This window comes from Colias eurytheme, chromosome 23 (assembly GCF_061535395.1).
Source record: "Colias eurytheme isolate Ceu_HAF_F1 chromosome 23, ilColEury1 Martin Lab GWU primary, whole genome shotgun sequence".
Lineage (NCBI taxonomy): Eukaryota > Metazoa > Arthropoda > Insecta > Lepidoptera > Pieridae > Colias > Colias eurytheme.
The window spans coordinates 1587093-1708988 of record NC_143002.1 but is presented as its reverse complement, the minus strand read 5'-3'; the positions used below and the strand labels follow the sequence as shown (position 1 = coordinate 1708988).

The window sequence follows — 121896 nt, the reverse complement described above, 5'->3', positions numbered from 1 at the left end:
GGCTCTCAGTCAAGAACGGAACGTCTATTCGAGTGTGTCTAGTTTGAATGTGACGTCATAGATAACCCTATTTTATTAGGCGGGCTTAAAATTTGTATTATTTTAACACACGCCTAAAATGGATAGGATACAGTTTCTGTCCTTTCTGGATTTTACCTCCCTTCAAAATGCGTAGGTACTTTTCTGAGTAGTGAGCGTAGGTATATATTTATCTTTGATAATAATATATAATGGAAGCACAAACATTCTATATATTTATGCAGAACGTCTACAGTACAGTAGTCTACGAATAGTTAAGAAATAATTACAATTTACAAACAATGCTCATTCTATTGTAAACTTAATTGTTAAACCCTCGTTATTTTCACGCTAAAACATAGATGCGATCAGTATTCTTTATAGTTAAGACTGCATCTTCAAGAAGCGCAGAAACATATTATTTTTTCTTATTAATATATTTCGCTTATTATTTAATGTATCGTTGAAATATACCTACGTAGTTAGGTAAATTTTGTATGGAAACGCTTTGGTCTGTTGCTCATGTACAATCAAATAAATTGTGATGGAAATTGGTACCTACTTCAAATATTAAACATAAGTGGAAATACCTAAATGAAATAGTATTAGGTAATACATAATGTCCAATGTCCTAAATTATTCCTACATAATATATAGTAGGTAGTATTTTAAAAATGTTAGGTGTACAACGTTAAGCGCGTCACACACGGTGAAGATACTATAATATTTTATCTTAAGATACTGTTATATTTTATATTACAGTATCTTAACGCATCCGGTATCAGCGTTCGGACCATCATTTTTCTTTTTGTCATTGCGCACTAAGACCCAGGCAGAACCGCCATCCTGTTACAAATGACGCGAAATTTTGTGGGTCATTTGTAACAGGATGGCGGATTCTAGTATCTTCACCGTGTGTGACGCGCTTTACTGTAATATTTTGTACGATGTTATGTTGTGTTCTCGCGTCAATAAAGAATCAATAAGAGCCTGGAAACCTTTTAAGATGCATAACAAATACTGTACTGAATATAATTGCAGTTAATTTTGGACAATAAATCTTCTTGCTGATCTTTAATATAGTTCGTTGTACATACATATAATATAATATAAGGTCCTTAATCAAATCAATATTTTCTATATAACCTATGGCGCTACATTATAAATTAAAAGAAGACATTAAAATATAACATTTCTATTAGATTCGGCAAGTCCAGTGAGATTTACAGAATAAATTCAGTCTCTAATAAAGACTAGAAGGAAATAAATCAATCTTACCTCAACAAAGAAGGCTATTCTTCAAAAAGGTAATGCCTGTGTTTTGGTTCTACGCCAGATCAGTTTTAGTTTTATTTTTATACTATACTAGCTGTGTCCCGCGGTTTTACCCGCATTGCTCTTGTTTGTCTTACCGTGATGATAATATATAGCCTACAGCCTTCCTTGATAAACGGGCTATCTAAGACCGAAAGAATTTTTTCAAACCAAGTAGTTCCTGAGATTTAAACAAACAAAAAAGCTCTTCAGCTTTATAATATTAGTATAGATATATCTATGCTATTTGATATTTTTATAAGCTAGTTCTATAAAATAGCCGCAATATAAAATAAAACAATTTAAAGTTGCCATTTGGGAGACAACTGCATAATTAGGGCTGTTGCGAACTTTTTGATTATACGACCTCTGGAGTTAGGCTGCTTATAGACTTAGCTAAATTATAATAAAGAACTTTTCTTCCATATAAAAATTAACATGAAGAATACCGTAAAATGCTAATAAAAAACTTGATTACATAGATATATATTGTAAACCATATTTTTTAGGTAAGTATATTTTTTTAAATTTTAAATTTATAGTTACTTATTGCTGTTTTTTCTTTTACTTTCAGATTCATCAGCGCTGATTACAGACTCAAGCATCGGATACAACGCTCAAGCAATAGTCAAGTTCAAATAATACATAGTTTATTTTGGCAATTTCTACAAATATAAAAGCAATTGTTTTCTTCGATTTTTTCCACCACAAGCCACCTGTAATCATAAAGAAAATGTTAATAAATTAATATGGTGAAAAATGATTATATTTTTATTTTGTACTTGTCCTACATATCCCCTATCCTTATACCCCGAATTAAATATTAGCACAATCACAAACCATTACAAGTTTTTATTTTTCTTTATTTTCCCAGAAATACTCAAAACATTTCTATAGGATTTACATAAACGTGACGGTGCATTTACTTCAAAAGAGCGAATGTTCATTCTAACTCTCATGTCAAATTCTTTTAGTTTAAACGTAGAGCATAGGCGTAGAGGCGTAGAGAGTGTTGGCGTAGAGCATTCTTTTAGTGTAAACGTAGAGCATAGGCATAGAGGCGTAGAGCATTCTTTTAGTGTAAACGTAGAGCATAGGCATAGAGGCGTAGAGCATTCTTTTAGTGTAAACGTAGAGCATAGGCGTAGAGGCGTAGAGAGTGTTGGCGTAGAGCATTCTTTTAGTGTAAACGTAGAGCATAGGCGTAGAGGCGTAGAGAGTGTAGGCGTAGAGCATTATTTTAGTGTAAGCGTAGAGCATAGGCGTCTAGAGGCGTAGAGAGTGTAGGCGTAGAGCATTCTATCATATATATAGTTGTTCTCAGTGCGTTCGAAAAGATCCATATAAATCTAATACTAAACACTGAATCCGAGTTTTCGTTTAGGTACCTACACTAAAAGATCACGAAAGAATGCTCTTGCTCTAGCTCTAGTTCTATGTTCGTTTGATGTTAATGCACCGTTAGTGAAATACATTCATGCAACATTAATTTAGATAAAAATCACCCTTACATATAAAATTAAATGCATATAAAATCACCAAGTTTGTGGCAAGCTTAATCCTTTAACTCGCTCGGGAACCAAAATCTGTAAACTAAAGTATGCACCGCAAATCCTAAATAATGTACAGGAATAATGCACTACTGTAAGATTACTTGGTTTTACTTTGCATTTTATAGTACTTCTGCGTATCTATATCAAAATAATGACACTTTATGGCTGGTATTTGAGTTTTTTTAGGGAGAGTTTATCTCTTTTATAGCTTCAATAAAATAATTTTCAGTAATAGGTAGGTACCTAGTAAATCTGTTTAACAGGTTTAACTTAATTCATAGGGTTTCTTGGTTCCACAACTACGTAAAAGATTAAGCAGGTATCTATGTACCTACTTTTATTCCGTTATTTGGTTTTAAATATTCAGACATTTAATTTGAAATTCTAAGTGTCCCAACAAGCATCAAATAATAAAAAGGACTAATCTGACGTAGGTAATAGCAATATAATATAACCCATCTGTGAGAAATGAGAAACGAACAAAATAAAACTAATCATAGAACGTAATTAGAAATTAATTTTAAACATGTTCAATTATAAAAATATTAGAAAAATGTTGCAAGTTGTTACGTAAAATGTTTTCTACTCGGATTGTCATAAGAATCTAATTAACGAGCTTAGCAAATGTGGCAAAACTTTTTCTGAAAATATCATCAATATTATTTTATAATTAATGTTACTTGAAAGAGAAGACGATAGTTACAGTACATAATATTTCCTTATTAATTTAGTTAAAATTGAAATGAGAGGATTTGATGAACAAAATGTTTCACCGTAAATTTTGATCATAAATTACCTTATTTTATGTATGTAGGATTAATGTAATTCATTGAATTATTTTGTATATATTAAAGTAATAGGCTTTTATTTTTAAAAACATGTAAATTTTAATATCCACCTTAGATAAGATTCGTTTTAAAAATACCTATATATTTCACCAACAGTCGAAAACTGCACAGTAGGCACAGTACTCAAACAAAATTTGACTAATCATCAATAATTTCACAAGACACCACAATATTTACTACTAGATTTCCGCCCGCGGCTTCGCCCGCGTTTTCAAAGGAAAACCCGCATAGTTCCCGTTCCCATGGGATTTCCGGGATAAAACCTACCCTATGTGTTAATCCAAGTTACTTTCTATATGTGTGCTAAATTTCATTGCAATCGGTTCAGTAGTTTTTACGTGAAAGAGTAACAAACATCCATACATCCGTACAAACTTTCGCCTTTATAATATTAATAGGATTGAATGTCCGATAAATTCAAAACCAACTTAATTCACACACATACAAGATACAAGTGAACTTCAATTGGCATTATTTATATTTTGTCACGTACAATTTGGACGAAATCCTGAATCATATCATGTCTATTCACTACTATAAAAATAAAAATAAATAAAAATCGTTTATTGAACAAGGTTCCTTACATCATAATATAGACCCCAGACTCCCAATATAGCTTTCACTGTGTTTCAGGAGTCTGTGCCTTCCCGATACATTACATCAGAATAGTTCAATAGTAATTAGTTACAAAAGAAAATTTTTACTTAATTTTGACAAATGAAAAATAATAATAAATTATAATAATATTTAAAACAATTTTGTTCCATAATATTTATCTACTGTTTAGCAATTAGAATAATTAAAACAATTAAAATAATTAATACATTATGTATATCTATGATATTATTATTATAGGCTTTGCGTCACGTTGGATTTATAAAAAGCTAACTAAACTTACGTTTAGACTATATTCTTACACTAGTCCGAACATAATATCGACATAAATAATACAACAACAACAACACCCTACTATTTTGAATAAAGATTCAGTTGATATAGTTAATAGTCGCCAGTAGGAAAGGAAAGTTGGTCAGCTCATACGAATATAAGTACTTAATTTATTACGTACAAGACAGCTACAGATATACACATATATAATAGTATCACATCACAGGTAATATAATAGTGTACTAGTAGTAGTACAAAAAACTGGTGCATTCGTTTTTAGTTGTTTATTTCCCCTCTCCGCGCTCCCATTTTGCCAAAACTGCATAACGTCGCATAACGTATTGATGTAATAATACGATCATCATCTGCATGATTATAATAATATAAAGGCTATGGCACCTGACATTTTGGCAAGTTGCCAAACCGTAAAGCCAGTATATGCACGTATGTCGACCACTGCGCTTGAATTTTTATTCTTAATATCTCTAGTAGACCGGGAGATACTGACACAAAATTTCGAGTCATTTGTAACAGGATGGCGGTTCTACAGGGTTCTTAGTACGCAATGACAAAAAGAAAAATGATGGTGTGAACGCTGGTACCGGCGGCTTAGTCGCGTGGGCGTTAGTCGAACTCATCGGAAAATAGCGAAAGTCAAACGATTTGTAACAGTATGGCACTTATTTTTCCTGTAAGTTTGAGGATCAACGAATATAAATACAAAATTTCAAAGATCTAGGTGTTGGAAATCTTCACTTATATAAATTAATAATAAATTTATTTTTCAAGTATGACAGCACTTTTTCCCCCTACTAGAAGTATGGCAAATATAATAATGGTCACATTTTATCAAATACTCTCCAAAAAGCCAAATGCAATACTGGTACAAAAAGATAGGCGAAATAAAAAAATTTTGCAGATTTTCGGCAGTATGGCGACCATTTGGAATCGTCCGAAAAGTATGGCATGGCGATTTTCGTAAATGGCTGCACGACGATGGTTACCTGTGCAAAAGTTAGCTTGGTACAAATGGTTGAATAATTGTTTTTTTTAAATCAACACATTCGCGTCGGTATGGCGGGCTGTAAGTCATACCGGAAAAGTATGGCATGACACTACCGCCTACTTCTTTTTTATAGGCTATCGGTAAATTCTAAAATTTTTGTGTTACAAATCGTTTGACTTTCGCTATTTTTCCGACGAGTTCGACTAACGCCCACGCGACTAACCCACCGGTACCAGCGTTCACACCATCATTTTTCTTTTTGTCATTGCGTACTAAGACCCCTGTAGAACCGCCATCCTGTTACAAATGACTCGAAATTTTGTGTCAGTATCTCCCGGTCTATAGTTACCTTGAAATTCTCGTGAAATATGAGATGGACTGGTTTTCTATATGGTACCTTATTGTACAGATTTCAAAGAAAGTTACGCTCTTCAGGAATTGTAATAAGAATAATCGAAAATCGTAAAATTTTGCTTGATTTGTTGTGACTTCATTTCTAAGTAAAAACTGGCAGATATAAAAATATTACTTTGTGATTGTGATCGATGTTATACAAATCTTTCGAATAACAATGAAAGAACTCAATTTGTAGCGTGTTTCTTGGTTCCCTTTTTATTATTCTTCATTCAAATTTAACATTTTTAAGATACTTTTATTTTTTTTATTAGACCAAGTATTCGTCCCTGGCTTCTTGTTATAGAAAAGGGAAATTCTTTTTTGGTACGTTTCCATATTTTCTTCAATATGACATACAAATAGGAATTGTATCTAGATAAAATAGCGCTAACAACAAGATTTTTCTTCCCAAACAAGCATTATTTTTATATCAAAAGCAAGGTATCGTGTATCCGTATAAATTTATAAATATTTTAGTCACGAATCTCAACTTTGGCATCACACACTGGCCGTATGCCATGAACTTCTTGCGTTCCGGCTAATTAAATTATCATGAATCTTACCCTGGTTTCCAATTCAGAGGACCAGATGCGTTTGACATCTGTTTCAATGATCGATTTTTATTTGAGAGTTCCAAGTTTGTGGTCGTGTCAGGAATGTGACAAGGGATAATTTCCAATAGTTCTTGTTTTATGTGCTTTGGTTTGGTAGTTCTTGATCAAACCGTTTCTATGTATTAATTACTTACATATTAAGTAGAAACCTAAGGTAGAAACACATTTCACAAATAATAGTCCTTTGTTACATTTTACAAAAATAGCTACTAAATATAAATAGCGAAGACAACTTTTTGCCCAAATACGATGACTGGTTGGTTGTTTCTTCATGGCAGGATTTATTCCTTCCAAAAACAACACTTGGTTTAAAAAAACCAATACTAATTATAACACAGAAATTACACTGCTCTTTTATCATAATTATGCTTTCGAAATTTCAAACACTTTACTAGAATATCCTTATAATTTTGATAAACACAACTGTTCAAACATTATGACAGGTTAGGCTGAAACCCGAGAAAATTTCGGGAGTATAACAAATTGACGTCAACACAAGACGTTGTTTATTGAAATATTAGAGGCTTCATAGGACACCTTGATTAATTGCATGTTCCTTGTGAGTGTATTAAATATTATAGACTTGTTCTAGTGCTTGTAAACATTATTATATTGGGTAATTAAGAACCTATGACCTACCCTTCACACTTTCTTTGGAAGGGTTTTTGTTTCAAACAAGTTTTCAAGTAATTTCAGATTGAATTGTTAACAGTTATGAATTAAACATTACAGAATTGTTAACGGTGGGATTAGTTTTTAACTACCTACTTCATTGTCTTTCAATATTACCAAGAACCGTTGTTGGTAAAGGTAACCAAAAATAATTCAACAGTGTTTTATTAAAACACTAGATTTCCGCCCGCGGCTTCGCCCGCGTTTTCAAAGGAAATCCCGCATAGTTCCCGTTCCCGTGGGATTTCCGGGATAAAACCTATCCTATGTGTTAATCCAAGTTACCCTCTATATGTGTGCTAAATTTTATTGTAATTGGTTCAGTAGTTTTTACGTGAAAGAGTAACAAACATCCATACAAACTTTCGCCTTTATTTTTGTATTAAGATTAAGATATTCTATCGATTGAATATACTAATCACTTGAATTTTTTAAATTGTTTTGACCTAATAGGCCGGAAACAGATGATATAGGTATCAGACAGGGACATCAATGTATAATGATCAATGAAATTGACACTGGACACATGTCAAGTTTGCAGATAAATCTCTATTTGATTGTTTGCCGATTAAACCAATTATAATTTCTACTGATCTACTATGTTGTAATACATCAGTTATATACGATTTAGTAGCGTATGCATTGAATGCAAGTTTCAAACCATTTGTTAACTGGTGGTCACAATTCGTTTGCATAATTTAATTCGGAATTCGGCCACAGATAATATCGCGTTCAATTAATCTATTCGTGTTGTAGAAATGGCGGGAATTTTGACGTTTTAGAAACAAAAATACAGATAATATAAAAATTGAAAATAGTGCTGAAAAATACTAGCATGAAATAGAGAGAGTGTATTTTATGATGTTACTTTGTATAGTCAGTGATATATCGATGCTTCGGTCGCGTTTTATACTTACGAATAAAAATATGTTTTTCTAGGTCATCTATCTCTATTAAAGATACGCAATTACGAGAGTGGTAATTTGTATTGTAACTTGTAACTTCTTCAAGGAATATTTTAGAATAAAAATACATATAGTTTATTTGTTTTATCTAAAAGTGAGGGGGGATCAGCAATAATAATGATTATGTGATTTATAATAATTATCTATAGATAGGTACTCTCTTTATCTTAAAAAAAAACTCTACCATTGACCAAAATATTACAAGAAGGGAATATATTAAAATAAAACAAACTCTTCATAACTTCGTAACATCTTTAATAAATTATATCAAAATACACAAAGGTCTCATCTTTCTATCAATCACTATATAAAATACAGAAAGCTTGTAACAAATTCATGTCTTGATTCCATAAAATGCTGCAACTTAAATATTTTAGACGACGAAAACATTCCTGTATTTCAGTCACGCTATTCGTCCACAGAGGCTTATGTATGTGTGTGAACCCATGCATGTGTGTGTATCTGATAGGTTCATTCCGGCTGATTGCACTTAGAAAAATATCTCTTGAGAATTTGTATGGAATTCAAATTCATTTATGTTTAAAGGTAAAGTTTTTTAGGACGTAAAATAATTTGTTACAATGTTACAACTTCTATGACTTATTATCATCATCAGCTCATGTTCGGACTGCAGGGACTATGGCAGGGACATAGGCCTACAATGTGCCTACAATAGTGTCTTACTATTTATACTTCGTAATTTTTTTTGAAACTCATGAAACTCATAATTTTTAAAAATATATAGTTACCTAATTTTTCTCCTCATGACGAACTCTCAACATGTTTTAGGAACCTTTATTTTACACTGCAAACGTGACTACATCTATAAATAGAAACCTTTGTCCCTAATTTCCAAAGAGCCCATTTAATTTCGAGGAAATTAAATTAATACATTCATATTCTCGTGAATTTTTAATGTGAGTGCAAAAACCACGTTCGCGTTTCTCTTAACTTTCTCAAGTCTATGAATAAGATAGGAAGGAAAATATGAAAATATCGTGAAAGTGGAATGTACGTATTTTAAAAGAAAAGTGGCTGAAGACGGCAAAAAGTAAGGTTTTTTTTTATATATACGTGTATTTTTATTCACGTTGTGAGAGTACATTGTGTAGGTAGGTACTAAAATGTAGGTTATATAAATAAAATAAAGTTCGTATGTAGGTACCTACTACATTTTTCATTTGGGTTTGCGTAGATTGTTTCTTTCGATAGTTAGGTATCTTATAGACGAAAGCTATACCATAGCTAGATATAAAATATTCATAATGAAATAAATTATTTGCAAATAAAACATTTTATGATTCAGGAGGTACTCAAACATAATGTACGTAAGAACTAAACAATAATTGAATGCCTTTTAATCTAAATTACTAGTAAGTAGGTCATTTTAACAATTTCTCTGCATGAATATTGACTAGTAGGTATCTTCTCCATATCTGCATTCAATTAATATTAGTCTATAGAGACTTTAGAGTACCTAATTTATGAACAAAAGGGACTATAAACATACAGTAATCTTAGTACAATTCATTGTAAAGCCTACACTCATACAATCAAAATCAGTTCCGACAACTCTAATTTTTACCCTCACATCCCCATAAGAATTTCAATTTTCCTTATCCAAATTGCTTTCTTGTTTAAAGAGGAAAAGTAAGAAAACAAAAGAGTCTAATTTTAGGGACAAGGGAAGATACGGATCTGAAGAATGGAGATATTTTAAATTATGATAACAGAGACAAATTTCGTGCGTCTTTTATACGATACGACTGTTCATTACGATATTGCTCTCTATCATTACGACAAATTTACAGTAAAGACTTGTCTCGAAGGGTATAGAGAAAATGTGTTTCATGTCTGTTTAAGTGATCGTTTTTATATATTTACAGATAGTATAGGTACGTGCTGAAAATCGAATATCCTTTAGACTTTAGAGTTTGTTGTCCTTTACTTCTCCACACATTTATAGGATTATGGCACAGACTAATAATAATATACTACGTATACAAATTATGTTAATGAAATTAATCATTATGTATTGTGAACAGGTTAGTATTGATAAAACGTAGCATTCCTCTAGAGTTTGTGAGCTAACTTTTGCAAAAAATAGTAATATAATATTATGGTAATTGTAAGGAGGAACCAAAAACTTTTCAAATTGTTAGTGGTAATTTAGGTTTTGTTTTCGAAATTAGAACCAATCTAATCCACTTATTTTTTCAATGTATGTAGGTATAAAGCAAAAAAACATACCGGCCGAATTCATAACCTCCTTTTTTTCAAGAAAAATCGTATCGCATAGTACAAAAGGATTATTTCAAGTCCTTGTCTACACTTAAGGAAAACGTAACGAAGTTGCGACAATATTAAGTTTCATTCATTCGAATAATGACGCTTTTCATTTTTCTTACTGATTTTGGATATATTTAGATCGAAAATTAATTGCTTTAATATTATCGTTTGATATTCGGTTACAATTAGGATTCAATAATAATTGAATAAACTGTGTAAAAATAATAAAAATATAATATGCTATTGACATTTCTTGAATTGGATTTCTGGTCTTATTTGGAACTTAATAAAAATTCTGGTACCTACATAAATCGTGGGTATAAAGTTAAAAAATAAAATTATAACATTCCTAATTATTTACAAAATTAAATTACTTAAATTAGACCGTAAAAACTAGGTATATATCAATTAATTAAATCCGAGTTTAACTTTACGGAAATGAAAGGTTACAGCACAGAGTCTGTAAAACTTTTAAACGTCACAATTTAATCTAAAATAATTACCCGCTAAAAAGACCAAAAAATTGAAGTACGTACCTCGCGGCTACGGTTTATTTGAATGGCTCCATTGTTTCAACCTTTTTGTTCTGGCGTTAATTAACTTTTAATTTCCTTTATGAAAGTTTAATGAAGGCTAGAACAAGCACAAAATATAAATTCTGGATTGGAAACTTTTGAAGTTCACTGAGTAAATTTTTCTTGAACGTTGAAGGCTTGAAGGATTAAGGTGAAGATTTTGCGTAATCTGCAACTATGGATCTAACTATTTCGCAAGACAATAGACATCAATAATTCGAATTACTTAAATAATAAAATAAACTTAATTGTATTCTCTCAAAAAAAGGTAGCCACCTGCGGCAGAAAATTTATTAGCCAACCTCCGAACGCATTGCGGACCATTTAAGTCTAACTGCGTTAGACCTTTTAACTATAATGAACTAGCTACGCTCCGCGGCTTCACCAGCATTGCTCCGCTCTTGTTTGTCTTAGCGTGATGATATAATATTATAGCCTATAGCTTTCCTCGATAAATGGGCTATCTAACACGGAAAGAATTTTTCAAATCAGACTAGTAGTTCCTGAGATTAGCGCGTTCAACAAATAAACTCTTCACCTTTAAAATATTAAGTATATTAGTATAGATGTAGATACCTACAACTGGCTGCCCCGGTAGACGTTGATCTGCCCTATTGCCCCTTCGTGTTTTTCCTCAATAAGAACCTTCATTGTTAAAACGATATAAAAATTAGCCCGAGTTGATTTAGGTGTTCTCGAATGTTACGAATACATATTTGGCGATCCACTTTATCTTCTTCTTCTTCTCTTATATATAAAAATGAATCGCAAAATGTGTTGGTAAGCGCATAACTCGAGAACGGCTAAACCGATTTCGATAATTCTTTTTTTATTATATTCCTTGAAGTACGAGGATGGTTATTATGTAGAGAAAACGTAAACATGTACCACGGGCGAGGCCGGGGCGGACCGCTAGTTTATAATATCGTCATATCCTACGAATAAAGCCACTCGGGCCCTTGTGGCTTTTTATTTTTATTTTTTATTTGAAATCTACGGCTTATTTTACATCTACTAGTTTAATATACCTGTAAAATAAAAACTTGTATACGTAGAAAAAATTGTTTTAATAAAAAGCCACTATTTCAATTTCTCGAATCACCCGCCGAAAAGAGCCACTAAAGTCATAGTGACTTTCTTCTTCGCGGGAGTCGAAGGAAGCGGAGTGTGTGGCGGGGCGCTCGTGCCATTCGGCCATTTTTCCGCGGATACGCGCGCGTCGTGCATCAAATTCACAAGCCGGCCGGCGGGTAGTGCCAAAAATAATGAAACTCCGAGGACTTAAACTGGTTAATTTGGCTTTAAGTAAAGAGAAAGTCACGAAAAGTAAGTACACGTTAACTTTATCACTAGTTTTGAAGTCTAATAATCATTATGACTGTGTGTAACGCTAGTTAGGTGGAGTTGTTTCTAAAAACTCTAGCTTAGTAACTGCTTAGGTACTTATATTTCCGGTGTGTCTATTGTGATAAATATGATAAACAACTAATTTTCTTTTAAAAATTTCGAATCTTATAGGAATTTTAAAGTGATTTCATGCTTATTTTGTATTTTAATAATATTTTATATGATTCCGAACAATAAGGCCACTATTGCTAGCGTGGCTTTATTCCACGGAAATGGCTTAAAATACTTCTATGAAGATTTTATAATTCTAATGGCTTTTATGGCGTTGTTCTACGGACATTTCATGTTTTGTGTATTTTATGATAGTAAGAGTTTATTTTCTTGTAACATTTATACATTAAAAATTATAAATTTATTGATGAATTTCTGTTTTTAAAAAATATAGGCAAATTTCATAGATTTAAGCTTTAAGATTGATATTTACAATAAAGGCCCTTATGGCATTAGTGGCTTTTTTCGCTTGCACTTTTTTAGTACTAGCTTCATACTATCTTTTTTCCCGGGTCCTCGTTTATGCTGAAATTTAGGAAAATTATGTTGTTTATTTGTTATTTGGAAGTCTAAGCTATATTGATGCAAAAATTTCTTCACGATCGGTTTAGAAGTTTTTGCGTGAAAAAGGAACAAATCTCCAAACAAACATTCAGGTTATAATGAAATTATTTAGTAAGAAAGCTAGCTATTTATTACAGTTAGCATTGTTATCATTTAAATTAAGCGTTTAATTAATTTCCAGGTGCCAGTAAACGAGTACAGTCCCCGGTACCACCAGGAAACGAGGAGGAAGTATCATACTTATTAGAACATTTAGAATCTGGTGTACTCAACAATGATGTAAGTAAAATCTTATTTTTTTCGGTGTACGGTGTATTATGTTTCTGTTTAAAGGAAATGCAACTTAACAGTATTTAGCCGATATTTATTCTATAAACACAATTTTTATTTATTACACAAACAATAATACATAACGGTTGATTGTAGGACAATGAAGATGATCCTGATTCTATTTGCAAGAATACACCGGAGTCAATCAGTCAGAACATCACCGACAATCTAATATTACCTACAACATCGATTACTCAACAATATGAAGTGTTACAAAATGTGCTGATTGAAGACATTTACCACTTACCGTTTGCTGAAAATACTTGCTCATCTGTCATAGAAGATGATGAGACCACACATGATATTATGAGTAATAATGAGCCTGCCGGGGAAGAATACAATATGCTTCCAAATTTATCTATTAAATCAATTGATCTTGTACTAGACAGCCCCAACACAACTTTTAATATACCTTCCCCAACTGTGCATGTAAGTTCACCTGCAGAAGATTTAAAAAAAAAACGAAAATGCAAACAAAAAAAAGGATTAGGGAAGATTCGGACAACCAATATGACGGAGTGGATAGATGTTAAAAGGAAAGTATTAAAAAACTTAGGTAAGGAGTACGTTAACAGGAAAGGAGAGCATAAAGCTGAGAAAACAATAAAACCACCATGCAAAGACGAATGTCAAAAAAAGTGTAACACCAAGGTGAGTGATTCTGTACGAAAATACATTTTTAAATGTTATTGGGAGCTTGGAAGCCATGAGAGACAGTGGGACTTTATTTCCAAATACGTTTCCAGTCACGAACCAAAGAGAATAAATGCGAAAGGACCAAACCGATCTCGAATTATGAAATATACTCTGCCAATCAGCTCAAAAGACTCCGTCATTGTATGTCGTACCATGTTTCTAAACACGCTTTCCATCAGCGAAAAGACTGTGAGAACACTATTCGATAAACAAAAAGACAATATTGAAAATATGTACAAAATAACCGACTTGAGAGGAAAGCATAACAACCGGCCCAAGAAATTGTCTGATAACATTTTGCACAGTGTAGATGAACGAGAACAACACGAAAAGCATATAGAATATAAAAAAAACAACAAGATCATTAAAGGAAGCCGACAAATCCGAAGCTGAAGAATGCCAGGATGGTAGCATCGTGGCAGCTTGTTTTGACATGCAAAAAATTTTGAATTGTCCATCTGGTGACGTAAGCATATTTTAATATAAATTAATATAAAATGAAATATAAAATAAAAAAAGGATGACCATACTCCTGAACAATGGTTCAACATTGTTAGATGGTTAAAAACAACAGGAGAGCCCTACAGAGTCAAAGAAATGACTAGGTGACATACATGATTATCGGGCATTGTTAGATGGTAAAAACTGGACTAAAAATGACAACGGAGTAAAAGTAGCTTGGAGTAAAATCAAAGAAGTTCAGGTTAGCAAAAACAATGTCGATGTAATCAAGTATAAGTATCAACTTGATGAAGAGTTTAAAGAAATAACAACACTAAAAAAGAAAACAACAAGAGGCAGAGGAAAAGATTGTATAACAGATATTAAACAAGCTAATACTATAAACTTAAAAATAAGTAACGACAAATACAAAGACCAGATGAATTTCATCATTTTTTTAAAACATTACCTCGAGAATACCATGGAGAGAACAACAAAAGCGATGATGAGTCTGAAGAACATAATGAATAATAGTTATATTTTGTTTTTATTTTGTCGTCTTATAGGATAAGACTGAGATTAATTTTATTGTGATATAATTTTGTGATGACTTAAAGTAAAATGCGAACACGTACTATTTCGTAAAAGAACAATATTTTTTTTAATAAGAAGAATATATATATTTTTTATTAATTTAGTTCATAGTACACACCATTGATTAATCATTAAGTACCTATATTATTTTTACTTTAATTTAACATGACGTTGTAAGGTTGTAAAATTACTTTGTATATGGTCCAATAGAAACTAGTTTTATTTATAATTTGAATATTTGTTTTCTTTCTGAAGTGGCCAGCTACCAAATTTTGTGTTACTACTAGATAAGGTTAATAAGGCAAAGCCAATAAGTTAATAAAAATTAAGGCAAATAAATAAGCCAAAAGAGGCTAAGACTGATGTAAAACGTCTGTTTTTTTAATTTTATTTTTGTAAGTTTAAGCTGTTTTTTTTTTCATAATAAAGTTTATCTTTATAAAAATGATTTTTTATTAACGTGATGATCAATACTATTAAAAAATGAAATAAAAATGTACAACACACCTGTACACTGCAGTTTAGTAAAAGACCCAAGTGCTCTTACGACCTCAGATGTTCCGCTGAACAAGGACACAATGTCACTAATGACTATTGAATCTCATTTTAATCCCGCGAATAAAGATTTAAGAGACATATTTACTAGAAATATCCAAATTTGGCGGACTTAAATTATGTAATTAACAACTTAGATCAGTTTTACATAGCTCTAAATATTTACATAGCTAGAATGTCTTCTAGAATTAAAACAAAACGTAAAAAACCTTCTCCTGTAAAGTTGACATTTTGCAATTACGCCTTTATTCGTAGGATATGTCGATATAATGATTAATGATATACCTAACTAGATAAATTGCGTTACGTACATGAATGCAATATGGCAATATACATATAAATGTTACATAATATAAAAGTATTTTAATAATACACTGAAGCGTACCTAAGTAATAGTAGGGGATCCCATGATGCAAAATGTGGATGTACTCGAGCGTCACGGAAACCTATTAGAATTGGAAGATTAGACAATAGCAAGAAAAAAAGGTCTATAATGTTTCCATTTTGTTATAAAAAAAACGGTGCCATGGCAATATTCAAGCGCTTTAGATATTGATATTTTACATGCTCCAGGACATCATTGATATAAAATACATTTTAATCTGCCGATATAAGTAATTTCGTGGAACTATGAAGAATCAAGATAGGGTGAAAAAAGAAAATAATGTTACTCGAGCGCGTCAGATTAGGATATGGGGGGGTTAATGAGGGCTGACAGGCGTTACCAAGCACAAAATCATGAGAAATAGTAACATGGTGTACGTAATCTTTCCCAATGGAACTTTTACTATATTACGCCTATGACCTTAACTTAGTTACGACCCGTAATAACTCCCTGTAGGCTATCAATTTCTCGTCACTTCCGTTACATTTGTCACTTAATGGATTTCTTGAATAAAAATTTACGACTCGAGCATTAACTATTTTATTTACTTATCTTCTTTTCTGTAGAATCATACTTTAGTCAAGTAGTTATAATAATTTCTATAAATCTTATACCTACTTATATTATTATAAATATTTGAAGTATTTATTTCTACCCATCTTAAATTTTAACAAAAATTTTAAAAATTCCGAGGCATATTATACACATTTTTTTTATATAAGAGCCAGCATATTCTGGGTTACAAATGTTCGTTGCACAGCCGCCTCACTAGATAAACTGTTATATTCTATACCTACACCCGTACAGTAACTTATCTCACAAAGATAGTGTTAATTCATTTACATTAAACTAGCATTTTACATAATTAACATAAAACATTCTAAAAATAACATTACTATATTCAAGCGCCTGTATAACATAGCTTAGCAAGGACGTACACATGGATTTCATTATTTTTAACTTACTGGGTTATTTTTTGCATATTATAATAATTAACAGACAACAGACACAAAAGCATTAGTTGGGTATAATTAATTAAAAATGTACTTACAACAGTTTGTCTATAAAATATTTTTTTCTTCGTTATTTTGATAACCGGCTTCAGGATTATTTTCAATTATGCAAAATATTATGTTCTAACAAACGAAAAAGATTATTTAACCCTAATCATCAATCACTGAATATTTATTATTTATACAATCAAATTAAAAGAAAAAAAAAATACATACTCTTCACTATTTTTTTTTTTGCTTTCTTCCGTCTTTCTTCTTGCGTCTTTTTTCTTTAATCTGCCTGCGTCAATGACTCATTCGAAAAATTATTTCATTATTATTCAAAATTCAAAGTTCAATCAATCTATATTTATCTGTAGTTATCTTATTCATAAAATATATGCATTCGAATTCAGTTATCACGATATTATTATGATTATAAAATTTTCTGTGTCTTGCCCGAATCGGTAATGTTTCATAACCATAGACATGCGCGTTATCGGAATTACGCGCCATTGATACACCATCACTAGTGTCACTAGTCACTACGCCCGACCACAGACAACGTGTTTTGACAAAATTAAAAGTTTTGACCGTGATAAAAATGACGAGCCTTACAATTATTTAATAAAAAAATAGTTTTAAAAGTGTTATTCGTAAATATGACTGTGTGGCAAAAACTACAAAATGAGGAATGTTACGCTGTTGGTAAGTGATGTTTGTTATATATGTTTCATCGAATTTCGTTCATCGCCTGTTGATTTCTCTCCCACTGAGTGATAAATATAAACATTGTCTCATATCCTAGCGTTCCTAGTTCATCCTGAAACAAACTAATTGTAATGCATTTTATGTTATTCTCTAGACTCTAAACACTATTCATTTCCGCTTCATATACACGAAGTTAAACTAATACAATATAAAAACTTTTGATAACATCCTGATTATTCCGAACTTTTTTTTATTATCTATGTTATCATTGTTTAGTGCATAATATTTTCTACTTTTATTATTACATATAATTGTTATCAAACCTATAAGGCTCAGTATTATAGTTATATTTTTTAATACGTTTTCCCTAATGTTACTTATTATAGTTTAAATTTAGAAAATAAGTATAAATGAAGTATGAATTAATTATTTATGATGATAAAGATTCTAACAGCGGATACTTTAAATTTAAGCGATCACCTTTTCCCGGCTATTCTTTAAATTTTATACTTTAATTTTAATACCATAACTTATGCATAATGTTCAAAAGCAAATTTGCATGTTCAATAAAATTTCAAACCCTTCTAGCATTATTGAATAACTATTAACTGTTCAAACCATTTGTGTAAAAAAACTTGGTTGATGGCCGCCTGAAAATAAAAAGCCACCATTTTCTGTCATTCCACATTTAATGCAATTAATTGGAGGAAAAAAGATGCACGGAATACATTTTATAATTAATTATAATGACACTATCAATGAAATATATATTTCTCATCTTTCTATAGGGGGACAGGCACCTTGACATGGTTTATTTTTTCCTATTGATCGCTGAGGAAAGATTTTTATATTTGTTTTATTCACGATCAGGCGATCAAGAATATACAAATTTGTTTATGCATCTAAATAATTGTTTCTTTTATTAGTATACTAGATTTCCGCCCGCTGCTTCGCCCGCATGTTCAAAGGTAAACCCACATAGTTACTGTTCCCATAGGATTTCCGGGATAAAACCTATCCTATGTGTTAATCCAAGTTACAATTTCATTGTAATCGGTTCAGTAGAATTTGCGTGAAAGAATAACAAACACACACACACAAACATCCTTACAAACTTTCGCATTTATAATATTAGTAGGATAGAAATTGTCTTTGTTACTTAGTTAAAAGTAAATTTTCACAGTTTGATTCACAGAAAACTGTCCAATTAAAGTGGGTCAAAATCTAGTTCCAAAGGACTCGGTTACATACAAACATACAGGTGAAGCCAATAAAAGCGTATTAAAGAATACAATTTAAATTATCTGTGACATATAACACCAATGCTACTTTCACATGGCAATTGTTACGTAAACAAAAGACTGGTTATCGAATTTATTGGTTTACATTTGCATATTGCGCTCTTTACATAATAATATGAAACTTTCTTGTTGCATTATTGCTTGTGGTGTTCCATTTTATAATTAGTTATGGCCAAAATTGTTCAGTGTTTAGTGTTGAATTTGATATTTTTGGTTTTATGGCATTCAAATGCTTTATAAATTTGTAATGTTACTGTTTATTTTTATGTAGGTACCTATATTTTTTTAGCATGTTTTATATAGTTTGTTCTGTGGGGATTATACATTAATTTTTTTTAAGAAAAGCTTGTTTACTAACAATATCGGGAATCAATAAATGCACTAAAAAAAGGAGAAAGATGAATTATTCATACATTTGTTTCACTGATCAATTTTTTAAGGATAAGTAGTCTTCTGCATCCTGCTAGACTGAGACAATTTTTTCTTCGTCTTCACCGGGATTCAAACCCAGGACACCTTGCTGTAAACATAGTCATATTATCGCAAATGTTTATTTATCATTAAAATTGTAATTTATTATAAATAAACCTATTAAGAATTTAGATAAAATTTTATAAATGCATATTAAGGGTGCTATAACAGTTTTTTAACAAAAACCGCTATTTTACGGTACAATTTTAACTCAAAGCACTTACACGTGAGAACAAAGTAATATCTTAATTTAAAGATAATATATTCAGTTATACGATCATCTTATAAAAATTGTACGACGTCATACAAAATTGTCACTGAAATACGATTTTCCCAGCACAATGATCGCATAAAATGCAAAAAAATGGGGTCTAAACCGGTACACTTTTAAGAAAATTAAAAGCCTAATCTATCTTCTTACCTATAAATTATTGAGGGATATATAATCCTTTATAGATTGTGATAATTTTTTTGTATCTAAATCAAAATTTTATTTCAATTATAAGCTAAATTAAAAATACTTGTCGATTTCTTCATACATTTTGCTCTCGCGGGTCGTCAGACCGCGCTCAGAAGCGCTCTTGGAAGGACGGGTGTATCGCTCCTCGTCCCAAAAATAAAAACGAATTAGAAAAAGATTATTGTGCGTATACTGTCGTTTTCGTGATTTGAAATATTTGATACTTTATAAGAGTAAACTGTATAAGTTTCATATTCCAGTTATTTGTAATTTAAAATTATGTTTTAAAAATTATGTTGACTGAGATCCTCTTTTTTTATGGGTTGTTGAACAGATTGGTGGGGTAAAGCAATTTGACAAAACTTAAATCCAAAATGGCGCCGACGAAAATTTGCCATCTTTTCGTCATGGGAGTCATTTTCATGGTTTTTGGGGTAGCTATTAACCAATATGAGGTCAAAAATAAAATCCAAGATGGCGCCGACGAAAATTTTACATCTTTTCATCATGGGTGTCATTTTCATGGTTTTTGGGGTAGTTATTAACTAATATGAGGTCAAAACTAAAATCCAAGATGGCGCCGACGAAAATTTTACATCTTTTCGTCATGGGTGTCATTTTCATGGTTTTTGGGGTAGCTATTAGCCAATATGAGGTCAAAAATAAAATCCAAGATGGCGCCGACGAAAATTTTACATCTTTCCGTGATGGGTGTCATTTTCATGGTTTTTGGGGTGGATATTACGCAATATGAGGTCAGAACTAAAATCCAAGATGGCGCCGGTGAAAATTTGACATCTTTTCGTCATGGGTGTCATTTTCATGGTTTTTGGGGTAGCTATTAACTAATATGAGGTCAAAACTAAAATCCAAGATGGCGCCGGTGAAAATTTTACATCTTTTCGTCATGGGTGTCATTTTCATGGTTTTTGGGGTAGCTATTAACCAATATGAGGTCAAAAGTAAAATCCAAGATGGCGCCGACGAAAATCTGTTATTTTATTTTAGTTTACTTCTTTAGTATTAAGAAAATTACACCTATGACGAAAAGATGTCAAATTTTCGTCGGCGCCATCTTGGATTTTGGTTTTAACCTCATATTCGTTAATAGCTACCCCAAAAACCATGAAAATGACACCCATCACGAAAAAAGTCAAATTTTCGTCGGCGCCAATTTGGATTTTGGTTTTAACCTCATATTCGTTAATAGCTACCCCAAAAACCATGAAAATGAAACCCATCACGAAAAAAAGTCAAATTTTCGTCGGCGCCATCTTGGATTTTAGTTTTGACCTCATATTTGTTAAGAGCTACTCCAAAACCTTGAAAATGACACCCATGACGAAAAGATGTAAAATTTTCGTCGGCGCCATCTTGGATTTTAGTTTTGACCTCATATTGGTTAATAGCTACCCCAAAAACTACCCACACTTGCAAATGTGTTTGCTACGTAGGAAAAGTTCAGATTTAAGAGTATCCTAGGTAATGTGTTATGTGACGAATACCTATAATTTATTTCATTCCGACTATTTTTCGGAATAACATACATTTACTAAGAATTGTATACAATGCCGGATTTGATACAGTGCCGGTAACATCATAGTATGATAATAATTCTACATTTCTTAAAAAGCTTTGATATTGTATACAATTCATAGATTATTATTCAATGAAATAATGATGTAAAATAGTCACACTTTTTTAAGTTGTTTGAATATACTAACATACTTATTAGGATCGTACCTACTAATAAAAGTAACAAAATGAATTTTTAAAGTTCCTAGTAATCTTCTGGAATCAATTTCAATAAAAATACATAATATCAAAAATTAAAAATAATATCAAGTATGAAGATGGTCTATAAAATGGAATGCGCTATGTTTACGTGAGCGTGATATTGCCGCGAACAAAGTTACGTCGTTAGTTACCTAAATTTGAGTAACGCAGATTTGTGACAGCGTCCTTAATCAATAATTTATTATCCATAAACCTTGTGTGGTCCAGTCGTACAGTAGATATGCAATTATTGAATTATTATTATAAAAGTATAAAGATTGCTTATGTTCTGATAACAGAATAAAAATATACTTTTTTAATTAATAGTACTGAGGTAGTTTTATGTTTAGTACATACTAGCTGTGCCGCGCGGTTTCACCCGCATTGCTCCGCTTCTGTTGGTCTTAGCGTGATGATATATAGCCTATAGCCTTCCTTGATAAATAGGCTATCTAACACCGAAATAATTTTTCAAATCGGACCAGTAGTTCCTGAGATTAGCATGTTCAAACAAACAACCTAGTTTGGGAGTCAGAGACTTCAATATTTCAAAATGTAAAATCTTTTGTCAACTCCCCAGTCCCCAGCTTTATAATATTAGTACATATGTATAGATTTATAGTCTTCCATTGGTTTAGTGGTTATAATATTTGAATATGGGTATTCCAAGGGTCATGTAATATGGTAGGCCGGTAGGGTAAAAAAAATATGTGGTATTTTTCAAATTTTAATACAAGATTATTCAGGAAGGTTTTACAACACTGCAGTGCCATGGCAATCACAAAGTAATTTCTGCTGGGATAAATGAAACTTTCTGTGGATCTATAGTATAAATTTATAAAGAATAGAAAACATTCGATCACGAGGCGGGACTCGAACCCACATGCTTTCGCGCCATTCCGGGCCGGACCTGACTAAATCAGCCACTCATGACCCGCCAGAGCAATCGAATTTATTCTATTCTTTCAGTTTTATGTGTCTAAGGGACTAATAGATTTGAAAGCATTTGACTGCCATAAAACCAAAAATATCGAGATCTATAGTAATTATACTTGATAGAGAGTTAACAAAATAGGTTCATATTTGGCCTTCATTTAAAAATGCTCAGCCGGTGCTATAACATAGATAGTAGTAGAAAATAATAGCTATACAATTATCAAATTCAAATTTATTATTACGTTTATAGGATGTTTAGCCAACAATAATATTTCCTGTTTCATTTCCTTGTTGGTAGACAATGGTGTAATATATGAATAGTTGACATTGTTTTGTGTTATGCTAATTGCTCGCTATATTCGTTACGGCACTGAATTTTATTCAAGCCTTTTTCATCTGTGCAAGTGTCAATCTGAGCGCCGTTTTAGATTTGTAAACTACAACTGCTACATATATTAATTGTGGCATATCAACCTACATAATAAATATAACAACATCGTTGAACAACATGATGACCTATAATAAAACCCTTTTTCTGTAGATAAACGTCCGATTTGGAAGCTTTTTTAACACGCTTTTTTTCTTTTTTTTACGTTATACATAGAATAAAGATATTGAAGTAAGTAGATAATAAAATGAAAGTTCTGGCAACCCTAAGTGCAGGTCCACACTGCGAGCCTAGCGCGGTTGCGACGGCCGCGGCGGGCGCGAAATATCAAACGTATGAAACGCGGCTTTGCGTCCACATTGAAATAACTATGGCGGAAGCCTAGTGCGACGGTATTCGGTAATGAGCGAGCCAGCGCGCGTAGTTTTCAAACTCTCCTATCCGCGCGTTCTGGCCACACTACGGGCCTAGTCAGCAAGCGACCCAATGCGCGGACGGCGGGGGTATCAAACCAGTTCGGTCTTGTCGCTCGACTTCTTATATTATATCCTTTATTGTTTTTCGTAAAATAGCGGTAAATACTTAATTGTTGAAGTGAAACTTCTTTATTTATAAGTGCGATTCAATCTAAAACACTTATATACACCACAGTAATTTTGTAGGGTATAATCTCAATTCTTCATATAAGATTCACCCGTTATTCCTCTGTTTTATTTATTTCGTGTACAACTTCTATAATGATCTCATCTCAAAATCGGACTGTCCAGTAAAAATAGCAAATCGTCCAAAGTTTGCAACACCCGAAAAACGTCGAACCGCTACTTGAGCTCGCGCGTCGGTGTGGCCACCGCGAGCGCCCGCTCGTCGCGCCCGCCTAGGCCGCCGCCACCGCGCATTCAGTGTGGACGCACACTAACATTTATCGTATTTAATTTTATATTGAAGTTCAAATATTAACTCATATCTAAGTGATAGGTGCCTTTTGATAGGTGCCTTTTTTTGAAGTGAATATTTCCAAACATTATACACTTTGATCCAACTGTTCTCAAAACAAATTTTCCAATACATTAGCCACGGTAAAGAGGTTCGTTTCATATTAATAAAGTTCAAAAACTAAGAAGAGTATTGAACGTACCCTAATATCAATATATTTTCGCACCTTACACACCTAATTTTCGCCTCGTATTAATGGTAAAAATTTGTTGAGTAACAGTTGCTTCACAATGTTGCTGGTAACTTTGTTTAAATGTTGTCGTTTCTCGGACGAGAATTTGTCAATGTGCATTATAACTGCAACCCGCAACATATTGAAAGCAACTTTATGTTGATCCAAATTTGTTGCTAAACTAATAGTTATATATCATGAATACGGACCGTTATAGTTTTTTTTTTAAAGCACCCGCCATCACAGGGTGTTGTCTGCTTTCCTCTGGAGTATTGTCCAGAGACCTTTATTTTCAATCATATATAATAAAACACAACATTATTTAATTACAATAATTAAAACATACATTTAAAACTTACAATTAATACATTCAAGATATTATAATATGAAAATAAATACAAATCAACACGGCACAACAATAAAACTTAACCCTAATATCACATAGCTCGATCACAGTGTCTTTTGTTCACCACCCGCACAATGTATTTACAATATTCGAGGAACTCGTTCCTCCTCTTGTCCCCCAGGGCCGCAGGCAGATTCTCACCCGTCATCGCAATGCCCAATTTTTGCTAAATAACGTATCTATCTCTTGCAACAATCGGACACTCGAGTAGGACCGTTATAGTTAGGGGCACTCACCACTGCACCATTTTTATGGATTCAGATTTGTTTAAATTTTATTAATCAATAAAGGGTGTGGTTCAATTCATAAAACAATAACTGATAAAAATGTACTTACATTTATTCTTTCTTATCTATTTCGCATTTTATTTAATTATGTCCTTACTATCGATTACAATACAAGTAAACAATAAATTATAAATACTTTACGAGAAAGACACCCAGAAAAACACCCTCCGTGTCTGTATTTATCCGCCTATTCGTATTTCCCTGTTGTGCGTTACAAATTTGAAATAGTTTTCTACAATTCTTACCGTAGGTATCTACCTATATTTATTTTTATTATGTATGCAGTTTAATATTAAAACATGGAACAATATTTTTAGATCTTTATAAGCTTTAATATGAAATTCAAGAAGGCGTTTTTTTCTTGTCCCTTTTGGTTCCGTATGAATCTTAATCTGTTTTATTATGAAATATCTTCAGTGTTACTAATAAGCTTAAAAATGTGATACACCAGCGTCAGAAAAGTTTCATCAGAATTCTTTTACGAGATGCCTCGTTAAAAATAATAAACTTTGCATACTCGGTACAGTATGACAATATGAAATTGTTCAAGATTCGGTGTTTCGGAGTTAGGAAGCGGGGAAGTTTAATCAGAGAGATAAGCTGATAAAGGGACGTTTTGATAACGTCAGGTAAAGACGTTCTGACTAGACTGTATTGAAATTGGGCAGGGGAGTGAGATAACAGATAACCTATAGGTAAACTGTTTGATGTAGATGTGTAAAGTCAAAATGTATGTTGGGTGCATTAGATGTGTATTTAGTAGATATCAGAAAATTTTGATTGGTCAAGGAAAGCGAAGGTATGCTATAGCCGCAAGGTCGTGTATGGTATCTTTCCTGATTTCGTATCTAAATTCTTAATATATTCAAAGGAATAATATTGATAAAGTTTTATCATAGGTTCCAAGAAAATTACGAAATTTACAATAAAGGTTTTTATATAGCTGCTATTACTGTAAATCCAGTGATTAAGATAAAAATAGTACTAACGGAAAGTGTAGATAAAGTAATTAGTAAAGGTTATAAATATACGGGTCAGTAATACCGGAAAATATATAAACAACCATAAAATTCTCATACACTGTTCTCATGAATGTTATTTTAAAAGACGAATAAACTAAACAACAAATCCAGAAGTTGTGAACCGATTATAAAAATATATATATATATATATATATATATATATATATATATATATATATATATATATATATATATATATATATTAACACCTTTATATGACCGTATACGAGCAAATAAACAGATTTGATTTGATTTGATTGATTTGAATATTATTGATGTCAACCCGTAAAAAACCTACGTCCTACAGGATAGTTATTTAAAGTTTATTCTAATAATATAACCAAGGTAACAAAAATGATGTGAACGAAATCTCATTTCATTTTAAACATTTCCCGTCCAGACTCCAACTGTGCTAAGCGATTCAATTTCACATGGGGCCAGTCTAAAAGTCATTTGGCTGCTATTTTCTGTACCATTCCGAGGGTACTCTGATCGCTCGTTCAGTTGAAGAACTAATTTAAGTTTTGGATAGTTCTATTGTATTTTAAAATGTAAAATATCAGTTAGGACTCGAACGGTTACACAGCTTGCTGATAATGTCCCTGATAGTATTTGCACACTTTTTGACGTTTAATTCGCTTTGCCCGTGGTACATATTTACGTTTTCTTTCCATAAGAACCATCCTCGTACTTCAAGGAATACTATAAAAAAATAATTATCGAAATCGGTCAACCCGTTCACGCGTGATGCCGTGACCAAGGGAAATAGGGATTCATTTTTATATATAGAGATTTGTCATTTTAACTGATGGATACATAACATCATATTCCAAAGCTGTGAAACTGTCCGTAGAAAATTTGCTATACCTACGTAGTTTAGTCCATTATATTATGTTTTTCTATATGTAACGTCATCTACCTGAAAGTTCGGATACATTAAAACTATTTATATTATAACTAATCCTTTCATACTGACTACGGAAAATACGAATGTTCTCAAATATTGCTATATTTTCCTGGTATATAAGTTTTCATAACTATGGTATCCGCCTTTGTAGAGGGAGTTCATTCATAAGAGTTCTCTTAATGCTTATAAGTTCTACCAAATACTTCCTAATCAGTTTGGTGATTGGTCGTTTCTTTTGTTATATTTGCAGATATTATGTACATGGGAAATTCATCAAAAGAAAAGCCTAGTCACACTATAGCCTGAGGTGAAACCAATTTTTTTCTTTAGGTAGATCTAACAAGCCCTACTAAAGGTGGTCACTTGACAAAGGGAATGTTTAATTTTGTAGCTTTCCTTCAACTTGAAAGGTCTCTAGAGTTTGTTGTAAGACCTCATAATGAAACCGCATCAATTTGTTGAAACCTTCTGGATAAACAGAATTTTGTATTCAAAATTTAGGAATCAAATTATGTATTGTGAACAAAATATCACGATAAATTTATTATTCGTCTATTACTAATAATGCGAGCTAGTGCTATAGTTTTATTGTATAATCTAAACGGTATTCTTTATCTATGAAGAACAACTATACGTTATATCCTGCTTGATAATTTATTTTTTGATATAGGTGAACGTCTTTAAATTCAGAAATTAAGGCAATTTAAATAACAGACGATTTAAGTAAATAGATAATTTAGATTTAGTCCAAATCGAATGTTGATTGTTAGGATGTTGAAAACATCGTCAGAAAATACTTATGATTACAAATACTTAAATATTTTTATATTCATAATTTCCTTGACTAAAAAAAAAATACGAAAACATTCACATGTACTCCATATGTGTATTGTGTATACTAATCATGTTCGGAGCTATAAATTTGCCTGGGGATGGGTCGTGAGGCTGAATCTCTACTCCCAAATTAGGTTAGTTACATAGCCTAAGGTAGTAAGTAGTAACTAACCTTGTTGTAGATATCTAGGTATTTAAACGAATATCGAGATGTTTTACATCCAAAATGAAAATGCTCTTGTCATAATGATAGTTATCATACTCCTCCGAAACGGATGTACCCTTTCTCATGAAGTTTTATCCCCGAGAATTGGCGAACATCTTATTTTCATAACCCTAAGTGATAAGATTAAGGCAGAACAACGTTTGCCTGAACAGCTACTAGCTAGTCTATAAATAAATCTATTTACATGTGTTACATTGATTTATCCCCATATATATTAGCTATCAGAATGCAGAATTCCCAACTGAGTTATTAGAGAAAAAAATAGAACTGTGGAACATTGAAATTTATCCGATCAATACCACTTGGGACTTGGCTCAGACGGAAACATGTAGTGATTAGCCATATTGTTTTCGAAGCGTGTTAAGTGAGGTGTAAGATCGAATTGTTTGTGCTAATTGGTAATTAATTAACGCCAAGCTTTAGGTTTGCTTTATCGAAGTGTTATATTTTGGGAAATTGAGTTAGTTTCTGAATAACGATCGTTTTCAAGACTGGAATTTATGTCCAAAACTTTGTAAGTAAGGGCTATTTACAAATTTAAGAGTTTGTGTTACATTTTTTTTATTTCAATGGTTTTTTATCGATTTTAAACTTCTATCTTTTTGTTTAACCAAATTGGATTCATTCTAGTATAATAACAAGTATATTCGGAGCTAATAAATGGTATTTGTCATCGGAACCACATGTCAGACTTGCAATAAAATTAATAACATGATGAAGTGAGAAAATCCCTGACGAAAATTGAATCAGAACAAATCAATTGCGGACATCGTTGATTCACGTCCCGCCCAGCCCCTACCTGAGGAAGTCCAATTATGCGCTGTCAAAACGTACGTGACGCACCTACGTTATTACCCACGTTATTATTTGATCCAACGTTCGGTAGTGACTTTCTTTGGTAACAGAAGACGTTTATAGGTCAGGGCAGTCTCTTTACTGGGAAATTATTCTGAAGACGTTCGTGGAACTTCGCAAATTTCGTATTCGATTAAGGAATTTTTGGATGATATTAAATTTAAATGTGGTCTGTAATAATAACAATGTTTGGATCACCGCAATCCATGTCATCAGGGATTAGTCCCTTTATATATTATTCATGTTCATAAATATTAATGCGATGGTTTATCCTTCGCAGCTTTAGGGTGCACTCACACACATCAGTCACCGTCACGGCACGTCACCGGACAGGATTAAAAAAAAATATGTATCAATAGTTCTAGTATGACTCTGTTCCCACACGACAGTCGCCGGCACGAAATCTATCAGTGACGTCACCGGTCAGGCACGTCAAATAATCTTTCCATACATGTATCATACTTTTATCCCCACTCACCCGGTGCCGTCACGTCTCAGTTCAGTCAGCGTCGTGCTACCGTCAATAATTGCTACATGTTCTCTAGCGTGACACACGTCTAATCACTGACTAACCTGATGTATGTGTTCAATGATTCAGTCAAACCGGCGACGTGACTGACGGACAACATGACGGTGACTGGTGTTTGTGGATACGTACACAAACCGTCACCGATCAGTCATCGGTGACTTGACGGTGACTGATGTGTGTGAAGGGTGCACTCACACACATCAGTCACCGTCAAGTCACCGATGACTGATCGGTGACGGTTTGTGTACGTATCCACAAACACCAGTCACCGTCATGTTGTCCGTCAGTCACGTCGCCGGTTTGACTGAATCATTGAACACATACATCAGGTTAGTGAGTGATTAGACGTGTGTCACGCTAGAGAACATGTAGCAATTGACGGTAGCACGACGCTGACTGAACTGAGACGTGACGGCACCGGGTGAGTGGGGATAAAAGTATGATACATGTATGGAAAGATTATTTGACGTGCCTGACCGGGGACGTCACTGATAGATTTCGTGCCGGCGACTGTCGTGTGGGAACAGAGTCATACTAGAACTATTGATACATATTTTTTTTTAATCCTGTCCGGTGACGTGCCGTGACGGTGACTGATGTGTGTGAGTGCACCCTTATACGTTTTACTAATTTAGCCTCAAGCGAAATCGAGAAAATTAAATTAAGGACAGATTGTCAAAGAAAATTAATACAGAACTAACATTTTCACATCCATACTATAATCCATACTAATATTATAAATGCGAAAGTAACTCTGTCTGTCTGTCTGTTACTCAATCACGCCTAAACTACTGAACCGATTTGCATGAAATTTGGTATGGAGATATTTTGATACCTGAGAAAGGACATAGGCTACTTTTTATCCTGGGAAAATGACGCAATCCCGGAAATCCCACGGGAACGGGAACTATGCGGGTTTTTCCTTGACTGCGCGGGCGAAGCCGCGGGCAGAAACCTAGTTTATCTATATATACAGAAATGGCTACAAACGATCCCCATATCCATAAATCAATCTCACCCACTGACATGGAATCAATCTAAACACTCATAGATAAGGAATTACATTAATCTCGCAATCAGTGCATCCGAAGTAATTAAACTATCTAATATTACATACGGTAGTTTATCTCTTATTGGATTTCATTGAGCGTCAGATGGTACATGGAAATGGGTTAGTAATCTAAATGAGTTTATACAATTAAAGGCGAAGTGATAAAGTGGTAATTTATTCGGATATATAGCAAGATCGTTTTACAGGTTCAAGTCTGTTACCATGTAATTAATACTACTACTTAATTAAGTTTACTAATTTGTTTTCGCTATAAATGAGATGCTGCGAATAAAAAGAATACGTTTGCGTCCATTTTTTGGAAACCTTTTAGACGTCGATTGTTGTAATATTTTAAGATGATTTTATGATAAATGCGGTTGATTATACAACATAAGATAGCTTTTCATGAGATAAAAAAAATATCTCTGCAAACAAATCTATCCAAAAAAACAGAATATTTTAAACTTACTACTATATTTACATAGTAACATCCACCACAATACTTACCCATATCTAATCTTTCCAACGCATACAAATAAACAGATAAATATTGTACAGCAGCCGACATCTGTTGAAATGTAATCAGTCAGCGATAATGGCAGGATAATCTCGCAATGATTACAGCATCCAGCAATTAAACTATCCCATATTATCGCAATTCGCAACGCTAGTTTGTCTCGGTTATTACGGCTCATTGGGCTGACAGGTGCTGGATATAGGTACTTAGAGCTAGCCATCTAGGAGAGGGCATCTGGTGTGAATCGATTGGTTAGTCTTTGGAGACGAGACTTAGTGCTTGAGTTTGCGTGTTTTAGATGACTAGGTCATTTCGTGGATGAGGAATGGGATTGGGACATTACAGGATAAGAAATTGCAATTTTTATGTTATATCAATTCTCAAATCTAGATTGTGTTAATCAGCTAGCTGTTTTTTTCTAACATTGCAATATCCAAATGTAAAACTTTTCAGAAACGTTATTGAGGCAAATTGTTAAAACTTCTCTCTGAAAGGAAAACAACATACAATTTTGCTGTCATTACATCTGTTTACATTATAGACATAAACAACTTTCAGTAGTTAACTAAGTCTGTTTATATGTTATTGTCAAAATGCAAAAGTATTTGAGAAACTAAAAATATAATTTACTTAATGTATAGCGCATTCAAATAAAAAAAAAATCGATGAATCGTTAAAATTTATTCTAGTTTTCTATGAAAAATGTCTCGTCTATGATCTGCACAGGTCTACGTCAGTTGATCGTCATTCAATGCGCGCGCGCATACATGTAGTTTCGGTGCGCGTCGTCGCTTCGCGGGCGTGAATCACGCATTCCGCCCCTATTGTGCTTATTATTAATAATTGTGTAAGAGCCGCTGATCAAATAACTGGGTTATAATTTATGTTGAGTACCTTCAAAAACTTTGTTTTCATTTGGCAAAACAGTTTAGGTAGGTACGAAAAAAACCGTTGAACCATTGTAACTACTTTTATTTTAACTTATATTATTTTATTTTACTTTGATGCAGCGCTAATAACTAATTTATGTAGTCTGTTAAATTATTATCAACATATTTGGACAGAGGTAGTTTTGAAGTTTTAAATTTTTTAGTAACTAGATTTGATGTGACTTATTTGATTGTTTACAATTAACCAACCTTCAAAACTTACGTAGATTATAATAATTAACAAGCCATTACATTAGCCGGCTCTTAGTCTACAATTAAACAAGTCGATTCCCATGTAAGTTGGAACGATTATAGTTATTAATAAGTTAGCGTTGACGCTAAGTAATTGCTTGAACATCTGGTGTTCATTTTTAATTTCACTGGCTCTGTGACGGAAATGTGTTTTTTTTTTTACTTTACATATTTTTAATATGGCTGAGCCTCGTGTTTAATGTTCATTATGTAAATTGTTCGTTTAAAAAGTTTGAAGTTAGGATTAAATAGATTATTTTTTGTAAAATATAAACAATCCTACTTGATATTAAAATAATGCGAATGTTTGTTACTCTTTCACGCAAATACTACTGAACTGATTACAATGAAATTTGGTGTGTAGGTAGCTGAAGACCTAGAATAATACATAGGGTACTTTTTATCCCGGAAATCCCACAGGAACGGGATGTTTTTCTTTGGGCCGCGGGCGGATATCTATTCTAGTAATAAAATAAGATTACACTTAGGAAACGTGAAAAAAGGGTGGTCTTAACAGAGGTGTGCGAGAGAGATAGCATATATACAACGGAAAGAGAGGGAAAAATAGGCGGAAAAAGCTAGGTGCCTTCTCAATAAGTAAGCTTCAAATTACGGTCAAGTGTTTAATATGGAAATATTTCGAGTTATTTATAAACATTCATTACCATCATTTTCTGATTGTTATTGATTTTTTGCGATAAAATTACGATTGTTATTCTAATATCGCATATAGTAACTATGTTTTATTCCTGAATCCTGATATGAAACAACTTCCACGAAATAAATCGACCAGTAGAACTGATAGCTAAGGTGTCTGTTCGATTCCCCATTACGGAGTATAATTATGCTCAAATTTAGTCATACTATTGTAGAAATTAGCTCTAAACCACAAGAAATGAACCACTACATTTAATAAAAATGTATTATCATTTATCAATACTCTTTGTCATATTTATGTCTAGACTTCACAATTACGTCAATGCTAAGTTTATACTAAGTTCAACTTGCAACTAAGAAAATAGACAGTCTAACTTAGTGGAGTTACATTTCAAACTTTGTGCAGAAACTTATACTTATTTATTCAAATAGTTTTTTTTTATGTTCGTTTTATAGGAGAGCTACTTTGAAAGTTTATTTTTAATGGTAATTTTGAAAACTATTGTTTACAAAATTATTACACGACAAGTCGACTAGCTTTTCGCCCACGGCTTCGCCCGCGTTTTCAAAGGATAACCTGCATATCTCCCGTTCCCGTGGGATTTCCGGGATAAAACCTAGCCTATGTGTTAATCCAAGTTACCCTCTATATGTGTGCTAAATTTCATTGAAATTGGTCCAGTAGTTTATGCGTGAAAACCATACATACATACATAATTACAAACCTTTCCTCTTTATAATATAAGTAAAAAATACTAATAACTAGATGCAATTAATAGCGTCATGAGTCCACTGACTCATGACATATGCTGAGCCAGAACCATTTTACAGCCATAGCACATAATAACAAGTAACAACTATGTATTTATTGTTTTTTATTCTATTTTATTTTTTATTTCTCTTTTTTTTATTGCTTTATTTGTAACTAGCGACCCGCCCCGGCTTCGCACGGGTGCAATGCTGATACTAAATACACTACAGAAAAATTGTGAACGTTGTATAGGTATAAAAATATAGCGGCCCGCTCCGGCATCGCACGGGTATAAAATACATAGCCGGGCGGCCGCAAACGCTACGTCCCGCAATTTTTAAATCTGTAATATCTTCGAAAATATTCACTTAAATCATACGGTGTAAAGGGCCATATAGATCTATATTAAATGAACAATGTATCCATGGTATTTAATTGGTTAAGGATTAATGCTGTATTGGTTAAAATCGCTTCGAAAATTAGCCATTATTTGTCGTAAAAAGTAAATGACAAAAAAAAGTTATTGTGGGTTATCCATAAGAGATAGACATATACCATCGCGGACTTTTCTGTAGACCTTTTCAATGTGTATAATACTTAGTACATTATTTTGATAAAACTCGTAGGGTTCAGCCTGCGTTTGCAATGTAAGCGGAATAAATGTAATTTTTTACGACATCACATTAGAAACCTCAAAAATAACAGTACTTCTCCACTACTTAATGGATCTTATTATACATATAAACCTTCCTCTTGAATCACTCTATCTATTAAAAAAAACCGCATCAAAATCCGTTGCGTAGTTTCAAAGATTGAAGCGTACAAAGGGACATAGGGACATAGGGACATAGGGACAGGGAAAGCGACTTTGTTTTATACTATGTAGTGATGTTCTGTGTTTTGTTATTATTTTTGTCAGTTGTTGTGTGTGTTATTGATTGTAAAAAAATGTGTGTCTATGTCTATGTCTAATAAATGTAAATATTGTTTCATGGTGTTGTATCGTATCGAAGTTGTATATCATTTACTGTTATTTAGGTATAGTATTATAAAAAGTGCTTAAATATTGTAAGTACTTACATCCACATGTGCATACTGCGACATAATGAGGCAATTTTTTAGCTTTACCCTTTTAAGCTTTTTTCCACAATTCTTCCTTTAAATTTGCATTTTTATGTTGCTAGGCCCACGTGGTCAAAATTCTCATGGAAATAAAATGTGTAACCGCTGTAAAAGTACCCTATGTTACTAACTAGCTTCCTGGCTATCTCCAGACACAAATAATAAATAATAGTTTAAAAAACTAAAAAACACGCTTTTAGTTCGGTTTTCTATAAAAAGCGTGTTTTTTTATTTTTTTTTAACTATTATTTATTTTATCAAATTAGTGTATTGTCATCGGTCCTCAATAAATCTACAAAGTTTGAACGAAATCTGGCCGTTTAAAGTGGGTCAAAATCGCGCCCAAAGAAGTCGGTTACAAACATACAAACATACAGGTGAAGCTAATATAAAGCGTGTAAAAATCATATCATATAATGCTCCGTAGAGACGTGAAAGAAAGTCAAACAAAACTTATAATAATACGGACGTACATATAAACACAATTCATATGAACACAATTACAAATATCACCCATGAATAATCTCGCCAAGTGATCATCGCAAACGACAAAGCAGTAAACCTATTCAGCCCTACGTTGTGGCCGTAATAAGGTTAGCTTTTATTAATTTTCTCGGAGGTTCGACTACAATAAGTTCCTTGATTGTAATTTCGTGTACCGGTGGCCGGAGTTATAGCGAATTATATTATTTTTCTAGAAAGGATATTTTTTACAATGCCGATACAAGTATTAATAACGTCTTGTAGTAAAAATTTACTTACTTAGCTTAGGTATGAGAAAAAGAAATTGAGTGCTACATAAACTTGTGTGCTTACTTCAAAAACTGCAATCGCAGTCTCAACTAATAAATTATGTACAACTGCGTAAAACTGATTTTCAGTCTATCAGTTTGTATCGTAATTCCTATAATTGAAACAATGAAGTGATGTCCGCTCCGAGTTATCGTTTTATCACATTGTTTTATGAGTTTTTGAGCCTTTTCTACCCTGTGTAATTGAAATTTTATTATCAGTCTCAGGAAATGATCAAACTGATTCTCAGCCCCCCTAGTCAAGTGGCTTTCTGTTAGCGTAGCGTTCAATAGAATAGACTACGAATGTATGAGATTGACGTAGGCTGTAGATAAACGTATCTACAGGTTACGTCAATCTCATACATTCGTAGTCTATTCTATTGAACGCTACGCTAACAGAAAGCCACTTGACTAGGGGGGCTGTACTGTAAACGCCCTCTCACTCACGTATTAACCAAAGTATGAATGAATTCACACTTTATGTTCATAAGAAACAGGAAACAATGAGGCATACAGTTATAAAAAACTTTAAGGAGTCGTGTTAAATATCTTATACTTAGGTCAAATAAATTTACCGTTTCACGAATTAAAAAAAAATCGCAAAAGTTAAAAACAAGATCATTCTATATTAATTCCATTCAGATTATTGTTAGTTATATTAAATGACGGTAGGCATGGACGTATAAAAAAAGACGGACGGTATATCGCCTAAACATTGAGTGAAGCCTAGTAATGGCGGCGACACATCCATGTGTGTGTGCCATGTTGCCATGGCAACAGCTGTCCTGATGACAATGGCGGCTGTATTTTTTTTCTATAAATTTTGCCGTAATAATTTTGTCATTAAAACATTAATGAAATAACTTGCTTCCCTTTGGAATGTAATCCCTTGTGTTTTGTTATTTAAAATAGTACTGTTGCGACACCATTTAACCACGCAAGACAGCATTTTAAATATTTTTTGTGAAACAGTGACGCAGTTAATCGGTCGGTAGTTCACGACGTAATGGCGGCCGACTAGCTTACTATGGTGAGAGTGTGTGCGTGTTCATTGTCTTTACACGATCGCTAGCTTACTATTGTGGCTTCACGTTGTTTGTTCGTAATACGGCGTCCGTCTTTTTTTATACGTCCATGACGGTAGGTATAAGTTATCACAACGCACGTTAGTAAAGGTGTAATTGCAATTTTATCCCTTACTAGCGGTCCGCCCCGGCTTCGCCCGTGGTACATATTTACGTTTTCTCTACATAAAAACCATCCTCGGACTTCAAGGAATATAATAAAAAAAGAATTATCGAAATCGGTTCAGCCGTTCTCGAGTTATGCGCTTACCAACACATTTTGCGATTCATTTTTATATATAAAGAAGATAAGACTAGCGGTCCGCCCCGGCTTCGCCCGTGGTACATTTTTACGTTTTCTCTACATAAGAACCATCCTCGTACTTCAAGGAATATTATAAAAAAAGAATTATCGAAATCGATTCAGCCGTTCTCGAGTTATGCGCTTACCAACACATTTTACGATTCATTTTTATATATAAGAAGAAGAAGAAGATTGTCAACAATCATAATTATAAACAAATCTCGATAAATTACACCTCCAAATCTCCATAACAAATGACACTGAAATCACCTGAAACGCTAAAACCGTCAAATGAAACCGTGCAGCCTTAACGATAATATTAAGACACTAACTTGAACCCTTGTCAAAACTAACTAGCAGCCAATATTTAGTTCTACAAACATGTTCACAAATACAATATCGCTTGAAATGTGACCGCGCCTATCCCTTTGGGCTTGATTTTGGCTTCTCCATGTTATTGTTATACCAAATTAGGACATGGCTTTATTAAGCGAACAGTATATTATCCGAATGTTACAGGAAATTGATCCTTAATTCGTGTATGTTAAAGTTTTGTTTGCAGTTTTGAAAGAAGTAATGTTAGTAATTGATTACGTGTTGGATTAACGTTATTGAATAAGAACGATCGCTGGACTGTAAAATTAGATATTTTTTATCACTTAGACCTCTGTCTTGTATTACCGAGTTTATGAATTAATTACGAGCTTTCGTAAGATAATCATAATCCATTAGGAATATTGTTTATTTTATTAGGTATATTGTAAACAATGAAATGGACGATATAGAATGGTAATTATTCGCAGAGGAAATAAGTTACATAGCACAAAGAGGATGATAAACAAAATAATGTTTGAAGAACAAGGAACTGTTCAAAAGTTCATCGGCCTTATTATATTCAAATCTCAATATAACACTAAAGTTCAATTAGTGCCTCAAGATTTGTACAATAAAAAGCTTTTCAGCCCATGTTTGTTAAATAGCGTACATTGAAAGCGGTATTAAGTGTACTCGATATTAACAAAGAGCTCAAGATATAATCTTTAGTAAGAAACGGTTTTTGATTAAGATTTTCCCTTTTTTAATGGTTCGTTATTTTGTATTATGTGATATTTGATACACAAAGCGTTATGGTTATCGCATACGAAATACGGATTTATTGTTTAAATTTGAGACATAATATAAAAGGAAATGGATTTTTCTATGTGCACGGGAGAAAGCCATTTGGCCATGTTTAACATGGTTTTTGTTTTTTGTAGTTAGGGAAGCGCTTGACCACAATCTCGCCTGATGGAAAGCTAAGATGTGGTCTAAGATGGTACGCGCTTCCCTAGTAGGTACCGGCCGTTCACTCTAAGCTTCCTTGGGTTGGGTAAAAAGCATCTGCACATAACGATTTTCAGAGATTTATATCAATAAAAAATTATCCAATCTCGGAAAAAGTAATTTTTGTCAAAGTTGAATATAGGAAAATATAGGTTGAAAGTGTGTTAATGATGAGTACCACCTTTCGCAAATAGTGGCTAGATTACAGTAATAATAAATAATTTGGAAAATCCAAAAGTGCACGCCTTTTAATTTTTTTTTTAATAAATATTTATTAATTATAATTTTTGTTTATTTAATAACAATTAAACCACATCGAATCAGACCCTGAAAAATGAAAGGGTTCTATTCCTGAGCATACTCAAGCGTAAGAGAAAAAAAAAGACTCGATTAGTAAAGTATTTCGGTCGCTATCGTGTTAACAAGAAAAAGGATCCGCACATACAGACACACGGACGTCCAAGACAGAACTTTTTTAAACTGTTTTTTAACTAGTTTAAATAACAAAAATGACATCGAAAATATCATGAACGTTAAAAATAGTGTTTTTTCTTAATATGTGTGTGTATGTATTATCTTACAAGTGCAATGTATGATACATAAAGACATTTTAAGTTTGAAAAATCAGATGTTTTGCGCGAAGTGACAGTAGTACCCACCTCAACGCTTCGCTTATGAGGCGTGCAATAATATAATGTATAACGGTAATAACAGTCTATCCTCACAATGGTCAAGCACTACTTTTAGAGCTCATTAGAATACAATTCACAAATGGGCAAAATATTTTCAACGGATATAACTCTATGGAGTTATATTTGCATAGGATAATATATCCGTTTATCGGTTTATTTAATGTTTATTACGGAATAATGCGTTTGCGTAACTGCGGTTTTTGGTTTTAAGTGTAATGTGCTATTATTATGCTTTCGTATTTTCGTTAATGTATCCAAAATTATAAAATGTGTTGTTACCAATAACTTAATTGTTCTTCTATGTGTTTTTGCATGATTCAACATAAATTATTCAGGTTTTAAATGTACATATATTTACTTATAACGCCTACAAAAGCACAAATAAATTCTGCACTTAAAACGTTCCATACAACCTGAAATACATATTATCAAAAATTGGTCCTTCGAGCCGGATCTACCCAACAACTTCAATTTTACCATCTTTACACATCACTTAACATTACTTTCTCGATACACAGCTCTCTACAACTACAGTACGACGAAGACAAACCACCTATACCTGGAGGTCGGTGAGCTAGTGCACATCGAGAGGGAGTGCAAACACTGGTACCATGGGAAGAGTCTGCGGAGGGACGCGCGAGGGATCTTCCCGAAGAGTTATGTTGTGATACGCGAGTGCCATGTTGATAGGTGGGTTTAATGATGTCCATAGTTGTTGGTTAGGTAAATTTTAAATAAGAAAATGTATTTATATGTGTAAATATTTGAAAATTTACAACACAGGAACAGTTTTTATATCACTTATAATTTGTAATGTTTAATCGTTCAATTTTGAAGCCATATGAGCGGTCTCAGTCGTTTTATTTCAGTGGTAACATGACAGTAAGAGATTTTAAATTATTTAGGCTTTCAGATATCATTATATCCTGATTTCAGCCAACTTTCTCTTGCCACTGCCGTTTCTCTATCAGTAACTTTCGCATTAATCATATGAATAATTTAAATTTCTACCAATACATAAGTGAATCATTTTCAGCATTAATTAAGCAATAAAGAACTCGACTCTTATTGGGTTTCATTTTGTATAAAAAGTGGAATCGATTTATTCAATCAGGCCATTAGCAATTCGATTAGTTTGATAAAATCTAGGCTAGGTTTTATCTAGAGAGCGAATGCAGTATGACCTTTTCAATAATTCTATTGGGAGTATCGAAATAAGTATTTTCTCTGGATGCAATATATACTATTGCTGTCTTTTTAAAATTGAAAAATAATATAATCACACCAATGAATAAATAACACTGCAGTATAAAATTATTATCTGATGAAAAATTATAGTAAATCATATAAAATTCCTAACTGGTTATTCACAGTATGTACGTATTTTTTGCCTAAGGTATCTTTGATGTACATACCTTCTTTACTAGTTTATAATGCATTTATAATGGCCGAAGATTAAGCATATTATAAAAGGTTAGGTTCACATTATGACTTTAATAATTTATGAATAACTATGTTACTTAAACAGAATCTACATAAACGCATCCTTTGTCCTTTACTTTTCCATAATATAACCATTATCCATATATTTCTTTATCCTTACTTAAATTAAAGGGTACATAATCATCAACCATTATAATAGCCCGCATGATCATATCCCCAAAAAACATTAATAAAATCAGGACAAAGTTCACAATGAACTTGCGAGAGTTCACACATTCACTTATCATCAGGTCAGACTATTGATAAAGCATGAATCATGTAACGTAATTGAAGTAATGTTAATTTTTAATCTATGCCCGGTGGCAAGGTCGGAAGTAATGAATGAGGATTGTGGTATGAATTGGTTTAATCGTGTTCTATGTTGACTGTATTGTTAATTTTGGTTGAGGATATAGTTCTGTTTTTTTTTATCAGTAACATCTATAAAGAACTAGGTAACTTATAAGAAATTATTATTAGCGTAAAAGATAATAATCACTCACATTTCCTTTCCTACCAGGTTGCCTGGCAGAGATTGCTGTGTAGCAATAAGGCCGCCTATTGTGCAAAATTTTTGTACCTTATTTGTTTGTACTACATTTCCTACATTGTTTTGTGCAATAAAGTGATGATTTCGATCGAACTGGTCTTGTTTTCTGAATTAACTGTGTCTGGTAGTGGATTTATCCGAAGAAGATTTTTAGTATTAGTCGAAACATACTACATTATACAAATACTCTATTATTATTTTGTCAAAGGATCATTATTGGTCTTCTGTATTATATAATATATTATTGTTTTCTTAGATGTGGCGAAACGGTGGTTGCATCTGCGGGGGGCGGGGGCGTAGTACACGACATAGCGATCACGTTGAGAGAATGGCTCCAACATTGGAAGACTTTGTATACGGTAAGCATTTTATATGAACTAGATTGTTAGTAAAATAGTTTGCTTTAAATGTATTCAATGAGACCTAATATATAGTTAGGTTTATAAACAATAAGTTGAGATCAATAGAGATGCAATAAAACGTTCATTATTATTGACATAAAAACATCTAAAAAGGGCATTTTATTATGCTACTGGTAATTGGTATATCTTCCAGAGGCACTTTTACTGTTTCACAAAATAGAAAGAAAGAAAGATCATTTATTTGACTCCACAAAATTGCAATAACACGATTAGCACACAATACAATTAGAATAGGACAATACATTTCAAAACACAATAATAAATTTACAGCAAAATTCAAATTAAAACATGACATAAAGCTAAGAAATAGCGTATTGCTTTTGTTCTGAATGTAGGTAATATAATTATTACCGTCTTATATTATCAATAATTATTTATACATTTTACAATGTTTTTCAGAAAAACGATGAACGCTTCAAATTCATGGAAGTCAGTATGAGGGCTCTACTAGAGTTACGAGCTCAGGCCGCGTCGGGCGCTTTGCCGCAAGATCAGTTGCGACGAGTCGCTAGAACTGCTGTGTTTACTATAGATAAGGGGAATAGGTAAGTGGTAGAAAAAAACTAGATATGGAAAGTAGGTATAGAGTTAGTGGTTAAACTCGATAAGGGTAATAGGTAAGAAGTAGAAAAACTGTTACATGATGACAGTAAGTATATAAAAGAGGTAAGAGGGTAGCAAAAATATGGATACGGAAAATAGGTAAGAGTAGAAAAACTACTGATAAAGGGAATAGGTAAGAAGTAAACACTATAGCTGATGATAAAGAATTCATGGAAGTCAGTATGAGGGCTCTACTGGAGTTGCGAGCTCAGGCCGCGTCGGGCGCTTTGCCGCAAGATCAGTTGCGACGAGTTGCTAGAACTGCTGTGTTTACTATAGATAAGGGAAATAGGTAAGTGGTAGAAACTATAGACAGGGGAAATAGGTAAGAATTCATAGTAAAATTAGAATATAGAAGACTAGCTTTCCGCCCGCGGCTTCGCCCGCGTTTTCAAAGAAAAACCCGTTCCCGTAGGATTTCCGGGATAAAACCTATGTCCTTTCTCGGGTATCAAAATATCTCTATACCAAATTTCATGCAAATTGGTCCAGTAGTTAAGGCGTGATTGAGTAACAGACAGACAGACAGAGTTACTTTCGCATTTATAATATTAGTATGGATGGAACAAAACCACAGAAAACGGAAATAGATAAGAGGTACCTAGTGGTAAATGTAGATAAGGGTAATAGGTAAGAATGCGTTGAGCACAGTGTAATAAACGTATGAACAAGACACTTGGGGTTGATTGAGAAAGCATATTATTTCAATAGTCGAATAGATGTTTAAAAGTTTTAGACTACCTTTTATGGCCTATCAACTGATATGAGGAAAAAGTTTCCACAGTTCAAAAAAAAATGTTCAAAGCTTTTTTCTTGTAAAAACAAAACAATGGACTTGGCAATTTAAAACAGTAAAAGCTGTGCTGAAATGCAAAAATGTAATAAAACCTAGTTATAGTAATCAGTGCCATATTACGTCCAAGTGTAAAAAACTAGCAAAAATGTGATTCTAATGTTGTTCTAATGTACAAAGGTCTTCGTTCATCTATGGAAGTTTAAAACAATATTTCTCATTTTCAGAACATTAGGTATGGAGTTAGCTGTAAGGACTATGAGCGGGCAATTGGTGGATCCATTGACAACTTCAACGTTCAAGTTGAATGCTTTACATGACGACGCGAATTCGCGAATTGATAAGAATATGGTATGTTTGCGGTCCGCCCCGGCTTCGCCCGTGGTACATATTTACGTTTTCTCTACATAAAAACCATCCTCGTACTTCAAGGAATATAATAAAAAAGAATTATCGAAATCGGTTCAGCCGTTCTCGAGTTATGCGCTTACCAACACATTTTGCGATTCATTTTTATATAAGAAAATAGTCGTAGTAATAATGATAAAGTTAAGAATTTTGAGGGTAGATTTCAAGGAGAAAATTAATTGAATAAATTTATAATGTATGTGTTTGAAATAATGCTACGGCAAATTTAACATTGTTCGTCTATATTTCTTCAACAAACCAAGATATCGACACATACTTTTCTTTTAATATTGCCAGTAAAACTGAACTACCCGCACTTTATTGCATAGTTTATATTGTGTGAATGTTTATACAAACATAAAAATCGTTAAACAAAACAAAAATAACCACGATATTCAAATTTCGTTCAAAACTTTCATTTTGAACCCTATCCCCCTAGTAATAAAGTCCACATTGCAGGAGACAACACCATCAAGCCGGCCGACAAGCCAAACGCCAACAGCTCGAACATACACAGTAGTAGCAAATGTTAAGAACTTCGTCTGTCGTATGAGCGATGTCGCGGAATTATCACTAGCGTTACACGATTCCGCGGGAAATAAAATAACAGAGAGTGTCCTGTTAAAATGGCCGCCGCAGAATTTAGCGGTGGATCTGTTTACAGCGCCATCTCTTGTTTTTACGGTGAGCTATTTCAAAATTAATTATTGCATTATCATAAGATTTGCATGATTTGGCGGGAAATAAAATAAAGGAGTGTCCTGTTAAAATGGCCGCCGCAGAACTTAGCCGTGGATTTGTTTACAGCACCATCTCTTGTTTTTACGGTGAGTTATTACAAAATTTATTACTGAATTATCATAAGATTTGCATTATTTGGCGGGACATAAAATAAACAAGTGTCTTGTTAAAATGGCCGCCGCAGAACTTGGCTGTGGATCTGTTTACAGCGCCATCTCTTGTTTTACGGTGAGTTACGTTTAGTTTTATTCCTGAATTGTCACTAGCGTTGCATAACTTGGCAGGAAATAAAATAATTAATGTTCTGTTAAAATGGCCGCTATGTTCTGAGCCGTGGATCTCTTTACAGCGCCATCTCTTGTTTTTACGGTAAGACACGTTAAATGTTTTGACAGAAAGATGCGTATAGTAGAGCCATTTTAATAGGCAACATTTGACAGTTCAACAAAATTCAACAACGTAACCTAGTAACGACAACATAGAATAACATGATATTTCTTTCTGTTAGATCTGCACATTTGCTTAACTTTTTTCAATAACGATTACATATTTATAATAATAATGACCGATACAAGAAATTTTAAGATTTCATTTTACTGATGAACCATTCTAAACATAATAAACAATTTCTGAATTGAAGAACTGACGTCGCTACAATTTTGTGTCAATAAACCTTTTTTCTTTTTAAATACCAGAGATGTTACTCTAAAAATCGAGATCTGACATCTAGAATCGAATGCATTGATTACTTGTGAACAAAAATCATCATAAATTAATAAATTCGATTTACAAATGTTTCAAATCCGTATCGATTAATTCACTTTAATCGATGTTTTTAAGCAGGTTACCTCTCTTGGAAGATAAAATTGATAGACGTCAAATGTTGCCTATTAAATTGGCTCGACTATAGCAGTACATGATTTAGAATAATGAAGATGGAAAAAAAATTGGGCCGTGTGTTTAATTTGTTTACAGCGATATCTCCTTTTTGATAAGTTAGTTATATGTCAAATATTGTTTTGTTCATATTATTTCAGACTAAATCAAAAATGCTACATTATTCATCATGAAATAAGATTACTGTCGTAAAACTAAGCATATTACTTCTTATATTGTTTCTACTCTATTTTGACGGTTTTGTAAATTGCTTTCAGGATCTCGGCAGCGATATCAAGAAAGAGAAAATATTCCTCGTCTGTCAAGTTGTGAGGATAGGCTCTATGGAACCGCAGAATGTTGACCACAGGTAAATATTTTTAATGTTAAAGTCATCGCTATGTTAGCTAGAATTTGATTTTAAATGTTTTTAGTTAAATTAGTACCTAGGATTCATAATAAAATAAGATGCAGAAATCGATGAATAGCAGAAGAAGGCAGAACGTAATAAACTGAGGTTTTCTGATATATTTATATTTATCTTTTAGAAATTAAACTAACTAAATTGAAAGGACCGATAAACTGCAAGAATAATAACCTTTAAACCTGTCTATACATGAACTACAATACAGTTAAAGGTATATTAAGAAGAGCTGGAACGTCAACACATTTACACATTGCACATGTTAGGCCGGGAGATACTGACACAAAATTTCGGGTCATTTGTAACAGGATGGCGGTCTAGAGGGGTCTTAGTACGCAATGACAAAAAGAAAAATGATGGTCAGAACGCTGGTACCGGCGGACTAGTCGCGTGGGCGTTAGTCACACTCGTCGGATAAATAGCGAAAGTCCAACGATTTGTAACACAAAAATTTTAGAATTTACCGATAGCCCTTAAAAAAGATGTAGGCGGTAGTGTCATGCCATACAGTTACGATGTGACTTACAGTCCGCCATACCGACGTGAATGCGTTGATTTAAAAAAAACAATTCAACCATTTGTACCGGGCTCACTTTTGCACAGGTAACCATCGTCGTGCAGCCATTTACTAAAATCGCCATGCCATACTTTTCGGACGATTCCAAATGGTCGCCATACCGCGGAAAATCTGCAAATTTTTGAATTTTTTTTTCTCGCCAAACGATTTGTACCACCCTTCATTTTTTTTTCAACAACTCCTGAATGATTATAAATAGAAGTGTGATAATGCCATACCTGTGGGAGGTGGCGAATGTGAATGATAAATGATAATAACTTTATTGACATAAATAAATAGGTACAGCTTAAATATGAATCCATAGGCTCCTGAATTAGTTAAATACTGTGTCTCAGGAGCCAGAAAAACTTTAAATGTCGTTTCTTTTTCAGGTTAGTAAATTTTTCATTTTAGTAACATTGTTAATGTAAAAGTTATATGTATGTTAAATGTGCAAATATTAAAATAAAGTCTCATCTTTTTCAGAGGAGAAACACATATAGTTTAATTTAAAATCCCTTATATATACAGGGTTGTGTATAAGATTTTTTTCTTATTGTAAGATTTTATTCGTAGTTTGAACGATTTGTAGCAGTATGGCACTAATTTTTCCCTCTATTAAAAGTATGGCAAATATAATAATGGTCACGTTGCATCATATACTTTCCAAAAATGCCGTACTGGTACAAATCGCCAATTCTTTTCATTTTTTTTTACGTCTTGGCTTAAGTCTTACAATCATCCGCCCCATGTTTGCAATCTGCGATATTTTTTTCTAGGTAGAATTGTATACAAACAAACAGAATATAATGATCCCATACTGTAAAAAATTATTTTACGTATTGTACAGTCGTATTTTTGCAACGTGACGAATAAATTAATTTTCAAGTATGGCAGCACTTTTTCCCCCTACTAGAAGTATGGCAAATATAATAATGGTCACATTTTATCAAATACTCTCCAAAAATCCAAATGCAATACGGGTACAAATTGTTTGGCGAAAAAAAATTTTTTTTTGCAGATTTTCGGCGGTATGGTGGCCATTTGGAATCGTCCGAAAAGTATGGCATGGCGATTTTCGTAAATGTCTGCACGATGATGATTACCTGTGCAAAATTTAGCCTGGTACAAATGTTTGAATTGTTTTTTTTTAATCAACGCATCGCGTCGGTATGGGGGGCTGTAAGTTACACCGGAAAAGTATGGCATGACACTACTGCCTACATCTTTTTTATGGGCTATCGGTGAATTCTAAAATTTTTGTGTTACAAATCGTTTGACTTTCGCTATTTATCCGACGAGTTCGACTAACACCCACGCGACTAGTCCGCCGGTACCAGCGTTCTGAGTTGTGACCATCATTTTTCTTTTAGTCATTGCGTAATAAGACCTCTGTAGAACCGCCATTCTGTTACAAATGACCCGAAATTTTGTGTCAGTATCTCCCGGCCTATGTATGTGTCATATTTTGCAATTGTTTATAAATACAGGGTGATGTAATTGGTGTAGTACGAATATCTAAAAATCTATGAAGAATTTTGTGATACAGTAAATGGAAGAATTATAGACTATTTTACAGTATTTAATAAAATCATTTAATTTTTTGTTCATTTTAATTAGAAATGTCAATTTTACTCACCAAGGTGGAAATTTGGATGATAAGGATCTTGTTAGAAAAATATAAATTTTGACTAAAATCGGCATTTTTTTTTTCAAAAATCAAATTACTAATTAATAATCAGAGTTATCACATTATTAAAAAAAATAAGCCAAACTATACACAATTTTTACCTACTTGATCAAAGATCATGGACATAGTGTATTGTGCCTTCCACCATACCATCCAGAACTCAACCCAATAGAGTTACTATGGGGCATAATTAAAGGGAAAGTAGCATCACAAAATGTGAACTTTAACTTGAAAACTGTGGAAGAATTATTTAGAAAGGAAGCAAATGCTATTAGTCTGGATATGTTTAGTGACGTTTGGAGAAAGACGCGAGAACATGAGGAAAAATATATTCAATTAGAACCAAAAGTAGATAATTACACTGACTCATTTATAATAACATTAAGAAATTCCGACAACGAAACATCGAGTTCTTCGAGCGATGAAAGTTACAGTGAAGTAGAAGATTACGATTATGATTAAATAGATTCTTCTTCTTCTCTATAGATACTGCTTTCTGAATTGGTGGTAAATGTTAAAACTGTTAAACTGTTATGACGATTCAAAAGTGCTTCTAAAAGAAGTCTAATTGTATAAATGTTTGAGTTTGAGTTTAAAACCAATAGTGTGACAATAAACATGTAACACATATTTGTTAGCGCGTATTGGTAGGTATTACGTACTTACTACAAATATAATATTTCTTAGATATCTTTACTCGACCAAAGTCAGGAATTTAATTATTATTTGATAATTGAATGATTATTAATACTTTTATCCAATTGATTATTATTAGAATAAATAATTAACTTCATCAATTGATTTACTTTTAAATTATAATTTTACAGGTAAATTATGAGAGCTTTCATAAGTAATTATATCATATATATTTTGCATATATATATATCTACAACGCACCCATTTTACAATTCAAGTCTAAAATGAAACTAGAGTCGCATTTATTTTTGAACATACTGTAAGTGAAATTGCATAAGTGTGAGTACTGTGAACATGCCAGCTTTCCCTAATTGACCGATAAGTTAAAAAGATATTTAATATATTACTTGATTGTTAATATATTACTGACTGGCCGGTTGGCTTGGTTGGTAGTAAAGCCTGCCTTCCAAGCCAGTGGTCGTGGGTTCGATTCCCACCCGGGGCAAATATTTGTGTGATGAACATAGGTGTTTGCTCTGTGTCTGGGTGTTAATTATCTATATAAGTATTTATTTAAAATTATATACGTATGTTTATCAGCCATCTGGTTTCCATAACACAAGCGAAAGCTTTGTATGGGATCAGATCGTGCCGTGTGTGAAAATTGTCCTGAAATATTTATATTTATTTATTCACAGACGCAGCACAATAACAGGTGTAGTACAAACGACAAGTGCGGCGACATTACGGAGGCCCTTCGGGGTTGCGCTCGCTGACGTCACACTGCATCTGGCCAATCAGCACGCTGATAAGGAGATACAGCTGCCGTTTTATGCGTGAGTGAGATAGATATATATGATATATAATATATGACATAATATGTACTTGCAAAATAAAATAATAGATATTTATAACATAAATAAACTGATTGAAGAATTAATATTCCAAATAATTTATCGCTTTTTTTTTTTTTTTTTTTTTTTTTTTTTTTTTTTTTTTTTTTTTTATTAAATAAGGTTGCTAATTAAAATAGCACCTTATACAAATTACAATCTAGCCTACAAGACTAATAAGTAATTTTATGTTAACCTAAATTTCTAAATAACTTATTCTAAGAGAGTGTCCATTGTCACTTGCTTAGTGTCTGTTAAGGGGAAGTAAGTCACTTTGCTCGTGTGCTTTGGTATACAGATAATTGTCACTGTTCACTTTTCACTTATCACTACGCTAACTCAAAAGGTTTAGTCCTTTTTAGTCTTCGCACTAGGTCCGTGGTATCAAGGAGCTGGATAGCCTCAACATTCACGTGATGATGAAGTCGATGTTGATGAGCTTCTGCATGTTTTTGAACAATTTTGTCCACGGTGTCCACTTTTAGGTCACGGTGGAGGTCACCATTACGGATGTACCAGGGGGCATTTACAATGTCTCTCAGTACTTTATTTTGGAAACGTTGTATTATGTTAATGTTGCTTTTTTTGGTACAGCCCCACAGCTGAATACCATACGTCCATACTGGCATGAGGACTTGTTTGTATATGAGAAGCTTATTATGTATCGACAACTGGGAGTATCTTCCAAGAAGCCAATACAATTTCTTATAGCGCAAGCCTAATTCTTCTCGCTTCTTCTTGACGTGAGCCTTCCAGCGTAGCTTAGCGTCAAGCGTCATACCAAGGTATTTCGCCGTGTTAGCATAAGGTATTTGTTGGCCATTAAGGAGTATCGGGACAATCTGTGTTCTTTTGTTTGTAAAATTTATGTGAACGGATTTTGATTCGTTCAATCTTATCCGCCATTTCCGAGTCCATTCATAGACCTGGTTCACAGCTTCTTGGACTTTATCTCCTGCTTCCTGGTAAGTGATGCCTGTGGCCATGATAGCAGTGTCGTCAGCAAATGTTGCAGTAATGTTTTTTTCTAATACTGGGATGTCACACGTGTACAAAATGTATAGGATGGGACCTAAAACACTTCCTTGTGGCACACCAGCTCGTATTTCCTTGAGGTCCGAGAAGGCATCGTCTTGTCGAACTCTAAAGACTCGATTGGTTATATACGATTCTAAGATATCTGAAATTTGTTTTGGTAGCATTGTTCTTATTTTATGAATGAGACCTTTGTGCCAAACCTTATCAAAAGCCTGTGCGACATCTAAAAACACTGCTGAACAGACTTTCTTTTCTTCAAACGCTTTTTCGATGACATTTGTTAATCTGTGAACTTGATCTATTGTGGAGTGTTTCTTTCTAAATCCAAATTGGTGTTCTGGAATTATTTTCTTCTCATCAAGTATTGGCATGATCCGTTTAAGTAACAGTTTTTCAAAAAGTTTTGATACTATTGGTAGCAACGAGATCGGTCGATATGATGTTACATCGTTTGGCGGTTTTCCTGGCTTTAATATCATAATAACTTCAGCAACTTTCCACAAATTAGGCACATATTTCAACCTAAATGCAGCGTTAAAGAGTGTTGTTAATTTGATTATAGCTTTGCGAGGCAAATTATGCATTATTTCGCCTGTGATTAAGTCAAACCCCGGAGATTTTTTTGGGTTAATACTAAACTTAATTTCGTTGGAGATTTCTTTGGGTGTTACAGACTTTATTTGTAATTCTTCATTAAGGTTTTGATCTTCAGGTAGTTCATTTGCGTCATCATCATATGGCTTAAAGATATTTTCCAGATGTTGCGCAAATCTTTTAGCTTTTTGTTCATTGTGGATAGCCCATTTTCCATTTTCTTCCTTAATTGGTGGAATATGCAGAACGGGTCTATTCATATGTTTCGTAGCTTTCCAGAGTGAGTAGTCTGTGCAGCGATCGTTAGTTAGTTTTTTGAGATATGACGTCATATTAGCGTCATTTAGTTTTTGTATCTCTCTTTGTAGCTGTTTTGTGAGATTATTTAGTAGCTTTTTATCACCAGGAAAACGAGTTTGGTGCCACCGGTTTCTCTGTTTTCTCTTTTCACGTAAAAGTTCGATAATGTTCTTCGGGTAGACTGCTCCCCTGTGACAAGGGTGACTATCTGGTGTGTTTCTCCATGCTGCTTGTTGTATGTCTACCATAAATTTTTCGATTTCAATGTCAAGTTGTTCTGGATTTTTTAATGGTATATTAAGTTTTATATGTGTGTCCAAGTCGATTCTAAAACTGTTCCAGTCTGTTTTCTTATTTACTAATCTTAGGTTATTATTCTTATTTATAATATTTATACATAATTTAAGAATTATGGGCGAGTGGTCTGAACTCATATCGTTCATACTCTTTATATCTAAATAGTTAGATGATATATTTTTATATATAAAGAAATCCAATAGGTCGGGTATTTTGTTTGGATCTGTAGGCCAATAGGTTGGTATGCCCGTAGATGCAAAGTTACAGTTCATATATTTCATGGCACTTAGAAGTTCTTTGCCTTTAGGTGTAATCAACCTGGAGCCCCAATGGGTATGTTTGGCGTTAAAGTCACCACCAACAATAAATCTGTCGCCAAAACTCTTGAGAAGGCTAACGTATTTCTCTTTATTAAAAGATTCTCTCGGTGGGAAATACAAGGCTGATATAGATACAGGACCACGTTTGGTTTCAACGCATACTGTTACGGCCTGTACTTCTTGTTCTTCGATTTTACTTATTTCATAGTGCTTCAACTTTTCTTTTATTATCACTGCACTTCCACCTCTAGCTGTATTATTTGGGTGAAGTGCAAGATATACTTTGTAACCTTTAAATTTAATGTATGATTGTTTGGTGAAGTGTGTTTCCGATACTAAGCACACGTCAATATTTTCTATTTCAAGGACAATTTGTAATTCATTGTGGTGTTTAAGAAGCCCATTGGCATTCCATTCCATTATGCTAAGTATTTGAGTCATTTTTTGGCAGTAGATGTAGCATTTCTATTGCTACTTTCCAGTTTCCTTAGTCTCTCGTCAAATGTGGACATAAGGCTTAAAATTTGGTTGAGTTTTCCTTCAACGCTGTCTTTCATTTGGTTGCTTCCTTTCGTCTGGTTACCACTCGCGATTTGTGCAAAAGTGATGTGCTTACTTACTTGCCTGCTTTCTTTCACAGCTGGAACCACTTTTGTATCTGCTGTTTTCCGCTGATTTGGGATATTTAGTTTTTTTGTCGCTTTATTTTTAAGCGTCTGCATTTCTTTTGCTACCATGCATCCTCTATAGTTCGCAGGATGTGGAGCGCCACAATGCACACACTTTGGCTTTTCTTCTGCTGGCTTTTTACAATCTTTAGTTAGATGTTTACCAGTGCACTTTACACATCTTGGATCCTTGGAGCAATATTTTTGGGTGTGCCCGTAGGCTTGACATCTTTTACACTGAGGAACTAATTTAGAGGTTTTCAAGGGATGGATTTCCACCCTGCATCCTAATATAGACGTTATCTCATAGATTTTGTTTATTTCCTCTCCGTTATTAAAGGTAAGCATGAACATATTGAGAGGTGTCTTGTCCTTCCACCTCAGCTTGTTTACTGCCTCCTCAACTTTGAAGCCTTTTCTTTTCAGGTCTTCTACAATTCTATCTGGGTTGCATGTATGGTGCAATTTCTTAGCTATAACTCGTATTGGTCTTAATTGTTTGTTTTCATAGGAATGCCAATGAAAGCCATCGGCAGTCAAAAACTCTGTGATGGTCCGATATACTGTTTCATTTTCAGTATTAATTTTTACGGTTTCTCCGTGCATAATTTTAATTGTAAAGCCGCCCCCTGGCGACTTTTCTAAGAGGAGATCAAAGAACGATTGGTAGTTCCTGATGTCATCTACTATTATAGGTGGAGGAAGTGGCACCTTTTTGGGTTTTACTTTCTCCTTACTTTCCTCATTTCGCTCTTCTTTATCGGAGATATGAGTGGGTGAAGTGTTCAATTTGCGTTTTTTCCTGCTCTTGGTTCTAATCCACTCCTTTTCTTTGGCAAGTTCTTCTTCATCAGTGCTGTATTCTACATGGGAAGAACACTTCTTTTCAATTTCTTTTTTCTCTGGAATTTCCGTTTCCACTGGAGTCAAAGAGTTCAATTTTTGTTGAAGAAGTTTTACTTGTTCTTCCAGATGCCTTACGTGGGTTTGAAGATTTTCACGTACATTTTTCTCTTCGGAATAGTACTTGTACAACAGATGTTCAGTTTCAGTTCTTAAGTTTATTTTTGATTTATCGGTATTCATGGTTATTTATTTTAGCGAACGAATCTTACTTCGCCTTAACAATTGTTTTTGCTATCGGAGCGCAATAACTAGGTCATTGCGGCCGGCCGCAGCGACGGCGTTGTTGTGATGTGTTAGCACTTTTTAGTAGCTCGAGCGAGACGTCTACTCTCAGCAAGATCAAACAAACACTCAATATCGCTTTTATCGCAATTTATCGCTTTGACAAAAAAGTATGAATACGAGTTGTTCACTGAATTACTCTTAATAGGGTAAATATAGTTCTGTTAAAATAGAAAAAAAATGTGAATAAAGAAATGGATGAAGATGTTTGTGCATGCATACGTGTGTGCGTGTGCGTGTATATTTGTGTTTCAGGTATTGAACAAATCATGTATTTGTATTATTTCTAACGACTGTAAACAATATGGCCAAAGATATCCATTTTTAAATATCCATTCTATTTTTGGCATTACTATTAAAGCCAATCAAAATTTATACAAATAAAAATTGTATAACATAAATTATTACTCAATAATACACATGTTTCTTTCAACTCTTCCCCAATATTTTCAAATAACGAACAAAAAGTTACCCTTTCAGGTGTGACAAAGACAACATGGATTCTCTACTAAAGAAAGTGATATCGAACAGAGATCTAAAGGATCAGAAACATACGCAGGGACTGTGGGTGTACTTGCAGATGTTTGAAGGCGATTTGAAACAGGTAGGAAAATAAACCTTGTTTGTATGGATATAAGGTTCATTTTTGTTGGGTTACAATTAATTTTTTTGTACTAGTACTTACATTTTCTCTTGTTGTTTAAAAACATCTTTGTTAACTTTCCGTTGTTTTTGAGAACGTTAGTCATTTAATGTAGCTTACAGGAAATAGTGTGTTATAATTGCGAAAATTTCAAAATAATTAGTATTAGTTTTCGTTGAATATTAGAAATGTGATACATAAGTAGCTATTATTTAATAGCAATCATGAGAAATTTAATAACTCAGGCCCCGGACCCACAGACACAATAGAAAATCTATTGTGTCTGGGACCGATCGGGCCACTTGGGGCTCAATGGGTTAAAGAGTACATTAGCGCCAAAAGTAACAAACATAACTAAAGCATCTATTCAGAAATAATACAATATCTTCGATGTCACGGCCAAATATAAACTATCATGACTACCTTCCAGATACGCCAAGAAAACCCACACATAGTAGTCGGAAACAGTGCATTCGCGCGTAAAATGGGTTTCCCCGAAGTGATCCTCCCCGGGGACGCGCGGAACGATCTGTACGTGACGCTCGTCAGCGGGACGTTCTCGCGGGGCGGGGGGAAGAGCTCCGAGAGGAATATAGAGCTCGTGGCCAGGGTCGTGGACAAAAATGGGCAGGTTATACCGGTGAGTGGGGATATATTGTGTATTTTTGACGTGAAAACTCTTATAATTCGATAAAGCCGCCTGCACGCACGAAAAAACATGACTCATGCGGCGTTACCTCGCTCTGAGGCGTTCCATGTAGGCTTGAAGTGCAAGCGAGAGCGCGGAACGAGCGACAAAGAAGCACAATCGGACGTTGTCACGTTCAACTATCGTCAGTAAACCGACTTTACAGACAACCAATTTATTTTTATAGGGTTAGGTCTGTCTATAGCAATTTTGGAAGTATCGGTAAGTAGATAAATAGAAATTAGTAGGATTCGTCGATCGTGCAAAATGATTGAGTATTGCAATTTTCCTCTGAGAGGTATATAGAGCTCGTGGCCAGGGTGTTGGATAAAAATGGGCAGATAATACCAGTTGTATGATAATTTTGTTTATTTTGGTCAGTAAATTGGTCGATTGTGGAAAATAGGTTAGGTACGGGACGGGGATAAAAACTGTGTAAAGTACAGTAAATGCAGCAATACATTAGTATTGCGACCATTAGGTCGATCGCACAAAATGGGTTATGTAATAGTTTCAGTTTTATGTATTTTTCAACTAAAAGTTGGACAGTTGTTTATGATGATGCGACATTTGATCATATTATATTTTTAAATGTTTGTCTTTTTTTTTCAGGGAGTTATTTCAATAGGAGCAGGAATGCCACTAGTTAATGAATATACGTCAATTGTTTATTATCACGATGACAGACCGAGATGGCAAGAGGTGTTTAAGGTAAGAATATTTATAATAATTACTTGTTTCTTTTATTTATTTCTAGCCTTTGCGGCCACTTTGGCCAAAACTTAATATATTACATGATAAATACCTTCTTCGAGAATCACTGTTTATTACAAACACTGCATCAAAATTGTGTGATTTTAAACATGTAAGACAGGCAGCGGTAAGCGACTGTTATACAATGTAGTGATAATCAATCTATATCTATACTAATATTATAAAGCTGAAGAGTTTGTTTATTTGTTTGTTTGTTTGAACGCGTTAATCTCAAACACTACTGGTCCGATTTGAAAAAAATTTTTCGGTGTTGGATAGCCCATTTATCGAGGAAGGCTATTAGCTATATATCAATTGCTAAGACCAACAGACGCTGAGCGCAACTAGTAATTGACATGAAGAAGGAAAAAGTTTGTTATTTTGACAAAAACAAACATTATAATATTTTTTCCAGGTGTGTCTAAACATCGAGGAATTCAAAGAAGCGCACATAGTATTCCTATGCCGCCATCGCAGTTCAAACGAAGCGAAAGATAGAAGTGAAAGGCACTTTGCTTTAGCTTATTTGAGGCTCATGCAACGAGAAGGCACCACTACACCCGATACTAATCACCAGCTGGCTGTATATAAGGTATAGTTTTGTTTGAAGCAATAAAACTTAGTTTAAATTACAAAGATAGAAGTGAAAGACACTTTGCTTTAGCGTACTTACGGCTCATGCAACGAGAGGGCACTTCTACACTTGATACTAACCATCAGCTGGCTGTATATAAGGTATAGTTTTGCTTAAAATCTTAATATGTGACTACTATTTTATAGGTTTGACGGAATAAGCGCCAATATTGACATACCTAACTACATCTACGGGTATTGGGCCGTTGGCAGTCATTGCCGCAGCGAATCACTGGCAGTATCGTACTTTGCCATTAATTAAATTATTTTTAAATTAAAATTACATCAACGCCACGCGTAGTGCGTACGAATATTATATTTATTCATAGACATTACGTCGACATCGTTTATTGTATTTCTAATACGTCTATGTTATGACCATCATGTAACTATTTATATTTTAAACATGTTTTACAGTTTGTGAAAGTACAGTTATATGGAATGGTTTATACTTTATGTGCAACGTTTCGCATATTAAGTTTGCCTGGAAGAGATTGCTTTTGAGCAATAAGGCCGCCTTTTAGTACGTATGTGCCGTGTGTTTTCATTGTATTTAATTAAAGTATAGCTTATTTATGTTTGGTATATTATGTACAATAAAGAATAAAATAAATAAATAATTAATTTATCCGTTATATCATTCCACAGATCGACCACAAACGTTCCCAAACGAGCGAAGTCGAAACAGAAGCAGCTGCCGCGTGTTTAGGGTTGCCATCTCGTAGGGACGAATTACCAGCCGGGGCCGATAGAGGTCTAACTAGAGGGCCACTGTCCTTAGTGCACAGGGACACACTAGTGGTGGGCACTAAGTTGTGCTCCACTAAACTTACTCAACGAGGTAAGTATAATATAGGGAAAAAGATAGAAATATGAAGAAATAGTAGCAGTTAGGGTTGCCATCTCGTAGGGAATTACCAGCCGGGGCCGATAGAGGGCTAACGAGAAGGCCGCTGTCCTTAGTGCACAGGGACACACTAGTGGTGGGCACTAAGTTGTGCTCCACTAAACTTACTCAGAGAGGTAAGTGTATAATATATGGGAAGAAAATAAAGAAGAAATAGAAGACAAAATAAAAATAATCCTTATGGGTTAATCCCATAATGATTATTTTTCAGTTCGTTGCGTATGCGATTAACGCATACATACGCAACGAACGAACTGCGTAACTAAAATACGTATTTAAAATTTTTGATAAATTTTAAAACTTTTTGTACACCCCTGACTGATAACACGCCGCAAGCGCGCAAACGTTTATTGCTTTTCTTCATAAAAAACTGACTGAAGTGTTCTCGCTCTAACGCGCGCTAATAAGTATGCATTATTTTTGGCAAAGCCTTTAAATGTATTAATAAACAATTAAAAGTAAAAATATGCTCAAATAAATAAGATTAGGAATCGAAGTTCAAGTTTATAGTTACTTCCTATAAATGTGGCATAGTCCTTAATTTAGTAATGTTTATTTACACTTTAAATGTATTTCTTTTCAGAGGAAATACTGGGAGTACTAAAGTGGAGTACACACCACGCGGAGGGCACGCTTCGAGCGGCCCTCACTAGATTACTTCGTGTACCAAACGACGAGTTAGTTAAATTCTTGCAAGATATATTGGATGCATTGTTTTCTATACTTACTCAGGTAAATTATGAATATTTTGAATTATTTACTCGTATAATAGATTTTTAGAATCAAGTTTTTTTTTTATAAACACACATTATTTGTTATATTACTTTTATAGAAAAAGTTATTGAAAAATAAAAATAATTTGAACGCATCCTGAAATGCCACATTTTTAGAAATGAAGGTTTTATTTTATTTATTTATTTATTTTTATTTTATTTATAAAAAGATACCTTACAGCTTATAATACAATAAATAGTAAATTAATAATTAAGTACGCCAATAACAAGGTACACCAATTATCAGTTCAACATAAGTGACAAAAATAGAAAACAGTGCTTATAGTACTTAAAACTATACAAATTGGAATTGGTTATTATAATTAAAAAGCAAATTTCAACCCAAAACAGGTATGTGTATGTGTGTGTGTGTGTGTGTGTGTGTGTGTGTGTGTGTGTGTGTGTGTGTGTGTGTGTAAATGTGTGTGTTGTGTGTGGGTGAAAGAGAGTGTGTATGAGTGAGTACATTGAATGTAGATATAGTTTAACTAAGTATGCAATGTAAGGTGTGATGTTAATTATAAAAACTGACTAAAAACGGTTATACTATGCGATCCAATTAAGAATAGGATCTATTCAGTGCCATTTTTTTGTCAATATAAGCATTAATTCAAACAAATTAGTAATTTCAGTTAAACAATAACATTTAACATAAAAGTCAAACAAAATAAAATTGAAAAATAATTTCTAGGTAAATTTTTTCATATGATATTTGACACACAAATTGATGTACCTACTCTTAATTCATAGTATACGTTAATATGTATACGCTATTATAAATATAAAAAAAAGTATGGCACTCGGGGACTGCCGCGGTAAAGCTATTGCATGCTATGCCTTCAAGCCACACCTCCGCACCCGTCGGAGTGGGGAGCGTGAGGTTTTTCGTTACGGAATTTCTCGATTCGGTCCCCACGCTCAAGGCCCGCGATAGAAGCTATGCAATAGCTTAATAATGTTATATCTTTTCACAGGTGGAAGAAGATTGCACGGAATACACAGAACAAAGTTACGCGGTATTAGTACTGGATTGTCTCCTTGTGGTCATTTCGTTAGTAGCAGATCACAAATACCAACACTTTCAGCCGGTTTTACATGTTTATATTGAGCAGAGCTTCTGTGACGCGCTTGCGTATGAGTGAGTATTTAAATAAATGTATTTAATAGGTAAATTTATGGGATTTGTGTGTTTAAAATAGATAGGGTGGAAATTCTTACGGTTTTACTAATAAAATGTTACCTATTCGCTTTGCAATAACCTGTCTTGTTCTTATGATTGACGTTTCATGTGAGCAAGAGCAGGACACAGCTATGGTAGAAAATGGTAGAAATTTATCCATTGTTTTACTTTTTATTAGTAAGGCCGTTAGAGCTAGTTACCGAAGTTTAGTGAAAATAGGCAATTTGGTCTTAAAGTGTAATAGAGCTCTTCGGATTATTTTAGATAGAAAGGAATGACCAGTTAGGCCTTTTAAAATATATTATCCTATTTACTCAATAGTTCGTATTATAACAAATTTGAAAGAAATAAATTACTTCTGATTAGATTTTTCTGGCACTGTTATAGTGATGACTTTGCAAGTTTGCATTTCACTTTTTTAAGTACATAATATTAAATTTTTAGGTTATTTATTGATTCCTATTTATTCTTGGTTTTGTCCATATTATAATAAAAAAATGCTATTTAAATCTGATTTAATTTCCACCCGAACTTTTCAGGAAACTAATATCCATAATGGTGTGGGCGATCCGGTCAGCGGAAAACGGGGAACTTGCCTCGAAGAGATTGCTGCAATGTATGAAATGTCTGGAAAGTCTTGTGCGTGTGTTGGTGCGGTCGAGACAGTTGCGAGCTGCGTTGGGTTCGAGTGCCGGCCGTATGGAACATTCCGCTACTTATTGTCCTCAATTGGAGGTATTTTTTACTAAAATAATACTTATATAGGTATTTTTTTATAAAAAGGAGTAAGTGCTGAGTACACGTGTCAGAAGTGAAACTTATTTGGCAAGATTCAAAGATACCAAAATCGTCGCCTTACAACATGACGTGACGGTAATTGCCATGCAGTGACTTTGAAATTTTACTCCCAACAAAACTAAACAGGAAATCTCCCATTCCAGACCCTTTTAGAAGCCCTAGTATAGTTGATGCGTTGCCCCTCCGTGTATATTTAAATTCTATAAAAAATGAATGATAATAACACTAGAAACCGTTATTATCCTTCAATTTCTTCTCTATCTAAAAACAAATTGTCTTAACAAATAAAAATAATAATAATTTTATAACATTCCAGAGTCTTCTAGAAGCCCTAGTATGGCTAATGCGTTGTGGTGACCACGCGCTAACCTGTCAGGGCTCCGCACTAAAGTACCTACCGCACGCCATACCGCACATGATCAAGATATATCCGGATACTAAGCTTAGGTATTGTATTTATTTATTTTAAACTTGATACAGTTATATAGGTAAACCAGAATCTGATGGCAATTAGGGAAATCAAAATTTTGAGTGTGCAACCCTAGGGGAAATGGACTGAACGATCTTGATACTGCTTATTTTTTATTTTGTCCTCAATATCATTACTCACATTACATAAGTGGACAATACTGTATTTAATAATGAGATATCCACTTAATATTAGGTAGGTACATACTTACATGTATAATAAACAATTATACAAATTACTTTTATACAGGTACTAGCGACCCGCCCCGGCTTCGCACGGGTGCAATGCTGATACTAAATACACTACAGAAAAACTGTGAACGTTGTATATAAAAACATAGCGGCCCGCTCCGACTTCGTATAGATAGCCTGGCGGCCGGCCGGTACCGCCGCAAACGCTACGTCCCGCAATTTTTAAATCTGTAATATCTTCGAAAATATTCACTTAAATCATACGGTGTAAAGGGCCATATAGATCTATATTAAACGAACAATGTATTCAAGGTATTTAATTGGTTAAGGATTAATGCTGTATTGGTTAAAATCGCATCGAAAATTAGCCATTATTTTTCGTAAAAAGTAAATGACAAAAAAATGTTATTGTGGGTTATCCATAAGAGATAGACATATACCATCGCGGACTTTTCTATAGACCTTTTCAATGTGTATAATACTTAGTACATTATTTTGATAAAACTCGTAGGGTTCAGCCTGCGTTTGCAATGTAAGCGGAAAAAATGTAATTTTTTACGACATCACTTTAGAAACCTCAAAAATAACAGTACTTCTCCACTATTTAATGGATGTTATTATACATATAAACCTTCCTCTTGAATCACTCTATCTATTAAAAAAAACCGCATCAAAATCCGTTGCGTAGTTTCAAAGATTTAAGCGTACAAAGGGACATAGGGACATAAGGACATAGGGACAGGGAAATCGACTTTGTTTTATACTATGTAGTGATTAATACATATTATTATTTACACATACCTATATTTGTATTTACCAGTATGCCATGTGAAAATATCGATATAATGATAATGTAGATCAAAACTGCTTATAATTTTTTATAAAATAAAAATAAAATAAAATAAAATAATGTTTATTTTCGTAAGTATTAAGTATTAACAGACACACATTATAAAATTGACTTGGACAGCTTGGACTTGACGAATAGCCGTATTGGAAACTCCTGTAATAAGTTTTCATAAAATTATATTCTAATCAACAAACAATATTATAGTTACCTACATATAATATTTTTTAATTTATAGTATCAAAACGGGTAAGTCCAATTTACCAATAAAATCTTCAAAATCGAAAATTGTGATGTGTTTGACCCTTCTTCATCGAATGTTTTTCTATACACATTATAAACAACACCTCTTGCTTGTGATCGCAGCGGCTTTTTCGACATTTTCGAAGATTTTTTAGACAAAATCCTAAAAATTATTCATCAACTGCAAAAAAGACAAATAATTTGACATCCAATTTGATAGTTGTCAAATAAGTTGCCACATAAAAATCTTTTATTTCTTAAATATAAATATGCCATCAGATTCTGGTAGACCTATACATAGAGAATACCATACAATTACTTACAAAAAAGGAAGAGGACAGCTTATTTGGCGGCCTTATCGCTTATAAGTGGTCTCTTCTAGGCAACCAGGGTAAAAGCAAAAAGATCACTATAGGCGGGAAGAGAACAGTAAAAAAAATGTATTTGTGTCTAATGTATCAAAAATTGTAAAAAATGAATTTGGTGTCATTTTTTTCTGTCGTTTCTATCATATTACATCAAGGTTTTCGTACATTTTAAGGGTCCACGAACAATTTTAGAAAACCATGAAAATTGTTTACAGTGGTGGATTAGTTAATTTTATGATTGCTTATGTTCAGAACGCGTCTTGGCATTTCTTCGTTGCCACAATATGAATTTCGCGATGTGGCTCTTTAATGGTGACCACAATGCGTTGAGATAAGATCTTATAGGCCATCCACACGTCTGCCGAACAACGTGACAAACAACAAACACATAGGGACAGCGCTATACAGAGAAGCGAGAAGGAAATAAGTACATCTCTTTTCTTCGTATCGTGCTGTCCCTATGTGTTCGTTGTTTGTCACGTTGTTCGGCAGACGTGTGGATGGCCAAGGATACATACATACAGACAGCAAGACAGCAAGTGACTGAGATATCCCATGTCGTGATATATTTCACCAAAATAAGTGTTATTAATATAAAAGTGCACAATTTGCAGCGAATTCACAGTATGGGCACTAGAAGCGCTACCGCTCGGACGTCTGTCCAACCAGAGATTACACGCACTACTGGAGTTAGTTCGCGGCCCGCTTGGGGCTAGTGCTGGTTCTAGAGCAGTACTACTGCCGCACTTGGCCAGTACATTACGGGCGCTACTGAGGGCACCCGCTGAGGTGAGATTGAACCTTATGTCTATAGATATAAGAGTTATTAAAAATTGTTGAAGGAAAATTTCGGTTTTGAATCTTATTCGTAGGAAGATAAGAGCTATTGTTGAGTGACTAGATCAACAGGATGATGAATTTGTGCTGTTGATTTGGTTGTTCAATTGTATAGGGACCTTTTTGATTTAAACTGTAATTCGATCGATTCAATGGTATTAGAAAAAAAAGAAATTAATTTTAATAAAAATGTGGGTATTTTTTAAATGTAATAGTATGTACTTAAATGTTTACCTGCCTCAAAAAGTAGCATTCGATATAAAATAATGCACTTAATCGATCGCAGTTTAAATTCCTTATACATAATTACAAACACACTAGACATTACATATTCCACAACAATCACACAATCAGTTATTAATTTGTATTTGACCATAATTTTCACAGTCATAACTCTTAAATCTAAAACCACATAACATGGTTTGATTCGATCATAAATAATAAATGGATTTCAAATCATAAATATATAACAAAGATTATGTTTACAAATAAATGTGGGATTAATATTATTAAATATAAAAAATGGGATTAAATAATATCATGGGCATGATTCATTGTTTTTATTTCTTCTGAATTCACACTTAACACGACATAATATAACACTTAATTCATGTGGATAATTTGAATCGAACATATTATGTTTGATTACATAAAAAATATTAAAGGTATACTTGTATGGAACAATTGCTTTGTAATATCGGCAAACAATTATTTATTTAAAAAAATCCTTTTAAATAAAGATTTATATTCAAAGCAATTGTATTTTTTCCTATTATATGTATCGTGTTTGTAAGTTTACACCTAGTTGGTAGTGAAAGTGCGTTTTGATCTAGAACATTTTTAAATAGTGCAGTATTCATAAAGAAACAACTCTTTAATATATTTAAGTTAATCGTTTTTTTATGAAGTGAAGCTTCTTTAGGCGCGTTGAGAGTAAAATGTAACGGTCGCGTCATTGCAATACCGTCACGTTATAGAGTAAGGTGACGATTTTGATATCTTTGAATCTTGCCAAATAAGTTTTACTTTTGACACGTGTGCTCGGCAAAAGCTTTTTTTTTTGTATTTTTGTAAAAATATTTGATTCTAGATCAAAACGCACACTTAGATATATTATATACAACGAATGTATTGTGTACGTCCGTGTTAAACACCACATGTGATGGTATGTATGCACTTGGCACAATGGCGACAGGTTGTGTCGGGGTTAGGATGAAATTTAACTTTTTAAAGGAATTTTCATTGTAATCTTCTTTGTTAGCTTTTTTGATGTTTCATTATTTTATGTTTTGATAAGACTCTGCTGGGGATGTTATGTTAAATTAATTCTTCAATTCCATTAGAATTTTACTATTTTTTAATATGTTCTAATGAACAATTCTTAATCTTTGAAACTATGAATAAATCGTGTATGATCGTATGCATTTTTTTATTCATTTTTCATTAGGGAAGCACTTAACTACAATCTCGCCTGATATTTCATAATCAAACAACTTTCAACTCGTTTCATATTTAAAAAAAACAGTTAAAATTTCGTCCTAATCCCGATACTTTAAGATCGAGAGTCGGCTGGCAGGTATATGTCGGTGACGAGGACGTTAAGGTAAGCGCACGCTACGCATGACGCCTGTTGTTCACTGTTTTTTGTCTTTATGTTTTATATTAAATAAAAATATATGTGTAAGGAAAAAAATTAAAGGGATAAATTAGGAGATAAGTAGACCCTGATAGATTTGGTTGAGAAATAATGTTATTCAGGAAATTTCGATTGATAGATGGTAGCAAGGAATTTCTGAATTGGTAATACTTTTTGAAGTAAAAGATGCAATATTTTTTATACAGACAATGGCGTGACAAATTGTAACGACCCTTGTGTTGAATCAAAATAGCAATTATTTAAATTTCACCACGTTTTCAAGCAGTATTTAACTATATATACTGATATATTTACTGCTTTGCTTTTCTATCAGGGTCTCAACAAACCTGGGTTAGTTTTATACGTGTCAAAGATATGGGTGTTTAGGTTGATTTAATAAGGAGCCAAAAAGAAAGGGTTCATCAAGACACAAGGTTGGTATTTAATATTTATGCTTATTGTTTTGTTCGTATTGCATGGTTGTTAACTAACACTTAATTCTCAAAAGTAGTTTTTCATACCTTTCAAATATGTATAAGAAGTAATTGAAAGGAAAGTTACAAGTCCATTTATACCATACGATACGACTTATCGCACCCGCATCGTGAGGTATGCACACAAATCTAAATCTGTCACAGTTGATATCATATAATCAAAATGTATTAATAAGTCATACGATAATATGTAGGGTTATTTATCTCACTCTAACTTTCACCGGATTGTATGTGTGTGTGTGCACGCATGGTAAATCACGTACTATGCGTGCCAAATAAGAATAGGACTGTCAAGACGCCATATTGTTCAGTAATACGCGCTAACTTCATTACCAAAGCGTATGATGTGCAAAAAAATCAATAAAGAAATTATATTCAGTTTATATATTTAATGTACGCTTTGTTGGTATTTCTAATACATTTCACGCCAAATTTATTATGAATGAGTAGGATTTAAAAATAACAGCACGTATATAAAAAATATATATATTATTTCAGTTTTTTTCAATCGGATAATATTTCCTCTCATCCTCATCTACACCACTTAACACAGCGTCATCGTCGTCGTATTCTGAATCTTCATTGCTGTCGCTGTCACTGCTATCTCCGCATTAACTATGAAAATGTTAACTTTTTATGAATACTGTTTCAACACCTGTATCATTAATTTATCCATAATCCATCAGTGAAATTCAATAAATAGTATTTTTAATGAATATAACGATTATACAATAATTAAATATAATCATGAACAATAAAAAATAATTATATGAAAATTCTTTTTTTGCTGGCAGTACTAATTTGACAGTTTTCGTGTGAAGTTGGCAGCAAGCGCGGTCCTATTCTTAGTTGGCACGCATAGTATGTTACGTTGTTGCTTACAATAAGGTTTCATATAACACTAGCGGTCCGCCCCGGCTTCGCCCGTGGTACTTACGTTTTCTCTACATAAAAACCATCCTCGTACTTCAAGGAATATAATAAAAAAAGAATTATCAAAATCGGTTCAGCCGTTCTCGAGTTATGCGCTTACCAACACATTTTGCGATTCATTTTTATATATAAGAAGATTATGATTATTTAAATTTGTTGGGTATTAAATGTTTAAAAGAACAATCGTTAATCAAATTCGATATCATTATCGGGGTATTTCAATTCACTGTTTCATGGGCTTTGGGTGTAATAAATGTGGGGAATCATATCATTTGACATGGGAGGAGTCTATTGAAACAAAGGCAATTCAGCTTTTGTCATTAACTATTGTGAAAAGTTGTCTTTCTCCAACATAATTCATTCGAAAATTCAGTTTCAAAACTACATGTGGGGAAAGTACGAACCTATAATTCTTTCCTTTTTCTGTTTAAAAATATTGTATTAAAGAATCACCTTCTTGAAAGGAATACTCTGTTTTCACCAATACACTTTAGGTGATGGTAGGTAATAGTAAAAGTCCTCCATAGAGATGATTTCATATTAATTCAATCAATCTTTAAGAACTTAACGAAGATAATGGTTAAAAATCTTATTGTAACCAATAATATGTGTGTGTGTGTTTTGTCCTGTTTTGTGTGAGTGTTTGTACTAACTGTTTACATGTTTTGTCCATTCCTTTATATACCTACCTATATACATAAACATTGTGACCATTTTATACACAAGATTCTTTGTCTTACATAATTTATTACCACGTTATATGTACAACACAGACACTATTTATTTATATATCTACTTTTGTATTTTTTAAGATAAAAGAGACGATGTTTTTGATTTAACAGAGAACGAGTTTTCTTTAATTTTGATATTAATAAATAATAACAAGCGAGCTTTCGATGTAGCTTGCTGAATTGTGTGCAAACTGAAGATGTTGCATGCTCATTGCAGGGGACGTTTAATATAATGCACCTTAGTACATTAAAAACGTCTCCTGTGTGAGATTCGTGATTGATTATTGTGAATTAATGTAGGAAAAAAGAAAAAATTCAAATATCACCTTGTAAGGTTCAGATGAGGTCAGTCTGTATTTTGAACTGCTTCAAGCTTTAAGCAAGCTTGTTAATTCTGATTTTGGGCATATTGCAAAGATACAAACAAGATGGGTATATAAACATTAATTCACAATGATTCGTCACAATTTTGGTGTACGCTTATAACGAACAACCGACCCGACGCTAATTTAGGTGATCACATTGTTCAAATTTCAATATTCCATATAGGAAACCGAAAATGTAGAAAACAGAATATATGTTAAATATGTGATCATCTAAATGTCTAACAAATAACATAGCGACACTGATCATTATCTCGCCCTGTCCTTTTAAATTAATCGCGATTCTTATACAATTCTAATTATATTTCGATTTAAATTTTTTGATCTCATTTTCGATTTTGATTCCATTATTGAAGTAAAGTATGTATTTTAATAAAGACCATTGTTAATATTTCTGTTAGCTTTTTTTTACTATTATATTTGACCGAAGAATTCTTGCAAATAATACAAACATATCAGTATATTGACGTCAGACAACAGCGAAAACTAAAAAATAATAAAATGCGTGCTTTCGTCCGTTACCTCATAAAGTTTTGGACTCTTTTATTTTGAAAATGCTTTCTTGTAAGTAATACAAAAATATCTGGAGTGTACGAACATTATTTGTTATTTTGACGGTACCCAACATAAAAGAAGATAGAGTTTAAGAAAATCCGCGTCGTAACAGAGATTAAAAATAAGTTTAGTTTACCTTCCAAATGTAAAGCCCCGTTTTTAATTTATCAATCAGTAAATTCGTACGTTTCCGTTCCGTTTTTTTTAAACAATCAGTAAATTCGCGTATTAGTCCCAAAAAATGATCAGTGTCGCACAACGGTCGGTGAGCGTAACCGGTGTGCAGTGGGAGCGCGAGGCCGCGATAAAGTCGCGCTCGTTCAGCAAGGCGGCGCGGCTGCTCGGCGCGGACACCGCGCGGCTTGTGGACCACACGCAGCAGCAGCAGTTTGTATGTATATTTGGTGGCTATTTATAGACAAGGATCGGAAAGGTAGGCAAATTAAGGCTATATAGCTTGACCGCAACCGCTGTACCGCGCCTTTTTTTGAAGTGAAAACTTCTTTAGCGGCATTGAGCACTTTTTCTGTAATGGGTATAAAATCTTAAACTCGCGTCAGGACACGTGACCTGATCGAAAAAGCGTAAGACGGATACCATTCCAAAATATCAAACATGCTCAACGTTAATAATCAAGTTTTCACTTCTGCCGGCACTCCCGGAGTGCAACCCTTTTTTTTTGTAAGTGGGGAAACCTTGCATAGATACCCACGGCCTCCGGGGAAAAGGCCGTGGGTTATGTCGGATTTCTACCGACCAAAACCCCACTGTGTTCCGTCAACCCGCATCAACGACAGGGCCACGGGTATAGGTAGAATTCGTCCGTGACGCTGTACCGCGCCCTAGGTATGTGTAGTGGCGAAGACCGAGTAAGAAAGAGCACGAGTTAAAAGTTAGAAAGAAACGGAACGGTCGGTACTCTCCCCCGACTCGCCGCGCACCTATACAGCCCTACAGCCACTGCGGTCAAGCTATAATTGACAAGGATCAAGTACACTTTGTTTGCTGATCCGTAGTGTGAAGTGGATGTATGGTGGTCAAATTTAGGTGATAATTGACTAGGATATAAATTTCATTTTGTTTGTTGACACTACAGAGAATGGTAGTAAGAAGCATATTAAGAATAAGCGTAAAATAAGTTTATTAGGTGACGCTACACGACTAGAGGAAGTGAGGTGGGAAATTAGGTGACTAGATAGATTAATAAACATAGACACATATAGGTTTGAATATTTAGGTAACTGGATAGGTAATTTTATAATGTACACTTTGCTTGCTGAACCCAAGACGATAGTTATAGCTAGAGAGCTAGCGCAAAGCTACCTGTATGTATTTGACCAGACCTGGGTTTTTGTGTGTTGATTCCCCTATACCTACTATACATGAGATGAGGAGTCACTAAGCCCAGAGTGGTGGACGGGGCGCGCGCTCGGGTAAGACAGGTGGAAATTTTTGGCGAACTTTGAAACCATTTGACCACGTCTGCCATTTTGATATTTGAAAATAGATTATTATTACTATCGGAAAATAACAATGGCAGACCATTATCACGTGGATAACATTCTGGCAGACACTTATGAAAGTGCTGAAAAAAATACAATTTTGAAAGTATTTGACCAGATCTGCCATTCATATATTTTATTTATTAGGGTCTTAGAAACTTATTTTCGAAACGGCAGACATTTTCATTGCGTACAGACTTCAGCAGACAACAACACTTTAAGTACAGACTTCAGCAGTCAACAAGACTTAGCTACTACATGGTCAGATGTATATATATGTATTATACGTTCCCTGACCACATCAATGATTTACTTTATTAATGTTTTTATTAATTTTGAAAACTATGGAATAAAATTTATAAATTTGATGATACAAAACTAAATACATTCGTAAAGAATCTCAAATATAAAGTTGTGTTGCAATTTGCAAATAACAAATCGTCATTTAAATATTTAGTTTATTTCTTTTTTAAGAAACAATTAACAAATACACAACAACATAAAAAAACACGCATGCATTTATATTTGCTTCCATTGAAATGTTCATTCATCATCACTATCGGAGTCATGTATGGCGTTGTGTGACTCGTCTTCATAATCCATTGAATCGGAGTCTGTAAAAGTAAAACGTAAATTATATAATAAAAGAAATGAGTAAAGTCAAAAATAGTTATTAAAGAATTAATCATTATATTATTATTATTACTTACCTAGTAAGGCAATGCCTTTGATGTCGCACGATGCCGCCGCGCCGCCCGTGTTGGTACTTCTGCTGCTACATGAAAATATGCTAGGGTTGCAACAAATGGGAAATAAAACAATTGTGATTATTACTATTATGATGTAATCATTTATTCATATGTACATTCAAAACAATTGCGATTATTAAATCTGATGGAATTATTTTTTCATAAATAACTATATAATTAATAATTAGTAATTAGTAATTACATAATATTGCACTGTGAAATATTTACGTATCACTTTATTTTTGATGTTCTTAATTGTCTTTTATAAAATTTAAGTGACGCATTCGCATTGGGATCAACAATCGGATAAGAAATGAATGAGGACAACATATACATAGCTATACTTAATAATAAATAATAAAAATATTTAGCTTTGATTTCAATTCTACAGATACAAAACATACATTCTATCTAAAATGATACAACCACAGACTAATAATAATATACTACGTATACAAATACAACGGACCACTCCCCGACTGAGCGTTCGCAATTCATGTTTCCTGCGTTTACTCGTCAAAATACCGAAACAACGTAACTATTGTATAGTAGTTGGGCGTGAAAGTCAAAAAACAAATGTTTTCCATATGATTATTTATTAAATTTACGCGATTAAGAATAATTTCAACGATAAAATTTTGTAACCGAGAATTCAGAGAAGGATTAAAGAAAATATCTGCCTGATCATTTTATCAAACTCTAAAAGAATTATAGTTATTTCGCATCACTCGGTTTATTAGTTTGGTAATAATTATTAAAGGTACAACCCTAGCCATTGAGTCGAACGGTAGGCAACACAATATCGACTTTGTGCGGGTACATATGGTAGGTACATTTCTTCTTGCTGTGAAGCGTAATTATTATTATTAAGATTTTTTAGGCTATTAATAGCGTAGTAATTTTCACTTTTGAATGGAAGTGATGTATCTGCTAGTATCTAATCTGTGCTATACTGAAAACATCTGGCAATAACCGTTAGAGTGGGAACCGAAAAGAGCCCTCTCAGGTATAAACCCTAGACAATTTGAATGCTAGTAACTATATAAAATAAAAATACTATAGGCTAGAGTGAGAATAATAGTGATATATATGGAAAAAAATATAGCTACAGAGATTGTACATGCATAGATCTGACCATGTAGTAGCTAAGTTTTGTTGTCTGCTGAAGTCTGTACGCAATGAAAATGTCTGCCGTTTCGAAAATAAGTTTCTAAGACCCTATTAAATAAAATATATGAATGGCAGATCTGGTCAAATACTTTCAAAATTGTATTTTTTTCAGCACTTTCATAAGTGTCTGCCAGAATGTTATCCACGTGATAATGGTCTGCCATTGTTATTTTCCGATAGTAATAATAATCTATTTTCAAATATCAAAATGGCAGACGTGGTCAAATGGTTTCAAAGTTCGCCAAAAATTTCCACCTGTCTTACCCGAGCGCGCGCCCCGTCCACCACTCTGGGCTTAGTGACTCCTCATCTCATGTATAGTAGGTATAGGGGAATCAACACACAAAAACCCAGGTCTGGTCAAATACATACAGGTAGCTTTGCGCTAGCTCTCTAGCTATTATAGATGGTGGGCATTTTTAAGTGATAAAATTTGAAGTTCTGACTTGTAATGTTAGCTTCTAATTATAAAACTGATGGAATTAGTCTTCTCTTTGCATTCATTAACTTGTAATTAGTAACCGTAGAATTAGATTACATACTCAGAAGTCAGAATTAATTAAAAATGCTATGATTTTATGCAGCTAAAATCGGGTGGAAGTGAAGGTTAGTTTTGCTCTTCATATCTTTCTACCATGTTTCTTTGAACATTTTCTAATCAAATAAATTTTATCTAGGTCGAGTTATGTGTGGAGACGTTAGGCGAAGTTGTTACACTACTCGGTCGAGATGACGTCGGACCGGTGGAAGCTGATCGAGGAATGTTAGCGAGATCACTTCTACCGACAGTACTGAAGATAGCAGTCACTATGATGCCGGAGAGGAGGGAGGATGGGATAGCGAATGATGATCCTTTATTGGTGAGACTTTTCAAAATGTGTAGGGATTTCGTTTGTCTATACTAATCTATACTAATATTATAAAGAGGAAAGGTTTGTATGTATGTATGTATGGTTTTCACGCATAAACTACTGGACCGATTTTGATGAAATTTGGCACAGATAATCTTTAGACCCTGAGAAAGAACATAGGCTACCTTTTATTGCGAAATATGTACCACGGGCGAAGCTGGGGCAGACCGCTAGTTATTTTATATAGTAATATAATAACTTGTCAACTATATAGAAATGGAAAGTGACTAAATAACTGGCTGAAATATTAACGCACAATACAAGCTACTTGATTGTTTGGAAAATATTTACGACATTTAAACTTGGAGGTTGTAACAGTAATGTTTATGAAATCACAGTTTTGTAGCTAAATCTATAAACGTTAATATTTTATTGCGAACAATGTCGCTAGCAAAAAATAAAGTTTTATTGATCACATGTTATGTATATCTTAGGGATGTAAACTTAATTTTGACGTGACAACGTCTTATAATTCGATAGAGCCGGCTGCACGCACGAAAAAACATGACTCATGCGGCGTTACCTCGCTCTGAGGCGTTCCATGTAGGCTTGAAGTGCAAGCGAGAGCGCGGAACGAGCGACAAAGAAGCACAATCCGACGTTGTCACGTTCAACTATCGTCAGTAAACCGACTTTACAGACAACCAATTTTTTTTTAAATATTTCAGCGGAAATTAATCTGCGTACTCCTCGACATGGTACGTCAAATGTCCGAAGAGCAATACACAATGGTGATGAAGTCAGTAGAAGCGGAAAGTTCTGGTCGTTCGGAGAATCTAGTGGCAGACGCGTTGGCGCTGATGACGTCACTGCTGACGCGGCCGGTGTTCAGACCGCACTGGGCGGACATGCTGCACCTGCAGCACTATGTGATGATGCACGCGCTGCGGTGAGTGCGGGGGTGTGATAGGCGGTGTTCAGACCGCACTGGGCGGACATGCTGCACCTGCAGCACTATGTGATGATGCACGCGCTGCGGTGAGTGCGGGGGTGTGATAGGCGGTGTTCAGACCGCACTGGGCGGACATGCTGCACCTGCAGCACTATGTGATGATGCACGCGCTGCGGTGAGTGCGGGGGTGTGATAGGCGGTGTTCAGACCGCACTGGGCGGACATGCTGCACCTGCAGCACTATGTGATGATGCACGCGCTGCGGTGAGTGCGGGGGTGTGATAGGCGGTGTTCAGACCGCACTGGGCGGACATGCTGCACCTGCAGCACTATGTGATGATGCACGCGCTGCGGTGAGTGCGGGGGTGTGATAGGCGGTGTTCAGACCGCACTGGGCGGACATGCTGCACCTGCAGCACTATGTGATGATGCACGCGCTGCGGTGAGTGCGGGGGTGTGATAGGCGGTGTTCAGACCGCACTGGGCGGACATGCTGCACCTGCAGCACTATGTGATGATGCACGCGCTGCGGTGAGTGCGGGGGTGTGATAGGCGGTGTTCAGACCGCACTGGGCGGACATGCTGCACCTGCAGCACTATGTGATGATGCACGCGCTGCGGTGAGTGCGGGGGTGTGATAGGCGGTGTTCAGACCGCACTGGGCGGACATGCTGCACCTGCAGCACTATGTGATGATGCACGCGCTGCGGTGAGTGCGGGGGTGTGATAGGCGGTGTTCAGACCGCACTGGGCGGACATGCTGCACCTGCAGCACTATGTGATGATGCACGCGCTGCGGTGAGTGCGGGGGTGTGATAGGCGGTGTTCAGACCGCACTGGGCGGACATGCTGCACCTGCAGCACTATGTGATGATGCACGCGCTGCGGTGAGTGCGGGGGTGTGATAGGCGGCCGAATGCTTTGTGAGGTTGAGTGTTAATGCTTGAATGGTAACTTGGACAAAAGTAAGCTTATTAATAGTCAAGATGTAACAGAAAGTAAGGTTTATTTCAGTAATTGCGTCATCTTTAATTGTTAATTGAAAAGTGGAAGTAATATAGTTTATTAGTATTTTTTATGTAAAAGAGTAGTCGACATATCCTGTCTTATGTCTACGATTAGTTCAACCCAGAAATAAAACAAAAAAAATCTTACTCAATGTGTATAATATAGCTTATACCAGCTGAAACAAACAGACTCGCTTTATAACTTTACAAATTACCCCTTCAGAAGTATTTAAATATTTCTGAAGTGGTAACGATCATTCACCAGACCCGATAATCATATATCATTACGTGACGACGCAGTTGGCGCAGTGGTAAAGTAACTGCCTACTGAGCCGACGGTCCCGGGTTCGATCCCCGGTCAGGGCAAATATTTGTGTGATGAACTCAATTATTTGTTCTTGGGTCTGGGTGTTATTATCTATATATGTATTTATTAAATATTATATTTATCGTCGCCTAGTACCCACAACACAAGCCTTAATTGAGCTAACTGTGGGACTAGGTCGATTTGTGTAATAATGTTGTTGCGGCAATAAGGATCGTTTTTGCATAAACTGTGTTTTTGTGTTGAAATGAAACGTCTTTCCTTTATTGAATCTGTTTTATTACTGATTGAAGCACACAATGTAATAAGTGACGTCTTAATCGTCAACGTAATGAATAAAAAACCGAACATACCGCCCACCAAAGGACTACACTAGTCCTTTCAAATAACAATCGAATTAGTCTCCTTAACTTACAAATAAAGCGGCATGCTGTATGAATTAACAAAATATAACACCTTAAAAATCAATATATACCTTAAATTTGAATGTTATATACTTATTACATTGAACATATTTTGTTTACAATACCATAACTTTTACTTTAATTTTTAATAAATTTATCAAATACACAATCTTTGCAGGCTTTGTTATTTATTTTACTTAACACACAATTTTATACATTTTTATGACAGTTTTATATTAAATATTTGTGTACCTATACACATAACAACAATACAGATAGGTTTTACATTTTACACTTTATAATTAATCAAATACACATACATATACCATAGCAACGAACAATTACTTGCGAAATGAATTGACTCGCGTATTTTAAATGATTAATTTATATCTGTATTGATAGGAAGATAACATAATTTAGATACACTTCTTTTTATTATACTATCACCGCTCTTAACACTATAAACCCTAGTGAAACCGTCTGGCCCCGGGTGTTTGGCAGTGATACGCCCTAATGCCCATTTGCCAGGTGGCAAATTAGGTTGTTTAATCAAAATAACATCACCTACTTTAAATTCATCATTCCTCTTTAACCATTTTGTTCGCTGTTGTAAACTGGTCAAATATTCAGTTTGCCAACGGCACCAAAAATCATTTAACATTTTTTGACAATATTGCCAACGAGATAAATGTGTTAATTTAAGAGATTCTAAATTTGGTTGCGGTACAGTGATAGGTGCTTCCCCGATTAAAAAATGTCCAGGAGTAAGTGGATTCAAATTATCATCAGTTGAGTTCAGAGGACACAAGGGTCGTGAATTAAGACAGGCTTCGATGTCACACAATACTGTAGACATCTCCTCGAACGTTAAATTGTTGTTAACAATGCGCTTCAGATGAAATTTAATAGACTTAACGCCAGCCTCCCACAGTCCTCCGAAATTCGGTGAGTATGCTGGAATGAAGTGCCATTGCGTACCATCGTTAACTAAAGTGTCAGCAACATCATTGGGCAATTGCAGTTTCGCTTCTTCCCAGGCTTCCCTTAATTCCTTATCAGCACCAATGAAGTTACGACCTTGGTCACTCCATAAATTTGCACACCTTCCTCTTCGAGCACAAAATCTTTTAAATGCACCTATAAATGCTTGTGATGTTAAATCACCAACCAATTCCAAATGGATTGCCTTAGTAACCATGCATATAAAAATGGAGATATAGGCTTTTGTGGTCTTTGCGCCTCTTCCCTTGTTTATTAAGATCTGAATTGGACCGCAAAAGTCTACGCCAGAACTAAGAAATGCTCTTGCAGGTTTTATTCGAACACTAGGCAAGTTCCCCATGATTTGAGTCCTTGCCTTAGCGTTTTCTTTAGCACATATAAGACAACCATGAATGTGTTTTTTTATTAAACCCTTTGCTCTAACAATCCAATATTTTCTTCTAAGGTAACACATCATTAATTGTACACCTCCATGCAGTGTCTTCATATGAGCTTCAGCAACAATAAGAGGAATAAGAGAATTCTGCTTTCCGATAATTATGGGATGTTTAACGTCTTCTCTTATGTCTGCATTTCCTAACCTTCCGCCCACCTTGATAATTCCATCTTCATCCAAATAGGGATTTAGTGTCTTAATCTTGCTGTTTTTCTTCACCTGTTGTCCTTTTTCTAATGAATCCATTTCTTCTTCGAATTCTTCCCTTTGTACTATTTTTATACAAGTATTCAATGCCTCATCTATGTCTTCAGTTGTTATTTTCATGTCTTCTTTATTCTTTTTAAACCTTAAAAATTTCTTACAATAAGCTATTGTTCTCAATAATTCTTTTAGTGTATCAAATTCTTCAAATTTCAATGAAATTTTATCTTGTATAGTATTTGCTAGTGTGACTGTATTAATAGGTATCTTCTTTTCTTCTAAATTAGTTTGTATAAATTCTGGTCTCTCTAGTTGTAGTTCATCGTTTCTTAACCACGTGGGACCTTTCCACCAAATCTCACAGTTTTTAAGATTTATAGCAAGCATTCCTCGCGAAGCTATGTCTGCTGGGTTATCGTGAGATTGTACATGATGCCATTGTTCCTTGTTTACGGTAGAAATTATCTCAACTACTCTATTTGCGACGAAAGCTTTCCATCTTGAAGGTTCACCAAATAGCCAAGCAATAACAATTGATGAATCTGTCCAAGCAAAAACCTTGGATGTTGGTATACGCAGTGATTGTGATACTTGCTTTAAAAGTTGAGAAAGTAATAAAGCTCCACAGAGTTCAAGTCTAGGTAATGATATCGTCTTAAGTGGTGCAACTCTTGTTCTTGCAGCAATTAGACTTGTACTATAAGTTCCATCATCATTTCTAACACGACAGTAAACAACTGCAGCATAAGCTAATGTCGAAGCGTCTGAAAACCCATGAATTTCAATTGTATCAAAATTTGTATTAACTGTTCCAAGCCATCTGTCTATAGTAATATCCTTTATATTTTGGAGATCATTGCGAATATTCTTCCACTCTTCTTTTATAAAAATATTAAGATCCTCATCCCAGTTTGCTTTTTCAAGCCATAACTTCTGCATTAAAATTTTAGCTAAAACAATGCAAGGTGCAATCCATCCTAATGGGTCAAATAATTTTTGTATATCAGAAAGAATATTGCGTTTAGTTATAATAACGTTATCATCTATTGATTCTAAACTATAATTATACTCGAATCGATCCGTTCCCAAATTCCATTGAACACCTAATGCCTTGACAATACCATCTAATTTAATATCTAAATGCGCCTTTGTAGATCTATCATTTGCTTCTAAAGATTGTAAAAATTCTGCACTATTAGACGACCACTTTTTAAGATCAAAACCTCCTCTTCGCAATAGTTCCGTCAAATCTTTTCTTAGTTGAATACATTTTTCTAAATTATCACCACCAGACATGCAATCGTCTACGTAAAAATCTTCGTTTAATGTTCTAGCAGCTTCAGGAAAATGATGACCTTCATCAGCAGCAAGTTGTTTAAGTGTTCTTACAGCTAGGTATGGAGCGGATGCTGTTCCAAAAGTGACGGTAAGTAATCTCATATCTTGTATATTTTCAGTTGGATCATTTCGCCAGACTATTCGTTGGTAGTCCACATCATTCCTATTCATCCATATCATTCTGTACATTTTCTGAATATCTGATACGAAACAGATTTTGTGAGTTCTCCACCTCATAATAATGTTTCTAAGATCTTCTTGCAATACTGGACCAGGTAAGAGTTCATCATTTAATGATATGTTGTTACAGGAAGCGTCGAACACAACTCGAGTCTTCGTGGTCTCCTTATCTTCGCGTACAACGGCGTGGTGGGGTAAGTAAACTGCTTTTTTATTTATTTCTCTTTCAGGTACTTCTTCAATGTGTTTTAATTCTTTATATTCTTCTATAACTTTCAGGTATTCCTTTTTCAGATCGGGATCTCTTTTAAATCTTCTCTCTAATTGCAACAATCTTCTTACAGCTACTTCTCTCGTGTTTCCTTCAGGTGAAAGCAGCTTTTCAGTTTTAAAAGGTAATGTAACTATATATTTTCCATTACTATCTCTCTCATGTGTCCTTTCATATATATTTTCACATAGTTGTTCTTCTTTAGTTAACTTTCTATTTGTATCAATATCTATCTCCCATATAGTTTTAAGTAAGTCATTAATATTTGAATCACTAGTTAAATTTGTAACCATTAAAGACTTATGTATAGTGTTAACTTTCATATTAATTCCACCCATAATGATCCAGCCCAGGTTGGTATTTTGAGCACATATAGTACCTGAGGGACCCTTGATTAAACCTTCTTGTAGAATTTTTGTGTATTCATTTACACCTAATAAAAGATCCATACAACCCGACTCATAAAAGTTTGGATCTGCTAAATTTAATTTGTTAAAGTGTACAAGCTCATGTTTAATACTATTTCTCGAAGCTAAGTTTATTTTTAAATACTTTGACATCACGTAGGCGTGTACTGGTAACTCAAACTTAGGTTCCCACCGAGACAAAATATTTACCTTGACTTCATTCTTTACATGTACCTTCAAAGACTCCATGCCAGTAACTACCATATTAACCGGCTTGAGCTGTAACTTTAAGACTTGTGCAGCTCGTTGAGTAATAAAACATGCCTGTGACCCTGAATCTATTAGTGCCTTAAGAGTAGTAGTGTATCCATTTTCACCTTTAATGACTACTACCGCAGTTGCCAAGAGACTTACCTTATGTTCACCATCTCCTTGACTATGTAAAGACGCCATTGTAGTATGCACCTTCTTCTCATCTACATCGGTCCGCATTGATGTCGACGGTTGTGTAGTAATCTCGGATACCGACGAATCTGTACCTATATTTGATCGGTGTAGAAGAGAATGATGACGCTTTTTACATATGTGACACGACAAAGGTATACGACATTTAAATGCCGAATGACCTGGGGCCAAACAGTTAAAACACAATTTCTTACTTTTTACATATTCAACACGTTCATTACAATTCAGTTTTGCAAAAGATTTACATTTACACAGATAATGATTATCATTACACATTATACAACATTTCACAGACTTATTTACGGACGTGCTCACATGAAAAACGCGTTCTTTAGGAGACCTTACAGGCGGTGTTATTAATTCTAATGTACGAAATTTAGACTCTAAATACTGTTTTAAATCTAACCACTTCGGTAACTCTTCACTTTTTGTGTACGCAAATTCCTCCCACGCTTTATGAGACTCTGGGTCTAACTTCTGCACTACAAGAAATATTATAATCGGATCCCAAGAGTCAATGGATACATTTAAATTTTCAAGACTATTTAAAACTTCATTAGTAGTATCTAATAATGATTTTAACTGTGAAGCAGTTTGCGACATACATTTTTTCTGAGAAAAAAGTCTTTTTAATAAAGAGTTAACAATTGAACGTTTATTTCCGTACCTTAATTTTAATGTTTCCCAAGCCTGTGTATAATTAGCATCAGTAATTCTAATATTACGTAATAAACTTTCTGCCTCGCCTGAAACACTGCACTTAAGGTAATGTAGTTTTTGTACCTCGGAAAGCGTGTTGTTGTTGTGCACTAAACTTAGGTATAAATCATTGAATGTCGGCCATTCCTCATAGCTCCCGGCGAACGTAGGTAACTCAATCCACGGCAACCTCACTCGATCGTTGATGTGTACCACGGTGCTGTCCTGGCTGGACTCCAGGGCTGATGCAGTGGATTCCATGTTCAATAATTTATCCTTCAAATCCGCTAGTATACATAAATAAAGGTCCTCGTGAATGTAAAATTCTTCGTTGACGAAGTATGGTAAAAGCGCCTTTTGTTCCCGCGGCGTTATCTTAACTAAATCTAAGTGTGCGCTTTGAAAGGTTTGCCAATAGTCCTCCAAATGTTTAATTCTCGATTGTATATATCCTTTGGATAGTCTTTGTTTAGGACACTTAGATATGTTAATTTGCGTTTTTTTGATGAGTTCCGCCGTACTTTCCAAAACACGTATGATTTGTTCCGTATTATTATTCGCCATCATAAATATTATCTTTCAATAACAACTTCGACACAAATAACGCTGTATAATGAGCGTCTTATCGCGATCAATTGCACGGGTGCTTCTTTTGTTCTTCGATTGTAGCTCAGATAATCCGGTACGAATGCGACCATATGTTGCGGCAATAAGGATCGTTTTTGCATAAACTGTGTTTTTGTGTTGAAATGAAACGTCTTTCCTTTATTGAATCTGTTTTATTACTGATTGAAGCACACAATGTAATAAGTGACGTCTTAATCGTCAACGTAATGAATAAAAAACCGAACAAATGTCAAAAAAATAAATACATAAGGTATTTTTTTTTCAACAGCCTATTAGCAAGAATGCTGCGCGACAATCTTTCAACACTCGAACCAAACGACACAGACAGTATGAGCAGCATACACTCGACTCTATCAGACTGGTTCAATACAGTCGGTCTGGTAGCTTCGTCTTCGCCTCTACAATTGGAGAGTCTGCCAGCGGCGAGGAAACATAGAGCATTAATGCTCTATGGTGATATAAGGAGAAGTGCCGCTACATTAGCAGCGGAAATGTGGCATAGCCTTGGTAAGTGAAGTTTATTAACTTGATAGAGTCATAGAGTTTACTTGTAGAGAGAAAAGATATAGCATAAGCATAAGATATAAGCATAGAGCTCTGATGCTCTAAGGTGATATTAGGAGAAGTGCTGCGACACTTGCAGCGGAAATGTGTCTTATTATATAATATATATATAAAATTCTCGTGTCACAATGTTAGTCTGCATACTCCTCCGAAACGGGTGGACCGATTCTCATGAAATTTTCTGTGCATATCGGGTAAGTCTGAGAATCGGCCAACATCTATTTTTCATATGTACCACGGGCGAAGCCGGGGCGGACCGCTAGTATAATATATAATTATCAATTTTGTTTCCAACTGTATAGAATAGTAGAGTTTACTAAATATAGAGCTCTAATACGTATCTAAAGTTCGCTTCAGAAATGTGGCATAAGGCTATGGTGAGAATGTCTTTGGTACGACATATACTTAACACGTTATAACTTTATAAAATTTTAATAATTAAAAAAAATATATTAATTTTCGAGATTCGAACGTGGTCTTTTCATCACAATTTTTCATTTGAGAACACAGCGTGCAACGATTTATTTTTCTTTCATTTTCAAATACACACAAGTTTTTAAATGATTTTAATAATGGAAGTTTAAACCTTGTACCATGGACGTATAAAAAAAGACGGACGGTATATCGCCTAAATATTGAGTGAAGCCTAGTAATGGCGGCGAAACATCCATGCGTGTGTGCCATGTTGCCATGGCAACAGCTGTGTTGATGACAATGGCGGCTGTATTTTTTTCTATAAATTTTGCCGTAATAATTTTGTCATTAAAACATAAAAGAAATAACTTGCTTCCCTGTGGAATGTAATCCCTTGTGTTTTGTTATTTAAAATTGTACTGTTGCGACACCATTTAACCACGCAAGACGGCATTTTAAATATTTTTTGTGAAACAGTGACGCAGTTAATCAGTCGGTAGTTCACGACGTAATGGCGGCCGACTAGCTTACTATGGTGAGAGTGTGTGCGTGTTTATTGTCTTTACGCGATCGCTAGCTTACTATGGTGGCTTCACGTTGTTTGTTCGTAATACGGCGTCCGTCTTTTTTTATACGTCCATGCCTTGTACATTGTTTTATTGATTGTTTTTTTTTGTTTGTTTTCAGGTGACCATAAGCGATATTTCATTCCACAACTAGTTGGTACATTCTTGGAAGTTAGTTTTCTGAATGACGATGAAGTACGAAATATTATTATTCCACTGTTCTTTGACATGATGCAGACGGAATTCAATCATACTCAAGAGACTTACGGTAAGTTTAAATATTGCAATTAAATGATATGTATCTCTATTATATTAAAAATTAAAAGTACTTACTAGAAATTTAGAGCTTTGTCAGTGGAGTAAATTTTAAATATCTTATTTATTTGGCAATATTTGAGAACCTAGTCGATATGAAATAAAACTTATAAGCTACATTATTCCAAATCATTCAGTCTTCAATTTCATGATATTTCCGAAATAAACACGTAAATATTTTCACCGTTTGGTTACCATATCAATAACCATGCACGTGTTTTAAAATATTGTATTAATAATGATTTTATTTGTAAAAAAAATGTGTGCGTGTACAAGTGTACACACGTAAGAAGTGAAACTTCTTTATGTAATAATTTACTATATGCAACTTTACAGAATCACGCGTGGTAGGGATAAGAAAAGATGGCGCGTAACGGAAAAATGTCACGCGTAACGAAAAAATGTTACACTAAATTTTTTTCCAACCCCGATAAAGAAGTTTCACTTCAAAAATTTGCACGGCATTTAAACGCCATAAAATTTAAATTGGCAGTATATGTGAAAAATAATATTTTATAACTCCCTTAAACGACCATATACGAGTAAATAAACATTTGATTTGATATCACTAAGTAATTTTATGTTAATATTTCTTCCAGGTGAAGGCAATCTACGTACATTCGAGAACGAACTAATCGACAAGCTAGATGTTCTAGCCGAAGCTGGTAGAGGTGACGCAGCCTGGCGAGCTCGTTTCGTCTCTATTTGTGGAGCTCTATGTGCCAACTGTCCGAGTCTAAGAAATGCTGGGGCAACTCTAGTAGCGGCGGCTGCAAGGCAATTGGACGCTCTATTGCAGTATAGAGCTGCGCCCACTTCGCACAGAATGTACTTGATCACGAGTGTGCTAAAGTTCTATGAACAGATAGAGCGCCCGCACATGTATATACGGTAAGTGGTGGAACTATACTGCTCTATTTACTCACTTCGTCTTTTTTTGCGGAGCTCTATGTGCCAACTGTTCTAGCTTAAGAAATACCGGGGCAACTCTAGTAGTGCTAATAGTAAGGCAATTGGACGCTCTATTGCACTTCCCATAGAATGTACTTGATCACGAGTGTGTTGAAGTTCTATGAACAGATAGAGCGCCCGCACATGTATATACGGTAAGTGGGGGAATATTATGCTCTATTTTTTACATATTATCTATTTACTCACTAAGTAGAGGGAAGTATTCTGGTGACTATTATGCTCTATCTACTCGTTTCGTCTCTATTTGCGGAGCTCTATGTACTAACTGTCCGAGCCTACGTAATGCGGGTGCTAGAAAATAGCAGCGGCTGCAAGACAATTTTTTTTTTATCTGCCTATTTAAATAAAGTTTTAGAACATTTTCATAAGTTGTATTTTGTTGCTCTCCTGTTTTGGTATTTGAATATTTCATTACATTAGCTGTAAAACGGCTATGCTACATATTGTATCTAGAAAAAATGATATACATAATATGTGTTACTATATTTTTAGAAATTACACGGGGGCCGGGTTAAATATTAGTTTGAACGTAATAAGAATGTACTCTGATTCTATACAATTGAGTATTTGAATTAAATTTTTTTTTGTGATAAATGGAAAGATTATATATTAGTTTTATAACAAAACTGTTTTTATTTTTATTTTTTTTGCAATAATTCAAAAGTTATTTCAAAATAAAAATTAGTCTTTGAATCCAGTACCGAAGACACGCCGACAACTCCCGAAGCGTCACCCGAGCGCGTGTGACGTCATAATGTTAGTTTTCACTCATTGCAGTTGATAGAAAATTAAATATAGTTTGAAAAACTAAACAGGATAAAAAATTAATAGTTCAAAATTTGAACAAAATCCGTCGGTTTTAAGTGGGTCAAAATCGAGTCGAAACTTCGAAAGGAGTCGGTTACATACAAACATACAGGTGAAGCTAATAAAAGCGTGTTAATAATAAATACAGTGTTTTGATCTATTTAATTTTGTTGTCATTATTAAATTACATATTAATTATATTAATTGTTAATTATATTATTTAAATTTATATTAAAAATGGCGAACCTCAAAAGTTATCGTTTTGTACCATTATGTACGAATACTACAAAGGCAACTCCTGACAAAAATCGGTGATCATAAATATATCAACATCAAGAATATTATTCGTAACTAACTAACTAATTCGGAACCAACTAACAAATCGTATGTAAACTCTATGTACTGCAGTTAATAATAGCTATAACATTATGACGTCACAACTGTGGTGACCAGTCATGGCGCGTTTTTAGTCACGTGATTCTAACTTAAATTTCATCAATTTTTAATTGCTTATAATTAACGGAAAAATTTTTTTTTTGTAAGTTATTTGCATTAAATATCAATATTATTAATAATAAAGTTTCAAAATACATAAAAAAAATCAATAATTTTTTTTTATTCAAATACTCAATTGCCTAATTGATGTAGGCAGTTGATTATTAATCACAGCAAGTTAACGACTATTAATAAAGTGAGGGTAGTTGGCACTATTCGTACGAATGCGCCCCGATTCAAAGGAAAACTGCATTTTATAGTATTCGACAGCTAAGCGTGTTCTGATAGGAAATAGTGACAACTGTTCATCCACAAAAATATTAAGGGTGGCCGTACACGGACCGCTTCAAGTAGTTGAGACCGACGCGGTCGGCTCGAAGCCGCGACCGCGCGGTGAACTATGAACATTCATTCATTGCCGTACACGGCCTGCCCGAGCAGGCCGTGTACCTCGCTCAGTTGTTAACTGTTCGAGCCGCCCGTGTGTAGCCGCTCTAAATAAAAAATGGTTGTCTGTAGTCGGTTTTCTGTGCGTGCGTGCAGCCGGCTCTATCGAATTATAAGACGTTGTCACGTCAAAAACATGACTCATGCAGCGTTACCTCGCTCTGAGGCGTTCCATGTAAGGCTTGAAGTGCAAGCGAGAGCGCGGAACGAGCGACAAAGAAGCACAATCGGACGTTGTCACGTTCAACTATCGTCAGTAAACTGACTTTAAGACAACCATTTTTTTCGTGCGTGCAGCCGGCTCTATCGAATTATAAGACGTTGTCACGTCAAAAGTTATGTCTAACAATATGATGACGTATGTCGCAGCTACGTGCACCGCCTGTGCGCGATGCACCGCGCGGCGGGGCAGTGCGCGGAGGCGGGGCTGACGCTGCGGCTGCACGCCAAGCTGCTCGAGTGGGCGCACAGCCCGCTGCCGCCGCGCCTGCACCACCCCGCCCGGCGACACCACACGCACCTCGCGCTCAAGGTGCGCCATACATACATACAGACATACATACATACACCGAGCAGGCGGGGCTGACGCTGCGGCTGCACGCCAAGCTGCTCGAGTGGGCGCACAGCCCGCTGCCGCCGCGCCTGCACCACCCCGCCCGGCGACACCACACGCACCTCGCGCTCAAGGTGCGCCATACATACATACAGACATACATACATACATACATACATACATAATATACACATTAATTACCCCACGGCCGGGACGTAACACACTCATACATAACAAACAACACACACGTACGTACACCAGTACGTATACATTTCGTGGCGTGACACTACACACATACAAGCACGTACACGCACGCACTTCGTTACATTAACATTACGCATACGTTGCTACACGCACAAATGCATGCATATAACTACAAACATAAACTATTGTGTACACGTATTATCTACAAATCGTCACTTCAAGACAATATTTTCATCTTATATAAATATTTAAATTCATAAAAATATTATACCGAAAATACATATAGTTATTTATATTGTACAAACTTACAAATAGATATTTCTATTTTGTATATTTAGATAGTTATCCACTTGCCCCAATATAAAATCGAATTTAACAGAGATCAAACAGAATTTTTATCTACCAGAATTGATCGAGTACTTTTCCAGTTAAATCGTAACAAACAAAAATATTCCCTTCAAAGATTATCTATCCCATTCACAGATATACCTCTACGAAGAAATGGCGCGTCTCCTAGAGTCCGGTCGGCAATGGGAAGCCGCGGTTGAAGTAGTCAAGGAGCTAGTTCAAGTTCACGAACACACTGCATTAGATTACACGGCGTTGGCTGATTTACACGAGTCTTTAGCGTCGTTGTATAGAGCTACATTGCACCAGACTAGGTTGCCGAATTCGTACTTTAGGGTCCGGTATTTGGGTAAAGGGTTCCCGCCGCATCTGTTGAATTCTAAGGTAATTATGATAAAGGTAGATTTTTCTCTTTTTGTTAAATTAACAGACATAATTTAACAAATAGTTAATTGGAGAAACTAAATTAAGATGGAGGCAGAATATTAGCAATTTCTGTTTTCCTGAAGTTAATTTACAAACTGCCAATTATTGATGTAACGTAAAATTTGAGCATTTATAAATTTCAATTTGCCACTTTCACTATAATTTGCTCTGAATTATATACCAATTCTAGCTATCTTGTTTTATGTTTTTAAAGAGAAAATTTCCTGGAAAACCGTTCGATACTCTTCAGTCATTAAGGTACATTTGTTTGATAATATTTGATAATCGAATAGGCAAAAGACGCGGGTTCGAATCCCGCCCAGTGATCGATTTTTTTTCTATTCTTTTAAAATTTTAATTACTTATTATAATTTAACAGGGTTTCGTATATCGAGGTAACGAGTGTGACATGTTACACAATTTCAAAGAAAGAATGTTGGATGAATGGCCGGAGGCTGAAGTTTTATTAAAATTGGACGAGCCGGGAGAGGATATAACAGAGTCAGATGGACAATGTATCCTTTTTAGGGTTCCGTAGCCAAAATGGCAAAAACGGAACCCTTATAGTTTCGTCATGTCCGTCTGTCCGTCTGTCCGTCTGTCCGTCTGTCACAGCCGATTTACTCGGAAACTATAAGTACTACAGTGATGAAATTTGATGGGAATATGTGTTGTATGAACCGCTACAAAAATATGACACTAAATAGTAAAAAAAAGAATTGGGGGTGGGGCCCCCCATACATGTAACTGAGGGATGAAATTTTTTTTTTCGATGTACATACCCGTGTGGGGTATCAATGGAAAGGTCTTTTAAAATGATATAAAGTTTTCTAAAAAACATTTTTCTTAAAGTGAACGGTTTTTGAGATATCAGCTCTCAAAGTCGTAAAAAGTATGTCCCCCCCCCTCTATTTTTATAACTACGGGGTATAAAATTCTAAAAAAAATAGAGGTGATGCATGCTAATTAACTCTTTCAACGATTTTTGGTTTGATCAAAGTATCTCTTATAGTTTTTGAGATAGGTTGATTTAACTGTAATTTATTATATTTGCTGCTACGGAACCCTTTGTGCGCGAGCCCGACTCGCACTTGGCCGGTTTTTAATAAAAAGAGAGATAGAAGATTATCTTGCTTTCATTTTATTGGATTTTAAATAAAAATTTTATAGTCTTTGTTAAATTTAATTAATTACAAGTGACATAATATATTTGGCATATTGGAAGAAAATGTTCCAGAACACCAATTTAAAAAAAATAAATTATCTGGTAAACTTTGAAAACAGTAAATTGCTTAAATTAGTCCTAGTTTTTTAAGACGCCAATTTTTTGAACAATTTCTCCACTTCTCAAATCAAACATTTACCCCTTTTTTTCAAGTTTTTGTACATTCTTCTAAATAAACATAAAATCGCTGTTAATGTCGTATATTTTCAAAATATTTCCCATTTTCTATATCCTTAACCGCAAAAACAGATTTACAAATAAACGCGGTAACGCCAGTGATCTCGGAAAAATGGGCGCACCTCGCTGACAAACAGATTGACGAACGAATATTGCAGTATTACGAAAATAATAATGTCAATAAGTTTATTTATTCTCGGCCTATACATAGGAATGGTGAGTTTTTAGTTTTTACTATTAATAATATGTTGTAGTAATTGTTTAAAAAAAAAAGTGTTGTAAAGTTAATTGTACTCTTTCTATGTGTTTATAGGGACACTATTCTTTGACCCTGTTATATTTAGTTATTTTTAATTTACATTAAGGTTCTTTAAAACTGTATAGAATTACAGATGTTTGTACCAAAGTCTAAGAATTGTTTTTTACATAAACCTTTTCATTCCACTATTCCATCTCCTCCTGAATATTAAATGGTATTTTTAAAATAAACGATAGACTTCATCTCAATAACCTAACTTATGTTATAAAAATATTTTCTGCTTACTTTTAATGCAATATGCGTAATTATTTTTGTCATATCTATATTTGAAAATGTATAACACATAATATTGTAGAAATATTTTTATTTCATTTCGTTTTAAATATCTTTTACAGAAGACGCAATAAACGTTTCCAGTAATGATGTATCGGGAACTAATGAATTTGCTACCAGATGGTTGGAGAGGACTGAACTCGAGATTAGTGATCCTTTACCTGGTAAGATTTTATATTATACTGCATTTAATGCTGTAAAAATATAAATTATTAAATATTGTATTTGATTGATCCATCTATACTTATATTATAAAGAGGAAAGGTTTGTATGTATGGTTTTCACGCATAAACTACTGAACCGATTATAATGAAATTTAGCACACATATAAAGGGTAACTTGTATTAACACAAAGGATAGGTGTTATCCCGGAAATCCCACGGGAACGGGAACTATGTGGGTTTTTCTTTGAAAACGCGGGCGAAAAGCTAGTTTGTAATAAGGGGAATTTTTGTACTGCTACGCTATTGGTTAGCTAGAGCAAGAATTAATAATAAAAAAGACGTGTGACACTCGGGGACTACCGCGGTAAAGCTATTGCATGCTATGCCTTCAAGCCACACCTCCGCGCCCGTCCCCGTGGGGAGCGTGAGGTTTTTCGTTACGGAATTTCTCGATTCGGTCCCCGCGCTCAAGGCCCGCGATAGAAGCTATGCAATAGCTTAACTGCTACGAAATCCAGGAAATTATAACCTAAAAATGATGTTAAAGATACTTTCCATTAAAACCTATACCGATTTATTGTTAACTTTTAATTTTTGTATTTCAGGAATACTAAGATGGTTTCCGGTGGTAGATTCACGGACATATTTAATTTCACCGCTCGAAGTGGCGGTAGAAACTATGTCCAATACAAATAGGCAATTGAAACGGGTCATACTTGAGAGTAAATCACCTAATGTGATATTACACCCGCTTACTATGAGGCTACAAGGTGAGATTAATTTTAATTATAAATTGTATGTTTTTTCTTTGATTGTAAAAGAGTTTTTTTTTAGTTGAAAGTTATGATCATCAAAATCTGTTACGTAATTTTAAAGATCTAAGCATACAGACACACAAAGGAAAACGGCTTGGACTTGTAAAGCGATTTTATTTTATACTATGCAGTGATATAATTTTATACTTGCATCTAAATCTAATACATAGTATAATGATATATATCGCATAACTTCACATCACATATTACGAATGACATCGCATCGTTAGTTGAAAGGCATATTTTGTTAGATGCTGTGCTATAGTATATAGATAAAAAGTTCTTCTGGGTTTGGGAGTCGATTCCGTCTTTATGAAATGTAAAACTTACTCTATTTTATTTAAGGACTGCCCCGCTCCTATTGGTCTTAGCGTGATGATATATAGCCTATAGTCTTCCTCGATGAATGGGCTATCTAACACTGAAAGAATGTTTCAAATCGGACCAGTAGTAGATTAGTGCGTTCAAACAAACAAACTCTCTAGCTTTATAATATTAGTATAGATGACATCAAACATGAAATTACTTCGTTGAATAAAAAAAATAGACGGGTTGCACTCCGGGAGTGCCGGCACAAGTGAAAACTTGATTATTAACGTTCAGCATGTTTGATATTTTGGAATGGTATCCGTCTTACGCATGGAATATAAGAGCTAAAAAAAATCCGTCTTACGCTTTTTCGATCAGGTTACGTGTCCTGACGCGAGTTTAAGATTTTATACCCAACGCCGCTAAAGAAGTTTTCACTTCAAAAATCTTACACTTACCATTCATAAAACGCAGGTATCCTAGACCCACGTGTTCAAGGCGGTCTAATAAACTACGAACGTGCGTTTTTCACACCGCAGTATTCCACTCGACACCCGGAACACGTGGATCTGTTGCAGAGGCTGAAGGATCTTATTGCAGAACAGTTGCCATTACTTAAATTAGGTAAGTTCTTAATTAAATAAATAAAAAAAAGACGTGTGACACTCGGGGACTGCCGCGGTAAAGCTATTGCATGCTATGCCTTCAAGCCACACCTCCGCGCCCGTCGGAGTGGGGAGCGTGAGGTTTCCTGGATTCGGTCCCCGCGCTCAAGGCCCGCGCTAGAAGCTATGCAATAGCTTAATAAATAAAATTCTTCATTGACAAAACTTTTTACATATTGTTGTATGGAAGTTTTTGACCCCCAAACTAGGTATGTATGTTAGGATCAGGTTGGAAAATTATAGGAACTCCATAAAGCGTGTAATTTTATAAATTCAGAGTAATTACTCATATTTTTTACCAAAAATCTACATTATAAAAAATAAATAAATATAAATAAATAAAAATCATTTATTTAGAAACAATACATACAAACAAAAACAATTTAGACACGACGATCGCCTCAACTAGGAATATACCTGTGCTAGAGACGATCGACGCCTTCCTCTCCAGACTTAGCCAGTATTGTTAATTTAAATTACATATATACTAATATATATTTTTATAAAATAGAGAATCACTAAGAACTAATTGAGGTTAAAAATTTAAAATGATTTATTTTATCAGAAATCTATTAAAAATGTATTGCTACCGCATCAATGTTTTAAAACTCTTTTTTTTATATCAAATTATGTTTCTTAAGGGTTTAATAACTGGATAATACTAATGCCCAGAACTTATATAACTAAATATAAATCACCTGCCTTATCATTTATCATTTAAAACTAATATTTCTTCAGGTTTGGAAGTCCACGCATCTAGAGAACCAGATAAGAAAATGCACGCGTTACTCGTGGAGAGATTCCACGATCACCAACAGAAAGTGCAACAAGGCTTCGGTTTGAGGGTAAGTGGAGATTTAGAAACATAATTAAACATTTATTCGTGGTCGTGGGTTCGATTCCCACCCGGGGCAAATATTTGTGTGATGAACATAGATGTTTGCTCTGTGTCTGGGTGTTAATTATCTAAATAAGTATTTATTTAAAATTATATATGTACGTTTATCAGCCATTTGGTTTCCATAACACAAGCGAAAGCTTAGTATGAGATCGAGTGATCGTGCCGTGTGTGAAAATTGGCCTGAAATATTTATTTATTTATTCAATTAGACTTATTTTAGAAGCACTTTTGAATCGTCACCGGCTCGGTAAGCCTTTTCTACAGAGAAGCCAGCAAGAACCTTTGTATTTGCTCTGTTGTTTTAAATTTTATAATGTACTATGTTGGGTCAATTTTAATTGTTCTAGGGCCATGTTTTGGTAAAAGCGTTTTTACATTGAGAAAATTATTTCAGCATCACTACATAGTATAAAACAAAGTCGCTTTTTCTGTCCCTATGTCCCTATGTATGCTTAAATATTTAAAACTACGCAACGGATTTTGATGCGGTTTTTTTTTAATAGATAGATTGATTCAAGAGGAAGGTTTTAGTATATAATTTATTAGGTTTTAGACAAAACGGGCGAAGCCGCGGGCGGTTAGTTAGTTTTACAATAAAATAAAGTTCTTTATAACTAATAAAAGCTTTTCCAGACGATAGAATTCGACGCGACAAGCGAAGCGTCCTCTGACGTTCAATTGCGAGTGAATTCTCGTGACAGTACAGATATAGAGACACGCAGTCTGACAAACAACAGGATATCTGATATATCTACGGGGACTGAGTGAGTATAATATCTATATACTAGGTGTGATTTTTTTGTATTCTTTTACAAGTACCCTCAATTTTTTTAAATATAAAGATGTAATGTATTTCTAAGTACAAACGTATTTATTAAAAAAAAATATATCAGATTGGAATGGTTACATACAGGGATATTTTTAAATAATTTTTCTTTTCGCTCGGTTAAAATTACAAATCTTTGGAAAAGTAAAAAGGCTATTAGAGACATTACTTGTAAGTGGCGAAATAAGCCTTGTAGTTACATCGTTATATCGTTATATCGCTTTAATCGATATATTTTCCTTTCCAGTACACCGTCGAAGTCGAAATTCATATCAGCTATCAATTGGACAAGGTATGTTGTGTACCAAGTGTTCAATACTAAAAAACAGACTTTTATCTACATTTATTAGAATATTTTCTAACCAAATAAAGTAAAATGGGTTTTAAAATAATTAATGCCGTGTATTTACATTTACAGATTTAAATGTAAATACACGATACACAATAATTTATTATTTACAGAAATAGCAGTAGTGGAACTCTAACACCGAGGCATAAGAAAAGAAGTAGGAAGGTAAATATAATTATTTTTACATATAATTGTTTAATTCTAGACAAAATGTTCGGATTACTTTTGTATAAAACAGAATGTTTGTTGTGTTAATTCTACTATGAATAAGGATTTAAGTCCCTTTTTACTCTAATACTAGCTAACTTAATGTTATATATGCGAAAGTTTGTTTGTTTGTTACTCCTTCACGTAAAAACTGCTGAACCGATTTTTATGAAATGTGGCTAACTAAGATTAACACAACGCATAGTATTATACAGAAAATCGTACGGAAACGGGAACTATGCGGCTTTTGGCTTTTCCGACTAGCTAGTACAGAATAAAAACAAAATCTGTCCCCATTTTTGTCTACTAAAAAAATATCACAATATTATGTTACCATAAAAATTCCAGAGCGAAGTGAGCATCCAATCAAGTGGAAGCCAGTGGTACACAACAGCAACAACGAACGGCGTCAACAGTGCGATCAACAGCGCAATCAACACAGCCATAGCTAGTGCGTTCAACAACAACAGTATTAGTTCGTCGAGCCTCGATACAACAGTGTCGCCGCTCAGAGAGTTGAGACAAGAGGTGAGATAGCTTAGAATGTTTTAATAGTATTTGTTTACAAAATTAATTGTACATGTTGCTTATAGAAGTAAAAGAAAATTTTAATATTTTTTAGTACGACACAAAACAAATAAATTAGAGCGTAACAACAGTATTAGTTCGTCGAGCCTCGATACAATCTCGCCACATAATAATAACATCCAGCTTATAAGCTTAATGCTTTAGTGTCCATTTCGTCAACATGTTATGCAGAACTCACTTGTTTCTCTCACATTAATATTGTGAAAAAATATGAAGAAACAAATACTCAAACATAAAACAGAAGTAAAATATTCCTGATATATAAATTACTAGTATTTAATGTTTTGTTGTCTTGTTTTTTCATTTGATACTGACTAAGCATTCAATAGATATTGGTGGCTTCTTATTTATAATAACCCGTATTTCTTCAAATAATTGTTTAGAAGCCAATTGCTTTGAGCTTGTTAATCGATGTTATCAAATACTGTAAAATGCTGAACTATTTTTATAGTATTGTATTTCATTTTAATGCTTAGTATTGCCTTTTAAATAATTATTTCGTACTTAATCTGTTTATGTATTTATATTTGGCTTTTGCGAAAGCTGACCATGACAAAATAATAATTAACACATTTATGTAGCATATAGTAGCTTTTAATATTATTTAAACCCTTATAGGATGAAATGTGGGTAGTTGAATAAAAACTTAAAAAGAAAGCACATATTTGTTATTTATATTTAGTAAAAAAACAGTCATAAAACTTAGTTTATATACACAAAAGTATCGAATCTAAGTTGAAAATAACTCAATCAGCTGGTGACGGAGCGTCCGCTCCGCGCGGAGGTCGAGCGGCGACTGTCGCAGCGGACGAGTCTCGTGACGTCATCCGAACCGCCGTCCAACCGGGACTCGCTAGGTAACCGCCATCTTGGCTCGCGGTTGTGATTGTGCATGTTGTTTTAGGTTGTTGTTTGGTGTGTGTGCTATTTATTTATGAAATGCTACAATTTAAGAGAGTCGCATTTAATAGAGGACAATTTTTGGGGCATGTGAAGGCGTCGATAGAAGCTTAACCCCAAGTTTATCTCTGTATTTTTCTTTATTTCATTTTTAACGCTGTAGAGGACGCTTAAGTTGACCGGGTTCTTAAATGCTCATAAGCATCCGATCTAAACGAAATGTTTAACTTGGTTTTATCATTTTATATTAATTTTAATCGTATTCTTAAAATATTTTTGTTAAATTCGTACAATGTTACTTGTTCATTTCCATCTGTCTTTCTATAGTAATGCAACACATAAACTTTGGGTGAAGTTTTTGTAGACCCCTCCACATGTCCCAAAAATAAAATTGCGTGTTCTATTAAATGCAAAGCTCATGTAACATTTCAATGGACCACATGGTGTTTAGGTTTAAGAAGGACTATTTATTGATATATGTATGTTTATGTATTTTATGATTCTTTAATTTAGTTTAAAATTTAATAATTTACTTGTTTTTGGTGGTATTTATATATGTACATAACATTCTACATTAATAACTTAAAACAAAGGGACAGTGGATGTTTATTTTTGTATTAGTAGTTTAATTATAGTACAAAGTGGGCTGTGAAATCGTTTCAACAAATATATGTACACAAATGTTTTTTACTGATTGTTCTTTTTTTCAGAATAATATTTATTCAGAAAAACCTCTACATAGACTATATTCAATTTAATAATAGTTTAAATATAATTCACAACCTGTGTCCATTTCTAGAAGTAGCAATTTTACATTTTTTTTTTTTCAATATTAATTCGTATTAAAATACAATTATTGTTAAAATTAGAAAGCATGATAGCATGGTGTCTTGAGTGTATGAATGACGTTACTCAATTTTAAAGTGAAACTTTTATTACATCGTCTCAAACTTTTTGGTCTGTGTAGCGCATGTCGGTTGTATCGCGGCTGCCGAGTAGGTATACCTACTCGGCAGCCGACCGTCACGCGACATGCGCTACACAAAGCAGTGTTCGGAACCGTTCGAACAGTTTCACTTTTACCGTGGTTTCATAAAACCACGCAACATTTATTTGTATAGATGTAATTATAACATCTTGGTAGTTATGTGCAAGATAATATACGCGAATGTTATTTCTTTAATTTCATAGTGCAATATAATATTACCCTTTTTATGTTAAGAAATATTTATTTTCCAATTCTTTTGGAAAAGTATACGGTAGAAAATTTAATACTTTCCTTAATTTGATACATTGTGAAGTTCGAATAGTAGTATGTAGTTGAAAAAGCTAACCGTTGGCTGGTAAATATTAAAAATACAATTCCAATAACAGTTTATTAAATCATATTAAGTTTATTAGTTTTGAATTATATTTAACAATTTTACATTATATTTATATGTTACAAAAACAACGTCAAATTGGACCTTAATGCATCTATTATATGGCTCATTTTCACTTGCATGATAACTGTACTAACTTTACCGCTTCGCTCGCGATGCATTATACTAAACGCATGTAACATTATAACTATTAGGAGTAGGTAAAGGTTCGTTTCTTTGTGCCCATATAAAACTAAAAAGTTATACTATTTTACAATTTAAAATTAGAAAAAATAGAGATCAGATGTGGAAACTTCCTGTATTATTAATCGGATGATTAAATCCCTAAGGATACTTCCTTTTTGACATTTAAACAGAATATAAAACCCTATAAACGTTTGAGACAGTTAGAAACGGACCTTTAGTGCCTATTTCATAATATTTTCCAATTTTAAGTAAATTGTAGGTATGTAATGCATTTCATATTATTGGAAACAAAAGATGGAATTTTGAAGCACAGTACTAATACGTACAATAATAATTAGACAAGAAATAGACTAGAACGTGGCAGAAGAATTTTCTGGAAGTTCCAGGGTTGTCAATGCATAATTTGATTATTTAAAATTAAAAATGTGATAACTGATAACCCTGTTTAAAAGTTATATTTTATAGATTGTATGAGAAATACTTTGCCTTAAGATTCCGTCAATAGTTAAAATTGGTATTTGGATAACTAAACTAACAATGTTAACGCAGTTGGTATTGATGCACTTAAATAAATTAATAATTATGAATACGGCAGAGATTTTTATTTAACCTTTTACCTAAACTCTGTTCAATATTAAATTGCCCTTGAGGTTCATGCAAGAAGCATGTTCAAGCATCACTTTAGAGTTTGTGTGACTAACTTTAGTAATGGATTTTAAGCGCAATTTTTATGTTGCCTTAACACGAGATTTAAATCGCGTTTTAAATCCGTTAAGAACGATATACTTTATGGAATGTTTGGATGACTATGCCACTAACTTAAGAAAGGGATTGTAAAACACTACTAACATCAGAATAAGATTTTTAACGCGTTTTATTTCTCCATTAAAAGTATCACACATCGAATTAATATAAAGCGTGTTTTGAATCCGTTATTTCGGTGACATGACTAACTTGACAACGGATTTTAAACGCGTTTTTCATATAGCTTCTAGATTTAAAGCGCGTTTTAAATCGGTTGAAAAACAGAACTAAAGTCACAATACAATACAGGAACCACTGACTCAAACCAAGATGAGGAAGAGCCGCCGCCGCTGCCGATAAAACAATCGCACAGAAGTCTAGATCTAGACAGTGAGAATAATAACCTAGAATCGAACCCGCTACCCACTAGATATAATTATGATTTAGTACTGTCACCAAGGAATTCATATTTATACCAATCAAAAAGAAGGAATACGTGTGAACTACCGCCGGCCAATGAGAAAGCGCCTACACCACCGCCGAAGAAACGAAATCAGACAAATGCTTAATTAAATTATTATTTATTTTTATTGTGTGGTTGAAACAGTAAATGTTAACTAAAGATAAGTATATCATGTTTTATCCAAATTTGTAGAGCAATTTTTTCGTGACCGATTAAATTCAATTTATTCTTGAAGCGACATAATAATTTATACGAAATATGTAATATTAAGTAAAATATGTAAAACGTTACAGTTAGATTTTTTGGCTTACCAATGTTTTTGTTGTTTCAATTTTGTAGATTTTAATGTAAATTGTAATATGTATGTTACAGTTAGATTAAATAAATCAAGATATTCTTTTTTAATAACTTTCCCATACAAGTAGGTAACTACGTAAAGTTACATTGAAACTATTTTTATAATTTTGTACGTAAAATATTTTGATCTGTGAAAATTTTACTGCTTAAAGAAAATATCCCCACTTAAGTATTGAAAGAGCATTTTGTTCAAATAAAAGGACTTTTTCGATTGATAACGTTTTATATATGACTGTATTCTGTATTCACTTACAATTTAGTAAAAAAATAAAACACTATTTGATATTCTAACTAACTACATAGTATCTTATGTTAATAATTAACATAGTCAAAGATTAAATAAATAATTTATTACATATTGTTAAAACTACTAAAGATTTTAAATGAAAAAGTATTAGAATCATCTCGTTGTTTTACGAAAACTGTAGTAAAATTTTATTAAAGAAGGTCTTCCATGTTAAAAAATATTTTAATATTTAGTCAAACGTTTAACGTAGTGTTGTAGTCACTTGTAAACGGACGATAAAATATATTTTTTATTAGATTATACAAGATTGCTCATACTTTACACTGCAGGCCACCGAAATTGTAACATAAGAATAATATTTAATATTGTGATAATATTTAAACGAAATGCCATTGTTCCAAAGCGATATTACCAGATATGTGTCATAATAAATTAAAATATATAGGAATTATATTTTATTGACCCTATTTTATGTACGTGAAATTGATTAACATAATAAATGAATAGTATATTTATTGTGAATCTTAGTATGACTTGTAAAATGTGTTGAATGATAAGTGAAATTCACATAATAGAGATAGTTGTACACGAATTTCATTATTAAATTTGTTTGCACATTCACATGTGAGTAGAATTAGACTTCATGCGTTATATTGTGATTAATATCAAATAACTAGATTTTTCGAATGTTTGTAGACAACTGATGAATAACAGAATAATGACAAATGTGCCTTGGTACAAAACCTCTGCTTTACAATATAAATGTAATACATGCAATAGTTAAGATTTTATTTATGTTCAATGTAAATAGGTACATAGTCTCATTCCAATGTAAGAAAGTTATGTTGTACGAGTAATGTTACCACATTTTGTAATCCATTTATTTAATTAGACACAAAAAACATTTTTATTTTTCATGTCTTTTAATTTTAATATGATCACATAATATAGTATTTGATTCATATTAAAATTTTAAAGGATGAATAATGATATTGCGTTTTTAACTTAAAACGTATTACATCATGATATTAATTGATTATAATACAAATATAATATAGAACATAATATTTCATGTAATGAATGGTAATTTATGATTTTCATCGGAATTTTCAAGTAGAACAAAATAATTATATTGATTTAAGTGTTTCTTTATTATTGACAGTAAGTGTAATAATGACAAATATATCATGATAAGCAATTGATCATTTTGAAATATACTCGTGTAATAATTTAAACTCATTTTGTTTATTTTAAGTGTTACATAATTATGTAATAAAATATTATGATGATTTTTGTTTTTTATTTCTCATTTTCCTATCCTTTTGTTTAAGTATTTGATACAAGTGAAATATTTATTTTGCAGAACGTAGGTAGTATCTAGGTACATATCTACTTATTTTAGCAATAATTTTTGTTTGCTCTTTATAATCAATGGATTGATATCTACATCATCAGATCGATCACAGACTATTAACATGATTTTACAGAACACGATTAAAGAATTGTTTTATCCTCAGTGTGCATGTTAAACATTCAATAAATTTTGAATACAGGTATTTAATTTTTTAGTACACCTACCTCATAACAATTTTGTTCATAAGCCTTCCTGGTGCAAGGAAATATAGCTTTTTAGAGTTAAACCATAACAAACAAATGCAATGTTTCCTTCTTAAAATGTTTGTATTGAGTATACTAGCTGTGCCCCGCGGTTTGACTCGCAGTGTTCCGCTCCTGTTGGCCTAAGCATGATGATATAGGTAATAATATACCTAGCCAGCCAGGGCCGGATCTACCCATGGGCTTTATGGGCTGCAGCCCAGGGCCCCGAGGTTAAAAGGGCCCCCAAACCCCGATAAAAAAAATAGGCGATAATTTGAAAAAAAAATCTGTAGTTTTCGAAAAACAAATTGATGAAAAATCGCATACCTACTTGAATAACTTTTGCTAACATGTAAAAGGATGTTTGCAGGGCCGGATTTAGGGGAGGGCAAACGGGGCGAAGGCCCGGGGCCTCCACAAGCAGGGGGCCCCCACAATAGAGACTTCGGAAAAAAAAATCTTTCAAATTCCAACTAGTAAAACTAGTAAACATCTTTTCGTTTGATTTTTTTTTTTTCACTTTTACCTTTACCTACAGCCTACAGTACATGATTATTTGATTATATTAATCTTAAATATTAACAGAAATCATTGATCTATATTTGTTCACTCTAATCAGGCAATCAGTGAAATATCAAAATCTCAAATGGCCCTGATAAGCACTTCCAATTTACTACCCATCTTGAGGGAGTACCCCAATAGCTCAATGGTTCAGTGGGGTGGTACTTGCCCGCAACCTCGGAGGTTGGGTATTCGATTCCGTGAAAATTTGCACGCTGCAGCAGAGGCATTGGTGAAAGTGTATACGGATGATTTAGAGCCTAGTCTTGGTAATGAGTTGGTTCAATTTGTGTCTTTGATTGATTCATACAAAAAGGACTATGGAAAAGATCAATCGCCGGAACTATTTTACTACAAAATTCTCGAATATCGAAAGGAGAATGGCGAAACTGGGCCTAACTGTTACAGAAATCATAATATTATATTTAAAATTCATTATGTTAATTTTAATAATTATTTGTAAAATATTGACTTCTGATTCTATGGGAAAACAAATCTTTGAAAAAAAAAAATAATTCGTTCACTACCGGTCTTATCAAGCAGAGATGTCAGTGTTGTCAGAAGTAAAATAGTCAAATATATAGATTAATACCACATACGAATGAATGTTTATTAATTTTCATTTTTAGTTTTATTAAATTCAAATGCTATAAAAATCAGAAGCAAAACTTAACTTTTTTTAACACACATCTTAGGGCTGATTTTTCAATCCCGAGATAAACAGTCTAATAACTACCCCTCGAATAGATTTATTCAATTATTTATCTAACTCATAACTGCTCGCCTATTTTTCAATCGTGATCTATTTGATGAATAACTATCTGACCAAATATTTCCATATTGGCAGCTCTGCTCTCGGAGTGGCGAAACAAACATATTAAATTAGTCAGGTTAGAGCGGGATAGAGTCAACTCTTGCAATTTGTCAACAACCGTCATTATGACTCACGTCAGGAGTGCATTTTAAGTTTGTCTTGTATTGCTCTTGTCTTCTATGATTGTTGATTGTTGTTTTGATTCGAGTAAAGAGTTTGGTTAAATTTGTGTTTCAATTTATATATTTTACGATGGAAACGACATACTTAAAGGCAGCGTTCGGCAAATTTTCAATGGCATGGTCATCAGTACTATCAAAAACATCAATTTTAATATGATTTTAATTGATAATAATTATATAGAAAGAGGTTTAATTGTTAATAATTCTACGCTCTATGTTATGACATACGAAAATATCCCAAATTTGACGCGTCAGTTGTCAACTCAAACGCCTAACCGTCGAATAGCGCGCTATCTGGCCGTTGGAGCGGCAAATAGATTTATTCCTCAAACAACGTAGTTATTCAATAGATAAGTCCTATTCGTCTATTGAAAAATTGAATATTTTGTTAACTGAAGAATAAAGTCTATCTAGCTGTTTATCTGGGCATTGAAAAATCGGCCCTAAGTAAAATATGTTTTTATTTTATAGAATGACCAAATAAATTAAGGGCCGATTTTGCAATGCCCAGATAAACAGCTAGATAGACTTTATTCTTCAGTTAACAAAATATTCAATTTTTCAATAGACGAATAGGACTTATCTATCCAATAACTACGTTGTTTGAGGAATAAATCTATTTGCCGCTCCAACGGCCAGATAGCGCGCTATTCGACGGTTAGGCGTTTGAGTTGACAACTGACGCGTCAAATTTGGGATATTTTCGTATGTCATAACATAGAGCGTAGAATTATTAACAATTAAACCTCTTTCTATATAATTATTATCAATTAAAATCATAATATTGAAATTGATGTTTTTGATAGTACTGATGACCATGCCATTGAAAATTTGCCGAACGCTGCCTTTAAGTATGTCGTTTCCATCGTAAAATATATAAATTGAAACACAAATTTAACCAAACTCTTTACTCGAATCAAAACAACAATCAACAATCATAGAAGACAAGAGCAATACAAGACAAACTTAAAAGGCACTCCTGACGTGAGTCATAATGACGGTTGTTGACAAATTGCAAGAGTTGACTCTATCCCGCTCTAACCTGACTAATTTAATATGTTTGTTTCACCACTCCGAGAGCAGAGCTGCCAATATGGAAATATTTGGTCAGATAGTTATTCATCAAATAAATCACGATTGAAAAATAGGCGAGCCGTTATGAGTTAGATAAATAATTGAATAAATCTATTCGAGGGGTAGTTATTAGACTGTTTATCTCGGGATTGAAAAATCGGCCCTTAATCAATAATAACTATAACCTTTTTATTTAGGTAGCTGGCCATTAATAAATGTCAAATTATTAATCATAATTGTAGTTAGTAGTTAGTAGTACATAATTTGTGATTTCAATTTGAATTTGAATTTGAATTTGAATTTTAATTTGAGAGTTCGTGTTCGTGATCGTGTTCGTGTTCGCTGTTCGCTGTTCGCTGTTCGCTGTTCGTGTTCGTGTTTGTGATTTCAATTTGAATTTGAATTTGTTCGTGTTCGTGTTCAAATTTGAATTTGAATTTGAATTTGTTCGTGTTCGTGTTCAAATTTGAATTTAAATTTGAATTTGAATTTGAATTTGAATTTGAATTTGAATTTGAATTTGAATTTGAATTTGAATTTGAATTTGAATTTGAATTTGAATTTTAATTTGAGAGTTCGTGTTCGTGTTCGCTGTTCGCTGTTCGTGTTCGCTGTTCGCTGTTCGCTGTTCGTGTTCGTGTTTGTGATTTCAATTTGAATTTGAATTTGTTCGTGTTCGTGTTCAAATTTGAATTTGTTCGTGTTCGTGTTCAAATTTGAATTTGAATTTGAATTTGTTCGTGTTCGTGTTCAAATTTGAATTTGAATTTGAATTTGAATTTGAACTTGAATTTGAACTTGAATTTGAATTTGAATTTGAATTTAAATTTGAGAGTTCGTGTTCGTGTTCGCTGTTCGCTGTTCGCTGTTCGCTGTTCGCTGTTCGCTGTTCGTGTTCGTGTTTGTGATTTCAATTTGAATTTGAATTTGTTCGTGTTCGTGTTCAAATTTGAATTTGAATTTGAATTTGAATTTGAATTTGAATTTGAATTTTAATTTGAGAGTTCGTGTTCGTATTCGCTGTTCGCTGTTCGCTGTTCGCTGTTCGCTGTTCGCTGTTCGCTGTTCGTGTTCGTGTTTGTGATTTGAATTTGAATTTGAATTTGAATTTGAGAGTTCGTGTTCGTGTTCGTGTTCGCTGTTCGCTGTTCGCTGTTCGCTGTTCGCTGTTCGTGTTCGTGTTTGTGATTTCAATTTGAATTTGAATTTGAATTTTAATTTTAATTTTAATTTTAATTTTAATTTTAATTTTAATTTGAGAGTTCGTGTTCGTGTTCGTGTTCGCTGTTCGCTGTTCGCTGTTCGCTGTTCGCTGTTCGCTGTTCGCTGTTCGCTGTTCGCTGTTCGCTGTTCGCTGTTCGCTGTTCGCTGTTCGTGTTCGTGTTTGTGATTTCAATTTGAATTTGAATTTGTTCGTGTTCGTGTTCAAATTTGAATTTGAATTTGAATTTGTTCGTGTTCGTGTTCAAATTTGAATTTAAATTTGAATTTGAATTTGAATTTGAATTTTAATTTTAATTTAAATTTTAATTTGAGAGTTCCTGTTCGTGTTCGCTGTTCGCTGTTCGCTGTTCGCTGTTCGCTGTTCGCTGTTCGCTGTTCGCTGTTCGCTGTTCGCTGTTCGCTGTTCGCTGTTCGTGTTCGTGTTTTTGTGATTTGAATTTGAATTTGAATTTGAATTTGAATTTGAATTTGAATTTAAATTTGAATTTGAATTTGAATTTGAATTTGAATTTGAATTTGAATTTGAATTTGAAATTGAATTTGAATTTGTTCGCTGTTCGCTGTTCGCTGTTCGCTGTTCGCTGTTCGCTGTTCGCTGTTCGCTGTTACAATTTGGATTTGAATTTGAATTTGAATTTGAATTTGAATTTGAATTTGAATTTGAATTTGAATTTGAATTTTAATTTTAATTTTAATTTGAGAGTTCGTGTTCGTGTTCGTGTTCGCTGTTCGCTGTTCGCTGTTCGCTGTTCGCTGTTCGCTGTTCGCTGTTCGCTGTTCGCTGTTCGCTGTTCGCTGTTCGCTGTTCGCTGTTCATGTTCGTGTTTGTGATTTCAATTTGAATTTGAATTTGTTCGTGTTCGTGTTCAAATTTGAATTTGAATTTGAATTTGTTCGTGTTCGTGTTCAAATTTGAATTTAAATTTGAATTTGAATTTGAATTTGAATTTGAATTTGAATTTGAATTTGAATTTGAATTTGAATTTGAATTTGAATTTGAATTTGAATTTGAATTTGAATTTGAATTTGAATTTGAATTTGAATTTGAATTTGAATTTGAATTTGAATTTGAATTTGAAATTGAAATTGAAATTGAATTTGAATTTGAATTTGAATTTGAATTTTAATTTTAATTTTAATTTTAATTTGAGAGTTCGTGTTCGTGTTCGCTGTTCGCTGTTCGCTGTTCGCTGTTCGCTGTTCGCTGTTCGTGTTCGTGTTTGTGATAACAATTTGAATTTGAATTTGAATTTGAATTTGGATTTGAATTTGAATTTGAAATTGAATTTTAATTTTAATTTTAATTTTAATATTAATTTTAATTTGAGAGTTCCTGTTCGTGTTCGCTGTTCGCTGTTCGCTGTTCGCTGTTCGCTGTTCGCTGTTCGCTGTTCGCTGTTCGTGTTCGTGTTTGTGATGTCAATTTGAATTTGAATTTTTACGTGTTCGTGTTCAAATTTGAATTTGAATTTGAATTTGAATTTGAATTTGAATTTGGATTTGAATTTGGATTTGAATTTGAATTTGAATTTGAATTTGAATTTGAATTTTAATTTTAATTTGAGAGTTCATGTTCGTGTTCGTGTTCGCTGTTCGCTGTTCGCTGTTCGCTGTTCGCTGTTCGCTGTTCGCTGTTCGCTGTTCATGTTCGTGTTTGTGATTTCAATTTGAATTTGAATTTGTTCGTGTTCGTGTTCAAATTTGAATTTGAATTTGAATTTGTTCGTGTTCGTGTTCAAATTTGAATTTAAATTTGAATTTGAATTTGAATTTGAATTTGAATTTGAATTTGAATTTGAATTTGAATTTGAATTTGAATTTTAATTTGAATTTGAATTTGAATTTGAATTTGAATTTGAATTTGAATTTGAATTTGAATTTGAATTTGAATTTGAATTTGAATTTGAATTTGAATTTGAATTCGAATTTTAATTTGAGGGTTCCTGTTCGTGTTCGCTGTTCGCTGTTCGCTGTTCGCTGTTCGCTGTTCGCTGTTCGTGTTCGTGTTTGTGATTTCAATTTGAATTTGAATTTGTTCGTGTTCGTGTTCAAATTTGAATTTAAATTTGAATTTGAATTTGAATTTGAATTTGAATTTGAATTTGAATTTGAATTTGAATTTGAATTTGAATTTGAATTTTAATTTTAATTTTAATTTGAGAGTTCGTGTTCGTGTTCGTGTTCGCTGTTCGCTGTTCGCTGTTCGCTGTTCGCTGTTCGCTGTTCGCTGTTCGCTGTTCATGTTCGTGTTTGTGATTTCAATTTGAATTTGAATTTGTTCGTGTTCGTGTTCAAATTTGAATTTGAATTTGAATTTGTTCGTGTTCGTGTTCAAATTTGAATTTAAATTTGAATTTGAATTTGAATTTGAATTTGAATTTGAATTTGAATTTGAATTTGAATTTGAATTTTATTTTTAATTTTAATTTTAATTTTAATTTTAATTTTAATTTTAATTTTAATTTTAATTTTAATTTTAATTTTAATTTTAATTTTAATTTTAATTTTAATTTTAATTTTAATTTTAATTTTAATTTTAATTTTAATTTTAATTTTAATTTTAATTTTAATTTTAATTTTAATTTTAATTTTAATTTTAATTTTAATTTTAATTTTAATTTTAATTTTAATTTTAATTTTAATTTTAATTTTAATTTTAATTTTAATTTGAATTTGAATTTGAATTTGAATTTGAATTTGAATTTGAATTCGAATTTTAATTTGAGAGTTTGTGTTCGTGTTCGCTGTTCGCTGTTCGCTGTTCGCTGTTCGCTGTTCACTGTTCGCTGTTCGCTGTTCGCTGTTCGCTGTTCGCTGTTCGCTGTTCGCTGTTCGCTGTTCGCTGTTCGCTGTTCGTGTTCGTGTTTGTGATTTCAATTTGAATTTGAATTTGTTCGTGTTCGTGTTCAAATTTGAATTTGAATTTGAATTTGTTCGTGTTCGTGTTCAAATTTGAATTTAAATTTTGATTTGAATTTGAATTTGAATTTGAATTTGAATTTGAATTTGAATTTGAATTTTAATTTTAATTTGAGAGTTCGTGTTCGTGTTCGTGTTCGCTGTTCGCTGTTCGCTGTTCGCTGTTCTCTGTTCGCTGTTCGCTGTTCGCTGTTCGCTGTTCGCTGTTCGCTGTTCGCTGTTCGGTGTTCGTGTTTGTGATTTCAATTTGAATTTGAATTTGTGCGTGTTCGTGTTCAAATTTGAATTTGAATTTGAATTTGAATTTGAATTTTAATTTTAATTTTAATTTTAATTTGAGAGTTCCTGTTCGTGTTCGCTGTTCGCTGTTCGCTGTTCGCTGTTCGCTGTTCGCTGTTCGCTGTTCGCTGTTCGCTGTTCGCTGTTCGCTGTTCGCTGTTCGCTGTTCGCTGTTCGTGTTCGTGTTTGTGATGTCAATTTGAATTTGAATTTTTACGTGTTCGTGTTCAAATTTGAATTTGAATTTGAATTTGAATTTGAATTTGAATTTGAATTTGGATTTGAATTTGGATTTGAATTTGAATTTGAATTTGAATTTGAATTTGAATTTGAATTTGAATTTGAATTTGAATTTGAATTTTAATTTTAATTTTAATTTGAGAGTTCATGTTCGTGTTCGTGTTCGCTGTTCGCTGTTCGCTGTTCGCTGTTCGCTGTTCGCTGTTCGCTGTTTGCTGTTCGCTGTTCGCTGTTCGCTGTTCATGTTCGTGTTTGTGATTTCAATTTGAATTTGAATTTGTTCGTGTTCGTGTTCAAATTTGAATTTGAATTTGAATTTGTTCGTGTTCGTGTTCAAATTTGAATTTAGATGAATTTGAATTTGAATTTGAATTTGAATATGAATTTGAATTTGAATTTGAATTTTAATTTTAATTTTAATTTGAATTTGAATTTGAATTTGAATTTGAATTTGAATTTGAATTTGAATTTGAATTTGAATTTGAATTTGAATTTGAATTTGAATTCGAATTTTAATTTGAGAGTTCCTGTTCGTGTTCGCTGTTCGCTGTTCGCTGTTCGCTGTTCGCTGTTCGCTGTTCGCTGTTCGCTGTTCGTGTTCGTGTTTGTGATATCAATTTGAATTTGAATTTGTTCGTGTTCGTGTTCAAATTTGAATTTGAATTTGAATTTGTTCGTGTTCGTGTTCAAATTTGAATTTAGATGAATTTGAATTTGAATTTGAATTTGAATATGAATTTGAATTTGAATTTGAATTTGAATTTGAATTTTAATTTTAATTTTAATTTGAGAGTTCGTGTTCGTGTTCGTGTTCGCTGTTCGCTGTTCGCTGTTCGCTGTTCGCTGTTCGCTGTTCGCTGTTCGCTGTTCGCTGTTCATGTTCGTGTTTGTGATTTCAATTTGAATTTGAATTTGTTCGTGTTCGTGTTCAAATTTGAATTTGAATTTGAATTTGTTCGTGTTCGTGTTCAAATTTGAATTTGAATTTGAATTTGTTCGTGTTCGTGTTCAAATTTGAATTTAAATTTGAATTTGAATTTGAATTTGAATTTGAATTTGAATTTGTTCGTGTTCGTGTTCAAATTTGAATTTAAATTTGAATTTGAATTTGAATTTGAATTTGAATTTGAATTTGAATTTGAATTTGAATTTGAATTTTATTTTTAATTTTAATTTTAATTTTAATTTTAATTTTAATTTTAATTTTAATTTTAATTTTAATTTTAATTTTAATTTTAATTTTAATTTTAATTTTAATTTTAATTTTAATTTTAATTTTAATTTTAATTTTAATTTTAATTTTAATTTTAATTTTAATTTTAATTTTAATTTTAATTTTAATTTTAATTTTAATTTTAATTTTAATTTTAATTTTAATTTTAATTTGAATTTGAATTTGAATTTGAATTTGAATTTGAATTTGAATTTGAATTCGAATTTTAATTTGAGAGTTTGTGTTCGTGTTCGCTGTTCGCTGTTCGCTGTTCGCTGTTCGCTGTTCACTGTTCGCTGTTCGCTGTTCGCTGTTCGCTGTTCGCTGTTCGCTGTTCGCTGTTCGCTGTTCGCTGTTCGCTGTTCGCTGTTCGTGTTCGTGTTTGTGATTTCAATTTGAATTTGAATTTGTTCGTGTTCGTGTTCAAATTTGAATTTGAATTTGAATTTGTTCGTGTTCGTGTTCAAATTTGAATTTAAATTTTGATTTGAATTTGAATTTGAATTTGAATTTGAATTTGAATTTGAATTTGAATTTTAATTTTAATTTGAGAGTTCGTGTTCGTGTTCGTGTTCGCTGTTCGCTGTTCGCTGTTCGCTGTTCTCTGTTCGCTGTTCGCTGTTCGCTGTTCGCTGTTCGCTGTTCGCTGTTCGCTGTTCGGTGTTCGTGTTTGTGATTTCAATTTGAATTTGAATTTGTGCGTGTTCGTGTTCAAATTTGAATTTGAATTTGAATTTGAATTTGAATTTGAATTTGAATTTTAATTTTAATTTTAATTTTAATTTGAGAGTTCCTGTTCGTGTTCGCTGTTCGCTGTTCGCTGTTCGCTGTTCGCTGTTCGCTGTTCGCTGTTCGCTGTTCGCTGTTCGCTGTTCGCTGTTCGCTGTTCGCTGTTCGCTGTTCGCTGTTCGCTGTTCGTGTTCGTGTTTGTGATGTCAATTTGAATTTGAATTTTTACGTGTTCGTGTTCAAATTTGAATTTGAATTTGAATTTGAATTTGAATTTGAATTTGAATTTGGATTTGAATTTGGATTTGAATTTGAATTTGAATTTGAATTTGAATTTGAATTTGAATTTGAATTTGAATTTGAATTTGAATTTTAATTTTAATTTTAATTTGAGAGTTCATGTTCGTGTTCGTGTTCGCTGTTCGCTGTTCGCTGTTCGCTGTTCGCTGTTCGCTGTTCGCTGTTTGCTGTTCGCTGTTCGCTGTTCGCTGTTCATGTTCGTGTTTGTGATTTCAATTTGAATTTGAATTTGTTCGTGTTCGTGTTCAAATTTGAATTTGAATTTGAATTTGTTCGTGTTCGTGTTCAAATTTGAATTTAGATGAATTTGAATTTGAATTTGAATTTGAATATGAATTTGAATTTGAATTTGAATTTTAATTTTAATTTTAATTTGAATTTGAATTTGAATTTGAATTTGAATTTGAATTTGAATTTGAATTTGAATTTGAATTTGAATTTGAATTTGAATTTGAATTTGAATTCGAATTTTAATTTGAGAGTTCCTGTTCGTGTTCGCTGTTCGCTGTTCGCTGTTCGCTGTTCGCTGTTCGCTGTTCGCTGTTCGCTGTTCGTGTTCGTGTTTGTGATATCAATTTGAATTTGAATTTGTTCGTGTTCGTGTTCAAATTTGAATTTGAATTTGAATTTGTTCGTGTTCGTGTTCAAATTTGAATTTAGATGAATTTGAATTTGAATTTGAATTTGAATATGAATTTGAATTTGAATTTGAATTTGAATTTGAATTTTAATTTTAATTTTAATTTGAGAGTTCGTGTTCGTGTTCGTGTTCGCTGTTCGCTGTTCGCTGTTCGCTGTTCGCTGTTCGCTGTTCGCTGTTCGCTGTTCGCTGTTCATGTTCGTGTTTGTGATTTCAATTTGAATTTGAATTTGTTCGTGTTCGTGTTCAAATTTGAATTTGAATTTGAATTTGTTCGTGTTCGTGTTCAAATTTGAATTTGAATTTGAATTTGTTCGTGTTCGTGTTCAAATTTGAATTTAAATTTGAATTTGAATTTGAATTTGAATTTGAATTTGAATTTGAATTTGAATTTGAATTTGAATTCAAATTTGAATTTGAATTTGAATTTGAATTTGAATTTGAATTTGAATTTTAATTTTAATTTTAATTTTAATTTTAATTTTAATTTTAATTTTAATTTTAATTTTAATTTTAATTTTAATTTTAATTTTAATTTTAATTTTAATTTTAATTTTAATTTTAATTTTAATTTTAATTTTAATTTTAATTTTAATTTTAATTTTAATTTTAATTTTAATTTTAATTTTAATTTTAATTTTAATTTTAATTTTAATTTTAATTTTAATTTTAATTTTAATTTTAATTTTAATTTTAATTTTAATTTTAATTTTAATTTTAATTTTAATTTTAATTTTAATTTTAATTTTAATTTTAATTTTAATTTTAATTTTAATTTTAATTTTAATTTTAATTTTAATTTTAATTTTAATTTTAATTTTAATTTTAATTCGAATTTTAATTTGAGAGTTTGTGTTCGTGTTCGCTGTTCGCTGTTCGCTGTTCGCTGTTCGCTGTTCACTGTTCGCTGTTCGCTGTTCGCTGTTCGCTGTTCGCTGTTCGCTGTTCGCTGTTCGCTGTTCGCTGTTCGTGTTCGTGTTTGTGATTTCAATTTGAATTTGAATTTGTACGTGTTCGTGTTCAAATTTAAATTTGAATTTGAATTTGAATTTGAATTTGAATTTGAATTTGAATTTGAATTTTAATTTGAGAGTTCCTGTTCGTGTTCGCTGTTCGCTGTTCGCTGTTCGCTGTTCGCTGTTCGCTGTTCGCTGTTCGCTGTTCGTGTTCGTGTTTGTGATTTCAATTTGAATTTGAATTTGTTCGTGTTCGTGTTCAAATTTGAATTTGAATTTGAATTTGTTCGTGTTCGTGTTCAAATTTGAATTTAAATTTTGATTTGAATTTGAATTTGAATTTGAATTTGAATTTGAATTTTAATTTTAATTTTAATTTGAGAGTTCGTGTCGTGTTCGTGTTCGCTGTTCGCTGTTCGCTGTTCGCTGTTCGCTGTTCTCTGTTCGCTGTTCGCTGTTCGCTGTTCGCTGTTCGCTGTTCGCTGTTCGCTGTTCGCTGTTCGCTGTTCGTGTTCGTGTTTGTGATTTCAATTTGAATTTGAATTTGTACGTGTTCGTGTTCAAATTTGAATTTGAATTTGAATTTGAATTTGAATTTGAATTTGAATTTTAATTTTAATTTGAGAGTTCCTGTTCGTGTTCGCTGTTCGCTGTTCGCTGTTCGCTGTTCGCTGTTCGCTGTTCGCTGTTCGCTGTTCGCTTTTCGCTGTTCGCTGTTCGCTGTTCGCTGTTCGTGTTCGTGTTTGTGATTTCAATTTGAATTTGAATTTGTTCGTGTTCGTGTTCAAATTTGAATTTGAATTTGAATGTGTTCGTGTTCGTGTTCAAATTTGAATTTAAATTTTAATTTGAATTTGAATTTGAATTTGAATTTGAATTTGAATTTGAATTTGAATTTGAATTTTAATTTGAATTTGAATTTGAATTTGAATTTGAATTTTAATTTTAATTTGAGAGTTCGTGTTCGTGTTCGTGTTCGCTGTTCGCTGTTCGCTGTTCGCTGTTCGCTGTTCGCTGTTCGCTGTTCGCTGTTCGCTGTTCGCTGTTCGCTGTTCGCTGTTCGCTGTTCGCTGTTCGTGTTCGTGTTTGTGATTTTAATTTGAATTTGAATTTGTTCGTGTTCGTGTTCAAATTTGAATTTGAATTTGAATTTGAATTTGAATTTGAATTTGAATTTGAATTTTATTTTTAATTTGAATTTGAATTTGAATTTGAATTTGAATTTGAATTTGAATTTGAATTTGAATTTGAATTTGAATTTGAATTTGAATTTGAATTTGAATTTGAATTTGAATTCGAATTTTAGTTTGAGAGTTCGTGTTCGTGTTCGCTGTTCGCTGTTCGCTGTTCGCTGTTCACTGTTCGCTGTTCGCTGTTCGCTGTTCGCTGTTCGCTGTTCGCTGTTCGCTGTTCGCTGTTCGCTGTTCGCTGTTCGCTGTTCGCTGTTCGCTGTTCGTGTTCGTGTTTGTGATTTCAATTTGAATTTGAATTTGTACGTGTTCGTGTTCAAATTTGAATTTGAATTTGAATTTGAATTTGAATTTGAATTTGAATTTGAATTTGAATTTGAATTTGAATTTTAATTTTAATTTTAATTTTAATTTTAATTTGAGAGTTCCTGTTCGTGTTCGCTGTTCGCTGTTCGCTGTTCGCTGTTCGCTGTTCGTGTTCGTGTTTGTGATTTCAATTTGAATTTGAATTTGAATTTGAATTTGAATTTGAATTTGAATTTGAATTTGAGAGTTCGTGTTCGTGTTCGCTGTTCGCTGTTCGCTGTTCGCTGTTCGCTGTTCGCTGTTCGCTATTCGCTGTTCGCTGTTCGCTGTTCGCTGTTCGTGTTCTTGTTTGTGATTTCAATTTGAATTTGAATTTGTTCGTGTTCGTGTTCAAATTTGAATTTGAATTTGAATTTGAATTTGAATTTGAATTTGAATTTGAATTTGAATTTGAATTTGAATTTGAATTTGAATTTGAATTTGAATTTGAATTTGAATTTGAATTTGAATTTGAATTTGAATTTGAATTTGAATTTTAATTTTAATTTTAATTTTAATTTTAATTTGAGAGTTCGTGTTTGTGTTCGTGTTCGCTGTTCGCTGTTCGCTGTTCGCTGTTCGCTGTTCGCTGTTCGCTGTTCGCTGTTCACTGTTCGCTGTTCGTGTTCGTGTTTGTGATTTCAATTTGAATTTGAATTTGAATTTGAATTTGAATTTGAATTTTAATTTTAATTTGAGAGTTCGTGTTCGTGTTCGTGTTCGCTGTTCGCTGTTCGCTGTTCGCTGTTCGCTGTTCGCTGTTCGCTGTTCGCTGTTCGCTGTTCGCTGTTCGCTGTTCGCTGTTCGCTGTTCGCTGTTCGCTTTTCGCTGTTCGTGTTCGTGTTTGTGATTTTAATTTGAATTTGAATTAATTTGAATTTTAATTTTAATTTTAATTTTAATTTTAATTTGAGAGTTCGTGTTTGTGTTCGTGTTCGCTGTTCGCTGTTCGCTGTTCGCTGTTCGCTGTTCGCTGTTCGCTGTTCACTGTTCGCTGTTCGTGTTCGTGTTTGTGATTTCAATTTGAATTTGAATTTGAATTTGAATTTGAATTTGAATTTTAATTTTAATTTTAATTTGAGAGTTCGTGTTCGTGTTCGTGTTCGCTGTTCGCTGTTCGCTGTTCGCTGTTCGCTGTTCGCTGTTCGCTGTTCGCTGTTCGCTGTTCGCTGTTCGCTGTTCGCTGTTCGCTGTTCGCTGTTCGCTGTTCGCTGTTCGCTTTTCGCTGTTCGTGTTCGTGTTTGTGATTTTAATTTGAATTTGAATTTGAATTTGAATTTGAATTTGAATTTGAATTTGAATTTGAATTTAAATTTTAATTTTAATTTTAATTTTAATTTTAATTTTAATTTTAATTTTAATTTTAATTTTAATTTTAATTTTAATTTTAATTTTAATTTTAATTTTAATTTTAATTTTAATTTTAATTTTAATTTTAATTTTAATTTTAATTTTAATTTTAATTTTAATTTTAATTTTAATTTTAATTTTAATTTTAATTTTAATTTTAATTTTAATTTTAATTTTAATTTTAATTTTAATTTTAATTTGAATTTGAATTTGAATTTGAATTTGAATTTGAATTTGAATTCGAATTTTAATTTGAGAGTTCGTGTTCGTGTTCGCTGTTCGCTGTTCGCTGTTCGCTGTTCGCTGTTCGCTGTTCACTGTTCGCTGTTCGCTGTTCGCTGTTCGCTGTTCGCTGTTCGCTGTTCGCTGTTCGCTGTTCGCTGTTCGCTGTTCGTGTTCGTGTTTGTGATTTCAATTTGAATTTGAATTTGTACGTGTTCGTGTTCAAATTCGAATTTGAATTTGAATTTGAATTTGAATTTGAATTTGAATTTGAATTTGAATTTGAATATGAATTTGAATTTGAATTTGAAATTGAATTTAATTTGAATTTGAATTTGAATTTGAATTTTAATTTTAATTTGAGAGTTCCTGTTCGTGTTCGCTGTTCGCTGTTCGCTGTTCGCTGTTCGCTGTTCGCTGTTCGCTATTCGCTGTTCGCTGTTCGCTGTTCGCTGTTCGCTGTTCGCTGTTCGTGTTCTTGTTTGTGATTTCAATTTGAATTTGAATTTGTTCGTGTTCGTGTTCAAATTTGAATTTGAATTTGAATTTGAATTTGAATTTGAATTTGAATTTGAATTTGAATTTGAATTTGAATTTGAATTTGAATTTTAATTTTAATTTTAATTTGAGAGTTCGTGTTTGTGTTCGTGTTCGCTGTTCGCTGTTCGCTGTTCGCTGTTCGCTGTTCGCTGTTCGCTGTTCGCTGTTCGCTGTTCGCTGTTCGCTGTTCGTGTTCGTGTTTGTGATTTTAATTTGAATTTGAATTTGTTCGTGTTCGTGTTCAAATTTGAATTTGAATTTGAATTTGTTCGTGTTCGTGTTCAAATTTGAATTTGAATTTGAATTTGAATTTGAATTTGAATTTGAATTTGAATTTGAATTTGAATTTGAATTTGAATTTGAATTTGAATTTGAATTTTAATTTTAATTTTAATTTTAATTTTAATTTTAATTTTAATTTGAATTTGAATTTGAATTTGAATTTGAATTTGAATTTGAATTCGAATTTTAATTTGAGAGTTCGTGTTCGTGTTCGCTGTTCGCTGTTCGCTGTTCGCTGTTCGCTGTTCGCTGTTCACTGTTCGCTGTTCGCTGTTCGCTGTTCGCTGTTCGCTGTTCGCTGTTCACTGTTCGCTGTTCGCTGTTCGCTGTTCGCTGTTCGTGTTCGTGTTTGTGATTTCAATTTGAATTTGAATTTGTACGTGTTCGTGTTCAAATTTGAATTTGAATTTGAATTTGTTCGTGTTCAAATTTGAATTTAAATTTAAATTTGAATTTGAATTTGAATTTGAATTTGAATTTGAATTTGAATTTGAATTTGAATTTGAATTTGAATTTGAATTTGAATTTGAATTTGAATTTTAATTTTAATTTTAATTTGAGAGTTCCTGTTCGTGTTCGCTGTTCGCTGTTCGCTGTTCGCTGTTCGCTGTTTGCTGTTCGCTGTTCGCTGTTCGCTGTTCGCTGTTCGCTGTTCGCTGTTCGTGTTCGTGTTTGTGATTTCAATTTGAATTTGAATTTGTTCGTGTTCGTGTTCAAATTTGAATTTGAATTTGAATTTGTTCGTGTTCAAATTTGAATTTAAATTTAAATTTGAATTTGAATTTGAATTTGAATTTGAATTTGAATTTGAATTTGAATTTGAATTTGAATTTGAATTTGAATTTGAATTTGAATTTTAATTTTAATTTTAATTTTAATTTTAATTTTAATTTTAATTTTAATTTTAATTTTAATTTTAATTTTAATTTTAATTTTAATTTTAATTTTAATTTTAATTTTAATTTTAATTTTAATTTTAATTTTAATTTTAATTTTAATTTTAATTTTAATTTGAATTTGAATTTGAATTTGAATTTGAATTTGAATTTGAATTTGAATTCGAATTTTAATTTGAGAGTTCGTGTTCGTGTTCGCTGTTCGCTGTTCGCTGTTCGCTGTTCGCTGTTCGCTGTTCACTGTTCGCTGTTCGCTGTTCGCTGTTCGCTGTTCGCTGTTCGCTGTTCGCTGTTCGCTGTTCGCTGTTCGCTGTTCGTGTTCGTGTTTGTGATTTCAATTTGAATTTGAATTTGTACGTGTTCGTGTTCAAATTCGAATTTGAATTTGAATTTGAATTTGAATTTGAATTTGAATTTGAATTTGAATTTGAATTTGAATTTGAATTTGAATTTGAATATGAATTTGAATTTGAATTTGAAATTGAATTTAATTTGAATTTGAATTTGAATTTGAATTTTAATTTTAATTTGAGAGTTCCTGTTCGTGTTCGCTGTTCGCTGTTCGCTGTTCGCTGTTCGCTGTTCGCTGTTCGCTATTCGCTGTTCGCTGTTCGCTGTTCGCTGTTCGCTGTTCGTGTTCTTGTTTGTGATTTCAATTTGAATTTGAATTTGTTCGTGTTCGTGTTCAAATTTGAATTTGAATTTGAATTTGAATTTGAATTTGAATTTGAATTTGAATTTGAATTTGAATTTGAATTTGAATTTGAATTTTAATTTTAATTTTAATTTGAGAGTTCGTGTTTGTGTTCGTGTTCGCTGTTCGCTGTTCGCTGTTCGCTGTTCGCTGTTCGCTGTTCGCTGTTCGCTGTTCGCTGTTCGCTGTTCGCTGTTCGCTGTTCGTGTTCTTGTTTGTGATTTCAATTTGAATTTGAATTTGTTCGTGTTCGTGTTCAAATTTGAATTTGAATTTGAATTTGAATTTGAATTTGAATTTGAATTTGAATTCGAATTTGAATTTGAATTTAAATTTGAATTTGAATTTGAATTTTAATTTTAATTTTAATTTTAATTTTAATTTTAATTTTAATTTTAATTTTAATTTTAATTTTAATTTGAGAGTTCGTGTTTGTGTTCGTGTTCGCTGTTCGCTGTTCGCTGTTCGCTGTTCGCTGTTCGCTGTTCGCTGTTCGCTGTTCAATGTTCGCTGTTCACTGTTCGCTGTTCGTGTTCGTGTTTGTGATTTCAATTTGAATTTGAATTTGAATTTGAATTTGAATTTTAATTTTAATTTTAATTTGAGAGTTCGTGTTCGTGTTCGTGTTCGCTGTTCGCTGTTCGCTGTTCGCTGTTCGCTGTTCGCTGTTCGCTGTTCGCTGTTCGCTGTTCGCTGTTCGCTTTTCGCTGTTCGTGTTCGTGTTTGTGATTTTAATTTGAATTTGAATTTGTTCGTGTTCGTGTTCAAATTTGAATTTGAATTTGAATTTGTTCGTGTTCGTGTTCAAATTTGAATTTGAATTTGAATTTGAATTTGAATTTGAATTTGAATTTGAATTTGAATTTGAATTTGAATTTGAATTTGAATTTTAATTTTAATTTTAATTTTAATTTTAATTTTAATTTTAATTTTAATTTTAATTTTAATTTGAATTTGAATTTGAATTTGAATTTGAATTTGAATTTGAATTTGAATTCGAATTTTAATTTGAGAGTTCGTGTTCGTGTTCGCTGTTCGCTGTTCGCTGTTCGCTGTTCGCTGTTCGCTGTTCACTGTTCGCTGTTCGCTGTTCGCTGTTCGCTGTTCGCTGTTCGCTGTTCACTGTTCGCTGTTCGCTGTTCGCTGTTCGCTGTTCGTGTTCGTGTTTGTGATTTCAATTTGAATTTGAATTTGTACGTGTTCGTGTTCAAATTTGAATTTGAATTTGAATTTGAATTTGAATTTGAATTTGAATTTGAATTTGAATTTGAATTTGAATTCAAATTTTAATTTGAGAGTTCGTGTTCGTGTTCGCTGTTCGCTGTTCGCTGTTCGCTGTTCGCTGTTCACTGTTCGCTGTTCGCTGTTCGTGTTCGTGTTTGTGATTTCAATTTGAATTTGAATTTGTACGTGTTCGTGTTCAAATTCGAATTTGAATTTGAATTTGAATTTGAATTTGAATTTGAATTTGAATTTGAATTTGAATTTGAATTTGAATTTGAATTTGAATTTTAATTTTAATTTGAGAGTTCCTGTTCGTGTTCGCTGTTCGCTGTTCGCTGTTCGCTGTTCGCTGTTTGCTGTTCGTTGTTCGCTGTTCGCTGTTCGCTGTTCGCTGTTCGCTGTTCGCTGTTCGTGTTCTTGTTTGTGATTTCAATTTGAATTTGAATTTGTTCGTGTTCGTGTTCAAATTTGAATTTGAATTTGTTCGTGTTCGTGTTCAAATTTGAATTTAAATTTTAATTTGAATTTGAATTTGAATTTGAATTTGAATTTGAATTTGAATTTGAATTTTATTTTTAATTTTAATTTTAATTTTAATTTTAATTTTAATTTTAATTTTAATTTTAATTTTAATTTTAATTTTAATTTTAATTTTAATTTTAATTTTAATTTTAATTTTAATTTTAATTTTAATTTTAATTTTAATTTTAATTTTAATTTTAATTTTAATTTTAATTTTAATTTTAATTTTAATTTTAATTTTAATTTTAATTTTAATTTTAATTTTAATTTTAATTTTAATTTTAATTTTAATTTTAATTTTAATTTTAATTTTAATTTTAATTTTAATTTTAATTTTAATTTTAATTTTAATTTTAATTTTAATTTTAATTTTAATTTTAATTTGAATTTGAATTTGAATTTGAATTTGAATTTGAATTTGAATTTGAATTTGAATTTGAATTCGAATTCGACTTTTAATTTGAGAGTTCGTGTTCGTGTTCGCTGTTCGCTGTTCGCTGTTCGCTGTACGCTGTTCGCTGTTCGCTGTTCGCTGTTCGCTGTTCGCTGTTCGCTGTTCGCTGTTCGCTGTTCGCTGTTCGCTGTTCGCTGTTCGCTGTTCGCTGTTCGCTGTTCGCTGTTCGCTGTTCGCTGTTCGTGTTCGTGTTTGTGATTTCAATTTGAATTTGAATTTGTACGTGTTCGTGTTCAAATTTGAATTTGAATTTGAATTTGAATTTGAATTAGAATCTGAATTTGAATTTGAATATGAATTTGAATTTGAATTTGAATTTGAATTTAAATTTGAATTTGAATTTGAATTTGAAATTGAATTTGAATTTGAATTTGAATTTTAATTTTAATTTTAATTTTAATTTGAGAGTTCCTGTTCGTGTTCGCTGTTCGCTGTTCGCTGTTCGCTGTTCGCTGTTCGCAGTTCGCTGTTCGCTGTTCGCTGTTCGCTGTTCGCTGTTCGCTGTTCGCTGTTCGCTGTTCGCTGTTCGTGTTCGTGTTTGTGATTTTAATTTTAATTTGAATTTGTTCGTGTTCGTGTTCAAATTTGAATTTGAATTTGAATTTGTTCGTGTTCGTGTTCAAATTTGAATTTGGATTTGAATTTGATTTGAATTTGAATTTGAATTTGAATTTGAATTTGAATTTGAATTTGAATTTTAATTTTATTTTTAATTTTAATTTTAATTTTAATTTTAATTTTAATTTTAATTTGAATTTGAATTTGAATTTGAATTTGAATTTGAATTTGAATTTGAATTTGAATTTGAATTTGAATTTGAATTTGAATTTGAATTTGAATTCGACTTTTAATTTGAGAGTTCGTGTTCGTGTTCGCTGTTCGCTGTTCGCTGTACGCTGTTCGCTGTTCGCTGTTCGCTGTTCGCTGTTCGCTGTTCGCTGTTCGCTGTTCGCTGTTCGCTGTTCGCTGTTCGCTGTTCGCTGTTCGCTGTTCGCTGTTCGCTGTTCGCTGTTCGCTGTTCGCTGTTCGTGTTTGTGATTTCAATTTGAATTTGAATTTGTTCGTGTTCGTGTTCAAATTTGAATTTGAATTTGTTCGTGTTCGTGTTCAAATTTGAATTTAAATTTGAATTTGAATTTGAATTTGAATTTGAATTTGAATTTGAATTTGAATTTGAATTTGAATTTGAATTTGAATTTGAATTTGAATTTTAATTTTATTTTTCATTTTAATTTTAATTTTAATTTTAATTTTAATTTTAATTTTAATTTTAATTTTAATTTTAATTTTAATTTTAATTTTAATTTGAATTTGAATTTGAATTTTAATTTGAATTTTAATTTGAATTTGAATTTGAATTTGAATTTGAATTTGAATTCGACTTTTAATTTGAGAGTTCGTGTTCGTGTTCGCTGTTCGCTGTTCGCTGTTCGCTGTTCGCTGTTCGCTGTTCGCTGTTCGCTGTTCGCTGTTCGCTGTTCGTGTTCGTGTTTGTGATTTCAATTTGAATTTGAATTTGTACGTGTTCGTGTTCAAATTTGAATTTGAATTTGAATTTGAATTTGAATTAGAATTTGAATTTGAATTTGAATTTGAATATGAATTTGAATTTGAATTTGAATTTGAATTTGAATTTGAATTTGAATTTGAATTTGAATTTGAAATTGAATTTGAATTTGAATTTGAATTTGAATTTTAATTTTAATTTTAATTTGAGAGTTCCTGTTCGTGTTCGCTGTTCGCTGTTCGCTGTTTGCTGTTCGCTGTTCGCTGTTCGCTGTTCGCTGTTCGCTGTTCGCTGTTCGCTGTTCGCTGTTCGTGTTCGTGTTTGTGATTTCAATTTGAATTTGAATTTGAATTTGTTCGTGTTCGTGTTCAAATTTGAATTTGAATTTGAATTTGAATTTGAATTTGAATTTGAATTTGAATTAGAATTTGAATTTAATTTGAATTTGAATTTGAATTTGAATTTGAATTTGAATTTGAATTTTAATTTGAATTTTAATTTGAGAGTTCGTGTTCGTGTTCGCTGTTCGCTGTTCGCTGTTCGCTATTCGCTGTTCGCTGTTCGCTGTTCGCTGTTCGCTATTCGCTGTTCGCTGTTCGCTGTTCGCTGTTCGCTGTTCGCTGTTCGCTGTTCGTGTTCGTGTTTGTGATTTCAATTTGAATTTGAATTTGTTCGTGTTCGTGTTCAAATTTGAATTTGAATTTGAATTTGAATTTGAATTTGAATTTGAATTTGAATTTGAATTTGAATTTGAATTTGAATTTGAATTTGAATTTGAATTTTAATTTTAATTTTAATTTGAGAGTTCGTGTTTGTGTTCGTGTTCGCTGTTCGCTGTTCGCTGTTCGCTGTTCGCTGTTCGCTGTTCGCTGTTCGCTGTTCGCTGTTCACTGTTCGCTGTTCGTGTTCGTGTTTGTGATTTCAATTTGAATTTGAATTTGAATTTGAATTTGAATTTGAATTTGAATTTGAATTTGAATTTGAATTTGAATTTTAATTTGAATTTTAATTTGAGAGTTCGTGTTCGTGTTCGTGTTCGCTGTTCGCTGTTCGCTGTTCGCTGTTCGCTGTTCGCTGTTCGCTGTTCGCTGTTCGCTGTTCGCTGTTCGCTGTTCGCTGTTCGCTGTTCGCTGTTCGCTGTTCGCTGTTCGTGTTCGTGTTTGTGATTTCAATTTGAATTTGAATTTGAATTTGTTCGTGTTCGTGTTCAAATTTGAATTTAAATTTGAATTTGAATTTGAATTTGAATTTGAATTTGAATTTGAATTTGAATTTGAATTTGAATTTGAATTTGAATTTGAATTTGAATTTGAATTTGAGAGTTCGTGTTCGTGTTCGCTGTTCGCTGTTCGCTGTTCGCTGTTCGCTGTTCGCTGTTCGCTGTTCGCTATTCGCTGTTCGCTGTTCGCTGTTCGCTGTTCGCTGTTCGCTGTTCGTGTTCTTGTTTGTGATTTCAATTTGAATTTGAATTTGTTCGTGTTCGTGTTCAAATTTGAATTTGAATTTGAATTTGAATTTGAATTTGAATTTGAATTTGAATTTGAATTTGAATTTGAATTTGAATTTGAATTTGAATTTGAATTTGAATTTGAATTTGAATTTGAATTTGAATTTGAATTCGAATTTTAATTTGAGAGTTCGTGTTCGTGTTCGCTGTTCGCTGTTCGCTGTTCGCTGTTCGCTGTTCGCTGTTCACTGTTCGCTGTTCGCTGTTCGCTGTTCGCTGTTCGCTGTTCGCTGTTCGCTGTTCGCTGTTCGTGTTCGTGTTTGTGATTTCAATTTGAATTTGAATTTGTTCGTGTTCGTGTTCAAATTTGAATTTGAATTTGAATTTGTTCGTGTTCGTGTTCAAATTTGAATTTAAATTTGAATTTGAATTTGAATTTGAATTTGAATTTGAATTTGAATTTGAATTTTAATTTGAATTTTAATTTTAATTTTAATTTGAGAGTTCGTGTTCGTGTTCGCTGTTCGCTGTTCGCTGTTCGCTGTTCGCTGTTCGCTGTTTGCTGTTCGCTGTTCGCTGTTCGCTGTTCGCTGTTCGCTGTTCGTGTTCGTGTTTGTGATTTCAATTTGAATTTGAATTTGTTCGTGTTCGTGTTCAAATTTGAATTTGAATTTGAATTTGTTCGTGTTCGTGTTCAAATTTGAATTTAAATTTGAATTTGAATTTGAATTTGAATTTGAATTTGAATTTGAATTTGAATTTTAATTTTAATTTTAATTTTAATTTGAGAGTTCGTGTTCGTGTTCGTGTTCGCTGTTCGCTGTTCGCTGTTCGCTGTTCACTGTTTGCTGTTCGCTGTTCGCTGTTCGCTGTTCGCTGTTCGCTGTTCGTGTTCGTGTTTGTGATTTCAATTTGAATTTGAATTTGTTCGTGTTCGTGTTCAAATTTGAATTTGAATTTGAATTTGTTCGTGTTCGTGTTCAAATTTGAATTTAAATTTGAATTTGAATTTGAATTTGAATTTGAATTTGAATTTGAATTTTAATTTTAATTTTAATTTTAATTTTAATTTGAGAGTTCGTGTTCGTGTTCGTGTTCGCTGTTCGCTGTTCGCTGTTCGCTGTTCGCTGTTCGCTGTTCGCTGCTCGCTGCTCGCTGTTCGCTGTTCGCTGTTCGCTGTTCGCTGTTCGCTGTTCGCTGTTCGCTGTTCGCTGTTCGCTGTTCGCTTTTCGCTGTTCGTGTTCGTGTTTGTGATTTTAATTTGAATTTGAATTTGTTCGTGTTCGTGTTCAAATTTGAATTTGAATTTGAATTTGTTCGTGTTCGTGTTCA

At 33.3% G+C, this 121896-nt stretch overlaps 2 protein-coding genes across 2 annotated transcripts; both read left to right on the top strand.

The window, feature by feature from the left end:
* Positions 1-12403: 12403 nt before the first annotated feature.
* LOC149898122 (uncharacterized) lies at positions 12404-14519 on the top strand. The gene is made up of 3 exons (XM_090115259.1): positions 12404-12464; positions 13282-13379; positions 13527-14519. The coding sequence occupies exons 1-3, from the start codon at positions 12404-12406 to the stop codon at positions 14517-14519; spliced, it is 1152 nt and encodes a 383-aa protein (XP_089971385.1).
* Positions 14520-17647: 3128 nt separating this feature from the next.
* On the top strand, positions 17648-98407 carry mbc (dedicator of cytokinesis protein myoblast city). Its single transcript, XM_090115454.1, has 38 exons — positions 17648-17801; positions 39342-39513; positions 41112-41214; positions 41677-41822; positions 42901-43024; positions 43541-43765; positions 44977-45068; positions 48703-48840; positions 53783-53906; positions 54376-54585; positions 55246-55344; positions 55802-55978; positions 56668-56860; positions 57510-57658; positions 58674-58837; positions 59419-59614; positions 59994-60124; positions 62410-62584; positions 67651-67755; positions 71463-71645; positions 72365-72585; positions 80222-80460; positions 81619-81765; positions 82412-82703; positions 84903-85065; positions 85774-86022; positions 86444-86579; positions 87539-87682; positions 88121-88222; positions 88828-88992; positions 89821-89970; positions 90750-90856; positions 91546-91676; positions 91986-92030; positions 92201-92252; positions 92643-92822; positions 93637-93739; positions 96404-98407. The coding sequence occupies exons 1-38, from the start codon at positions 17756-17758 to the stop codon at positions 96661-96663; spliced, it is 5838 nt and encodes a 1945-aa protein (XP_089971580.1). The 5' UTR covers positions 17648-17755; the 3' UTR covers positions 96664-98407.
* Positions 98408-121896: the final 23489 nt, after the last annotated feature.

Excerpts from the sequence above, each read along its gene's own strand:
- LOC149898122 (XM_090115259.1), top strand. The coding sequence starts at position 12,404 with ATGAAACTCCGAGGACTTAAACTGGTTAATTTGGCTTTAAGTAAAGAG. Across the intron at positions 12,465-13,281 it reads TAAAGAGAAAGTCACGAAAA|GTGCCAGTAAACGAGTACAG; the intron begins GTAAGTACACGT and ends ATTAATTTCCAG. Across the intron at positions 13,380-13,526 it reads CTGGTGTACTCAACAATGAT|GACAATGAAGATGATCCTGA; the intron begins GTAAGTAAAATC and ends GGTTGATTGTAG.
- mbc (XM_090115454.1), top strand. The coding sequence starts at position 17,756 with ATGACTGTGTGGCAAAAACTACAAAATGAGGAATGTTACGCTGTTG. Across the intron at positions 67,756-71,462 it reads ACACGCAGCAGCAGCAGTTT|GTCGAGTTATGTGTGGAGAC; the intron begins GTATGTATATTT and ends AATTTTATCTAG. Across the intron at positions 86,023-86,443 it reads CGCATCTGTTGAATTCTAAG|GGTTTCGTATATCGAGGTAA; the intron begins GTAATTATGATA and ends ATAATTTAACAG.